At 37.1% G+C, this 144,179-nt stretch overlaps 3 protein-coding genes across 6 annotated transcripts; 1 reads left to right on the forward strand and 2 right to left on the reverse strand.

Moving 5' to 3' along the window:
* Positions 1-26,747: 26,747 nt before the first annotated feature.
* Positions 26,748-54,433, reverse strand: LOC111157890 (pseudouridylate synthase 7 like). 2 transcript variants are annotated; one of them, XM_022519597.1, is made up of 9 exons: positions 54,404-54,433; positions 50,585-51,504; positions 40,956-41,115; positions 40,078-40,270; positions 36,609-36,707; positions 33,767-33,848; positions 32,143-32,420; positions 29,154-29,207; positions 26,748-27,619 (listed from the first exon to the last, which is right to left on the reverse strand). In XM_022519597.1, the coding sequence occupies exons 2-9, from the start codon at positions 51,486-51,488 to the stop codon at positions 27,293-27,295; spliced, it is 2,097 nt and encodes a 698-aa protein (XP_022375305.1). In that variant the 5' UTR covers positions 51,489-51,504; positions 54,404-54,433; the 3' UTR covers positions 26,748-27,292. The 2 variants fall into 2 exon arrangements, with proteins under 2 accessions (XP_022375305.1, XP_022375306.1); XM_022519598.1 differs by lacking the exon at positions 54,404-54,433 and adding an exon at positions 53,157-53,205.
* Positions 54,434-54,657: 224 nt separating this feature from the next.
* Positions 54,658-83,903, forward strand: LOC111157836 (interleukin 1 receptor associated kinase 4). 2 transcript variants are annotated; one of them, XM_022519514.1, is made up of 12 exons: positions 54,658-54,727; positions 63,199-63,368; positions 65,886-66,031; positions 66,866-67,036; positions 67,959-68,119; positions 69,021-69,085; positions 71,993-72,107; positions 72,529-72,638; positions 76,920-77,103; positions 78,800-78,862; positions 82,186-82,344; positions 82,465-83,903. In XM_022519514.1, the coding sequence occupies exons 2-12, from the start codon at positions 63,208-63,210 to the stop codon at positions 82,498-82,500; spliced, it is 1,371 nt and encodes a 456-aa protein (XP_022375222.1). In that variant the 5' UTR covers positions 54,658-54,727; positions 63,199-63,207; the 3' UTR covers positions 82,501-83,903. The 2 variants fall into 2 exon arrangements, with proteins under 2 accessions (XP_022375222.1, XP_022375221.1); XM_022519513.1 differs by having other exon boundaries at positions 66,866-67,048; positions 82,465-83,416.
* Positions 83,904-103,591: 19,688 nt separating this feature from the next.
* On the reverse strand, positions 103,592-116,565 carry LOC111157951 (twinfilin actin binding protein 1). Of its 2 annotated transcripts, XM_022519702.1 has the most exons (10): positions 116,473-116,520; positions 114,583-114,660; positions 112,071-112,249; positions 110,958-111,053; positions 109,664-109,768; positions 108,779-108,799; positions 107,893-108,018; positions 107,491-107,641; positions 107,211-107,332; positions 103,592-105,759 (listed from the first exon to the last, which is right to left on the reverse strand). In XM_022519702.1, the coding sequence occupies exons 1-10, from the start codon at positions 116,495-116,497 to the stop codon at positions 105,589-105,591; spliced, it is 1,074 nt and encodes a 357-aa protein (XP_022375410.1). In that variant the 5' UTR covers positions 116,498-116,520; the 3' UTR covers positions 103,592-105,588. The 2 variants fall into 2 exon arrangements, with proteins under 2 accessions (XP_022375410.1, XP_022375409.1); XM_022519701.1 differs by lacking the exon at positions 108,779-108,799 and having other exon boundaries at positions 116,473-116,565.
* Positions 116,566-144,179: the final 27,614 nt, after the last annotated feature.

Below are 144,179 nucleotides of genomic sequence, written 5' to 3' on the forward strand. Positions count from 1 at the left end.
ACCCAAGATAAATTCTCTGGTCGTTATTCTTCTTTTGAAAATTTTCCTATTTTTGCATGATTTTTTTTTTTTTCCTAAATGCACTTTAAAATCCCTTTTTTATCTTCAAATTCCAAAGCACAATTATCTGAAAGTAAGGCTTAGAATTGTTCTTGACTATAGATGAGTATGGACAGAAATGTCATCCTGAGGGACGCCTGGGTGGCTCAGTTGGTTAAGCAGCTGCCTTCGGCTCAGGTCATGATCCCAGCGTCCTGGGATCGAGTCCCGCATCGGGCTCCTTGCTCGGCAGGGAGCCTGCTTCTCCCTCTGCCTCTGCCTGCCACTCTGTCTGCCTGTGCTTGCTCTCTCTCTCTCTCTCTCTCTCTCTGACAAAAAAAAAAAAAAAATCTTTAAAAAAAAAAAAAAAAAAAAAAAAAGAAATGTCATCCTGATAATACTGAGTCTTCCTATACATGCATATCCTATTTCTTCTTATTTATTTTACCCTTTTATCCTCCCACATAAATATATTTAAGCACAATAGTAGAACTTTGTAATTTTATTCATAGAGGCCTAAAGAGAGAAAATTCTATGTGTGTGTGTGTGCGCGCACATGTATGTTTGTGTGTATACATGTATATATTCACACGTATTCACACAAATACACAAACACAATGAATTTAAAAAATAAATTCTATAGGAAATTCTAAAAACACATATTTCAATAATGGGAATAAACATATCACTTCTAAAAATGACTCCATTAAATGGGGGAAAGATTTACTTAAAATATAATTATGAGTGTATTCAGCTAAAAATTAATCTCAACACTTTATAATTAAACTATGTATACTAATAACCTATCCAGTGTCAAGAAATTGCTTGTTTATGAGCTCATGAGGAGCTTATGAGAAGTTCACAGAAGTTATATGTGGCTTATAGTCATTAGGTTTCAGGGCATTTGGATTTCTACTTGAGATATTTTGTTCATATTGACTAATCAATATGTATAGGGTAAAAAAAATATATGTATAGGGTGAATGTACACCATTTAACATGTTTCTTTACAAGATGAATGTTCTTCACTAATCATTTCCCTTCCAGAAAGAGACCTTCTGATCTCTTGTTAGAAAACGAAAGGGCAGCTTCTAGGTTCTAGCACATGGACCGAAACAAGCTCCATAGAAATAGTCTGAAGCCAGGGCCATACTGGCCCAACTTCTAATCCATAAGCTAGGGCTAATGCTTAGCCCTAGAAAGTCCATGAAGTCAAATTGGGGGATCAGGTGAAGTATGATACAATCAATGGCAAAACCCTAAAAAGTACATCTGAAACAATACTGTGGACCAACTAGAGGCTACAGAAGCTATGGGTCCTTTCATATGGACAGGCCACCTCTGAAACCCCAAAACAGGCCATATCAACATTACATGTCATTTGTTTCACGGTTGTAAAGATATTTTGTACTCTGATTCTTAAAGAAGCAGTCCTCCCATATTAGATAAACCTCAGGCCCCACAAAACCTCAGTCCACTCCTGATCTTCACTCTTCTAAATATACTTTCTATGGCTTTCTTTTGGGGGAAGGGAAGCTATTGTTTCCACTAGACGTAAAGAAAACGCATTCTCCTGGCTTCGTCAGCCCATTACTCTTGGAAATTTGCATCCTGTCATCCTGGTAAGCCGAAGGAAAGATGAAGAAAAGGATGAATAAATTCCAACTCATTTAAACTTCTAATTGAAAAGAGAAAAGAATAGTTTGGGAAGAAGGCTAATTTTATTGCACAGAATGCTAATGACAAATAGATAATACTTGTGCACTACAAACACATGTCGACATTATAAACTCCTGGCTATGGAGGAAGAGACCAAGAAAGCCTCCTTTGTACTAAAACACAGCTGCTTCCAGAAGCAAAGAAAGGAAAGGAGTGGAGTAGATGGCCTCAGACTGTCCCCAATGTTTTATTTTGGTTACATTTCCAAAGCAGGACTGATGAGAAAAATGCTAAGATTGATGAGGAAGCACAACTATTTATTAAATGACATATGCTTGAAATTCACCTTAGAGAATTCAATCTTTTCAAGTATAAAAGCACTAAAAAGGCCTTAAGCATCCATTCATAAAGTATAAACTGAGCAGAGTGTTTCTGGTTAGGGGAAGAGAGCATAGCATATTTCTCATATCTTGCAAATGCAGGTGCAAAAAAGGGGAGAGAACTGTAGGAAACAAGTGATACAAATAATGAAGCGAGAGATCACCAAACTTGAAACATTCTTGAATTGATTCTCTTTAAACTTACATAGAACATAAGTTTCTGAACATTTCTTCTTCATTTTAAATTTATTTATGCACAATGTGCACATATGAAAGAAATCCAATATCTAACACTGTTACATCCAGTAAGTTTGTGAAGATTTATTCTGCCACATGTTTATGCATTTCTATTCTCTTTGTTGCTAGCACAACTAGCCCCAACTATCTGTTATATGATGCTCCTCAGGATTTCTAGTTCATCTAGTTTGTTTCAATCAAGTGTCATGTCCTCTCCTTTATTTTAGCCACACTCAAAGCAATAATGTAAAAGTAGTCAAGTTCCCCTTTACTAAGGATCTTTATTTTAATTTCAGATAATTTTGAGCAATTCATGTTCTTTACCCTTGATGTGGCTTGGTTAATAGACAATTAGAAGTTACTTATACTCTTACTATTTACTTATTGTTTCTTGCCTTATTCCAAGTGTATTTCAATTGTAAAGCTGATGAGATGCATAGTAGGTTATAATATATGAACACATTGTGATTTTTTAAAAAATATTTATTTATTTGACAGAGAGATAGAGAGCATAAGTAGGCAGAGTGGCAGGCAGAGAGAGAGGGAGAAGCAGACCCCCCACCCAGCAGGTAGCCCGATGTGGGACTCGATCCCAGGACCCTGGGATCATGACCTGAGCCAAAGGCTGCCACTTAACTGACTGAGACACCCACGTGCCCCACATTGTGATTTTTATATTAAAAATTTACAATGACTGGTATTCTCCAATGACTAATCAAAGCAATTAAATATTTCAATCTTCATTTTCAGAGCTTCCTTAACCTAAAATTCCTCACTTATGGTGGTAGAGAATCCTTACTGCTCTTCAACAGTTCTCTCCTTCTTTCACAATTAAGGACCTTCTGACATTGTAGTCAGACTCATGGATGTGCAGAAAATGAACTACATTTCCTAGTCTCCCTTGTAGCTTGAAGTGACATATGACTGAATTCTAGCTAATAACATGTAAACAAAACCTTACTTTGGTAGAATTAAGTATTACTGACTAGTCTTGCATCTTCCCAAGGAAAATGCATAATTTTCATTATTATTGGAAACCTGAAATAAGACATTTGGTTTTAAATGTGAAAATATGGAAGCCTGCCCTTTAGACCCTGGGTCTGATAGCCAAATCCCGAGAGGGAAAACCCAAGAGGCTGAGTCACCTTGAATCAAAACAGCCACTGTGGATGCTGCTATGAGAATAGCAATTAGAATACAGAGCTTCCTACATCAACATAGAGAGCAAGAGAAGCACAGGTCTTTTATGGACACCAAAACACACACTGATGCGAAAATCTGTTTATTTATCTTGATACAGGATTATAGTCTACCTGAGTTTTCATAGAAATTTCTATCTCACCCAAATGTTACCTTCTGAAATTCCATAATCTTTAAAACAAAATAGAATCCTAGTTTTTTATTTAGATTGATAAAAAGAGGCAGAGGTAGGGTTGGCTTTCAATCCACATATAGTTAAATAAGTGAACTTTCATTAATGATATATGTGTGATTACCAACAGATAAATTTCAACTTGTTCTGCCATCGTGAGCATGGAAGAATAGTAAAGTTTGAACAAACAATAGATAAAGAGATAATACTATGTGAAAATCAAAGAAACAAGACTTCCAAAAGAAAAAAAGAAAAAGAAATCTAAAGTAAAGGGGTAAAATTACAAATGGGCTTTCAGACAAGCTGTAAGAACTCCAGGCAATGAAGGATGATTGAAGACTTGAATTAAAAACAGATTCAACCAATAAGAAACATATTTTGTAAGGAAGGACAGATGTAATGGCTTGAGGGGAAGAAAGGAAGTAAGCGATGGAGCAGAGAACATGAAAGAGTGACTCAGCTATGCAGTCACAGAAAGGTGATCAAGAGAAGATGAGGTTAGAAAGTACAAAATGAACAGAGACTGACTTCGCAAGTCAAGCAGGAAATTTCAAATTAATTTCAGGGTTCACTTAGACATTGTGAAATGGTAGCTGATCCATAATTAACCCTATCCTTTTCTTAAAATTCTTGAGATGGGAAGAAGGAAAGTTTGCAAGGAAATGAACAGGGAGAAATTCAAAAGAAATTAAGAGCTGTCTACACATAAGAAAGCCCCAGTAGGAAAAGATTTCAAGCAGGAGAGAACTCATCAATCACCCAGCTTAGTACCATCCGTATGCAAAGTACTGCGCTGTGGAAGAATGGCCTTAGCTCCACCTCTTACAACAGCTTCTCATGCAAGCTCTTGGCTACTTTGAGCAAAAGGATTTCTATCTATAAAGTGAAATTAATGACATATATTAAACAGAATATTAGCAGGACTAAATCTAATAAATGGTGGTAAATTGCTATGTTGATGATATTCATCATTATTGAAAAAATAGGAACAGGCATTTATTTTAGAGTGTTTTTAATCAGGAAATGAAGCTACTTAGAGCAGTGGTCTTATGCCCCCAAAGAGAATTGTGAGGGAGCAGGGAGTCACCCAAGGCAATCCAGCTAGGGAGCCCAGGATTCCAAGATACTTGGCTATACTGCCTTAGTCCCTGATTTCAGGGAATTTGCGATCTGGTTTAGGGGACTACATGTGGAATGCTGAATAATAAGGCAACAAAAAGACATTATCATAAAGGAACCCATGACCCCATATTAGATGAGTTTTAGAGACAGGGAGGTTTGTGCTGGAATGTTCTTAGAACACCTCCTAGAAGAGAAAAGACTTGAATAATGCTTATGAGGATTATTTGAATTGGATAATAAGAATGAGGAATAAGAATAGAAGAAAAAAGCAAAATAATGAGGCTTAAAAACTTAAAGCACAAATATCCAGAGTACTGTGCCCATTTATATTAAAGAATTAACTAAAAAATGTAATAGAAATTTTAAATGCTGCTTACATTTCATTGAAATGAAAGAAATTGGCTACGAATGATAATGTAGTTCCAACACAGAGGATATAACTCTGACAACAATTCATTATTTATTATTTGAGGGATGGCTAAAATAAATAACTATGTGATACACTTACCAGAGACCAAAAATCAATGAAAGAAAATAGAAGCCAAAATAAACACAAAGATAATTTTGCTAAAGGAAGTATTTTTTATTTAGACAAAAATAATATATCAGGAAATAACCTAGTTTAAAATTATTACTCCCTGACTTTTATGCTTATTTCATATTTAAGGTTAAAAAAATTATATTGCTTCAAAAATATAATTGTTTTCATTGACCTTGAAAGAAGTTAGGAAAAGAAAAATGTGATCTTAAGAATTTTTAATGCTATTTGAAAAACTGTTAGACCTTATCACAACCTGGTCTTACAAAGTATAAAAATTGCATTGTATCATCTCTACTTATTTTGTGGGAACTTTGAAAACACTGAATTGAAACTCAAAGTAGAAACACAAATATAAATATGCAAGAAAAGAGGAATCTGTGCTTGAATTAAAATTAAGCTGACAAAAGGTGCTTTCAGGGAACACAGATCTAGAACAAATTCTTGCTCTCTTCATCTCTCTGCATTCCTCTTCTTTGGTCTTTTGTCTCCTGCCAGAAGTACCAAATGTGAATGCTAAGTCTGTTGTGCTAGAAGTGTGAGAATATTGTTCAGGTGGTCCTTGGGCAACTTTTGAGTAAGACCCTACCACATTATCACCAAAACATTTCTTCCATTAAAGAATTTCTTATGAAAATGCAAATAGTATCTGGCAGGAATAATGCATTCCACTACTAGAACCATGATTAACATTTCATTATCAGCTTAGCTAACTATTTACCGAGTAGGATTTATCTCACTGGAGGATTTATTTGAGGGAACGGGAAGTTAGGGAAGATTTTGGCATGGCTTGCATATTATTTAGGATTCTTTAGTAATAGAAATAATTCTTTAGCAATAGAAACCAAACCTTGCTGGCATAAGTTAAAAGAAAACAAAAAGACATGAGCAGCTTACATGCCCTAAAGGAGAGCTGAAGAACAAGGTTGGAAAAAGTGGAACCAGACAATCCCAGAAGGTCTTCTGACCCCTTGTGTCCACAACTGCTCAGATATAAACAATAGTCATTACTTCACTCAAGTGTCAATTCCCACAAGAGCAATCGATTTGCCATATTTAAGTAGCTTACCTTACTCTTGACAGCACTGGGGAAGATCAGAGGAAGCATTTGGAGGGAAGAATTTCTTTGGTTTCTGTAGGAGAAAACCAAGCACTTGGATTTCCATCATGTCAGTACTGTACACAACAAAAAAGCTAATTTGAAAAAAACAAATCAGAGCACCATTAGGAAAGGGAATAGAATCTGGGCAGCCAAAAAAAAATCAAACATCAAATGGCTACAATACAGTCTTTATGAACAGTTCCCAAGTGAAGCAGCTGTGGACACCAAAAGGCAGTGTCCCAGAAAGAAATTAGAGTTTTAAATGCACATTGATTCAACACATAAAACATAAGTTATTAAAACAACTCATCAGTTACTGTTTGAGCAATAGCAAAAATGACTGAATAGAGAACATTTTAACCAGACACCAAAACCCAATAAAAATGTTATGTCAAATAAAAATAACAGCATTAACAAGAAATTTAATGGCTAGACTGAAAAATACAGTCGGATAAGAGCACAGGTCCTGGAGTGACCCTGAATAAGCCTCTTAGTCTCAAATGATTCATGTAACTGTGTGTGCCACAAATACTGTTTTCATCCCACCGATAAGCCAAAATTCTTGACAGTGGCAGATGCAACATTTACAAGTTACTGCATAAACTTGAGGTACACATGAGGTCACTCCTCTTTTATTTTTCTAATTAATGGCTTAAATCTCATACTGTCTTTTTAGTATGAAATTCAGGATCTCCCTTTGGGCTCCTCCTTTCTCCTTTCCAAAATCCCTCTCTAACCAGTGGAAAAGAGGTTCATTCTGTCTTCTACATGAAGCAGAGAGAAAACTGGTTCTGCCTTTGCTTCTTTCCTTGACACAGCATTCCTGTTGAAAGCTGGTTCGAGAGAATGTCAGACTGAGCATGTCCACTGGTGACATGCACCCCTGTTCAGGCAGCCTCAGGTCATGAAGAGAGGATGAGCTCACTAATCCAGGGATAAACCCCACAGAGATTGCCCCACACTTGGTTCCCAAGATTACACAGGGTTGTTTTCATTCTTTACCACATTAAAGACTAAAGACCCAGAACTACTCTCCTTTTTTCCTCAGGATCTGGAAGTGTTTTGCTTTTAAATCCTACAAACTCAAGAAAAGTTCAGATCACATCTTTTTCCCCCATACAAGGAGTCTTCTCAAAAACTCTCCTTTAGGAATGAAATCTTCAGTGTCTCCTAGGCATGACCAAACCCCACCCACCCCCATTTTTGGAGGAGTCTACTTTCAGTGTCTCTCCAATATGATTCACTGGGCTATGGGAAATTCCCCAACTAGTTGTTAGATAATCACTTTTGACTTCCCTTTTCTTTGAAATCAAGTTTAAGCACAATTTGCTTTTTCCAACTGTAATGCCAAGGAATCCTCTTCTGGAAGTAGACATGTTAACTCATTTGTGTGAATTCTCTATTTGCTTCTCAATGCATACAGAAGTCAGTCCATGGCCTGTAAGGTCCCTACATGATCCTACATGATCTGGCTCACACTGTTCTGAAGCTTATCTCATACCAGGCAATCCATTGCCCCAGTGACACTAGCCTTCGCTTTCTTCCTTGAATATGCCACACTCATGTCCTGCTCATTGCCTTGGACTTGGCACTCCATTTGAAGGCTTTCCTATGACTCTTCTTTTTTTTTTTTTTTTTGGAAGAGTTTTCAGCCCTGTTTTTTATTTTTTATTTTTAATTAACATATAATGTATTATTTGTTTCAGGAGTACAGGTCTGTGATTCACCAGTCTTACACAATTCACAGTGCTCACCATAGCACATACCCTCTCCATTGTCCATCATCCAGCCACCCCATTCCTCCCATCCCCTCCACTCCAGCAACCCTCAGCAATTGCTCTATTGGGTATTTACACCAAAGACACAAATGTAGTGATCTGAAGGGGCACATGCCTCCCAATGTTTATAGCAGCAATGTCCATAATAGCCAAACTATGGAAAGAGCCTAGATGTCCATCAACAGATGAATGGATAAAGAAGATGTGGTATATATATATATATATATATATATATATATATATATATACACACACACATATATATACAATGGAATATTATGCAGCCATCAAAAAAGAAATCCTGCCATTTGCAATGATGTGGATGGAACTAGAGGTTATTATGCTAAGTGAAATAAGTTAATCAGAGAAAGACAATTATCATATGATCTCACTGATATATGGAATTTAAGAAACAACACAGAGGGTCATGAGGGAAGAGGAAAAAATGAAATGGGATGAAACTAGGGAGGGAGACAAACCATAAAATACTCTTAATCCTGTGACTCTTCAAATGGCTGGTCTAACTTCACTTCTTGGTTTCAGTGTTACCGCCTCAGAGTCCTCCCCTCAATTCCTTTGCTATAGTCTAATTCCATCAGTCAATTTATTTCTTCTGTAATATCTACCACTCTTATGATTTATCTTTTTTATTGTTTATTTTTGCCACCTCCTACTAGAAGTGTCCTTCTTCTTGTTCATTGCTATTTGCAATTCCTAGAAGTTCCTGAAACTATTTCTCAAATAAAATGAACTAATCATACAAAGTATAGCTTTTTTTTTTTAAGATTTTATTATCTACTTGACAGACAGAGATCACAAGTAGGCAGAGAGGCAGGCAGATAGAGGGGGGAAGCAGGCTCCCTGCTGAGGGGACCCCGATGCAGGGCTCGATCCCGGGACCCCTGGGATCATGACCTGAGCTGAAGGCAGAGGCTTTAACCCACTGAGACACCCAGGCACCCCCAAAGTATAGCTTTTTTTAAATATCTGTCTCTTTATCTGTAAAGATGGAGATAACACCTGTGCTGTGAGGACCAAATAAGAAAAGAGCTTATGAAAGCTCTCTGATATAGTACTATTACAAATGTATAATTATAGCTGTACACAATATATTAGAAATAGGGAATTGATAAATCTTTAAGCAGTCACCCGCCAGGCTGTGAGCTCCTCCAAGGCAGGAACTATATCTATTCCTCTTAACACCATGTATTCCATGCTTAGTTCAGTGTTGTCTGCCATGTAAAACAGTATTTTGTTGAATGAATGAATGAAGCAATAAATGAGCACAGCAACTCTTGGCCTCCAGCAAGACTTCCATCTAAAAAGAATAAATTTAGTTGTAGTCCTTAGTAAAGAATTGCATCAATATTATTGTGTTCTAGTCTTCATTTTTTCATTCATAAGAATTACTGAGTGCCTACTATGTGCCAGACATTGTGCCAGATGCTGAGGATACAATGATGAAAACAAGCAAATCAACCAACTAACAAATAATGTCCTTGCCCTCAGGGATCTCAAAATATGATGAGAGAGATACTAGTAAAATAATCAGAGAAATAAATGTATATAGTTCAACTAAGATAAATGCAAGGGAATTCATTTGAATTACTTACAAAATTATTATGCATAACTATTTAAACCGGATGTAATAAAGTTTCTCAGACAGAACATAGACTTTGGTTATTAAGGAAAATAATTTTTGAAGAGAGAGCTGGATCCAGGAATATATTAAATAAATTTATATTTTTGGCTCAGTTTATTAAATTAAATTAACTAAAGAATGATTCACATGTTCAATTATTTGTTTTCAGGAGAAATTTCCTCTAACTCACTTCATCTTTCATGTTTCACCCATTTCTGTTCACCTTACCAACCCTGCCTCTCGCAGCCATCAATCTGTTTTCTGTATCTGTGAGCCTGATTTTTTTTCTTTTTGATTCCACATATAAAAGAGTTCATGTAGTTTGTCTTTCTCATGTCACTTAATTTCACTCAGCATAATGCCCTCAAGGTCCATCTATGTTGTTACAAATGGCAAGATTTCATTATTTTTTTTATTGCTGAATAATATTCCATTGTATGCACATACCACAATGTCTTCATTCATCTATTGGTGGACACTTAGATTATTTCTATTTCTTGGTTATGTAAATAATGTTGCAAAAAACATGAGAACGCATATATCTTTTCAAATTAGTATCTTCATTTTCCTTAGAAAAATACCCAGAAATTGGATTGCATGATCATATGATCATTGGTAGTTCTATTTTTAATTTTTTGAGGAAACTCCATACTGTTTTCCATAGTGGCTGCACAAATGTGTATTCCCAAAAGAGCGCACAAGGGTTCCCTTTTCTCCGTATCTTAGGGAACATTTGTTATTTCTTGTCTTTTTCATCATAACCATTCTAACAGATGAAAAGTGGTATTTCATTGTGGTTTTTATTTGCATTTCCCTGAATAAACGATGCTGAGTATCTTTTCATGTACCTCTTGGCAATCTGTAGGTCTTCTTTAGAAAAAGTGTCTATTCAACCCTTCTGCTCATTTCTAAAGTCAGATTTTTCTTTTTTTGCTATTGAGTTGAGTTCTTTATATATTTTAGGTATTAGCCTCTTGTCAGATACATTGGTTGCAAATATTTACTCCCATTTAGTGGTTGCCTTTTCATTTTGTTGATGGTTTCCATTGCTGTGCAGAAACTTTTGAGTATGATGTAGCTTCACTTATTTATTTTTGCCTTTGTTGTCAGATTGAAAATATCACCACGAAGATCTTTGTCAAGGAGCATACCACCTATGTTTTTTTTTTGTTTGTTTGTTTTATGGTTTCAGGTTTTTAAGCCATTTTGAGTTAACTTTTGTATATAGTACAAGATAGGGATTGAGTTTCATTCTTTTGCATGTGGCACTCACGCATTCCCAACATCATTTATTGAAAAGACTTCCTTTTCCTCATTGTATATTCTTGGATCCTTTGTCATAAATTAATTGACTATGTATGCATGGGTTTATTTCTGGGTTCTCTATTTCTAACAAAAATATCTATTTATTTCTGTTTCACCAATCTTTGTCTGTTTTTATGCCAATACCACACTGTCTTAATTACTATAGCTTTGTAATACACTTTAAAATCAGGGCATATGATGTTTCCAGCTTTGGTCTTTCTCAAGATCACTTAGGCTGTTCAGTTTTTTTATGGTTCCATTCAAATTTTAGGATAATTTGTTCAATTTCTTTGAAAAATGACATTAGAATTTTGATAGTGATTGCATTGGATCTGTAGAGTGCTTTGGATAGTATGGACATAACAGTGTTGATTCTTCCAATCCATGAGCATGATACATCTTTCCATTTATCTGTATCTTCTTCCATTTCTTTCACTAACATTTTGTGGCTTCAATATACAGGACTTTCCTGTCCTTAGTTAAATTTATTTCTAGGTATTTCATTCTTTTTTTTTTTTTTAATTTATTTATTTATTTATTTGAGAGAGAGAGAGAGAGGGAGGGAGAATGGGAAGGGGAGGACCAGAGGGAGAGGTTGAAGCAGACTCCTTGCTGAGCAGGGAGCCAGATTCGGGGCTCAATCTCAGGACTCCTGGGACCATGACCTGAGCCAAAGGCAGATGCCTGACTGAGCCACCAAGGCACCCCCAGTATTTCACTTTTTGATCCAACTATAAATGAGTAGTTCATTTCTCTTTGTGATAGTCTATTAGCATACAGAAACACAACAGGTTTTTGCATATTAATGTATCCTGCAATTTTACGGAATTCACTTGTTATATAGTTTTTTAATGGCATCTTTAGGATTTTCTATGTATAATATTATGTCATCTGCAAATAGTGAAAGTTTTACTTCTTCTTCAACAATTTGGATGGCTTTTATTTCTTTTTGTTGTCTGCTATGGCTAGGACTTCCAGTACTATGTTGAATAAAAGTGATGAAAGTAGACATTCTTGTCTTCTTCCCAATCTTGGAGAAGTTTTCAGCTTTTCACCATTGAGTATGGTTAGCTGTGGGTTTGTAATATATGACCTTTATTATTTTGAGGCACATTACCTCAATACCCTCTTTGTTGAGAATGGTATATGTGTTATATACCATTAATCAATGTGGTGTATCACATTAACTGACTTGCAGATGTTGAACTATCCTCTATATTCAACCATTAAATATATGTGTTTTAGGCGAGCCTGTTGCATCCAGCATAAAGGCACAAATGTGATTTACTTTCTGAAAAAAAAAAAAAAAAACTTCTCTGGAATTATGTCAATATAATTATTATATGACATATATTTAGTCTCATTTCTATCACAGATTTGTTTTTTAACTGACAGCTAGTTTCAAAAGCCAAGATGGAGCTAGACACAGAAGAGATTTACTAAGTGTAATGCCTGGGAAAGAGAAAGGTGAGAGGGAGCAGAAAGAGGTCAGAAAAAAACTTCAGACTGTGAGACAAGTCTGAAACTTAAGAAAGAGGGGAAAGTAAGGACAGTTGGGTAAGAAGAGCCTCAGACTAGAGTGCTACTCTGAAAACACTGTGGCTAGTCCTAAGTGGGAGCTTTAGGCAAAACTGCCCCTTAGGAGAGTAACTCACTGGGCAGAAATGGCCAGGCTCTAATACTCATGCCATGCTAAGTCACTGGCTGGAGTTGCAGAACAGAACATGTCCTTAGTTCCCCTGCTGGAGCACATCTTAAAGGTGTTACAGCTTGAGGCCAAAGGTTAACTGCATACCTCAAGGCAGGTCACTCTTGAGTGAGTAGCTGAGTGAAAGAGCTCCATGGCTGCCACACAGATTCTATAATGTTTTATTGAAGTATAATCTACACACAGTGAAATGTATAGATCTTAAGAATACACAGTCTAACAAGTTTTAACAAATTTACAAATCCATTTACCCCATCCCAAATAAGATACACCTTCACATAGAAAAGTTCCCTCAAGCCCTTGGATCCAACCCCCCTTACTTCTGACCCCTGCTACACACTTCCCCTCAACACACACCAACCAAGGTAAGCACTGTCCTGATGTTTATTACTGTAGTTTATTTTGCTTGCTTTGAACTTCATATAAATGGAATCATAGCACATTCTCTTCTTTTGTTTCTGGCTTCTCTCATGCAATACAATGTTTTTGATATGTACACATGCTGTTGCATGGATCTTAAAATTTTTATTCCATTGTATGAATATACCACCATTTCTTCACCCGGTTTTCCTTTATAGGCATTTGGGTTGTTTCTAATTGTTGGCTATTATAAACGAAGTTACTGTAAATGTTTTTGTATATGATATTTTGTAATTTTTTTGTTGACATAAGTTTTCATTAATCTTTGATATATACTTAGAAGTGGGATTGCTGAGTCCTACAGTAGAGTATGTTTAAATTTATGAGAAACTGCTAGTTTTCCAAAGTATTTGTACAATTTCTCACACAAACAGCTGTCTGTGTTTTGATTGGCATTTAATCTACATACCAACTTAGGGTGAACTTATATCTAAACAATATTGTCTTTCAGGCAATGAAGGTCATGTCTCCCTCCATCTTCTTGGGTTTTATTTTTCTTTCAGAAATGTTTCATTATTAACGGCATAGAAGACATGTAAGTCTTTATTAAATATGTTTGTAAATATTTCATGTTTTTATGCTATTGTAAATAGTATTAAGAATTTTCAATGTTCAATTATTCATTGCTATTGCATAGAAACAAATTTGATTTTTATACATTGACCATGTCGTCTGTGAACTGGATAAAACCTCTTCTAAGTTCTAGCTGTTTGCTTTGGTCTATTGGTAGTTCACTTTGTATTTTCTATGTACACTATCAGACTGTATTCCAAAGGTAAAAAAATATTTTTTCCCTGTCCAAACTTGATGTATTTAATGTCTTTTCTTTGATTTATTCCTGGACCTGGTGAGGACCTCTAGTTCATGAAGGAAATGGTGAGTGCAGATATCATTTCCTTTTTTCTGATTCTAGGAGCAACTGTTTAAGATTTCACCACTTTCTCTTCATTAGGGACCACACTTTCTTGCTTCATTGAATGTCTTACTTTTAAAAATTCCATTCCCAACATTGAGTATAAAGGACCAGTGTTATTTATTTCCCAAACAGTGTAAGTTCTTTCCTTTTTTTGGCTGTTGGGGGGTGGGGAAAGGAGGCTGTTTATTTGGATTCTTCCTAGGTTTTGAATTGATCTGAAGCTGGCCCACAGCCTTAGTTAGGTTGAGTTTAACCACCCTCCAATATGGAAGCTCATATGGCTCTCTGCTTAGCTAGGAAGAACTCATTCATCCTAGTACTCAGTCTGTCAAGCCTTCTAGGCATCCAAGACTCTTTTGTAATTCCTCAGAAAAGTATAATTTTTATTTTGTCTCAGATTTCTTGTTACCACAAATATGAAGATCTTTTGTTATCTTTTTGCATCTTAACCATTAAGATTGTGTTTTATTATTTTCTTTGCATGCAGCCATGTGTGCATGTAGGTGCTTAAATCTTCATATATTTGGAAGAGTTCAATCTTATTCTTCTTATCTTTACTGTCCCTTATTGTATACTGCTCACCATCTTTTTTTTTTTTTTTTTTTAGTGCTTGTTTCAATTTCATCTTCATTTCTCTGATGGTTCTGCTTTTGTCTTCTGCATCTTTCTTGAAATCTGCTAGCTCAGATTTCCCCTCCTCTTTTCGTCTATTATTTACTATGTTTTCTTTCTCCTTCCATTTCTATTTGTAAACTTCCTTTGTAGAAATGATTGCTTTTCCACATCCCTATCAAATTACCATCTATTTCTTTCAAAGAAATGGAACAAATAATCCTAAAATTTATATGGAACCAAAAAAGACCTCGAATAGCCAGAGGAATATTGAAAAAGAAAACCAAAGTTGGTGGCATCACAATTCCAGGTTTGAAGCTCTATTATAAAGCTGTAATTATCAAGACAGTATGGTACTGTCACAAAAACAGACACATAGATCAATGAAACAGAATAGAAAGCCTAGAAATGAACCCTCAACTCTATGGTCAACTAGTCTTCGACAAAGTGGGAAAGAATGTCCAATGGAAATAAGACAGTCTCTTCTACAAACAGTGTTGGGAAAATTGGACAGCCATACACAGAAGAATGAAAGTGGACCATTTCCTTATACCACACACAAAAATAGACTCCAAATGGATCAAAGACCTCAATGTGAGAAGGGAATCCATCAAAATCCTTGAGGAGAACACAGGCAGCAACCTCTTCGACCTTGGCCGCATCAATGTCTTCCTAGGAACATCACCAAAGGCAAGGGAAGCAAGGGCAAAATGAATTATGGAGACTTCATCAAGATCAAAAGCTTTTGCACAGCAAAGGAAACAGTCAACAAAACCAAAAGACAACTGACAGAATGGGAGAAGATATTTGCAAATGACATATCAGATAAAGGGCTAGTATCCAAAATCTATAAAGAACTTGTCAAACTCAACACCCAAAGAACAAATGATCCAATCAAGAAATGGGCAAAGGCCATGAACAGACATTTCTGCAAAGAAGGCATCCAGATGGCCAAAAGACACATGAAAAAGTACTCCATATCTCTCGGCATCAGGAAAATACAAATCAAAACCACAGTGAGATATCACCTCACACCAGTCAGAATGGCTAAAATTAACAAGTCGGGAAATGACAGATATTGGAGAGGATGTGGAGGAAGGGGAACCCTCCTACACAGTTGGTAGGAATGCAAGCTGGTGCAACCACTCTGGAAAACAGTATGGAGGTTCCTCAAAAAGTTGAAAATAGAGCTACCCTGCAACCCTGCAATTGCACTACTGGGTATTTAGTCTAAGGATACAAATGTAGTGATCCAAAGGGGCACATGCACCTGACTGTTTATAGCAGCAATGTCCACAATAGCCAAACTATGGAAAGAACCTAGTTGCCCATCAATAGATGAATGGATAAAGATGTGGTATGTATGTATATATATATATATATATATATATATATATATATATATATATATATATATACACACACACACACACACACACACACACATATATACAATGGAATACTATGCAGCCATCAAAAGAAACAAAATCTTGCCATTTGCAATGATGTGGATGGAACTAGAGCGTATTACACTGAGCAAAATAAGTCAATCAGAGAAAGACAATTACATGATCTCTCTGATATGAGTTATTTGAGAGACAGGGCTGGGGGTTGCAGGGGGTAGGGAAGGGGAAAATGAAACAAGATGGGATTGGGAAGGAGACAAACCCTAAGAAGCTCTTAATCTCACGAAACAAACTGAGGGTTTCTTGGTGGTGGGGGAGTAAGGATAGGGTGGCTGGGTCATGGACATTGGGGAGATTATGTGCTTTGGTGAGTTCTGTGAAATGTGTAAGCCTGATGATTCACAGACCTGTACCCCTGGGCACATAATACATTATATGTTAATTAAGAAAAAAAAAAAAAAAGAAAGAAATGATTGCTTTTCCAAAGAAAACTGTTAATCACATTTTTTTCTTTTTTCCTTTTCTTTTCTTTCTTTTTTAATGTAGACTCCATGCCCAGCTTGGAGCCCAATGCAGGGCTTGAATTCATGACCCTGAGATCAAGAGTTGGACAGTTAAAAAACTGAGCCACCCAGGTGCCCCATAACTTTTATCTTCTTTATGGCCTCCTTTTGGTGATCTGTTGATAAATTTTGCACCTCTCTTCCACACATTTATCTTATAGTATCCTTGTATTGAGGTTGTGCCTAATTTCCTTTATTACTCACTATTGCACGAGTTGAATTTTCTTGGACCAGTTACTTGGTGGAGATGCGAGGTTTGGACAGAGAAACCAAGATATCTTTCATGATTTATAACTTGAAGATTCTCCCTTCTACTTTCTGTAAATACAACACATCATTGTTTGCAATGCTTTGTTTAGCCCCAAACCAGGTTCAGCAGGGTTTTTCCACCACTTTGCTTACTCAATTTCTCAGACCCTTCCAAACAAGAGATATAAACTTTTTCTTCAGGGCAGGCCCTTTATCTTCAGAAAAAGATTTTTTTCTTTAATGTGTGTGCTTTTGAGATTTGCTATTATTGGACCCATTTGCTATTTTTTTTTCCACTTCTTGCCATGCAACTTTTGTCCAGGTATCAGCTGCCCTTGGTAGCTCTTATATGTACTTTGTTTATTATATTGTTTGCAGATTTTTTTTTAAAAAAATGTTAACTTCCCTATTGCTTTTATATTATTTCCAGGACAAGGAGGAAAAAGACCACTTGTACAACCTATTCATATTATAAGTGACCCAAAGGTATTTTGGCAAATACCTAAGTTTAGCTCCTATCTTATAAAGACTTACTGTTTTGTCTACTCTTTTGGATGACATTAAACCCAATTGTAAAAGCAGTAACCAATGACTTAAAATGCTAAGCTCTTTAATTTGTCTAATTAAATACATGTAGAATATTTCCCAATAGCTCCTATAAAGAGAAATCTTATTCAACTGTAATTACTAGAGCAATTCAGCTAATGATAAAAATACTTTGGTTTCTCATCTGGAAAGTGTACTTGATAAAACAAGCATTCTAACACTCCAGAAACAGAGAAAATTGTAGGACAGCCCCTAGCTGTTCTTAGAGCATCAGGACATGAAGAAGAATACCTAGTAGAGTTGGATGACCTGGGAGGGGGTTATAAGTATAAAGATATATTTCACTGTGAAATTAGAGTACACACTGAAGTTGAAGGCTGGCTCCTAGTGAGTTCTCTTTTACAAACACTAGGCAACCATGAGGACAAAGGTCACAGAAGTATTTTATGAAACCAATGACTTATGACTTTTCGTGGCTATGGAACTGATCAAGTCAGTTGTCAAATGCAGAATAAGAGCACAGGGGCATGAACCAGAAGGAGAGAAAAGTAAAGGTAAAGGAAAAGGAAATAAATAAGAGTGTTTGTATTTAAGATATTAATGTTTTTTAATATTTTTTTATTTTTCTAATGCATCCTTAAAACGCAGGATGCATCTTCCCTAACTCCACCTGGCTCTATATAATGTAGTGTTCCCCAAACTTTTCCCCTCATATCTAGGAAATATCTATATCACACTAAAGAGACTGAAGAGAATTTAGGAGTATGAATTACTGAAAAAAAGTTACCTTTCTTTTTACAAATATGATCAGAAAATTAAATTAATACAACCACTAGAGAAAATACTATTAAGTTAATATGAAGTTTCAAAATGAAGTATTTTCAAAATTTTAATGAGAAATTTGAGCTTGTTTCTCTGACCATAGTGTTTCAGTAATGGATTCTGTGTGTGAAATGGCTATACACACTTCCTAGTCAAAATTTATGATTAAAAAAGTAGTGCTTGTGACAGTGTCTAAAAAATAGTAAATTTTGATTTTTTTTTACAATCACTCAAAGTTTACAACACTTGACATTATGTTTGAAGAAGTTAACACCTCTTTTCTTTAAAAAATCAATATTAAATCTTTTTCATGATAATTCTTGTATTTTTGTCAAAATTTTCTTGTCAGGTATATCAAACTAATCATGAAGGTCTAATTTGTAGGACACATACTAGAGCAATCACCCTGCACTTAGTTTGGATGTTACAGCTGTTTTTATTATTTTAGTGACTATTATAGATACTATACCACAAAATTCTAATTTATACAAGACTAAAGTTAATCAATATATTTACCCTTTTTTTTACAGATAACACAACAACCTTATCATTAACTCCTTTTAGTTCCCTCCCAGGATCTGTGTTTTACTATTCTTTTGTAACCCAGAAGGTATTAGAGACATTATCAATTTATAAAGTCAGGATATGTTTATATTTAAACCACATATTCACCACTTTTCTTCATCACTCATTCCTCCATTTTAGGCTTTTGATTTTGGATCCTTTACCCTCTCTCAGAAGTGTTTTTGTTCTTCTTCCCTTTTTTTTTTTTTTTTTTGGTTTGGAATTCCTTCCAACCCACCGAGCCACCCAGGTGCCCCATGGAATTCCTTCTAGTGAGTCAGTACTCAGTTGCAAACTTTCTCAGTTGTTTCAACATATTCCATCATTGCTCTGGAGAGTCAGCTGTCACTCTATTCACTCCTTGAGAATAATCTTTCCCTGGCTGCTTTTAAGAGTTTTCTTTTTATTATTGATGCTCTGCATATTCACTCTGATGTATCTCAATGTGGCTTTCTCTTTACTTATACTGCTTGGGATTCATCGGACTTCTTAAGTCCATATTTTAGTGTCTTACTAGTTTCACAAAATTCTCAGCCATTACCTATTCAAATGTTGCCTCTACCTTATTCTTTCTCCTTTCCTTCAGATGCCAGTGAAATGTATTTTAAAGTTTCTGTCTTCCATATCTCTGTATTTTTTTAAATCTCATTTTTGCTCCATTCTCGGTTTCTTTTGAACTACTTTGGTTCACCAGTTTGCTTTTCAATTTTGTGTAATGTTATTAGACTACAATGGGTTTTAAGTTTTGATTATTAAAATTTTCACTTCTAGAAAGTCTGTTGGTTCTTTTACAAATATGCTTAATTGTTTTAGCTTCTAGTTCCTCACACATTTCCAAGCTCGTCTCTTAACTTATTTAAAAAGAATAAATATCAGTGGGGCGCCTGGGTGGCTCAGTGGGTTAAGCCACTGCCTTCGGCTCAGGTCATGATCTCAGAGTCCTGGGATCGAGCCCCGCATCGGGCTCTCTGCTCTCTAGGGGAGCCTGCTTCCTCCTCTCTCTCTGCCTGCCTCTCTGACTACTTGTAATCTCTATCAAATAAATAAATAAAATCTTTAAAAAAAAAAAAAAAGAATAAATATCAGACCCATGTCTAAAATTCTGAAGTCCTGCATGTCTTTTGTTTCTGTGGGCTCTCATTCATGATGCCTTGCTTTCTTCTGTAATGTGATGATCACTCTTTGAACATTTACTCAAAACCTAGGATAAAGTGACTTCAAAAGTACACTTGTTTTGGCTTCTATGACATGACTGGAGTCACTCATTTTATTTCAAACCAAGTTCATGGCTTAAGGGTTTCTGGATTCTGTAAGAAAAAAGATCTGGTTTCCAGCTCTGGCTCCATGTTTTACCTTTCTCGAGTTTCTTACTCGTACTCAATCTCCATGTCCTCAAAACAAAAATAATAACAATACTTATTCTATAGGTATGTACTAACAAGTTGCAAAATGCTCAGCAAATAGTGCTCAATTATTGACACCTATTATCATTATGTCATTTAAAATGAGTCTTCCCCCAATTTGCCTTACTGTCATAAAGAATTAGAAATGTAGGGGCGCCTATGTGGCTCAGTCATTAAGCGTCTGCCTTCGGCTCAGGTCATGATCCCAATGTCTGGGACTGAGCCCCTCATTGGGCTCCCTGCTCGGCGGGAAACCTGCTTTTCCCTCTCCCACTTCCCCTGCTTATGTTCCCTCTCTTGCTGTGTCTGTCTGTGTCAAATAAATAAATAAAATCTTAAAAAAAAAAAAAAAGAATTAGAAATGTACAGGTCAATTCAGAGATAGGCAGGAATTAAATATCCACTAGTTAAGCAGGTAACTGAGACATTTTACATTAGGAATCAACAGAGCAAAGTAGTTATCATCATGGGCTTTAAAATGAAGGGCTAGGTTAAACTCTCTTTGCAACTTGGAGTTAAGCTACTTAACCTCTTTAAGCCCTAGAAAATTCATTTGTAAAATGAGTATTGTTATACTGCTTGAGAGCTTGTTCTGAGCGATGAAATTCTAAAATGAATTTAGTATTTAAATAAAAAGTAGACATTTTTAGGTAGTAATGACCAAAATGAAACTATTTAAATTATTTTGGCAATTCTGTAAAAGTGGAAAAGCAATCTAATGAAACCCAAGTCTCCTAAACTTTCTGTGAGGGTAAGTAACTAATTTAGAACTTTCCCAAGATTATATATATTATAATACATATACTTAACAAATAAATGCACTAAGATATGTTTGTGGTATTCATTCAGCATTTTTAACCTATTACATGTTACATACCTATGGGTCCCTGAGGTATAAAGATTAATGCTTTGAATAGTTAGTTATAGATGAACCAGATAATTAGTCAAATAAGTATAATGCAATGTGACTAATGGGATAGTACAGACTTAGACAAGTATTATAAGAACACAGATTTCACAGACAAGATATTTAACCTAAGCAGAAAAGACATTCTGTCAACAGGAATGGGAGGTTGAGATGTATAACATAGGAAAACTTCCTGTATTTGGGAAAGAGCAAACAGAGCTAAAACAAAAGGTATGTTTTATGGAGTAAATAGAAGATGACACTTCAAAGATAATCTGAAGTCATACTGTGCAGATATATATCTGCTATGTTTAGGGATATAGACTTATTTTCCATAGATCCTGGGAAGCCACCGAAAGGCTAACTGGCCAAAACACAATGATAGGATCAGATTTCTACTTTTATAAGGTTAAATGACATTAGTACACAGGATGGACTCATTAGAATGAAGAATAGAGGCAGCTGGTTAGAAAATTATGACAATAATCAAAACTAGAGAGAATATGTACATAAAAAAACACCATCATCAAATACTTCACTATGAAATTAAAATTTTCTCTCTCAATGCCTTGGGAGAATGCTCTTTGAATTTGGATTTGGAATAACTGCTTCTCAAATTTTCTAAAATCATTTCTAAATAGGAAAAGTGCTTTGTTATTATTTACATACCATAAAAAATTTATTAGATTTACCTTAAGATTAATTTATTTAAAAAAAAGAACCTAAATTACTTTCCTTTTGAAAATCAGATGCAAAAAAATCTATTGTACTATAACCTAAAACACTTAAAAAGTTTTTTTTTGTGTATGTGTGTGTTTTTTTTAATAGAAATAGTCTTCATCTTCTCTTTTTAGAAAAGAACACTAGTCCTTTATGACTAGGGGTGGGGGTGGAAACAATAGTCAGCTAAGATTAAAACCCTATTGTAGTGAAAAGTTCAGAATCCTGACCTAACTAGTCTAAGAGAATGCCAGTAGGGCTCATCAGGAAAGGGTGACTTGGAATAAAAGCATAAAGAATTGAATCCCTAACCCTCTCCACTCCCCACCCCCATCCTGCTGCTCGAACACCCTCAGTTAAGGAGTGACCAGTTCTTTGATCTCTTCCCTTTAAAAACAGCTAAATAGCTCTTGTTTTGACTCCATAATTAAATTTCTTCCTTGTAACCGGGATTTCATTTCTATATTGGTAACTGAGTTGGGTATTTATTTAAAAAAATTGATAATGAAAGAGACAATTTAATATATCTTATATTTTATAATATTTTCCAAAATACCTCAATTTTAAAAATGTCATGGATGTCCCGGCTTCTTACCAGGAGTACAAGTTCTCTTTAGTAAGACAGGTTCTATGTACACAGGCAGAGTAAATTAGCTCCCGTCTCACAGCAGCTGAGAAAATGAATTGCCTAAGAAGATTAGAGTCATTTTCTTTACTTAAAGATATTCCTGACAACACACACTGAAATTACACAAGATTAACTCCATTAACACCATTTCCCATTCTTTAAAGCAGTAGCTTTCCAGAAAGCAGCATTTAGACTGAATAGTTCAAAGCATATTTTAAGAGCAGATCTCAAAACGCTTAGAAATGCTAATATAAGTATCACTGAAGGTTTCAGGATGAGCTGCTGAGAGGTCACGTAACATATTACTGGTCCTACAGCGAGCCATACGCGAAATGGAAAGAGCTTGCTTGTTCTTCTCCTTGCCATTTAGCCTGCATATCTCTTTCGCAGATAACGAACATTTCGAATCAAATGTTATCTGAAAGAATATAACACGGCTAAAGCCCTCAAAAGCAGAGATATTATTTGATTTATTTTTGTCTTACCCCCTGGTACCTTATAGACTGCCTTTAGTTTAGGGGTACTCAAATATTTGTTGATTATTATGTCAGACATTTGGCATTGCTCGGTGGCCTATCAAAAATAGGTAAAGCATGGGCGCCTGGGTGGCTCAGTGGGTTAAAGCCTCTGCCTTCGGCTCAGGTCATGATTCCAGGGTCCTGGGATCAAGCCCCGCATCGGGCTCTCTGCTCTGTGGGGAGCCTGCTTCCTCCTCTCTCTCTGCCTGCCTCTCTGCCTGCTTGTGATCTCTGTCAAATAAATAAATAAAATCTTTAAAAAAAAAATAGGTAAAGCAGAAGGGCTCATGAAAAACAGACTAAGACAATATCATAAGACCTCAAGTTAACCCTTGAAAGCAAACCTTTTGAAAGCAAAACCCACAGCAAAGGCACTAAAACTTTAAACTATTTGTATTAACTGCCATTAGTGCCATTAAACACATAATACATAAATTTCCTTCTGACAAGATCCATTCTGAAAATAATACCATCCTAATCCACTAATTCCCTTACCTTACCCTCTTTGAGCCTTAAGTATTCTTCAGGGCATTATTATTTTTTTTAATTTTATTTACTTATTCTTCAAGATTTTTATTTATTTATTTAGAGAGAGACAGGGAGAGTAAGAGAGAGCATGAGCTGGGGAGGAAGGGGAGAGGAAGAGGCAGACTCCCCAATGAGCAGGGAGCCCTATGCAGGACTTGATTCCATGACTCTGGGATCATGACCCAAGCCGAAGGCAGACACTTAATCAACTGAGCGACCCCGGAGCCCCTTCTTCAAGGTTTTTAACTGCAAAATTAATACACAAATATATTCTTACTTAAAAATCCAAACACTTCAGAGGTAAATTGAGAAAAAAAATGAGAAGTCCCATTTTCCTCACTTCCATATCTTCCTCCAACCTCTTTTTCTATCCTTACATTAATGCAAGGAAACTTCACTGTTAACCTGGGGCTTCATTTTTTTTTTCGGTCTCCTAAAGGTAGTTCCCAGGTGGAAAATATTGAAAACACTGACCTAGATAGTTCTTAAAGATCTTAATTTGAATGAATTGCTCAATTCCCAGATTTAGAAAGTTATTTCCATTTACAAAAATAAATAAATCTAAAAGTGTGCTGAATTATAATTATGCTAAGACAGAGTCAGATCAGATCTCAAGGGGAAGTCATTAACCATTCCAATGTAAAACTTTCATCATATAGCACAGTAGCTGACATTGAGAATTTAGGTGCTGGACACTATTGTTAGTGTTTTATGAGGTTTTCTAAAAAAGGAGCAACTCTCCCACTGTTCTTTTTCAATATTAATATTGTGCCAGGTACCACCTAAAACAACCTCCTATGACCCGCAATAACTTTGTATATCAATATGATACAAGTCCCAAAGCATTCTGGAAAATATTCCAAATGATCTGGGAATTTCCTGATGGATCTCCTCTACTTTTATTTTGGTCTCAGAATCTCAAATGGAACCTTGTTTCTCTCAAGACATGCTCCAATATGCCTATTAATCAGTGGCAAGTAATACTGAGTCAGTGAAAATGAAAGTCATTAACAAAAACTTGTTTTCAGAAAGCAAATATTAGGTAGATGAAAACAGTACTGATCTACAAAGCATAATCAAGTTTAGCCACATACTATCTTGTTTGACCTTGGATAGGTCAGTAAACCACTCAGATATTTTCCCATCTGCAAAATCAGGGAAAATATTACCTACCTAAAGCTTGGGTACATGGATTAAAATGAGAGAAGTGACAAAGTGCCGGTACCACAAACAATAAATGTTACTCGAATTGAAACTTGCGTATGACTTTCAGTTTTGCCTAAGTCAAAAGCATCAGTGTTTTTAGCTTAATAAAAAGACCTCAATTTGTTTTATCTTAGTAATCCCGAGGCACTAATGCTTAGTTTCAAAAGGAACCTTGAAAATTAAAACTAATCCAAAGATTATCCTTCTGAAGGCCTGAAATGCCCAGGAAAACTGCAAAGAGCTAGGTGACTGGTCATCATATGGTCCAAAGTATATTTAAGGTCTAATGCTGAATAAAAATTAACATGTCAAATATTATAGGCATATAAAATAACTTTCCACATCAACATTTTATACATTTTATGGTGACTTGAAATAAGTTTAGGGAGTCTTTCCTTATGTATGGCCCAGTATTAAATAGATAAGATATCTAAAATTATAGTGCCATCTACAGGCAAAGAAAATAATATCAATGATAGCACATTTTAATGCTTTCATATTTTCTAATTGCTACTCAATATTTAAGAGACATGTAGAATTGAATAATTTACATAATTCACTTTCTGATTACATTTGCAGGATATAATTTCGTATATGAAATGGCACATTTTTTTCTAAATTTTTTTACTATGTAATATAGCATTTTATTTTCAATAAATATTAAGACGATAAAGGTAATTTTAAAATCCAATGGTACTACAAAGTCCAATTTTTGTGTTCTGAGATTTATTTATTATTAAAATATATAATGACAAAAAAGAAACTTATTTTCATGTTTTTTTCTCTTCCTTTCCAAACTTGCATTTGTGGATACTTATTTAACAATAACTAAGTAGCAGGTACTTCTCTAAGCTGCTTTACATCCATGAACTTGGTAAATCCTCCCAATAATCCTATGAGGTAGGTACATTGCCATTCTCATTTCACAGATGTTGAAACCAAAGCACACAAAGCTTAAGTAACTTGTCTCAAGGCCCCATGCCATGTGGCAGAGCCAAGGTTCAAACTTGGGGAGTTTTTCCACAGTAACTATGCTTTTAATCACTATGCCAAAGCGCCTTTCTTTGTAAAAGCTGCGGTCAGTGTGTGTACTGCATTTGTAATATCTATGTTTATTTTTGAGCGGCAACACTTTCTCACATACCTAAACTTTTATCATCGTTTTTAATAAGTACATATTTTGCTATCAAGTCAATACATCTCATTTTACTTACTTTAGTTGTCTAATGCTGGACTTTCAAACTATTTATTATTTCTTTCATTTTATATAAAAATGTTGCAATGAGCAATTTTGCATTGCATAGGACTCTTCCTTCTTTTGAATTTTATTTCCTTATGCTACTATACCCAAAACAGTTTCACTGACTTGAGTATATAAAAGTGCAACATTACTGACACATAATACTCTCTACTGCTTTTTAAATTTCATCATCATGTTATACCACCAGCAATGAAAGAATGATTGGCTCTTCCTGATCAATATACACCATCCCTCCCAAATTTAACTGATATAAAGTGGTTAAGGATGATTTATGATGTGGGACAAATAATTCAGTCTTCAAATGGGCAAAATGTTTTCTCCCTCTAGCAACATATAAGGTGGAGACAATCCTATTACTTGTTGCTTAGGAGGCTGGTGTTATCTTGATTCTTTAAGTAAGTCTCAAAAAGAATCAATAACATACCCAAAGTCACTAGAAAGTGTCAGAGCTGGAGTCTGAGCCCAGGTGTGTCTGACTCTAAAATCTATGTTTTAGGTAATAGGTAAAAATATCACAGAAAGTCAAGAGGGTCAACATACACTGAGATAAAGAAATTGTATGAAAAATTTTATTTCAATCTTCACTGAAGATAAGTTATCTCATAAAGGGGTAAGCTACCCTGGGGTAGCTATCATAAACATAGGGATTATATTTCCCTAATGTGTTATTCTGATCAATAATTTCAAAAACAGAAAAGAATGATGATAATAATTAACAAAATGCTTCATTTCTCTTTCTCTCCAACCATATTACAATCTAGTTTCATCTACATTCTAAGCAAGGAGCTAGGGGATATAAACATTACTTCAAACATGTTTTTTTTCCTCCATGTTATCTTGCCATATTATTTGTTTTGAATAGTCAAGAAAGATTATAAATTTTATAGCACAGAATAAACATCACTGATATATTAGATAATAGAAAGAACATGGGCTTTAGGGTCTTAAATCCAGATCCTGCTGCTTACTAGCTATAAGTCCTCTAGAACATCAGCACCAAACTCCTACTTCCAGCAGGATGTTTTGTAATCACAGGAGATAAAAATTATAAGGCTCCTAGCACATGGAAGGTGCACAGGAAATTTTAGCTTCCTTCCTTTTAAAGAGTGACATATATATGGTTATATCAAGGGTAGTGGTTCTAAAAGTCATGCTTCATTATCTCCCTCAGACAGACTGTTGCATAACATGAAGCGTCAAGATCAAAAGAGATCAAAAGAGATAAACTTGCTTCATCAATGTGAGAACCTTCAGTTTTGACATCAGTATCATGTTCTTCCATTAGTTGGTATGAGACATTATGGGGATGTTTCAGTATCTGTCTATAGCATCCCGGAACATTGAGTTTCAGAGTCGGTACTTTAAACCTACATGTCTGTAGTCCATCTCTGCTAAGTATTTCCTGGTACCACTGCCCAACTTTGTTCTTCGGGTACTGAATATTATATCCAAGCACTGGAAGAACCACCTGTGCAGAAGAAGGACAAAATTACATGAAACAGCCTTCAGAAAAATATATGATCATTGTATCACTAAGATTCGGTATATAAGAAAATCACTGGGGCGCCTGGGTGGCTCAGTTGGTTAAATGTCTGTCTTCGGTGCAGGTCATGATCTCAGGATCCTGGAGTCCCATGTCAGGTTCCCTGCCCAGCAGGGAGCCTGCTTCTCCCTCTCCCTCTGCCACTCCCCCTGCTTGTGCTCCCTCTCTCTCCCTCTCTTTCAAATAAATAAATAAAACCTTAGAAAGAAAGAGAGAAAGAAAGAAAGAAAAGAAGGGGAGGGAGGGAAGGAGGGAAAGAACGAAAGAGAGAGAAAGAAACAGAGAGAAAGGGAGTCAGTCACTGATACATGATCATTATGTCTCAGGATATAAACATTACAATCAGCCTGAAACATGCTATTGAATGCTACACTACTTTGATTATTTTAAACGCTGCCAGGCAAAGAAAAGAGCTAACTAAAATCAAGAAGGACTCACAACAACCAAGGTAACCAGCTCAAGTCAGATATTATTAGACAAACTATTATTAATGTAGAAGAGAGGAAACAAGAGGTTTGGGTACATTTAATTAGCCGACAAAGATTTAATCTCAATGTAGTCATATAATCCTAAAAGCATATTGTTTCTATAACAAATAACCCCTACTGCGCAGTGACATAAATGGTATTTTGGTTGATAACTTTACATTCTTCTTACTTATTTAGAAACATGAGAGTGAACCAGTAGCACCAAATAGTGTTTTGCTCAGGTCCTTATGAAAAGACACTACAGATTATAGGGCTTTCCTCCTTTGCTGATGATTTTAAACAATACCAAAAAGTAGTCAGAAAAGGGAACAAGGTAAAAAATTCAAATACATACAACATGAGTGGATTTCAAACTCATTATGCTAATTGAGAGAAGCCAGACATAAAAGACCACAAACTATATGATTCCATTTATTTGACATTCTTTCAAGGGCAAAATGAACGGGGCAGAAAATGAATGAACCGCTCAGGAGTGGGGGCTGGAGCTGGGGGTGGGGGTTGACTAAAAAGGGGCACAGGGAAATTTTAGGGAGAGATGAAAATGTTATTTATCTCAATTTCTCTGGTAGTCACAAGACTGTATGTTTATCAAAACTCTTAGAACTATAAACTGAGAAGAGTGATTTTTTACTGTATATAAATTCTACCTGAATTATGAAGTAGTTAAAAGAAAAAGGTGGGGGCAGAGAACCGATCAACATTTTGTCTTTTGGATACAGTATCTACATGTAGATCTAAGCGATACCAATTTTTTTTTAAAGATTTTATTTATTTATTTGACAGAGAGAGATCACAAGTAGGCAGAGAGGCAGGCAGAGAGTGAGAGGGAAGCAGGGTCCCTGCTGAGCAGAGAGCCCGATGCGGGGCTCGATCTCAGGACCCTGAGATCATGACCTGAGCCGAAAGCAGAGGCTTTATCCCACTGAGCCACCCAGGCGCCCTAAGCGATACCAATTTTTAAACAAATTTACCTGATGGATTGCATACATGTCAGCTGATTCCTCTTCCTCAGTTACTAGATGAACCTATATTTTAAAAACATGACAAAAATATGGATGATTCATTGCCTCAATTTTCCGTTATGTATAACTATGCTGAATAAACATATACCCAAACAAGATTATTTTCACAATTTGTTTCTAGACTACATAAAAATTAGAATGATACTTGCTGTTTTGACCACTGAGAACTGAAATAGGAGCACAAAGAGAATGGTGGTGGCGTGACACCCCAAGGCGACATTTCCACCTCATCACCAGCAGCCTTTCCTAACTTACAAAGCTGTTGAGCTGAATCAAAAATCTGCCTCTGGGAAACTGCCCCCATCTCTGTCGCCAACAAGTGCCATAATGCTCTCTGAGAAGTGGTGATTCTCAAAATCTGAAAATACTGAAAAACATGGTCAAGTACAGAAGACCATGTTTTGTGGTTAGAGAGTTCCCTCCAGGTTGATATCAACTGGTTTTTTTAATTAGCAAACATGCTTTGGGTATATGGCTATTCTCCAACTAGGAATTCATCTAACTTTTTAATTGTCTGACACATTTCTCTATCTTGTTCACAGAGAAATTAAAAGAAAATCTACCAAGTTACTTGAAGTAAAGGTGTAACTGTTAGTCTAGTAAACCTATCAAGAATCAGATTAGTTTCCTACAATTTTTAACTGTAGATGCACAACATTACATGCCCCATACACCATTTATTAGAAACTGTACTGTCATGTTTTAACATGTTTGGCCTGTTAAGTCCTGCCTTTTCTATTTGCAGTGCTTAATAATAAAGTATAAATGATTGGTCCTAAACTACATAAAGACTTTTTTTTTCTAATAGAAGGAAACTTAGCAAGATATGAAGGAGAAAAAGTTCTCCTTTCTCCTACAGCTCCAAAAGAAAACAGATACAGTTCTGATCACAAAACTGTCCTTGCAAATGTTACTTTGAACAAAGAAGTCTTATAAGACATGTATTTCAGAGCTTATTACCAGGTCTTGTCAGAGACTTCTGAAACTCTGAATTAGGAATGGCTAACTTACTAAATAATGTGTAGCCCAGGTAATATTTAAATGAACATGATTCCTGGAATGTGTGAAAAAAACATGATTTTTCACAATTTATCCAAAGGGAATCACTGACATCTCTTCCATTCACGAGGTAAAATAAGACCTATAATTCTGCTAGATTTCTTTTTATAGTTTCAGATTTTATCTCAGTTAAATGACCATTCTTAGTGATTTATGCTCCCCAAGATCACTTTCTTATCTAAATACTCATAAGCCACCCGCTAAATGAAACAGTGAAGCAAACATCGGTCACTCTGGCTTGCTCAGTCATTACTCTCTTTTCCGATAGGAGCACCCTCATTTTCAGGGAGCTTCCCTCCTGGTTCTCCAACATGATTTGGGTGATATGGCTCCAGGGAGGATCCTTTGGAACACAGGCTTAGCCGATCACATACTCTAGTCCACAGGAAGCGGTCTTTCCTAGCCAGAGAGACTTAATTCCATGGCCTTTATTCCGTTGGGAAGAAAAGTCCTCTTGAATACGAGTTGTAAGAAATAAGCTCAGAGATGCTCATAACCATCTTGTCAGCGAAAGAACAAGCCAGACCAAGAATGGCTCTAACAGAGGAAAACATAGTTGGTAGATGAAGAAAATAGAGACAGATTATTTAGGAGACCGGATATAGCTGTGTCTGAATTAGTCAGAGTCTCCATTTTGAGAGCCAATGAATTCCTGTCCACTTTTCTTTACGTTGGTTGGAGGAAGATCTCCATTACTTAAAACCAAAACAAAAACCAACCAATCAAACAAATAAACAAAAACCTTAATTCATACATCCAGACTTCTACCATTAATTCAGATAAAGCTCCCTTTCCATAAAGTTCAGAGTCTATGTTTCTTCATTTTTGAAAAATTGGGCATGTTCTCTCTCTAGATGCTAACACCTTTTCTGTACTCCATGATTTCTCTGGTAGAGATCAACTCAGGCTAGGTCTTTTAATTCTGTTACCTGTGTCATGTAATCTGGGTCTTGATTTTCATTTCTATAAAACAGGAGTTAAAAAAGAGGGTCTCTAAGATCCTCTTCTCATCTAAAATTCAGTGATGTTATGATGTTACATATGAAAGCACTACTCAAATCCCTCCACGTTTATAACATCTTTGTAAGACTGAGATAATGTTCTTTTTGCATTATATTACAAAATATGCTTCTTTACTTGATTTATGGAATTCAGTTTTATTATTCAAACTGCTTAAACCCACAAAGATAAAAGCACTAGTTGGATAGAGAGGAAAAGAAAGAATCAACTTATGTAATATAAGTTGTTAAGAGGAAAAAAGCAAGCTTTGAAATTGCAATTATATAAAATCACATTTATATAAAAGAAATATACATATTACACACCCCATATACCATTATTATAAAAAATTATATTCTTTTTCGTATTTTAAGTTCTGAGCTTTATCTAAGCCCTCCTTTTCTTTCCTCAGTATTAGCTAATAGAATAAAAATATACTCTCCTATGTATTTATGGGAAAGCATAGAAAAAGGTCTAGAAGGACACATGCCAAAAAACAGAGGTTGATTTCCTGGACACAAGAGAGTGAAAGACAATAAGAGTGGTGAGAAGATGACAGCTTCATATGTAAACTTTTGATTTTTCACTTTTAATGATACTATTTTGTGCATTACTTCTGTAATTCTTTAAAACATATTCTTTAAAGGAAAGTTTACTATCTTTGGACCTTTCACTTAATGCCACTGACTATTTTTATTTTACCATTTACAAACATGTGTTAAGACTTAGCCCTTGGCATAGAAGCAGATGATAAGCAAATACAAATAAAAATATAAAACGTATGCTTAGTTCTAAATTGTTTCTCAAGTCAAGGCTTCTGAAAATTAATGCTCCCAGTGTGGTAACTACTCTTTGGCAACTTCGATGAAATGACACTTACTTTACTATTTGGGAAATGTTCATCAATATCTTCATCCAAACAGACCAAATCACCCTCTACTACTCTTGATCCATAGGTTGCAAGTCTGTAAGATGCTGCCTCATTCCAAATTTTGCTGCTATATGCATGAACGTAGAATATGCGCATTGAGTGGGGAAAAGAAAACCATGCCTGGATACAACCCTCCTCGGTCATGCCAAAGCGATGCAACGACTCCAACAGTGCTCTCTCCCGAAATTTGAATTCAGGCATCAAGGAAAGTGTACCTTTAGCATCCTCTGAAATAAAGAGAAAATCAGTGAGTCAGCCACTTTCTTTTACAGGCCAGTTATAAAGACTTTTATTATACCTGCTAAATGAGAGGCAATGAACTATGCTCTTATAAACTTGAATATGAAGATGACGTTTAGCACCAACTATAAACCTGGCTACACCTGAAGAGTTTGTTTGTCTAATAAAGGTCATTAATCATATGGTCCATTCTCCATTCACTTTCCCTGCTTTAAAAAAAAAATAGCAGAAAGCACATTAGTAATACCTACTTCAAAATGGAGATAAATTAACTTGTAATTATTCGGATTTCTTAAAAAACAAAACAAAACCACTAAATAAACCTCTGAGCCTACATATTTTTAAAGAGCTATTATGAACATTTATACAGAATCTTTTGAGTAAGAAAGGGCTGGATCCATCAAGGATGCTAACAGGCCTTGCTACTGGGATGCTTTTTAAAATTAAATTAACGAACTCTACTGCAAAGATGCTTATTCAGGTAGGAATCCTCATTTTAATAAATGTACCAGGTGTTTCTTATGCTCACTCAAGTTTAGGAATCATTGTCATAAAGAAATTATATTCTCAGAACTCTAAATAGATAGAAACACGTAAGTCATTTTGAGAGTCAAACCCATATGGATTGACTGTAGAACCCAAATTCATAACCATTTTCTTTGGTGCTTCCCAGGAAACATTCTGCATTTAAACCATGATATTGAGCTAAAGTGTCCAAATTGACTGGGCTGAATGGGCAACTAAACCAAAAACAGTGCACAAAGTACTGGATATAACACATAAACTTTTATGTAGTTTGTTTTTAAGTCTCCTCTAGTTGTAGTGTATACTTTCATTGGTACCAGTGTAGAGTTTGAAATTCTTAACTCCTCTGAGGATTTTTTTTTTTAAAGATTTTATTTATTTATTTGACAGACAGAGATCACAAGTAGACAGAGAGACAGTCAGAGAGAGAGGAGGAAGCAGGCTCCCCGCCAAGCAGAGAGCCTGATGCGGGGCTCAATCCCAGGACCCCGGGACCATGACCTGAGCCGAAGGCAGAGGCTTTAACCCACTGAGCCACCCAGGCACTCCTCCTCTGAGGATTAGAAAAACTAAGAAGCTATTTCTCCCCTCACTCCTACCCCCAAGCAAGAGTTAAAACAGACAGAAGTCCTGGATATCTGACCAAAAATGAGTCTTTGACATTTAATAAAATTACTTAATGTATAATATATTACGAGCTATTTCTTATCACATTTATGTAGCAAAGCAATAAATGCCCTCCTGCTGACATAACATTTGTATTATGTATTTGCATGACTATGTATAGGGTAAAGAAATTTTTAAATACCAGTTTGAAGAAAATATTTCTTTGCTCTATTTACAGGATCATCCAGATCTTCTGGTGTAAGAAATAATTTTATAGCCTCCACCTTTAAAAATCAAGCAAGCAAACATATGTTAAACAACAATGACAAATTACTTACTTTTTTAAAAAGATTCAAATTCTCTGATACCATAAAAGAATAGGCACTTAACAAATAGTATTTGAAACTGTAATTTTATCTTCAAGTTTTCAAAAATTAAACAGCACTATATTTGGAAATAGATCTGCATAAAGCAACTTCATACATAGGTTTAAAATATTATGGACTGGAAAAAGTACCCATCATTTCCATAGTTCTACTTCTGTCATTCTTTACCTCTATCATCAAGCTTAGAATGCAAGTATGAAGTAATCATATAAAACTCAGACTTGACCAACATATATAACAAAAATTGGGAAGGAAGAAAGCATAGGGAAATGGTGAACCACTAATTTCATTTCTGTTCTCAAGTCTTGGAATTGTCTGATCTTACAAATAATTGCCAAAATCTTTTTTTTAATTGCCAATTGGGGTGCCTGGGTGGTTCAGTCAGTTAAGCATCTTTCTTTTCTTTTCTTTCTTTTTTCTTTTCTTTCTTTTTTTTCTTTCTTTCTTTTTCTTTCTTTCTTGTCAGAGAAAGCAACCGAGCACAGGCAGACAGAGTGGCAGGCAGAGGCAGGGGAAGAAGCAGGCTCCCTGCCGAGCAAGGAGCCCAATGAAGTCCTCGATCCCAGGACGCTGGGATCATGACCTGAGCCGAAGGCAGCCACTTAACCTACTGAGCTACCCAGGTGTCCCAAGCATCTGTCTTTAGCTCAGGTCATGAACTCAGGGTCCAGGGATCGAGCCCTGCGTCAGACTCTCTGCTCAGCGGGGAGTCTGCTTCTCTCTCTGTGCTCTCCCTCTTTTTTTACCCTCTCTCTCTCAAATAAATAAATAAAATCCTTAAGAAAAGAAAAAGAGGAGCACCTGAGTGGCTCAGTGGGTTAGAGCCTCTGCCTTTGGCTCAGGTCATAATCTTAGGGTCCTTGGATCGAGCCCCACATCTGGCTCTCTGCTCCATGGGGAGCCTGCATCCTCCTCTCTCTCTCTGCCTACTTGTGATCTCTGTCTGTCAAATAAATAAATAAAATAAAAAAAAAATTTGCAAAAGAAAGAAAAAGAGTCATGGTTGTTGAAATTTTTATGGGGCACCTGAGTGGCTCAGTCACTTAAATGTCTGCCTTCGGCTTACATCATGATATTAAGGTCCTGGGATCAAGCCCCACATTGGGTTCTCTGCTCAGCAGGGAGTCTGCTTTTCTCTCTCTCTTTCTGCCCCTCTGCCCTGCTCATGCGCTCTCTCTCTCAAATAAAAAAAAATTTGCCAACTTTAATGTTTTCTTTTAAAAACTAAATAGATAAAAAGATGCTTCTTTTTTTAATGTCTCTATGAGGTCCTGCATCATTATTATTATTATTATAGGTCTCCAGCACTGTGATTTCTAAGTATATGTTTTAGAATAGGAAAGGATCTTAAGACAGATTATGCAACCTAAAATTATACTCAATCTTACAGTATTCATTCATTCATTCAAATATATATTCAGAAGCTAATTCATTCAAATAAATATTACTAAGCATCTGCTATGTGCTAGGCACTGTGCACTGTACTAGGGATAGAGTGTTGAGCAAGAGAGATATGATGTTTGTTTACTGGAAAAGACCAAATAAACAATAACAGTAAAATTTACTAAAACCTAAGATGGGAAGTCCAAGACGCTTTGAGGTCACAAGATAAGAAGAATTCAATTTTTCTTGGGAGTGGGATGAAAATTTAAATTGAGATGCAGAGAATGTACAAGTTGGGGAGGGGATGCTTCAAAGGAAAGAAAATATGGCTTTCTAGCTGTGGGGCCAGCCTCTAAGTTGGCCCCCGATGATCTCCACTGGCTGCTACTCATGCCTACCACAGTCCTCCCCCACTCTTATCAGGGTGGGTCTGTGTGCCCATTACGTGGGATAAAGCAGGAGTAAAGATGTCACTTTCCAGATTACATTATAAAAGACTTGAGATTTATGTTATGGTCTTATGGTCTCTCTCACTCTTCTGTGCTCCTGGACTCCTCTCTCAGGGAAGTCACTCCATGAGTAGCCCTATGGTGAGAAACTAAAGCTTCCTGCCAACAACCATAGGAATGTGCTTGAAAGCAGGTTCTCTATGCCCATTCAAGTCTCCAAAGACTGCAGCCTGGTTGATAGTGTGACTGCACACCATGTGAGACCCTGATGCACCAACACTCAGCGAGGCTGCTCCCAGATGCCTCACCCTCAGGAACACTGAGACAGTAAATGTCTGTCAATGTAGGCCACTCAGTTTTGGAGTAGTGCGTTACACAGCAACAACTGATAATGCTCTAGCAAACTTTACAAAAATGAGAAGCATGGAATATGAAGTTTAAAAGACAGAAGAGCTTTTGTTTAAATGTTATGAGAAACAGGAATTTTATACAATTTGATGTCATATTTTTGGAACTGTAGGGTGTTAAGTTTTCTCTAAATCCTCTATTAAGTTTTTTTTTAAGAATTTGGTGAGTGCTGGCCAATTCTCCGTTAAGTCTCAAACAAGTAATAAATACAGGGACACTGCATACAGTTTGCTTTATTATAACGTGATACTAAAAATATAGTAGCTGCTCAAAAGTGTTCAATAATGTAGTATACGGTATATGTATGTGTGTGTGTGTATATGCATTTATATGGTGGGTTAAGAAAGCAAAGGGCTGGCTTATGTAGTAAGTACAACCGACAAAACAAATCAGATCATAGTTTTATTTAAATCCATACCATTTTACTCTTCAGCAAAGCCAGTCCAATCTGGTCGGTGTGAACTTTCCTTCCCATCCCAAATCTCTGCGGCCCGTAGTAATTTACAAATCCTTTATTCTACAAATACAAGAAAACCAATTAATTAGAAGAATATTGTGGGGCACCTGGGTGACTCAGTCAGTTAAGTGTCTGCCTTTGGCTCAGGTCATGATCCTGGGGCCCTGGGATCAAGTCCCACAGCCTTCTCCCTGCTCAGTGGGGAGTCTGCTTCTCCCTCTCCCCCTACTTGTGCTCTCCCGCATGCTTACTATCTCAAATAAACAAATAAATAAAATCTTAAAAAAAAAAAAAAACTATATTGTTATGGATCACATGCCTGTGTTCCCCCCAAAATTCATATGTTAAAATCTTAACCTCCAATGAGATGATAGTTAGAGGTGAGGACATTGGGACACATGACCTTTTTAATTAGGTCATGAGGATAGAGCTCTCATGAATGGAATTAGTTTCCTTATAAGATAAGAACATGGAGCTAACTCCCTCTCTTTCCACCACGTGAGAATACAACAAGAAGATAAGGCTGGCGCCCTGATCTCAGGCTTCCAGCTTCTAGCACTCTAAGAAATAAATTTCTCGTTATTTAAAAGTCACCAAGTCTATGGTTCTTTGTCATAAACCCAAAGTGACTACAATAAATAAGTATAATTACTGTGTCAGAATATGTAACCAAGTCTTTCTCTTCGTATTTATTTTAATAAAAGAATATTATAATCACCGATACACACATAAGAGCCAAATGGTCTGAGAAATGCTATAAAGTTAAAGAATAGAAAGGAGAAAACCAAACAACTAAAAGATAGAAAATAAGACCAACGAAAAACCTTTAAGAGTATGTCAGCTTTCCATTCACATTACTGAAGGGATTGTGGGATGCAGGTCTTCCAGTGCTAAACCAGCAAAGTTCCAAAACAAACTGTTTACCTAGGACTGGATCTGATTTTTGCCCTGAAGCTCTTTCTGATTTTGAGATGCTTCTGCTGTCTGGTGATGCCGGGAGTAAGAAATAAATTTACTTCAAACCCAGCAAGTCTTGGTTCCTTTATACATAACAATTCATTTTTTAGTTATCTCAGTTTCTGAAGGCCTGGGCCAAGACAATGACATGGCATCACTTCCCCAGGAATAGAAAATTGTAAATTACTCTGCAACCTTAAAGACACTGGTCAGGGGATAAACATGCTCTCACAAAGAAAATGCTGGGTCCAGATGGTTTCTTCAAAGATAAGAATTTTTCATGCTCACTTTATAAGTATTTCTCATAACAATTTTTATTCAAATTTAGAAAAATAGTATCAAATAATACTCTAGAATAACCAAAAGAGCTTTAAGTACCTCTTCAAATTATTTAGGACTGGATATAACAAAAGTTACTAGAAGTCAAAGTTATAACCCTCTAAAACAAAACTTCAAAGACTTCTTATTTTCAGAATTAAAGGAAAGTTGGCTAAAGTTAAAATCATTCTTAATGGAGATTTTATAATAGGCAGTTGTATATTCATTAATTCCAAATGAAAGATAGGCAATAAATGCTATCAGAGTCCAAAGAAACTCTCTCCTTTGTTAAAGGAATATCATTTAACAACAATTTTTTGAGGGAGGAAAAAGTTTAGGTAGGTATAGGAAAAAAGGAAAAAAGCCATCATATACATTTGCGATGACGTGGATGGAACTAGAGGGTATCATGCTTAGCGAAGTAAGTCAATCGGAGAAAGACAACTATCATATGATCGCCCTGATATGAGGAAGTGGAGATGCAACATGGGGTATTAGGGGGGTAGGAGAAGAATAAATGAAACAAGATGGGATTGGGAGGGAAACAAAACCTAAGTGACTCATAATCTCACAAAACAAACTGAGGGTTGATGGGGGGAGGGGGTTGGGGGGGGTTATGGACACTGGGGAGCATATGTCCTAAGGTGAGTGCTGTGAAGTGTGTAAACCTGGCGATTCACAGACCTGTACCCCTGGGGACAAAAATATATTAGATGCTTATAAAAAATAAAAAATATATATATGTTTATAAAAAAATAAAAAAATTTTTTTAAAAATTAAAAAAACTAACCAAAAAAAAAGAATATACAATCACAAATAAATATGAATTTAGAAAATCTTTAGTTTGAAGTCATTTTCCTGACCATAGGCATAATAGTGATTTAAAAACCAGTTTTGCTTATTTGTTTTCCTTTGGAGAGGAATAAAATTGTGTAAAAAGGTCTTTGTGGTCAAGATCTTAGATCAGTGTTTCTCAGTGTTAGCTGTAGAGTAAAATCACCTAGGGAGTTTTTAAAAAATACTAATAACCAAAGCTGCATTCCCAAATGTTCCTATTTAATTGGTTCGGGGGTAGGGACTGACTGCTGAGATTGCCTAGAAGCACTCCAGGTTGAGGATTACTAGTCTAGATCAGGGGTTGTCAGACTACTAACAGCCCACAAGTCAAATGTGGCCAACACTTATTTTTGTAAATAAAGTTTTACTGGGACACAACCATGCTCATTCATTTATGTATCATCTATGGCTGCTTCCACACAAGGGCAGAAGAGTGGTTGCAACAGAGGCCATATGCTTACAAAGCCAAAATTATTTATTATCTGGTTCTTTACAGAGAAAGCTTGCTAACCCATAGTCTAGATGATCAGACTGAAGGCTACGGCATATTGAGATGCCTGGAAAGTGTCACTTATGTATTTTAAATAGTTATTATTGTAAGACATAATAAAATGTGTATGATTTACCATTTGTATGCATTGAAAAAAAATTCACAATTAGATTGAAAAGAAAAAAAAAGATTGTGCATAATTCTGATAAGTAATATAACTATTTACCAAAGAGTTCTGGAAAAAAATCACTGAACAAAATTTCCTCCCAAATTAATCCCTTTGCCTAAAATACTATTCTAGGGGCGCCTGGGTAGCTCAGTGGGTTAAAGCCTCTGCCTTCAACTCAGGTCATGATCCCAGGGTCCTGGGATTGAGCCCCACATCAGGCTCTCTGCTCAGCAGGGAGCCTGCTTCCTCCTCTCTCTCTGCCTGCTTCTCTGCCTACTTGTGATCTCTGTCAAATGAATAAATAAAAAAATCTAAAATAAATAAATAAATAAAATGCAATACTATTCTATATGGCACATGCTAAAAAAACAAACACACAAACAACAACAAAAAACACCTCTCTTCTTATGCAGATAGATTTCCCCTCATAACTCTATTTTTTAAATTACATTAAAGTTTTGTTTTTTAATACAAAAAATGCACCAAGAAGAAAATTAAAAATAAGCCAAAGTGCCCTAATTGTCATTTTTTAAAATAATGACATGCATATAAAAAGAAAAGATACAGAAGAAAAAGAAATTTCCCTTTTTTGCCTCAACGTAAAGAGAAGGCCTACAAAGATTTTCCTGTTACACTATTTTAAAATTGAATTTTCTTACCTTAACATTTTCTATTGCCTCCAAAATTCTTTCTCTCAGGTTTGCAGAGTCATTTATTTGGCTTCTTAAATTTCTGATGATAATATCAAAGTGATTTCCTTTGAGCTGACCGAGTCTAAGGGAATCATCTACAGATCGAATATTAAACACATTCATTCTTTTCTTTTCAATTTCTTTTTCAATATTTTTCAACCTATAAATGATAAATCATATAGACTTGTTAAATATTACACTTAAAAATTAATATAAGGCTTAAATGACAGTTGCCAGACAACCATTTATATCAGAACACTAAAAATTTTTTTGGTATTCAAAAGGTAATGCTATTTCAACAAATGTGCACTAAAAAAAAATTACTCTAGGATTATATTCACAAAGTTATTTTATGAACTGTACAATTCAATCATTTAAAATCTGCCACTTCTCAAAGTTTCTGTCTTAAAACTACCTATATTTTCAGGGGCGCCTGGGTGGCTCAAAGGGTTAAAGCCTCTGCCTTTGACTCAGGTCATGATCCCGGGGTCCTGGGATCAAGCCCCGCATCAGGCTCTCTGCTTGGCGGGGAGCCTGCTTCGCCCCCCCCCTGCCCCCCGCCTCTCTGCCTACTTGTGATATCTGTCAAATAAATAAATAAAATCTTTAAAAAAAAAAAAAACTACCTATATTTTCAGTATAAATTTAAGACGTAACATTATTTAGAAGATAATCATATTAAGGCAGAATGTGCTGCTCAATAAGCCTTTAATCAATTAATTACTATTGATAGGAGGTTAACATGCTCCTAGTTAATATGCTCCTAGTGAGTTTTTAACCTCACATTTATTTATTTGATGCAATAAGAAAGTGAAGTTCTAGCTTATAAAGTAATGTCAGATTACCTTTCTGGAGTCACTTTTCTAACAACCATTGCTTGATAGGTGATGGCTTTCTTGTCTTTTAGGCCTGCATAACTAAAATCTGAAGGAATCACACCAAGTTTGATAGCTAAAAATCCAAGTGCTTCAAACATTTCCAGATTTTCTTTCCGTAGGGTAAAGGCTGAAACAAACAAAAATCCCCGATTACATACACACACACACACACACACACACACACACACACAGAGCTACATCAACTACCTTCTTAGTAGACTAATAGATCTAACAGATTAATATAATGAATCAAATTATTTTTTTTTAAAGATTTTATTTATTTATTTGACAGAGAGAGATCACAAGCAGGCAGAGAGGCAGGTAGAGAGAGAGGAGGAAGCAGGCTCCCTGCTGAGCAGAGAGCCCAATGTGGGGCTCGATCCCAGGACCCTGAGATCATGACCTGAGCTGAAGGCAGCGGCTTAACCCACTGAGCCACCCAGGTGCCCCAATGAATCAAATTATTAATGTAATTATTTTTTAACAAGGTACAAAATCAGTGTCTTAGATTTCAGCAGTCATTTGAAAAATGCTAATTGGCTCAGAAAAGGCTTATAGAAAAACATCTGAATTCCTTAATTGGCATTTATATCTGAACTCAGTCTCCCTTTTCAGTCTCTGCATGTATATCCTGTATGACACAGAGAATGTCTCAAAATATTCCTTCCATTTTACTGGCCATACTTGTGTTTATTCTTCATGATCCAACAGCAGCAGCAGTTCTCCCTTAAGTTCTTCCCAGGTTCCCAAGACTGAATGCTCCTAAAGTAGGGATCATGTTTGTTGCCTCAACTGTTATACCCACAGCCTAATACACAGCAACTACTCAAATAATTGTTGAATGAATAAATAAACTCTACAAGGTTGATTACACAAACTTGCATGTTTCCACAAGTTGTCATTATCAATACCATGACACATGCCACCATGCATTATAATTTCTCTCTTTATGTTTGCCCACCCCATAAACTGGGAGGTTCAGGAGTTTCAGAGATAAAAAACAGCATTTGCTTTGTGGTAGGTGTTTAAAACGGGGTGGGCGTTAGATTGTGAAGGTAGGGAGAAGGAACAAGCCCAGTACCAACTACCGCCAAAGAAATCCCTCAATATGCTGGCCTATACACCTGCCAGCATTGATAGTAACAAAATACCTCAAGTCACCGTTCACCATATTCACTTGTAAGATACATCAAACTACTGCCCTCTTCCCTCAAACCATGAAAACAAATTCAGGTTTTTTTGCATAACTGTCATCAGCAGCTACAAGGGTTTCCCTGAATAGTGAATACTCTATGAAAAATGAACACTAAACATAAATGTGATTCAGGAAGTAGAAGGATGTGAAATGTACGTATATATCTATCCATCCGTCTATGAATATATAAAATAGCTAAACATAATATCACATTTTAGAATATCATAAGTTGCTTAAAAGAATGGGGAAGATCTATATATTTATATCTTCATATGAATAATCTCTAAAAACACAAAAAACAGTAGGTTTAAAAAATATACATAGTGCACATAATTTATAGGAAAAGTTAAAAATCTACAATGCAATGTATATTTTCAATGTTTTAATTTCTACAAGAAAAATATTTTTAACCTAAGTGTTTAAAAATTGTTTAAAGTATAAACAAACAGCTATAACTTCTGAAGAATATTCAAGCACTATCCATTACTTTCTAGATTTATTTTTACCACCAGGGCCACTATTTTTTGTACTTTCATACAGCTCCCCAGGTTTCTCCAAATTTTCTATTACAGCCATGATAAGTTAAATGTACTATGATCTCTGTTATTCTTTTTTTTTTTTTTTTTTAATAAACATATAATGTGTTTTTATCTCCAGCGGTACAGGTCTGTGAATCGCCAGGTTTACACACTTCACAGCACTCACCATAGCACATACCCTCCCCAATGTCCATAACAAACCCCCTCCCCCCAGCAACCCTCAGTTTGTTTTGTGAAATTAAGAGTCACTTATGGTTTGTCTCCCTCCCAATCCCATCTTGTTTCATTTATTCTTCTCCTACCCCCTTAATCTGTTATTCTTAAAGAACTGATAAAAGAGGTACAAGAAAGGAGACAATCATATAAGCTAATTCTGTGTGCAAAATCACAATTTGTTCTTTCCACTTTTAGGGTATCCTAACCAAATAGATTCAAATATAAACATCTGAATCCAGGACAGCTGTTTTTAATGACTTACTTCAAATAAAATGAAAAAAATTGTTATTCATTTGAGAGAGATATAGAGAAAGAGACAGAAAGAGCACAAGCAGGGGGAGAGGCAGAGGGAGAGGGAGAAGCAGACTCCCTGCTGAGCAGAAAACCCAACATGGGGCTCAATCCCAGGACCTGGAGATCATGACCCAAGCCAAAGGCAGATGCTTAACCATCTGAGCCACCCAGGTACCCCAATAAAATGAAATTAAAAGCCCATCCGTAAAATGTAGAGAAATTATAACCTCAAGATATTTCACCTTTTTGTTTTAAGATTTAATTACAAAGTTGAAATAAAATGATTTCAGAAGATATGCTGGCTAAGGATATAATGGTCAATAAAATAAAAATGATCCCTGCCTTGGAAGCATTTAGTCTTAGGAGGCTGAAAACAATTTGAGGAAGTGTTGCTGTTCTAGGGGTTTGAAGAACGAAAAGAAGTATGGCAAACAATCAAAGCATTAAGATCAAAATATCAAATATTTCAGTATTTGTAGGATTTGTGGGACCCTATTATTTTATGGGGCCTATAATGTCCTCCCTTTCCCAAATACATACCTGTGTAAAGGTGAGTTTTATTCTTTTGATTCAATCAAAACAAGAAATTCCAATATACTGAATGCAAGAACAGATATTAGAATTGAGCTTTTATTAAGGCAGATATTAGACAGATTTGCAGCACTGTAAAATAATGCCTCTTGTCACTAATTTTTGAGTTGAAAAATATGGTTATTTTTCATGTTACTAGTAATGGTTTTCTTTAAATTCATTCATTATTTTTAGATTTTCTGGGGTTTTTTAATTGAAGTATAGCTAACACACAATATTACTTTAGTTTCACGTGTACAACATGGCAGTTCAACAATTTTTCTGTTTTAACAGGTTAGAAATCAATAGGTCATAACCACACAAACAAAAGTTGTTTGGGGTATACAATAACTTATAAGAGCTATACTCTTCAGGTGTCCTAGAACCAAATGTTTGAGAGTCAATTAAGAATAATGTGAAAAAATATAGTAGTCCCTCAAATATATCAAATCTGAGGAACAGACAGAAGTCACTAAAATATCTTAAGAGTAAAAGAAATGCAAAATCTGGTGAAGTGTTGCAGCAGGCTGACTAGGTGTTACAAACTTTTCAAAATAGACCAGGAAACTGTTCTACATAGAAGAATGCCAAGAGACCAATCCATAAAAGTTTTAAAGTTTATGTGTTTGGTAAGTGGAATTTGAAACGTCAAATCTGCCCCTGCCAATCTGGGCATGTCACTTACTAGTTGTTAAGCAAGCTCAGCCATGCAGGAAGGAACCTCCAGATTGTCTGAAATTTATAATTTGTTGCTGGTTAGCCTCAGTGCATAAGGATTTTTTAAAATTTGTAATTATTTAGAACTTAGAATATTTAGGAGAATCAAATCCATGATTTTGGTATTTGTCTTAATAAATCTGTGTCTTATATATGTGGAATGTTTAAGAGAATGAGACTTACCTAATTCTAAATGTGTATAAATTTATATAATTATAAATTATAAATGTAAATCAAATTATAAATTGATTTAAATTTGTCTTCTTACGTTGAAATCTCACTAAGTTAGTAAGTAACGTGGGAATACACAGGAAAACTTAAAGGCCACCAAATTTATACTCTCAATTTATAAGATTTATAACATTTCCTGATTACTTGGAAAAAGTGAAGTGCTTAAAAAAAAGAAAATTAACTATGCTAAATTTTTAAATTCAGTTTCCACTTCTAGCCATATTGGAATAATCAGTACGAGATACGACCTCCCATTATAAACAGATAGAAAGCTAGACAAAACATACGGAACACCTGTTTTTAGCCACTGGAGAACAGGCAGCACAGAACTATGATTCAAAAAGAAAAGGAAAACAAAGGAAGTGAGCCTAAAATACTGTGCGTTTTTGTTTGTTTTGCCTAGTTTCTAGACCATAGCACAGGAGGAAGAATCCAGGTAGAACACAGCATTTATGCTGAATTAAAAGGGTTAGAGGTTAGAGCTCAGGAAGGCTGAGTGAGCAGGAATCCACAGGGCAGAGTTCTAGATAAGACGAAGCTCTGTAGGCAGAGTTCCAGAAATCTGCATAGGTGATCCCTTGAGGTATCTGCTTATTAGTGATCTGCACATGCCTAAGATCAACTGCTATATACCATTTATCTAATATTGCATAACAAGTCACCCCAAACCTTAGTGGCTTATCATGTTCACTTATCCCTCATAGTGCCTGTGGGACAGGAATTCAAGAGCACCTTAGTTTGGTGGCTTGAGTTCAGGCTCTCCCACGAAGTTGCAGTCAGATGTTGCTGGGGCTATAGTTATTAAAAAGCCTGACAGGAGCAGTATGATCTATTTCCAAAGGGACTCACTCTCATGGCTGACAAACTGGTGCTGGCTGCTGACCAGAGGCCTCAGTTCTCCAATGGACTGCCTGGATATCCTCACAGTATATTAGCCAGCTTACCCCACAGTGAGCAATCCAAGAAATATAGGCAAAAAGTAGAACGCTTTTTATGATCTAGCCTTATATGTTACACACCATCACTTCCGCCATATTCTACTGGCCACAAAAGGCATTTGTGTGAATACCAGAAGAGCACTGAAAATCTACTTGGGGTTGACAACAATGATCCATCTTCTGGCACTAATACTATTAGTCCCACTATACACACCCCAAATTCAAAATATACTCTCTCTTTCTGTCAAATAAATATACTTAATACCATTAAACTGTACACTTAATAGTGGTTAAAATGGTAAATTCTGTTATGTTTATTTTATAACAATAAAAATAAGTTTTTTTAAGTGTTCTACTTTTTAGATAGGTGTATTTATTAAGAATTTTTTTAAAATGCATTATTTTTGTTCTTACAAAAGGTTGGCCTGTGCAAAATATGGGCTAGGCATACTTTACCTTGGTCTTTTTCTTTGTTCTTAGACTTGTAGATATCCCAATATCTCCATACAATTCTCTGGTGGACCATCAATTCCTCCCCTTAATAAATCCATCCAATTATTCATAGTTTTTATAAAACTAATTTAAACTAATGCATAAAAAGTTTCCACAATTTTTTAGTTCAATAATTCAAATTAATACGGTGAGAATTTCAAGCAGTATAAAATCTATAACTGCTTAAATCCCTTATCAGCAACTCTCCTTTTCACATTGAAAGCTACTTTTGCTTTTCCTTCAAAATAGATTTATCTGTTACCATTTACTGCATGCCTCATGTGTCAAGTGCTGTACTAGCAGCTTTCTCATGAATAAGGCAAATCACACACCAGACAAATTTCCAGGACAGAAGACATCCACATTTGAATAATTATATATATTAAAATTTTTCATTAATTATTTCATTTAATAGTTAGAATATCATTGTGAATTAGGCTTTATCATTACCCCATTTTTAAAGTACAACCAAAAGTTACAAATTATTAAGTACCTTGCCCATGGTATTATTTTTTTCCATTTTTCCATTTGTGGAAATTAGTCTTAAAGAGATTAAAAAGTTCATAGACCTTTTTTATGAACTGAAGTCATAATATAAAATAAAACCCACAGAGATTCAAGGTCCAATCTCTTCATTTATACCAGAGTTCCTACATTATATAATCCTGTTTCTGTGCCTCATATAATCTGTGCGAATTTGTGTTGCTGCTTTTATCTTAAAAGCATTGCTATATAAGGCCAATATTTCTGATGAACACAGATGCAGAGATCCTGAACAATATCCTAGGAAACCAAATCCAAAAAAAATTTGAAAAAAAATCATTCACCAATCAAGTGGGATTTATTCCTGGGTTGCAAGGATGGTTAAAAATTTGCAAACCAATCAATGTCATACATAACATCAATAAGAAAAACCATGTGATCATTTCAATAGACACAGAAAAAGCATTTGACATAGTACAACATCCATTCATGATAAAAACCCTCAAAAAAGTACGTGTAGAGGGAACACACTTCAACACAAAAAAGGCCATATATGAAAAACCCACAGCTAACTTCATTTTTCCCCCATTTTATTTTATTTTATTCCAGTGTTCCAAAATTCATTGTTTATGCACCACACCCAGTGCTCCAGGAAATACGTACCCTCCATAATACCCACCACCAGGCTCACCCACTTTTTATGAGAAAGAACTGAGAGCCTTTCCTCTAAGGTCAGGCATGGGACAAGGATGTCCACTCTCACAACTTTTATTCAACATAGTACTAGAAGTCCTAGCCACAGCAATCAAAGACGGAAAGAAATAAAAGGAATCCAAATTAAGGAAGAAGTAAAACCTTCACTATTTGCAGATGGCATGATACTATACATAGAAAACCTGAAAGACTTTATCAAAAACCTGCTAGAACTCATAAACAGATTCACTAAAGTCACAGGATACAAAATCAATGCACAGAAATCTGTAGCATTCCTACACACCAATAATGAAGCAGTAGAAAGAGAAATTAAGAAAACAATCCCACTGACAATTGAACTAAATAATAAAATCTTTAAAAAAAAGATACCTGTGAATAAACCTAACCGAAGAGGTGAAAGACCTATATTCTGAAAACTATAAAATGCTTTCTTTCTGAAAGAAATTGAAGATGAAACAAAGAGATGGAAAGACATCCTGTGTTCATGGACTATAAGAACAAACTTTGTTAATATGTCTATACTACACAAAGCAATCTGCACATTTAATGGAATCCCTATTAAAATATCAATAGCATTTTTCACAGAACTAATCCTAAAATTTGTATGGAACCACAAATGACCCTGAATAGCCAACGCAATCTTGAAAAACAAAACAAAACAAAACTGGAGGCATCACAATTCCAGACTTCAAGTTATATTACAAAGCTGTAGCAATCAAACCAGTAGGGTACTGACACAAAAACAGACACATAGATCAATGGAATGGAAAAGAAAATCCAGAAATGAACCCACAATTATATGGTCAACTAATCTTCAACAAAGCAGGAAAGCATATCTAATGGGAAAAAGACAATCTCTTCAACAAGTGGTGTTGGGAAAACTGGACAGCTACATGCAAAAGAATGAAACTGGACCACTTTGTTACACCATACACAGAAATAAATTCAAAATAGATGAAAGACCTAAATGTTAGACCTGAAAGCATAAAAATCTAGGAAAGAGCATAGGCAATAATTCTCTGACACCAACTGTAGCAACTTTTTTTGTAGATAGGTCTCCTCAGCTAAGGGAAACAAAAGCAAAAATAAACTACAGGCACTACGCCATAATAAAAAGCTTCTACACAGCAAAGGAAATAATCAATAAAACTAAAAGGTAACCTATAGAATTGGAGCAAATATTTGCAAATGATATATCTGATAAAGGTTTAGTATCCACAATATATAAACTCAACTTCCAGAAAAAGTTGTTGATACAACTCAACATCCAGAAAACAAATAATCCAATTTAACAATGTGCAGAAGACACACACACACATTTCTCCAAAGAAGACAAACAGATGCCTGCCTGGGTTGCTCAGTCTGTTAAGCATCCAACTCTTGATCTCTGCTCAGGTGCTGGTCTCAGGGTCATGAGTTGAAGCCCTGCATTAGGCTCCAGCCTGGGTGTGGAAATTATTAAAAAAAAAAAAAAAATTGGATTATGGACATTGGGGAAGGTATGTGCTATGGTGAGTGCTGTGAAGTGTATAAACATGGCAATTCACAGACCTGGACCCCTAGGGCTAATAACACATTATATGTTAATAAAAAATAAAAAAAGTTTTTTTAAAAAAGGGAAGGAGAAAGAAGAAGAAGACACACAGCTGGCCAACAGACACATGAAAAGATGAAAGATGTTCACCATCACTTATCATCAGGGAAATGCAAATCAAAACTACAATGATATATCACCTCACACCTGTCAGAATAGCTGAAGTCCACAATACAAGAAACAACAGGTGTTGGCAAGCATGTGGAGAAAAAGGAACACTCTTGCACTATTAGAACAGCCACTGTGGAAAACAGTATGGAGTTTCCTCAGAGTTAAGAATAAAACTTCCCTATAATCCAGCAATCTCACTACTGGGTATTTACCCAAAGATTACAAAAATACTAATTCAAAAGGATACATGCACCTCTACATTTATAGCTGCATTATTTACAATAGCCAAGATATGGAAGCAACCCAAGTGTCCACTGATGGATTGATGAATGGATAAACAGGTTGCATATACATAAAATGGAATATTACTCAGCAGTAAAGAAAGAATGAAATCTTGCCATTTGCAATGACATGGATGGTGCTAGAGTAATGCTAAGTGAAATAAGCCAGTCAGAGAAAGACACATACCATATGATTTCATTCATATGTGGAATTTAAGAAACAAATGAGCAAAGGGGGGGGGGTGAAACAGAGAGACAAATGAAGAAACACTCTTAACTATAGAGAACAAACTGCTGGTTACCAGGGGGAAGGTAGGTGAAGGGGACAGGTGAAATACGTGATGGGATTAAGGAGTACACTCATCATGATGAGCATTGGGTGATTAAAATAAAAACTTAAAAAATAAATAAAATAATGTGTTTAACCAGGAAAAAAAATTAAAAAGCTTTGCTCTATCTATAAAACAAGACTATCTGAAACACTTCCTATTCTTCATGTAGGATACAGACCAATTAAACCTGATCAGCCGAACTTGTAGAATAAGATTTCATCAGCTCCTTCCAGGCCTAGGGATTGAATATATCTGCTAAACAGTGATTTTCAAAATGTGGTCCCTGGACTGAGGAGAAAGTATCACCTGGGCATTTCTGAAAGCCTGCCCCAAACCTTGTAAACCAGAAACTCTGAGAATACAGCTTGGAAATCTGTTTAACAAGCCCTTTTCGTGATTTTTAATGCATGTTAAAGCTTGAGAACCTCCTCTCTAAAAGAGTGACAAAGAAGGAGCTCCTTGAAAGGAGGTTCTCTGCCTTGCATGGTGAAGTTCATTTGTTTAGATAACAAGGTGTTCTCTTCACTTTCCCAAGCACAGCAGACATATTCTACTTATCTGAGTATTTAATTTTAATTAAAATAACTTCTAAAATATGAAATCAAGATTTATCTCCAATAAAACTTATTAAACACAAAATAACTCCTTCAACCTTGTACAGTTGTGACTATGTTAATTATAAGCATCTGTGTTAACCATACTTTGATCAATAAGGTTAATTCTTAAAATTAGTGTAATTCAAAAGGCTTTATCTTCCACTAAAAACCACACCCAAATATTTTTTCTGACACTCCTCTGGTTAAGTCTATTTAATTCATTTGAAATTATTAATCTTTCACACAATTTTAACTACTTTATCAAAGAAAATGGTAATGATTTATTACATTACCTGTGTATATAACTTTCTGATCCCGGCATTCAAAAAGAGACCTTTTCCTGTGCTTGTGTGTTTTTTCCCGAAATCTTACTGTAATCACTACATTTGGATTACCGGCATTATAACTAACTTCGGGGAAAGATTTGGTTTCTACAAGGTTTCCAAACTTTTTGTTGACAAAATGATGGACTGCTTTTCTGTGGTCTTTGTTTGTATCAGGTTTAAAGGTAAATTTGGAATTTTCTTTCTTTGCATCCAAATATTTAAAGAAGTCCGATGCTTCTTCTTCAGATACCAAGTGACAGAGTTCCTTAAACTCAAGATTCGGTTTTACAACAATCTCACTGTTTTTACCAACAGTTATTAAAAAGGGGAATTTCTGCCTAATAGCACTATGCAAAATAGCCCTCTGGTTTTTGTCAAGGATTCTGCCCAATGAGAATTCAGGAGATGATCCAATTAGCTCAGTTTTAGAATTCCACTTCTCTTTTATATCGCAGGCAAAGTGATTCAGTAATTCATTAGTTTTTTCATCTAACAAGTTGCCTAAAACGTCAACTTTTCCTTCTTCACTTTTGGAAGTTCCATCACTGATAGTATCTTCCTTTTCTGAAGGAGACTGATCATTGTGGTCATCATCAGAGCACCCAGTGAAAGTACTGACTTCTTGGTTCCTTCCCTCTTTAAAGGATAAATTTTGAAAATCAAGTTTTGTCTTTTTGGCAAAATTATTTGGCTCAGGTTGTACTTTACTAATCAGCTCATTGGTGGCCTTATTAACTAACTGTCCCTGTTCATCAATCTCTATAACAACAAAGTCACTTGGTGAACTTTTTATAGTGCCATGAAATCCAACATGATCAGTAATGAAACGCAAGGAACTAAACCTGATCCTAAAATCTGTATCCTCTTCCATTCTTAAATAACAATGCCTACAAAAGAAACAAAAAGGCAGTCAGTTACCAGAAAGAAAAGTTATGGATAACAATAAAGAAATATACTTGTAGGATTTTTCTTTCTCCCTTTCAATCCTGAGTCCCCTTAAAAGGCATTAGCAATTTATTTCTATATGTCATGTGTATTTTCACTCTTCTATACCAAGATGAATTAACAGGTAATCTTTTCTGTTATAACTGATGATTTGCAACTTCATTCTCCACCCACTCCAAGCTTCCATCTATTATCCGGGATTGAAATGGATCAGTTTCAAGTTTACTTTAAAAATCCTACTTGTAGGCCCACAAAGAGACCAGAACATAGGACTTAAAGTTATTTGTCTAAATCCCATCCCTGAAAATTTCCAGCTAATTCCAGAGAATTTGTGGCTAGATTTTTATATATTAGGGGTTAGAGATGAGAGAAAGGGCTAGAAGACAGGAAGAAATAGTCCAAATTGATAGATAAATGAAGTTCTAAAAACCAGCTTGCAATTTGATTATGCTTCAAAACACACTTAAATTAATCCTGAGCCTTAAACTTTCTTGAAAACCCAGTTCCAGACTTTTACGGATACAAACTTTTGATGTTGACCCACAGGAAAATTCCAACCGTGCTACTGGCATCAGAGAGAAGAACACTTCACAAATCTTAAGCAGTAGGTAAGAGAATAATCCTCTGAAAAAGCCTTTATTCACACTTCACACAGCCCACAGTTACCATACCAGATAGCGCTATATCAAAGATAAAACGCCCAGGGACCACATACTATTTACATACTAACGACCTCTCTAGGTAATTCATCATCTTCTGGACCTTCATCTCATTTCTAAAATGTATTCTACTAATCTGAACCAATTTAGTAAAGTGCCCCATGCATCGTGTCACATGGAAATCACAGCAAAGTCTCTATATCCTAATTTCCTAGACTACGTAAGGATATATTTATTTTCCTCTGTTCCTTAATTTCCTGCACAGCCTCCTCAGTTTCTTGCCGTAACTGAAACCTAGCTATTTCCCCATGCTGCTGCTTCTCTAGTCCTCTCAAGTGAAAGCTATTCTTCCTTTCACACCTACTTAACTCAGGACCTAGAGGAAGTAAATATTTTCTGTTTGCCACTTCTGCAAACCATTTCTCACTCCTCTACCTCCCCCAAATCCCAACGCCTTTGAAGTTCATGCGATCAGGCTTTGCCATCTGCTATCATCTTCTCTTTGGTCCCCAGACGACTCCTCTTCATTCACAGATGATTTTAACAACTCCCTCAATGTCTTCCCATCCAGCATGACTTCCATGTCCATCCATATGCATCATCTGTTTAACACCACAGTCCCTCTGTTCCTTGATCTCCACTTCAAGTCACTTTTACTTTATCTTGGTCATAACCTTGACTTTCTCAACACCAAAAATTACATCAACTTTAAGCGTCTGGCTCTCTGATTACTCTTGCTGTCCTTCCATCATTTAGCACTCCCATCTTAGAAATTCTTACATATTGTGAAGGTCTCGAATCTGCCTCTACTTAACTAGTCCACTATTGTCTATTCTCCACATGGCCAGAACGATAATTTGAAAGGTAAGTTAAATCATATCACAACCCTCTTTAAGACCTCTAATCACATTGATAATGAAATCTAAATTACTTACCCTGGCTTCCAGAGACCGCTAAGATTCTGGACTCTATCTGTTCTCCAAATTTATCTTGTACCCTTTCTCCATTATGCACTATCTCCAACTACAATGGCCTTCTTCAATTCCTTGTGTTAACTGTTCCCGCTGATTAAATTAGTAATTCCTCAGTCACAACTCAGAAAGGTTGTCCCTGACTGATATAAAGGAACCAACAGATCACTTTCACCTATGATAACCAGAGAAAGCATAATACAAGGGACCATTTAAGTCCTCCAAACAATTCAAAACATAGAAATAAGGTAGAGACATATCGTAAGTACATACAAGCCAAATATGCAATGTGTTAGGGAAAACTAAACAGCCCAGATACATGAACAATAGGAGGAAAAGTTTTGTAGTACAGTTCTGGAAAATACAGCTAGGATTAGAACCAAACTGCCAGACAATGAATGCCCAACCAAGAACTTGGAATGCGTCGAGTGGTCAACATATAGCTACTGGAGGTGTTTGAGTAGAAAAACGACACAGTCCAAAAAGACGTTTCAGTAAGATGAATGACGGCACTGAGCAGATCAATGTGATGAAGAAGTCCAAGAGTTGGAAAGCAATGTCATCGAGAGCAGTTTTAGGGCTATCCTAGTAAAGAATAATGACGTACTCTTTCCCCAGTAGAAGGAAGAAGATATAAAGACCTTCTAAGCTACTGGGTTAGCTAGAACACCTTGAGAAGAACGAAATGTTCAGAGAATTACAACTGAGCATCTTAGTGAAAGAGTGGAACTGAGCTGGAGGGAGACTAGAAGCCCACGTCCAGTTTAACACAAATAGGCAGTATTCCTAGACAGCAGACTTCTTGACGAGGGTGCGGGGCGGAGACGAGTGGGTAGTTTGGCTGACCCAAGGTTGGGGATTTGTTGGTTGGGGGCAGATTCTGCGGAGATGTTAGAAAGGCAGCAGGTAGCGCTTTTCCCCTCACGCTCTTCCTTCAAATGCCAACGCTCAACTGCAGTCACGCCTATTTGCTTTCCGCCACCAATTCGCAGAACTAGTCTCTAGCGGGGTTGCCTTCTGGCGCATCAAAAGTACCCCGAGCACAGCCAGTGTCTCCACCTGCTTATCCCTCCACAGCCCCCGCCTGCCCCAACGCTGATACTAGCTCATGTCGCCTCCCTCTTTCGGGCAAAAAGTCGGGGGTCCCAATGCTAATCTCGTCATTGCCCCGCACAAAGCCCCACATCTTGCAAGAAGCTCTATCGGTCTACCTCGCGTCCGAGTTAAGGAATTCCTGGGCACTACGCTGCGCGCATGTCCGGAAGTCTTAAATTACTTGGTCTCCGACAGCGGCGTATTTAAAGGGGCAGGCTCCCACTTAAAGAAGAGCTTTACGCGAGACCTGGCATTTCTCCCCGGGCAGAGCCGCCTGGCGGCGTACAGAGGAGGTACGGGGCGGGGACTGGGGCGGGGACTGGAGCGGGGACTAATATTTTGGGCCCACCCCGTCCCGGTGCTCTTGCTTGCCGGGGTTCTTCCGCAGCCGGCTGAGCGGGGCGGTGCCCCGGCCGCCCTGGCGCCCCGCTACTGGGCAGGTAAGGAATTCCCGCCATGCGTGTCTTCTTCACAGGTCGTCCGCGGTCTGCGCTCCGGTCTCCATCCCTGTGTCCCAGAGTTGTTGAAGGACGGTTTCGGAAGAAAAACCGCCTTCTGTCTTCAAAATGAGAAAAGTTAGAGAGGAAGTAGGGTGTGTGGGCCCAGTTTGCTCCAGGGTGGGTTGGGTGGGTTCCCGAGGATCAGTTCATCCGACCTGAGGAGGAAGCCGGGGCTTGGAGAGGCGGCTCCAAGTCCTTCTGTGGCTCAGCCCCACCTCGCGTCAGGTTTCGCAACTCCGAGGCGGTGTGTTGCGGGAACCGGTTTACGAAATGAATTTCTTTTCCTGAGAACCAGGAAGTAAGGCCAGCTCTGGGCAGAGATGCTCGTCGCGTGGAAGGCGTTCTGGGCCTCCGCAAGATTCCACCTACCTTGTCATTCTGGCTTGCTTCCACGTTCCAAGAAATTAGAAAGTGGAGAGGGGTGTAAGGATCAACAAGTACATTGTTAGATGGGGAAAGTATTACCCGACTGCCTGCAGCAGGAGAGAAAACAGAGGGATAAAAAGAGACCCTGAGAAAGGGAGAGACCATTTGGGAACCAGAGCTCTATTACTGCCCGAAAAACCTGTCTGCCCAAGGAGCCCTAAGAAGAGAGAATATTCAAGTCTGCCTTTTACCTGTCTGGGGGTATTCCTGGAAAGGATCTGTCAGAAAGTTCCTATTTCTTTTATGCTTTCATGCTGAACGTTCATTTGAAGTTTGCTTTCTACCTCTACCTCTCCAGGGCAAGCTCCTGATGTTGCGGGCCAGACCTGCTCCATCCACAGCCTTCTCCATCCAAGTACATGTCGAGAAACGTTCAGGCCAGAAACCTTGGCGCAGCCTCCTCACCCTTCATTTCTGCACGTGGGATTCTATTTGCTCTTCTTGGGAAACTGTCCAGCATCCTGGGACTGTCCCCTTCCCTGCGACCACTCTGGTCCAAGCCGCCAGCGCCTCCCGCCTGGATCGTTGGTGTCCTCTGCTATTGGTCTCTTCCTGTTTCTCTGCTTAGACTAGTATCCTTTACTCCCAGCAGCAGCCCCGGTGTCTTTTTTAGACCTGAGTATAGAGCATCTCTCTCCTATTCTCGAAGCCTCCACCGTCTTCTCACCCAGAGGATACACAAAATCAATACAAAAGCTATAAAGCTTTAGGAGACCTGGTGCCTTACCGGTCTCATCTAATCTGCCACTTTCCTGCTCCTTCCTCCCCAGACTTACTGTCTCCCTGCTGTTCTCAGTGAGCCCACTTAAAGACCTTTATATTTTTAGTATTCCTTTTACCGAAAACTTCTCCCACAGATATCCCAGTGTCTGACTTTCCCAGTTCTTGAGACCCTTAATCACAGGGCACTTTCACACTGAGGCTTTCTCTGACTACCCTGTTTTAGAGTGAAACTCCTCTTGTTTATTTTTGTCCACTCCATTTGGCACCATCTAGCGTAGTATAGAGTTTATTTGCTTATTGCCCATCTTCATCTATTAGAATATAAGTTCCATGAGTTCGGTTATTTTTTCCTTATTTTCCTAATGTTTTGTCTCCAGGAACTTGAATCAATATCCAGCACAAAGTAGACACTCAGTAAATATTTGATTTATTTCAATATTCAATATTTCAGAATATTGAAAAACAATGTTTTTATGTTTTTAATACATCCAAACATTATATCTATTTTTAATATATCCAAAGCAAGGGCACCTGAGTGGCTCAGTCATTAAGCATATGCCTTCTGCTCAGGTCCTGATCCCAGGGTCCCGGGGATCCCAGAACCCCACATTGGGCTCCCTGCTCCACTGGAAGCCTTCTTCTCCCTCTTCCACTCCCTCTGCTTGTGTTCCTTCTCACACTGTGTCTCTCTCTGTCAAATAAATAAAATCTTAAAATACATATATTCCAAAGCATTTCAAATTACTTAGAGTGAATTAAATGCATGCTTGAGAATTATGTATTATTTTTAATATACAGCATACCAACACATATCCTAGTTTGAAAAGGGCAGCCCTATGTAATTTAATAGGTCCAAAAGTGTCACCAGCTTTTGCCCATACTGCTGGTACTGAGTTGTCCAGAAATAAAGACTAATGGTTATCTAGCATATTTCACTTAAGAAAGCATGGGAGTGTGTAGTGTATTTTGGGGAAGAAAGCATGGGAGTGCGTAGTGTATTTTAGGGAGGTTATAAATATATTAAAAATGTTGTGCTTAATAAAATAAGACTGCTGCTACCTGAAAAGCTTAACTATATTCTCAGACCTCTTATTTCTGCTCTGTCAGTAGCCCCTCACCACTATATATCTTCTGAAAACTGAGCTTTCATACAAATCTGCACATTTCTTTAAAAAAAAAGTTATATAAGAATAACTCTGCCATAAAATAATTATTCCAACATTTTTTAAAATCACCTAATAAGTGATAGGCGCTTTGCATTTGTTGGTTTAAAATCTTACAGCAAATCTTAGGTATCATCATCTCTGTTTTACAGATTAAAAAAACAAGATCCAAGGAAATTCAGTTATTAAGTCTGGTCATAATTGGTTTGTGGAAGAGCTTCATTAGAACCCAGGCCCGTGCAACTTCTTCCTCCCCTCTATAGTCTCTTCCTCTGATCAGAGTGCTAATGAATCAGTCTTAAAACTTCATTAATTCATTTGACAAAAATCTTTTATTTCCCATTTGGGGCACAGTACTTTGTCTTTTTGAGAACATCCATATGAGTAAGAAGTATTGATTTCCACAAGGAAACATTTGTTTTAGTATATTTCTCAATTATCATCTTATCTTTGTTCTTGTCTGAGTTGTCTTCTTTGAAAATATGAATGGTCACCATGAGAATTAATGGTGTGAGAAAAGTCATGAAGATATTTATTTATTTATTTGTAAGCAATATATCTTTTTCTCCTTATATTAATCCTAAGCACACTGATTTTTTAAATTTTATTTAATTTTATTTTATTTTCAGTGTCCCGAAGTTCATTGTTTATGCACCACACCCAGTGCTCCATGCAATACGTGCCCTTTATAATACCCACCACCAAGCTCACCCCTCCACTGTCCCCCTCCAAAACCCTCAGTTCGTTTCTCAGAGTCCACAGTCTCTCATGGTTTGTCTCCCCCTCCAATTTCTCCCAACTCACTTCTCTTCTCCATCTCCCAGTGTCTTGAATGCTTTGAAAGAAGTGATACTTTTTCATTTTTTCTCTACAGTAACTTTTTTTTTTTAATTGAAAATGCAGAAATTGGGACGCCTGAGTGGCTCAGTTGGTTAAGCAGCTGCCTTCGGCTCAGGTCATGATCCTAGCATCCTGGGATCAAGTCCAACATCCGGCTCCTTGCTCAGCTGGGAGCCTGCTTCTCCCTCTGCCTCTGCCTGCCATTCTGTCTGCCTGTGCTCGCTCTCTCTCCCTCTCTCTCTGACAAATAAATAAAATCTTTAAAAAAAAAAATGCAGAAAGCAAGTGAAAACAAAACTCTCCTAAAAATCACCATCAAGAGATAATCACAGTTAATGTTTTAGTGCATATTCTTCCAGATGTGTGTGTGGTGATATATGAATGTGTGTTTAAAGTAAAATTTTAAATTCTGAGATTTAGAACTTAAAGACATGTATAGAGAGAGGAGTTGTCAGAAGCTTTCCTTTTTTTTTTTTTTTTTTTTTTGGTAGCCCTATGCCGTCACCTCAGCTAGAAATCTGTGTATAGGAAAAGTACTGAATTTATTCCTGGTTCTAAGACAGACTTTTTATTCTCAGTTTCCTGTAATTTAATTCTAGCCTTTAGGATTACCAAGCAGTCCTCCTTCTACTAGTTTTGTCAATCACATTGTACTTCTTAAAATGGAGAGAAATCTGAGTTAATAAAGAAAAATAATACGAACGGAGCCACTGCAAAGTCTATAGGCAGATATAATTTCTTAATTTAAAAAAAAAAAAAGTCTTTCTCTAACTCAACACAATATTTTAAGTAGTTGCTAAAGCCCAATTTGGTTGGGTCTCTGCTTAGGAGAACACACCATCTAAAAGAGAAGGCAGGGACGCCTGGGTGGCTCAGTGGGTTATGCAGCTCAGGTCATGATCAGGTCATGATCCCAGGGTCCTCGGATCGGATTGAGCCCCGCATCGGGCTCTCTGCTCGGCAGGGAGCCTGCTTCCCCCTCTATCTCTGCCTGCCTCTCTGCCTACTTGTGATCTCTGTCTGTGTCAAATAAATAAATAAAATCTTTTAAAAAAATAAGAGAAGGCAGACACATAAACAATAAAATATGTTAATTGTTATCCTAGAAGAATGACTGGTGACAGTTTGGAGCAAAAGATATGACTCTCAGGGAAAGCCAATAGTACCTTTTGCATTGAGCTTGAAGAAATCATAGGCATTTGCCCAGTGACCCTCAAGGTGATAGGGCAGTTCTTTTACTAGCACTAGGTGACCTCACCTCCTGCTTCACCAAGAAAATAACATTGTGTGGGAGTTCTCCCTCTCCCTTCAAATATGTCTGTATCCAAACCCCTCTTTCTAGATTTGGAAGAAAAATTTTCCTTCAGTTCAAGGCTGACGTCTTGACATATACTCTGTTCACTATCCCTTTTGTATCCTCAACCAAGCTTAACTCTTAAAACAAATCCTAAACCAGGAGTTTTTAGGGCGTGGTTGGGGTCCCCAAGTCACTTTCAAGAGATTCGTAGAGTCAAAATCACTTATGGGTAAAAGATTCATTCAGAGTACAATGGATTTTAATGAAACGAAGTTCATTGATACAGTTTCAGATTTCACATTGCAGCTGTTAGGAAATTCTCTTTTATCAAGTTTCACTATAGTGTCAAAGAGAAGTATCTACTACTTTGTGAAAAGAGTATTAAAATTCCGTTTCCAACTCTATGGATTTTCTTCATATGTGTCAACCAAATCAGTGTAATGCAGCAGAGTAAATGCAAAAACAGATATGAGAATCCAGCTGTCTTCTATTAAGCTGAATATTAAAGAGATTAGCAAAACTATAAAATAATGTCACTCTTCTTTTTATTTTGGAGAATGTAGTTATTTTTATCAAAATATATTATGTATGCTAACATGTAGTATATTCCTTATTTTTTTAAATTTTTTTAAATATTTTATTTATTTATTTGTCAGAGAGAGAGAGTGAGAGGACGAGCACAGGCAGACAGAGTGGCAGGCAGAGGCAGAGGGAGAAGCAGGCTCCCTGCCGAGCAAGGAGCCCGATGTGGGACTCGATCCCAGGCAGCTGGGATCATGACCTGAGCTGAAGGCAGCCACTTAACCAACTGAGCCACCCAGGCGTCCCTATATTCCTTATTTTTAATCAGTTAGTGAATAAGTAATTTTTAAATTTTTCAGTGTCAATTTCTAATAAGGTAATTATTTGTAGATATAACCAACATAAACAAAAGCTCTTTGGATTCTATAGAAATTTTTAATAGTGTAAAGGTTATCGAGACCAAATTTGAGAACTGATGCCTTCCACCTCCTTCCCTTCAAAGCCATATTTCTTAGAAAATGCATTTTTACCATTCACTCACTGAGTCATTAAAACTTTTCTTAAGTCACCCACTTTCCAAATCTAACATACTCATCAGTGTTTATTGGACCTCTCTGGGTCTTGTATACCAACCTATCCCTCTTTCTAGAAATCTCTGATATGCTATTGTCCTAGTTTTCTTCTTACCTCCATGGTTCATCAGTACTTTTTTTCTTTTTTTAAGATTTATTTATTTATTGGGGCACCTGGGTGGCTCAGTGGGTTAAACCTCTGCCTTCAGCTCAGATCATGATCTCAGGGTCCTGGGATCGAGCCCCACATTGGGCTCTCTGCCCAGCATGGAGCCTGCTTCCCCCTCTCTCTGCCTGCCTCTCTGCCTACTTGTGATTTCTCTGTCTCTCTCTGTTAAATAAATAAATAAAATATATTTTTAAAAAGTTTTATGTATTTATTTATTTATTTATTTGACAGACAGAGATCAAACTCCTTGCCTGGGCCTAATCAATGTTCTTGGTGCTATTCCTACTGCCTGGAATTTCCTTTTAGGTTGATCCTCATTCCTTTTCACTCATCCTTCCAATCTCTCTCGCCGCCCAGATCTGTCTTGATATGTTTCCTTCAGACTGCCTTGGCTCCATGCATACTGGGCCTCCACACCCTGCACACACCACTTGGAACATTTATCACTCACTGTAATTATTCATATCCTCTGCTGGACTGAGAAGCTTGAAAATAAAGATTTTTTTCTCCTTTCCATAGCTCCCATCACTTAGTACAGAGCCTGACATACATTGAACATATGAATAAATGAAAGGAAATGTCTTGTTTTTATATAGAAAAGAGAGTGACTTGAACAGTGCATTGAGTTATAAAAGTAGGGACCTATGGAATGAATTTTGGAGTCAGATATGAGTTCAAGTCCAACTCTCATTTACTGTCTTTGTGAAGTAAAGATGTTAAAATTGCCTTCATCAATTTAAGAACTAAGTGAAATATATGAATCACCTAGCATGGTACTCAACAACAAATTCATTCATTCTTGGGATGCCTGGGTGGCTCAGTTGGTTAAGCCGCTGCCTTCAGCTCTGGTCATGATCCCAAGGTCCTGGAATCGAGTCCCGCATCGGGCTCCTCGCTCCGCAGGGAGCCTGCTTCTCTCGCTGCCTCTGCCTGCCTCTCTGTCTGCTTGTGTGTACTCTCTCTCTCTATCTCTGGCAAATAAATAAAATCTTTAAAAAAAAAATTTCATTCATTCTTAACTCTTAGCAATATGTACAAGTCGCTAATCAGTAATTATCTATTAACAAATGAAATGGAGTCATGGAGCTTACAGTCTAAAGGGGGAAGCAGATAATAAACAAGCAAATAAATACATGATTACAATTACATTGTGCAGTGGTGAAAGATAATTGGGTTGAAGGCAGATAGACCTACTTAGATGTGGTGGTCAAAGAAGGCCAAAGAGAAGAGAATACAAATATGGAAGCCCACGATACAGGGTGACATTTTGGTTTTTTATTCTTTTATAGCTTCTGAATTTTGTACCACATAAATATATCCTTTACTCCAAAGATTAATTATGTTACATTTTAAAGATAAAAGTACAGAGGGAATAAGGAGAATAATTGACAGAAGAATATCTGAATCCCTGTCTTGATTAATTAGATGAAAGGTTGCCACTTGCTGAGAATGAGAGGCATGGAGAGAGGTAAAGGCATGAAATAGTCACTAAGGACAATGAACAAAGGCAACAGGATTCACAGCAGTGTTGAAGGCTGCATGGAAAGAGGGTCTCCATAAATTTGTGTTTGTACCGTTCTGCTCAGCTATCTAATTCTCTATACCTATATTCAGCAGTGCCTGTGTACAAGTAGAATTGTGAAATGTATCCCTGGCTGTCACTCTCCAGGGTGGAGTGGCAAAAGAAATAGGGGATTGAGGAAATAAAGGTTTTCTCTAGAGTGTAGTTAAGGTGGTAAACCACAGGGTTTGGCTTAGTAGGGAATTAATTATTATCAGACAGTTTTGTTGAACTCAAAGTGATAGGAAAAGTTAGTTATTTACCATATCTTTTAGTTATTTCATTGTTTTACTTCTACCAAAGAGTGTTGGCAAATGTTTAAATAAATACTGATTGAGAAAAATATTTTTAATTGAAAAATAAATATTTTCTGAATAGAATTGATTCCTGAATATCTTCTGAATTTTCAGGAATTTTCTAAAAAAGTGAATTTTTCACTTCTTTGTGTAAATTGCACTTCAGAAATGTCAGAAAAATAATTCTTCAATTTGTCATGGATAATTATAGGTGGAGAAAAAAAGTAAGACCAGACGACAATTAGACAAATAAACCACAATTATTTTTTAAAGATTTTTTTTTTTATTTATTTATTTGACAGACACAGATCACAGGTAGGCAGAGAGGCAGGCGGAGAGAGAGGAAGGGAAGCAGACTCCCTGCTGAGCAGAGAGCCCAATGTGGGGCTCGATCCCAGAACCCTGGGATCACGACCTGAGCTGAAGGCAGAGGCTTAACCCACTGAGCCACCCAGGTGCCCCAGTATACCACAATTTTAATTTCTTCTTAGAATATCAATTAGTTCGGGTGCCTGGGTGGCTCAGTGGGTTAAAGCCTCTGCCTTCAGCTTGGGTCATGGTCTCAGGGTCCTGGGATCAAGCCCCACGTCGGGCTCCCTGCTCCGCGGGGAGCCTGCTCCCCTGCTCTTCCGCCGCCTGCCTCTCTGCCTACTTGTGATCTCTGTCAAATAAAAAAAAAAAAAAAAAAAAGAATATCAATTAGTTGACTTTGGAGTGTTCCTTTATTATGGTGTAATCAGTTGCCGACATTTCACATATTGTAGCAAAATGTGATTTATAAGCTTACAGATGTCATCCCTAAAACTACCATAAAATTTTAATGAGAATTTTCCGTATTTTAGGAATAGAAGATGAACAAACCCATAACATCTTCAACATATGTGCGCTGCCTCAATCTTGGACTAATTAGGAAGCTGTCAGATTTTATTGATCCTCAAGAAGGATGGAAGAAGTTAGCGGTAGCTATTAAAAAACCATCTGGTGATGATAGATACAATCAGTTTCACATAAGGTAACGTATAAAATTCTCTTCCTTTTTAAATTCTTACATCACAATCTAGAATGATTAATAGATATAAATATCATCTAATGTTGCAATTCAGAAAATAAAACTCTATCAGGGGAAAATAATGCTAATAAGTAACCTCTTTTTTTCCATTTTTGCAATTTTTGGTTCTTTCTCCATTATGTCAGCTAGGCTAGTGCTGTGATCTTGAAAATAAGTTTTTGGGTTAGAATCAAGATTCCCACTTTTACTCTAGTTTTCTATTTAGCAAGCTGAGAAATTTCCCTCAGCCTTACACTTGTCACATCCAGATTGAACATAAGGGTATTATAAGAATCTCTAGTAAAAATCTAAGTGTGTAAATTTCTACTTCCCTTGACAGTGTACTTCAAATTGACATTTTAAAGTTGCTTGTAAATATACACATCTGTGAACGGAAGTCTCAGGTCTTAGTGAGGATTTTACAACACTGTCTTCAGACGATCTCATTCTTCATCTCTGTTTATCTCTGCTTGATTTACTATAAAATGTGTGTACAGATTTTATTTTTGTCAGTGATTTCAACCCAAATTTCAGCCCCAAATCTGTGTTTGGATGTAAGAAGAAAAGACATTAATTTGTGATTTTCAGCATTAACCTGATAAAGATCCCAAAGCCTTAACTCCCATCTTAGTTCTTCCAGGAAACATTTCCTCATATGAAGGATAAACATCTTAAATTACTTGAAAGAAATTAAGGTTTTGGAATGCCTGGGTGGCTCAGTCCATTAAGCATCTGCCTTTGACTCGGGTCACGATCCCAGGGTTCTGGGGTCAAGTCCCATATTCAGCTTCTTGCTCAGCGGGGAGCCTGCTTTTCCCTCAGCCTGCTACTCCCCCTGCTTGTGCTCTCTCCCTCTCTCTGTCTGACAAATAAATAAATAAAATCTTAAAAGAGGCAGATTAGGTTGAAAGCAACTTTCAAAGATAACTTATTGATATTGCTATTAAAAACTTTTGGAGAATAGTTGAGGCAATGGTGGTGAGGAGAAAAAGGTCTTCTTTACAGAATAATGGTGGCAAATAATTATTGAAAGATTTATAAAAAGTTACCAATTTACAATCGCCCATGCAAGACTCATCAGCGTTGCTAATACCACAAGATAAAAAGTTGTTGATAAACAAGATATGCACAGGATTTCGAAGTATTATCCACAGGTTACTTATGAATTATGAAGGGTAAAGGTACTTTTATAAAGAAAAAAATCTGAAGTACACCTCCTTAACCAAGTAATCAAAGTTTGGGTCACTGATAATGGCACAGACTGCATTATGTGGGTCTGGTACTGTACAGTGGGACGAACATGTCACCCTAGGTAGTGTTCTTACCAAACATTTTTTTTTTAAGATTTTTTTATTTATATATTTGACAGAGGAGGGGATCACAAGCAGGCAGAGAGGCAGACAGAGAGAGAGAGGGGGAAGCAGGCTCCCCGCTGAGCTGAGAGACCAATTCGGGGCTCGATCCCAGGATCCTGGGATCATGACCCAAGCCAAAGGCAGAGGCTTAACCCACTGAGCCACCCAGGCGCCCCACTTACCAAACATTTTTAACCTTAATTTAATCATGAGAAAGTAGCCAGACAAGTCTAGACTATGAGACATTCTACAGGGTGTTTAGCTTATACTGTAACATGTATGCATGCACACACACACACATACACACGGGGAGAGGGAGAAGGCAAGAATACAAGCATGGCAAAGTGTTATCCACTGGCCAGTTGGTGTATCTAGGTGAAAGGGAAACAGTTTTTCATGGTATTATTCTTACAACTTTTCTGTAAGTTTGAAATTTTGCAACATAAAAAATTTGGAGGCAAAGCAGAAAAAACTGTTAAGTTTTTAAATGTTACTTTTCAAATGAATTTTTGAAGAAGTAAGAATGGAAAACTAATCTGTTTTTCCTTAATGTAATTGAAATATAGTAAGGATCAAAGGAATAATTCTCCAAGTTTATGCATAGTATTCTGTTTCATTAAGGAGAATAATTTATTAAAAAATCCTATGGCCAGCAGAGTCATAAAACAGGTAGGGGAAGTAATACAGCTCAGTAGGTTGAGAACACACCCTTATGTCAGGTGAGAGAGCTGAATTTGGATCTCAGTTTAAAAACAGCGTTTTGGCTGTATGATTATGGGCTGGTTACTTGACCTCTCCACACCTTCCTTTCTCATTAATTAATGAGTGTTGTATCCATAGTATCTTTGAGAATTAAATGAGTTCATGTGGGTGCATCCTGTGGCCCCTGAGCAGACACTCACTAAGTATTCAATGTATGTTAACTTACAGTATCATCACCTTCAGCATCTTTTTCCCTTCTGACTGTCTTCCGGGTTCTCTGTAATTCTTGCTGGTTTTCATGCTGCCCCTTTCCTTTAATGCTGTAGGAGGTACTGGAGGCGAGGCGGGAACATGGGGGAATAATTCCCATTTTCAGTGAAGTCTATTGCATACTAATTTTGGGTTTTTGTCACTTGCTTTTAAGGAGATTTGAAGCATTACTTCAAACTGGAAAAAGCCCCACTTGTGAATTACTGTTTGACTGGGGCACCACAAATTGCACAGTTGGTGATCTTGTGGATCTTTTGATTCAAAATGAGTTTTTTGCCGCAGCGAGTCTTTTGCTACCAGGTAAACGGAGTGTGAGTAGGGCATCAACAACTAGGGTGGAAAGGCAAGTGGCAGAAATAGAACATGTCTCCTTACTCTTACTTTTTTCTCCTGGTAGATGAGCCTTACATTTGAGACTGCTTTTCATTCTTTCCACGCTCCCTAACTCATACAAGCACCTTAGACATAAGGCACTGCGGACTTGCCACTAAGGAGATAGAGGCTTCATGATCCGGTCTGAGCCCACCATTCAAGTCAGGGAGTTTTGTGCCAGTAGGAAATTTAGAAGGACAGAAATTAGTTTTTTGGGTTTTGTGTTTTTTTTGTATTTTGTGGGGGTGTTTTATTTTGGGGGTTGGGTTTTTTGTTTTTGTTTTTGTTTTTTTTAGCTCTTTCTTTTTTCTACTCAACTTCTACTCCAATGGGATCTGATTTCCCTACATTGTATTCTGTTGGGTCACTGTCTAGATGCCTTCCTCATAACCTTATTTTTTCCCTTTGATGCCATTTACACCAGCAGTTCTCACTATTTTGTGTATAGATTCCTGGCTGTATACCAGACCTATCAGAATTCTTGACTTGGGTTAAGGCCAATGTTTTTAAACAAACACACTTCAGTGCTCCTGATGTAGGTGGCTCGTAGATTTTTTTGAAAACACCACCTTACCCTCTCTACTTGTCTTTATCCAAAACTTACAAATTCTTACTAGGTAGCTTCTTGTGTGTGCTGTGAGAAAAGGAGGTTTAAATCTGTGGAAATGGGAATGACATCAAATGAACTGAGTTCCTAGTTTAACTTTTTCATAAACACTTTTTTTTATGAAAGGACAACTTGTATCTTACTTCATTTGGCAGATGCTGTTCCCAAAACAGTTAATACACTACCTTCTAATGAAGCTGTAACAGTTCAGCAGAAACAGTTGCCTCTCTATGGCAAAGACAGGACATTTGTGTTACCTGTGCAGAATCTTGAACAAAATTCTATGCCACCTGACTCCTCAAGTCCAGAAAATCCAAGTTTAGAAGGTAGTGATACACGTAAGTAACATTTGCAGTGCTTTCTGCTAGTGGGTTTGTCATTAAAACCACTGTTGCTTTGAAATAAATCTCTCCTTTTTTGTGTGCACACTGGCCATAGCTTTTTTTTTTTTAAGATGTTATTTATTTATTTGAGAGAGAGCACACAAGCCATGGGAGGGGCAGAGAGAGAGGAGGAAGCAGGCTCCCTGCTAAGCAAGGAACCGACATGGGGCTTGATCCCAGGACTCTGGGATCATGGTCTGAGCTGAAGGTAGAAACTTAAACGACTGAGCCACCCAGTTACCCTGGCCATAGCTCTTCTGGGAGTTTTCTTTTTTCTCTCCTGACTTACTAAGCACCATCATCATTGTATTAGTCAGTGTGTTATCAGTGAGTACAGGCAATAGGATATACAAACAACCACAGAAGTATGACAAATTGTGTAAATATTTACATAACTTGAAAAGGTCATTTTAGGGGACCTGGATGGCTCAGTTGGTTAAGCGTCTGCCTTTGGCTCAGGTCAAGAGCCCAGAGTCCTGGGATGGAGTCCTGCATCAGGCTCCCTGCTCAGCAGGGAGTCTGCTTCTCTCTCTGCCTGCCACTCCCCTTGCTTGTGCTTTCTCTCTCTCTCTGTCAAATAAATAAATAAAATCTTAAAAAAAAAAAAAAAGAAAGAAAGAAAGGGTCATTTTATAAAGAAAATAAGTGACTAGAGTTTTGGGTGGAGGATCACCAGGCAGAATTTTCAAGATGAAGCTTAAATTTTTATTTTTAAAAGATAGCTGTACTCTCTCCTATCACGCCTAATCCAAAGTTGTAAATATTTGCATATATATAAAATAATCAAGTTGAAAAAATATTAAGGTTATTAAAACCAATATCTTTTTTATCAAAATAGTTTTTCCTTATTTTATTGACATTATAGGTTTTCACAGTTTTTCATTTTATGAATTGAAGAATGTCACAAATAACTTTGATGAGAGACCCATTTCTCTCGGTGGCAACAAGATGGGAGAGGGAGGATTTGGAGTTGTATATAAAGGCTACGTGAACAACAAAACTGTAGCAGTGAAGAAACTTGCAGCGGTAAGTTATATGTTTAGGAGTAAAAAGAATTAAAGGAAAAGTTGCTTCCTGGTGTGCTATATTGTAAGTTTTAAATTAATCTTTGGGAAATATATTATTTCAGTGCATGTTTTCTTTAAACATCATTCTAAGTTGGTAGTTCTTAACATTTAAAAATTTGTTGAAAGCTATGGATCCTGTCCCTACAGAAATGTAGTTATGGTCATACACATATGAGTATACATGTAATTCCAGAAGATTTACAAAATGAAGTTAAGAAGCCCTGATCTACATAGTGCTTCATGCATAATCAAGATGAAAATGGGAAGATACTAAGAAAATTTTGTAAAAACAACTTTCTTATGTTACTTTTCTCATTTAAAAATAAGCTTAAAAAATATAATAAAAAAGATTAAAAAAATTCTTGTCTAAGTCCTTCATTCCCATTCTCCTAGACTGTTCACCGTGTACTTGATTTGTTATATTATAACTCTGTTATTATATTCTAGAAATATCCATATAATATACATTTATATGATGAAAATAGTCACCTGTTGTCATATATGTTACAAATATTTTGTAGATTTTATTTGTCGTTTTCCCTTCAAATTTGCTTATGTTTTCTGTTACAACAAATGTTTTCTTCAGAATGCTTCTCATATTATTTCATTTTGTTTCTATATTAACTCAGTGAGGTTTTTATGGTTATATGGTTTATAAGGTTTTTTTCCTTCCACTAACTAGCCATGGGACTTTGAACAAATCATTCATATTTCTAGTTCTCAGTTATTCTGTAAAATGGGGAGAATAATGCCTTACATTTTAAAGAAAGCAAGATCAGCCAAGCCATCTTTTGCACCTCCTTTTAGCTTTAAGAGCTTTGAGGTTATTGTATTGTATTATATATTCTTTTATTTTTCAGATGGTTGACATTAGTACTGAAGAACTGAGACAGCAGTTTGATCAAGAGATAAAAGTTATGGCAAAGTAAGTTAATTTGACAACGTAGTAGAGTGGAAAAGAGCAGCTCAAGGAGTAGGAGACCTGGTTTCTCACCCAGAGTGTGCCATGAACTAGTGATATTTCCAGATATGTAGAATTAAACTAAAGGGTTTAGATGAGAGGAATTGAAGGAATTTTGATTCTACAAGTCTGTGACTACATATATTCACATGCCTGGAGCTTAAATCGCACTTGTTACTTTACATCAGAGCAAAGTTCCAAAGGATTTCAACTATCTTCCATTATCATCTTTGTGGCTCCCAAGATTCATGAGAAATAAGTTATAGAGGTACAAAAAAAAAAAAATACAGAATTATTGGCCCTTAGATATGTTAACAACCCTAAACCAGGAAAAACTTGTATGCCAGTATCCTTAGAAGACATGGATCCGGTGCACTTGACAGTTATTGGGTGTCATCAGGAAGAGTGAGAGAAACAAATCAGGATTCTATTCTGATAATTGTAGTGCACTGTATTTTATGTGTCTGGTCTCATTTAATTTCATAACAGTTATTATAACCTCCCCTACCTTTTTTTTTTTTTTTTCCATGAGATTTAGATACATTATGTAACTTGCCCAAGGCCACATAGCCAGTAAAAAATCAGTTCTGGTTTCCATATCCAGACCTGTATCCTATCCCTACAGAAATGTAGTTACGGACATACACATATGATGCCAGATCCTGAGCTTTTTTCTTTTTCGTTTTCTTAAATTTATTTTTTTTTAACTCCTGAAACGTAATTGACATACAATGTTAATATTAGTTTCAGGTATAACATGCCAACTCAGCAGTTCTATGCATTACTCAGTGCTCACACAATACGTATAGTCCCCATCTGTCACCTTACAACATTATTGATATGAATCCTGATGAAATTTGCCAGTTTTACACTCAATTACACCCACTGCTATAAATTACGAATTGTGATTGCTTAACCTCAAGACAGAAATAATAGACTGGAATTAATTCAGTCATAGTAAAAATAATGCACACTGATTAAAAAAAAGAAAAGCCTCTTTCTTTGGGGATTTTTTCCCCCGTCACTCTGCAATCCTAAAAGTAATTCGTTCAAAGTAGAGAAATAATAAAAAGCGTCTCTTAAATATATCACTCAGAGTGAGCCATGGCTAATATTTTGAGGTACTTGCTTCATGATGTGTGTGTAGCTTTTTTCCCATGTCATTAAAAATAATTTTAAAACATTTTGTTAGTCTATTAGTTTTAATTTACAGTATTGTATATTAATTATTCAGCATATATGATTATATTTTATTAAACAAGTACCCTCCTAGCTTTGTTTCTAATTTTCAACATTACAAATTAAAGTTCCTTTAAATCTCCTTGTATCTAAATCTTTAAATGCAGCTCTGCTTATTTTATCAGGTAGAATGCTAGCAGAATCACTGGTTCAGAACACATGAACTTCTTAAAAACTTTCCAAGTACATGTCCAAATGGCCTTATAAATAAATTATGGTAATTTACAAGCCTATCAGCAATGTATTACAATTTGAATTTCACTGCTACTTTACCACCATTGAATATTCTTACTGTTTCTTAATAAGTACCAATTTCTGGATCTTACCAGCAGAATGACCCCAGCCAAGTTTCTTAACTATTAGTTTTCTCATCTATAAAATGGGATAATAATAGTGTCTACTTCATTAAGTTATTGTGAGGATTAAATAAAACAGAGCAGGTAAATCACTTACCACAGTGCCTTCTATATAGTACAAACTCAGGAAATGTTACCTATTCGTTTTTAAAATGTGCCATTTAAAAAAAATAATAAAATAAAATGTGCCAGTTTGATGGAAAATAGAGTACTTATTTGTTTTAATTTGTACTTCTTAAAATATTTATGAGGATAGACTGATTTCAAATTAAAGTCTGATTTGAAATCATGAAATCCCAGAATTTTAGATGATTTTATATCAACAAAGTGAGTAAGCACTTGAATGGAATGCATATCATGTTCGAAGTATATTTCTAGGCTCTCATCTATTTGCTCATTCAATTCTCACAGCATCCATGTTACATCGTAGGGGTTATTATCCACATTTGGTGAAGTTGCTGAGGCTCGGCGAGATGTTAACTTGTTAAGTGTTAATTTGGCCTATAAGTCAAATATCTGGGGGGGGTGGCGCGGGGAGCGGCAGAGCTGAACTTTAAACTTAGACTTTGCCCAGTTTTCTTTCTACCCTACCACAGATACCTAAGGTTTTTTTATAGTTCAGCTCTCTTTAGTTTTATTCCTTTCAAGTAGATAAAACTCAAATTAGGTTATAAATAATAAGATATCATTAAAGATCAACTATGTACAAATTAGATGTGGTTAGAGATCAGATGTCTATAAATCAGTGCTTTGGATATGTTAGAAAATTCTTGAAAGGGTTGTCATAGCAGTTTCAACAGACTTCTTGAAATCTTTCCTGTAAAACTATCACTGAAAATTGTACTATACAAAGGTAATTATCAGGCCAGTCCTTAACCAAACTATCACAAGTTTCAAAGCTCTAAATTATTGAGCTTTTACTATAAAATAGAAACAGGAGGTGCCTGGCTGGCTCAGTTGCTCTCAGAAGAGCTTTTGATTCTTGACCTCAGGATTGTGAGTTGAAGCCCCATGCTGGGAGTAGAGATTACTTAAATAAAATAGAAAAAGGATTTTCTTCTAATGTTGATCAGTATTGACAAAGAACTACAGAAAATTGTAAATGGTTACATAAACTAATAAACATGTTACAAACATATGTATCATAATATATATAGCATATCATTATTTTCCTGTGCTTTTTTTCTGTTAAAGCTCTAAATTGAATAACCTCCAACCAACAGCTGAATATATGTATGTGTCATAATAATTTTGAGTGGCAAATTATTTGTCGTAGGTGTCAACATGAGAACTTAGTAGAACTGCTTGGTTTCTCAAATGATGGAGATGACCTCTGCTTAGTCTATGTTTATATGCCCAATGGCTCGTTGCTAGACAGGCTGTCTTGCTTGGTAAGATATTTGTTCATCAGATTGTTTGGCTTTCTGTTTATGTATTGGAATACTAATATTCACCTTGTGACAAGATTATTTAAACCACATTAATCTTAATATTTTTCCTGCTCTTTGAAAATTATGTGGTTGATAGATAAACAACTGGGATTGCTATTCTGTGAGATGATAATCTTAAATACAAAATTACCAGTCAAGACAAATCTTTGGAGGTGCTCCTATATATTTTTATTGTCAAATAAGAAATGCTGACTCTGACTTGATCTTACTTAGAGATTATTTTTGGATAATTTTTAAAAATTACAATCCCAAATTCTTGGTGATATAATATCGTTTTCAGTAGTTGCTTGGAAAAATGTTCTGTTATATATTTTCTATAGATTTTTTATCCTTTTTTTTAATGGGTTGGTTACTTCATAAGGATGATACTCCACCACTCCCTTGGCATATGAGATGCAGGATTGCTCAAGATGCAGCTAATGGCATCAGCTTTTTACACGAAAACCATCATATTCATAGAGACATTAAAAGGTAAATGCTACTCTAAAAAATGTTTTTGGAAAACCATCTTCGTAGAATAACTTGCTCTCACTCTTCCTATTCAAATTTCATATGCATGTCTTAACTTACAGTACTCCTTGAAAGCTCTTCTCATTAAAACATCTATAATCTCCTTTATTCGAAACCCACGTAGCTATTTTTAGTACTCATCCTACATGATCTTTTTTTGAATAGCATGACATTTTGTTTCTCTTGACTACTTTTGCCTTGTCAAAATTATTTTCTGGATCACCACTGTTTTCTGAATCACTGTCATCCTTCATGGGTGCATTTCAATTTTCTTTCTTCTTGCATAAATAGCCAATATTAATTAAGCACCTACTATGTGCTAGGCACTGTAGATATTATAGTTAGCAAAAGTGGCACTTGTAGTGTTTGACATCAATCAAATGATCACTAATAATAGAAAATTAATAAAGAGTATATAGTGTTTAATGTACAGTATTAGTATAAACAAGAGTTCTCTGAGGAAGTGATATTTTAGCAGAGATCCAAAGAATGAGTAGGAAATAAGTGGGCACAATTTGAGGGTAACTACAGAAGGTAGGGAGAAAGCATTCTAGACAGAAGGGACTGCATTTTTAAGACCAGTATTGAGAGGGAACATGAAAGCATAGATAAATTTTTGGAAGTGAAATGAATACAGTATAACTGAAATTAAAGGAATGATTGATATAAAATAAAATTATAGAAGTCAGCCTGGAGCTAAACCTGTAGGATTTAATAGACTAATGTAAGGACTTTAGTTTTATTATAAATGTAATAATCAGATGTCACTGAAAAATTACAAGTAGAGATGTGGCATCGTGTTTAAGTTTGGAGAAGATCCCTTTGACTTGAGTGTAGAGAACAGTTTGTAGGAAGGGCTAGTTAGGAGGCTATTACAGAAGTTGTGGTGGTAGTAGTTCATTATCAAAAGAAGTGAACAGATTTGAGAGATTAAGATGGCAGGACTGGGTGCTGGGTGTCTCAGTCGGTTAAGCATCTACCTTCGGCTCAAGTCATGATCCCTGGATCCTGGGATAAAGCCCCAAGCAGGGAGCCTGCTTCTTCCTCTCCTTCTGCCCCTCCCCCCACTCATGTCCTCTCTCACTTGCTCAGCTCACTGTCTTTTGCTCTCACTCTCTCTCAAATAAATTTTTTAAAATCTTGAAAAAAAAAATAAGATGGGAGGATGTGCTGATATCTCGGCTGCAGAAGGATCAGAAAGAGGGACATGTCAGGAATGACTCCTGGATTTCTAGCTTCCTGAATTGCATTCTGGGATGATTGTGGCATGATTCACTTACATAGAAAGCACTGGAAGAGGACTAGGTTGACAGTTGAGAATGTGAAATCTCTTTTGTACATGTTGTGCTTAAGATTCTTTTAAGATATGGAAGTGGAGGGGCGCCTGGGTGGCTCAGTGGGTTAGGCCTCTGCCTTCAGCTTGAGTCATGATCTCAGAGTCCTGGGATCAAGCCCCACATCAGGCTCTCTGCTCAATGGGGGGCCTGCTTTCCCCTCTCTCTGCCTGCCTCCCTGCCTACTTGTGATCTCTCTCTCTGTCAAATAAATAAATAAAATTTATAGAAGTAGAAATGTTAGTGTCATATACAGATACGGAGCTGAAAAAGTCTGAGCTGAAGATATAAATTTGTGAATTACATATAGTTGATAACTGAAGACCTATTATATGATTGTAGTCTCTTAAGGAGAGATAGAGATTAGGAAAAGTCCCAAGATTTAGTTCTAAGGAAATTTCAGACTTAATGGCCAAGTAGAAGAGAATGATTTCAAAAAGGAATCTAAGAAAGTAGGCACAGAAAGGTCAGATGAGAACCTGGAGAGTGTGGTATCTGTGAAAATGAGGAAAGAGAGTATTTCCCAAAACAGACTAGTCAAAAAAATGTCAGTTGCTTTTTAGAGGTCAGGGTGAAGACTGAAAAATCACCATTTGGTTAGTGCTCTGAAGATTCGTATCTTTACAGAGCCCTACTTCCGCACAGAAACTGGTCAGAATTCAGGATGTATTTGAGGAGAGAGTGGGAGCTAGAGCACCGAAATGTGAGTGTAGACAAGTCTTTTATGATATTTAGATAGTGAAGGGTGATTGCTGGAAATAATGTGTCATTCAGGAAACTTTTTTTAAGATGGCAGAGACTAAAGCATGTTTTTATGCCTATGGGAAAAGGGAGATGATAAAATAGAAGAGAGAAGTAAAATAATTTATGGAGTGAGGTTCTTGAGAACATAGGAAGGAATCCAAGTAAAGGGATCAGCCATAGATGAGAGGACAGCACAGTCTCTCATCCCTTACATATTGGCGTATTTCCTCCTGTTCTCACCTCCTGTCTCTTCTGTCCCACAAAGTGTTCTTGCTGACATTATACTGACTTCACCTGCTATCTATGTGTGGGTGACATCAAATCTGTATCATCAGCCTCCGATCCTATATTTTAAGTATCTCCAGACCAAAAACACCTTGCCTCTGTGTCCCACAGAAGCCTCTAAGTTAACATATCAGAAATAAAATTCATTTTCTCTTCCAAACCAAAGTCTTCTTCCCATATTCCCTTCCTGGTCAAATGAAGTCACTATTCCTCCTGTCTCCCAAGCTAAGGACTTTCTCATTCCCTGCATCATACTCATTACAAAGTTCATTGAATGTCAGTTCCTTTTATTCTTCCACTGTTCTTTCTTTATCCAGACTCTCACTATCTCTCATTTGCTTTAAGACAAGCTTTCCTGGTCAGTCTTTACCTAGTCTGTTCCACTTCTCAACTATTCACTACTATACCACCAGATTATGTTTTTGAAAAATCAAGTCTAGGGGCACCTGGGTGCTCAGTGGGTTAAGCGTCTGCCTTCAGCTCAGGCCATGATCCCAGGGTTGTAGGATTGACCTCCAAGTCTCACTCAGTGGGCAGTCTTCCTTCTCTCTCTTCCTCTGCCCCTCCCCTGCTGGTGCGTGCTCTCTCTCTCACACTCTCTCAAATAAATAAATAAAAATCTTCAAAAAAAAAAATCAAGTCGAATAGCACCAATTCCTTACTATGAAAACTTCTGCTGGCATCCTGCTCTCACAGGATCAAGTTCATATTCTCTCCATGTTTCGTTGGCACCGGTTTCCTTCTTTCTTTCTTTTTTAAGGTTTTATTTCTTTATTTGACACAGAGAGAGTTCACAAGTAGTCAGAGAGGGAGGCAGAGAGAGAGGGGGAAGCAGGTTCTCTGCTGAGCGGAGAGCCCGATGCGGGACTCAATCCCAGGACCCTGAGATCATGACCTGAGCCAAAGGTAGAGGCTTAACCCACTGAGCCACCCAGGCACCCCTCATTGGCACCAGTTTCTTGAAATTGATCATATGTTTTTATGTTTTCATCACTCTGCACATGTTGCTTTATTTGCCTGAAATGGCTTTTTTCTCCTCATTTAACCCTCACCTTCTAACAATTCTTCAAGACTAAGCACACTGTTCACCCTCTCCTTAGAATTTTCTCCAGTTCTTACAGGCATGTGGTTGTTCCCTCAGCATTTTGTACCTAATATCACCATTATGGAGTACTTATTGGATTTTAAAAAATTACTTATGTACCTTTTTCATAGACAAGATTTGAAAATCCCTCCTCCATGCAAGACTGAGCTTAAATACTATTATACATAGTGATTCCTTGATAAAAATTTTATTAAATGCAACTATGCATGTATGAGCAAATGCTTGTAATGAATAAATGAAGACCTTTTAACCATGTTCTTTCCTCTTTGAAAGATTTCAGATAGTACCAAAATAAATAAATAAATAAATAAATAACACCTGAAACTAATATAACTGCGTGTTAGCTGTACTGGAATTAAAATTAAAAACTTAAAAAGAAGAATAAAGAAATGAATAATTGAGACACTTTGGTTGGAAAAATTTTTTTAAGTGAGTTGAGAAATATTGGGAAAGGAATAAGAATGGTGCTTTAGGAGACCAAGGGAAATTTTCCCTGTGATAAATTACTTTGAAATAATGAAAATATCTCCCACTGATGTGGACAGTTTTATTTCATTTTTATTCTCCTAAAATTTTTCCTCAAGAAACAAAAAGGGAAAGAAAAAGATCTTTTCTTTCTTTAATCTGAAACCTAGATTTATTTATATGAATTTCAGGTTTTTATGATATGTATTATAAAATGGTATAGTCTGTAACTATGTACATATGTTCTGTATGTATATAAATATGAACTGTTCGACTTGCTTGAAAAGAAAAATATTTTTTTCTTTTCAGTGCAAATATCTTACTAGATAAAGACTTCACAGCCAAAATATCTGACTTTGGGCTTGCACGGGCTTCTGAGAAGTTTTCCCAGACAGTCATGACTAGCAGAATTGTGGGAACAACAGCTTATATGGCACCTGAGGCTCTACGAGGAGAAATAACACCCAAATCTGACATCTATAGCTTTGGTGTGGTGAGTTTCACATATGTATTTAGTAAAAATAATCATTTTGGCTATAACTGTGAAATTGAAATAGAATATTTTGGAATACCTGTCTTGCTTAGCTTTCTTATATAAATGTGCATGTTGTTTATTTTAACCCTTAGTTAAATGATAAAGTTATAAAAGCTTTCCAAATCTGTGGAACTTTTTAAAATGGATTTCTGAAGTAACTACAAGAAATGACTTTTTTAGTACACTATCCTCATGAATTAGTATGAAGCTTACATAAAATTAGTGCATAAAACAGAGATGCCTGGGTGGCTCAGTTGCTTAAGCATCTGCCTTTGGCTCAGGTCATAATACGAGGGTCTCAGGATCGAGTCCCGCATCAGGCTCCCTGCTCACTGGGGAGCCTGTTTCTCTGTCTGCCATTCCCCCTGCTTGTGCACATGCTCTCTCTCTCTCTGACAAATAAATAAAAATCTTTAAAAAAAATTAGTGCAGGGGCGCCTCGGTGGCTCAGTGGGTTAAGCCGCTGCCTTCGGCTCAGGTCATGATCTCAGGGTCCTGGGATCGAGCCCCGCATCGGGCTCTCTGCTCAGCGGGGAGCCTGCTTCCCCCTCTCTCTCTGCTTCCCCCTCTCTCTCTGCCTGCCCCTCTGCCTACTTGTGATCTCTCTCTGTCAAATAAGTAAATAAAATCTTTAAAAAAAAAAAATTAGTGCATAAAACAAACCATGTCATACAGCATAACTTTTAATGTCATATTTTTTAAATGAAATATTTTTTAAAAGATTTATTTATTTATTTGACAGACAGAGATCACAAGTAGGCAGAGCGGCAGGCAGAGAGAGAGAGGAGGATGCAGGCTCTCCACTGAGCAGAGGGCCTGATGCGGGGCTCGATCCCAGGACCCTGGAATCATGACCCAAGCCGAAGGCAGAGGCTTTAACCCACTGAGCATCCAGGCATCCCTAAATGAAATATTTTTTAAAAGACATTCACTTTGACATTTTCTGATATACTGGTCTGTTCCGAATAACTTTTAAGATGGAGTGAGTGGGAGTGGTTGGAGAAATCAAGTTCTACTTCATCTTATTTTTGCGTATATGTTTCCTATATGGAAATTTAACTTCACAGCACTGTGAAGGTAAGGCACAGAATTGTAGGATATGCCTAAAATTTAGAAAATAATATATTCTAAAACCCAGAGAAAATTATTTTTGTGAAGAGTCCCCTATAAGACAGGAGAAAGAATGTCCAGAACACATATTGAATGGAGCTGATTATTTAATAAGTTGCTAATAGAAAAGTAATATATTTCATTTACTTTATATTTTATATAAATTATTTTATATTTTATTTATTTGAGAGAGAGAGAGAATGAATGGAAGGAAAGGGCAAAGGGAGAGAGAGAGGCTCTCAAGCAGACTCCCCACTGAGGAAGGAGCCCAGTGCGGGGCTCCATCCCAGGACACCGAGGTCATGATCAGAACTGAAACCAAGAGTTGAACACTTAATGGACTGAGCTACCCAGGTGTCCAGTCCTTCCTGCTTTAATGCCTAAAAGGCATAATGCAATGTATGGAAATGATTAATCAGATTTCATAATAAAGATCCATTTTCTTCAATTTATGTTAATTTAAAACAGAAACCAAAAAAAGATCCATGTTCTTTTCAAATGTTGTCTTGAGTGTTACAGTAATGGACTTTTTTTGTCTTCATAGGTTTTATTAGAAATAATAACTGGACTTCCAGCTGTAGATGAACACCGTGAACCTCAGTTATTGGTAACTAAAAGATTTATTATTTTTTCCAGCCCTTTTCTCTTTGCATTTATAATCTAATTTATATGGGTAAATTTGGCATCTAGCAATGTCTTTTTCTATTGGCAATCTTTTCATTGACAATTATAAAGTGGCATATGGAAAGAGCATCACATATTTCTAATCTCAGCTCTGCCACGAAGTATTTGTGAAGCTTGGAAAAGTCACATATATTCTATGTTCTGGGTAAAACCAGAATAGAACTATATGACTTTTTTAGGTCTTCTACAGTATATTTTTATTTTGTTTACTTTCAGGGTGATTACTAACAGCTTTTTCAGCTCAGAGAGGAAAAACAAAATGGCTTCCATTCAGATTTGTACCAGAATGGAATTGCTAGTAAAATTTTCTACCCATTTCCCTAATGGGATTTTATTTATAAAGTTATGATAGAAAAAATTTCCTGTGTATTTTATTAGGCACTCATTGGCAATGATATAAATAGACTAACTGAATGCTAAAACTATAAGAAAATTATGCCTTACTTTTTTTTTTCCTATATAGTAAATTTTAAGAACCTGGAGGGTCTTTTTATAAAAATAAAAAACTACAGAAATCTTTTATAATGTAAAGATTTCAGAAATATTTACTATCATGAATAAGTTTTTCTTAAAACTAGTATAATAACTATGCTGACTATATTCTAATTTATGTATTCTGATGAGGCAAACCAGTGAGACAAATTCAGATAATATATGTATAATAGATTATTCCCCTAGAATGGAGATTAGAAAGTCAAAGGGTGTGGTATTTTTGCTCAAGGGATTGGTGCCATTTTTCACTTTAAGAAAAGCAATAAGTATGATATCTATATATTATAATATTGTTACTGGTGTCCCTTTCTAAAAAATACATTATAAAACCTTCCATTGGGGCGCCTGGGTGGCTTAGTCAGTTAAGTATCTGCCTTTGGCTCAGGTCATGATTGCAGGTTTCTGGGATTGAGCCACACATTGGGCTCCCTTCTCAGAGGGGATCCTGCTTCTCCCACTCTCTCTGCCTACTGCTCCCCCTGCTCATGCTCTTTCTGTCTCACTCTCTGAAAGAAGGAAATAAATAATCTTAAAACAAAACAAAACAAAAAACATTCCATGGTTCCCTGGATATGCATTAATGCAATATTACTTGTTATATAACATTCCACATTGAAGTATATTTATAGAACATAATATTATTGTGAAAGTTATTATTTGCATAATATCTGGATTTTTTTATAGTAGTACATAGTGGTACTTTGTCCTCATCAAGAAATAAAATTATCTGTCCTACGCCTGGGTGGCTCAGTTGGTTAAGCGGCTGCCTTCGGCTCGGGTCATGATCCCAGTGTCCTGGGATCAAGTCCTGCATTGGGCTCCTTGCTCTGCAGGGAGTCTGCTTCTCCCTCTGCCACTCTGTCTGCCTATGCTCACTCTCTCTCTCTGACAAATAAATAAATAAAATCTTTAAAAAAAAATAAAATTATCTGTTCCATTGGGTGTTGGGCATCAAGACAGAAGCCTGGGCTGCAGATAGAGTTTTGGAGCCATTAGTGTCAAGCATAGATAAAGCTTTGGATGTAGATTGGATTATACAGAGAAAGTGTGTGCATTAAAAATACAGGAGGACAGAGGGAAAGAAAAAGAACTCTGTTTTTTCCTACCTTGTAATTTTTTATATTTTTAAGCAAATCCACCTGTCTAAAGGTCTAAATCCTTTTTCCTGAGACTTGTTCCACTTTTAAAATGTTATAAAAGCTTCAAACCTGTGGTTTGAGTAAGTATGAAATCCAGAAAAACACAGAATCCATCTCAGTCATAAGTTTTACACATGACCACATAATAGTGAAAAATCATAAAACCTCAGGCGTGACTATACTCTTTCACTTGTTCTTAACGTGTGAAAGCAGTATGACTATAAACTAAGAAGATGTTATCACAAGTATAACCAAAAGGGAGTGATCCTTCAAAGAAGCTTTGTATCACTAGATTCTGCCATCACTCAAATGTTTTCAAAATACATTTGGAAGAGTTTCTGGAGTTTATAATTGACCTCATATCAATAGTCTTTTTCATGATATTAGTTTCCAAGGGTTGCTGTAAAAAAAAATTAACACAAACTGGGACTTAAAGGGACTGACATGTATTCTTTCATAGTTCTGGAAGTAAGAAGTCTGAAATCAAGGTGTTGTCAAGGTCCATCCATATTCCCTCTAGAGGGTCTGGGGGAGACTCTTGCCTCTTCCGGCCTCTAGTGGCTGCTGGATTCCTTGACTTGAGGCCACTTCACTCCAATTTCTGCCTCTCTGGTCACATTATCTTTCCTGTGTCTGTTTTCTTCTCATTCTGTCTCTTAGATGCTAGTCATTGAATTTAGGGCCCATGTGGGTAATTTCAGATGACTTTATCTCAAAATGCTTAACTTAATTATATCTGCAATGATCTTTTCTCCAAGTAAAGTCATATTCATAGATTTTGGGGATTAGGACTTGGACATATTGATTTCGGGGCCACTGCTCAACCAACTACATCATCCTTATCCTCATCTTCATCCCACCACATAGTCCTTGCCTCTCTCCCTATATATTACTTTTTTTATCATGGCCCTGTCCCCTTTTTCCTTCTGTCTTTTTCACTTCGATTCAATAATTTGAGTACCTATAGAGAAGTTTGCCTATGCAGGGAGGAGGAGTCTGGGTCCAGAAATTGGAATTGCTTTATCAGGAGCACATCAGGAAGCAAATCACCCTAAAAACAAAAAATAAAAAATTTTAAAAGGGGAGCAAATCACCCTGAGCCCCTAGTAAATGTTGCTATTGGGAATATGAGAGCCCTTAGCTCAGCAACATAAATACAAAAATTAGAAGGCAGATGGCTGATAGTATCTAAAAGGTGTGTGTGTATGTATCTATGTATGAATATATGTATAAATAAACAAGTAAATAGGGTTTCTCCTGTATGTCTTTAACTCTTAGTAAGTTTATAAAAATAGGTAGTAAAATGAGTACATGTTATTGGGAAGTAGATTAAATAATTCCATTTACATTCTGATTTCTTTGACTTTTATTTGAAACTCCTGATGAAGTTTTATCATTTGTTTTGGGATGCCTGGGTGGCTCAGTTGGTTAAGTCAGGTCAGGTCTTGATCCCGGGGTCCTGGAATCGAGTCCTGTGTCAGGCTCCTCACTCAGCGGGGAGCCTGCTTCTCCCTCTGCCTCGGCCTGCTGTTCCCTCTGCTTGTTCTCTGTCTCTCTCTCTCTCTTTCTGAAAAATAAATAAAATAAAATCTTTTTAAAAAATTGTGTTTTAAAGCTAGATATTAAAGAAGAAATTGAAGATGAAGAAAAGACAATTGAAGACTATGTTGATACAAAGATGAATGACACTGATCCCGCTTCCATTGAAGCTATGTACTATGTTGCTAGTCAATGCTTGCATGAAAAGAAAAACAAGAGACCAGACATTAAGAAGGTACTATTTTATATTTATTTAAAAAGTGAAGGAGGTAGGGTTCATCTTTTTTTTCTAAGTTTCCATTGCAAACCAATTATTTAATACAGTTTTTTTTTTTTCTGTCTTTCTTTTTGAAAGGTTCAACAGCTGCTGCAAGACATGACAGCTTCTTAAAATTTTACTGGAATAGACTCTTGGGTTTTGGGGGGGCTTTTTGTCTACACTTGTCTAAACCATTTTTTAAACTAAAATTTTGTTTTTGTAAACATTCTTTTTTACCTTTAACCAGGCAACATGGAGCAGTTTAGTGGCTATTAAAGCTTGTATAGGACCCCCAACAAATATACAAGCAAAAGTAGAGCCACGATATCAACCCTAAGCTGACACTTTTTAGTGTCACCCTCAGTTCTTGAGTAATCCCCCAGACCTCTCCTTGGAACCTCACCAAACATGGTTTGAAAAATACAGAATTAGCAACAAGGAGGACTGGACCATAGCGTGAAAAGACCCTAGGCCAAAGCCCAGGTCTGCTGCTAATTTGCTGGAGTGCTTTGGGCAATCCCTTCATAGCTTTGAGCCTTGGTTTTTTTTTTTCTCACTGGTATCATTAGGCTAATATCTATTGTGCTTCCCTGACAGGTAGTCATGAAAATCAAATGAGGCAGCATATGTGCATGCACTTTGTAACATGTAAAATGATATAAAATTTAAGGTTTATATACAATCCAATTATAGTCATTTGTTTATAAGATCATGTTCGGAGTGCGCTATTTTAAGTAATCATTCACCACTAACCAAACATGCCCTGATGTTACTTCCATGACGATATGGTCAACATTAGATTATGTTACCTGGCAAAAATGAAGGAATTTTGCAGATGTTGTTAAGGTACCTAATCTACTGACTGAGTATCAACATAGAGACTCTGCTGGGTGGGGCTGATCTAATAAGGTGAGTTCTTATAAGAAGCCTGAGAGATTATCCTATGGGCCTTGAAGAAGTAAGCTACCATTTGTAAGAAGGCCATACTTGCTAAGACCTCAGGATGGCCTTCTAGGCTAAGAGCTACCTTCCAGCTGTTAGCCAGCAATAAAAAAACTAAGACTTGGGTTGTATAACCACAAGAAACTGAATTCTTCTAGAAAAAAATAACTGTTTTTCTTCCCATATTTCTGACCCACTGGCTTGCTTGCTAGCCAACTAAAAATTTTAAATTTTTCTCAATATGTTCTATAAGAATCTATGAGAAGCAGGTAAAAGGAACAATTAAGTGTTTTGCCTTACTTTTCTGATATATAATTAAGAGAAATATAAGACACATTCTAAAGTATTATTACCATATCCACTTTCTGGCCCTGTAACTGTATAAAATGGCCATACATCTCAGGGATCTGTAGTCCTTTTTATTCACTTTTAAAACACAGCATACCTCAGAGATAATAGACAGTTCAATTCCAGACCACCACAATAAAATGAGTATCACAATGAAGTGAGCCACATAAATTTTTTGGTTTGTCAATGCATATAAAACTTATGTTTGGGGCGCCTGGGTGGCTCAGTGGGTTAAGCCACTGTCTTCGGCTCAGGTCATGATCTCAGAGTCCTGGGATCGAGCCCCGCATCGGGCTTTCTGCTCGGCAGGGAGCCTGCTTCCTCCTCTCTCTCTGCCTGCCTCTCTCCCTACTTGTGATCTCTCTGTCAAATAAATAAATAAAATCTTTAAAAAAAAAAAAAAAAAAAAAACTTATGTTTACCCTACACTGTAGTCTATTAATTATGCCATAGCATATGTTTAAAAAAGTAATGTACATACCTTAATTTAAAAATACTTTGCTACTAGAAAATGCTATCATCTGAGCTCACAGGGAGCTTTTTGCTGGTGAAGGGTCTTGCCTCCACATTGATGGCTGCTGACTGATCAGGGCAGTGGTTGCTGAAGACTTGGGTGGCTGTGGCAACTTCTTAAATGAAGTTTGTCCCATCAAGTGACTCTTTCTTTCATAATTTCCATGTAGCATGCAATGCTGCTTGATAGCATTTTAGCTACAGTAGAACTTTTTTCAAAATTTGAGTCAATCTTCTCATACCCTGCCACTCCTTTATCAACTAAGTTGATGCAATATTCTAAATGTTATGATATCATTTCAACAATCTTCATAGCATCTTCACCAAGAGTAGATTCCTTCTCAAGAAACTACTTTCTCTGCTCATCCCTATGAAGCAACTCCTCGTTCGTTAAAGTTTTATCATGAGATTGCAGAAATTTAGTCACGACTTAAGACTCTACTTCTAATTTTAGTTTTCTTGCTCTTTTCCACCACATCTGTAGTTACTTCCTCCACTGAAGTTTTAAAACCCCCAAAATCATCTATGAGTGTTGGAATCAACTTTCTTCATATCAGCAATAAGACTGTTTCCCTTTCTTATCATTCATGTGTTCACTATAGTAGAACTTTAAATTTCCTTCAAAAAATTATTCTTGGGGTGCCTGAGTGGCTCAGTGGGTTAAACCTCTACCTTTGTCTCACGTCATGATCTCAGGGTCCTGGGATTGAGCCCCACATTGGGCTCTCTGCTCAGGGGGAGCCTGCTTCCCCCTCTCTCTCTACCTGCCTCTTTGCCTACTTGTGATCTCTCTCTCTGTCAAATAAATATATAAAATATTTTTAAAAAATTATTCTTTGCATTCACAACTTAGCTAACTGTTTGGTGCAAGAGTCCTAGTTTTTGGTCTATATCAGCTTTTGACATGTCTTCCTCACTATACTTAATCATTTCTGTCCTTTGATTTAAAGTGAAAGATGTGACACTTCCTTTCACCTGAACACTTAGAGGCCATTGTAGGGTTATTAATTTGTCTAATTTCAGTATCGTTGTGTCTCAGGGATTAGGGAGGCCCAAGGAGAAGGAGAGCGATAGGGGAACAGTAGGTCAGTAGAACAGTGAGAGCATACACAACATTTACCAATAAGTTCACCATCTTATATGGGCACTGTACTTGGTGCCCCAAAACAATAACAATTGTAACAGCAAAGGTCACTGACCACAGATCACCATAACAAATATACTAATAACAGTTTGAAATATTGTAAGAATTACCAAAATGTGGCACAGGGACACAAAGTGAAGAAATTATTTTGGAAAAATGGTGCTGATAGACTTGCTTAACCCAGGGTTACCATAATAAATCTTCAGTTTATAAAAGCTGCAGGATCTGCAAAGTGAAGTAAAATGATTTATGCCTATAAGTATGTATTTTATTTTTTTCCACTTTACTGTGGTATAATTGACAAAATTATATATAATTCAGGCGTTCAATGTGATGTTTTGATATATATGTATATATACATTGTGAAATGATTGCCACAAGCTAATTAACACTGTCATCACTTCATGTAGTTACCTTTTTTGACTTTTTTGGTGTGGTGAGCACATTTAAGATCTACTTTCTTAACAAATTTCAGTATACAATATAGTATTATTAACTATAGTCATCAACATACACATGAGATCCCCAGAAGTTATCATTTCATAACTAAAAGTTTTTATTTTTGACCAACCTCTGCCCCTACTTCTTTAAAGTCTGTACTATGCCACTTGTAAGAATGGACACAGATAGAAATGGCTTTTTAATCATTCAAATTCTAATGTCTAGAAATGATCGATATGGAGACAATAACAATGAATCTCCAAAATTAATGCTAAGATTTCATTCCTTTAATGAAATTAGGAAAAAATTATCTCATGAAATACTCTGAACTAAAACAATAATTAACAAATAAAATTTAAAAAACAAAATTAATTCAACAAATATTCATTGATTGTTTTCAATTGTCCAGATACTTATAAAAGCAATGAACATATAATAATGAATAATACAAAGTCCTTGTTTTTTAGGAGTTTGTTCTCAGGAGAAAGTCTCTGTTAGATGGAGATGAGACACTGAGATGATAATTTACAAGTAAATAAAACAAGATCAGGTAGTGAGAAGTATAAAGGAAACATTAAAACTATGTATTATAATAGATTTCCTTGGCTAAAAAGCTTTAACAACATCCAAGCTCAAACAAACAAAACCTACCAGTGTATAGTCTCAGAAATGATAAGCCTGTATTGTAACTCAGAAAAGAGAAAATAAAAAATCTAAACTGAATCAAGTGTTGTATGTTTGTGTTATCAGAGGCCCTTAGGTTAGCAATGATCCAAGAATAAGACTTTGTCACAAAATCTCTACTACTATCCTAGGGCAAGGAGTATTGTCTTTCAGATTATGTCAGGTATTTTCCTCTACTAGGCTGTTTATGCATCAGGGTAATTTGTTGAAGATAGTTATTGAGGTTATCTAACTATATGTCTGCTTGCATTAACTCCATACTTACCTAGCAGCCTTTCCTTTTAATTTTGATTTCTTGCCTGGATTTGCCTTTTGGAAGATAATGCACAATGACAAAGACTATTACAATCCACATACAGTTTCTGTTGCAGAATGTGTTTTATGATTAGTAAAATCACATTCTAGTTTATACCTAAGTCTTTTGAAAGTTTAGGTAGCGTGAATTAAATCATTATTGATCATCTCAGGCTGACCTGCAATTCTAAAATTTAAACCTAAGACTTTGAGTGATCCTTTCTCCTACTATAGCCATTCTAATAAGCAGATAGTGTCTAAACCTCCTTTTAGAATTATAAAGTAGCAACAATCCAGCAATTACACTACTAGGTACCCAAAGAGTACAAAAATACTAATTCAAAGGAATACATGCTCCCCAATGTTTATAGCAGCATCACCTATAATAGACAAATTATGGCAACAGCCCAAATGTCCATCAACTGATGAACGGATAAAGAAGAGGTGATATATATACAATGGAATATTACTCAGCCATCATAAAGAATGAAATCTTGCCATTTACAACAATGTGGATAGAACCAGAGTATATTCACTAAGCAAAATAAGTCAGAAAAACAAATACCATATGGATTTCACTCATATGTGGAATTTAAGAAACAAACATAGGAAAAAAAGAGAAAGAAGCAAACTAAGAAACAGACTCTTAAATGTAGAGTCTGTTAGGAAAGTGGATGGGGGGATGGCTTAAATAGGTGGTGGGGATTAAGGAGTGTACTTGTTTTCTTGAGAACCAAGTGTTATATAAGTATGTTATTTAAGTGATGAATCATGCTTGTACACCCAAAACTAATATTACACTATGCTAACTAACTGGAATTTAATTTAAAAATTTTTTTTAAATGTAACTAACATTATGGTAGTAATTATTTTGCAATATACAAGTATATTAAATCACTACATTGTACACCTTAAAATTATACAATATTAAATGCCAATTATTTCTCAATAAAGCTGGAAAGGAAAGAATTTAAAAGTTAAGCAAAGACTGGATATGTAGTTCCTCCTTCCCTTTGTAAAATGTCTAAATAATGACAGAACTTTTGTTATAAAGTGAGGTATATCCCCATCAGATATTTTAGAAGAAAATTAACACTCTTCTTTATAGTGACAACACAGTTTGACTATTACTAGTGAGTGGCCTTAAAAATATGTTGAAATGGGGCACCCGGGTGGCTCAGTGGGTTAAAGCCTCTGCCTTTGGCTCAGGTCACGATCCCAGGGTCCTGGGATCGAGCCCCGCATCGGGCTCTCTGTTCAGCAGGGCGCCTGCTTCCTCCTATGTCTGCCTGCCTCTCTGCCAACTTGTGATCTCTGTCTGTCAAATAAATAAAATCTTTTTTAAAAAATTATTTTAAAAATATGTTGAAAAAAAATATGTTGAAATGTTGACCAATACCTTAAAAAAAAAGTTAATATCATTTCCATTAATGCCATTCTTTAGTCAAATACTTTTAAATGAATTCATAAGTTAGTAGAGGAAACATGAAATAGCTTATTCTGTTAACCATACTAGGAAAACCTGCCATACCAAGATTTTATTTATTTATTTATTTATTTATTTATTTATTGCCAGTAAAGGTAAATGATAACATCTGCTGTTAAACATTCAGGGCTAGAAAATGACAAATGAGCTCCAAAAATGTGCCTCCCCATAAAAACAGTGAAAAAGATGGCAAAAATTGTCACAATTGACTTTTTTTCAGAACTAGGAAACAGCAACCCAAGGAGAATTTACTCAAAAGAAAGGGCTGAATCTCAGTAGGAATGACAAGTTTTGTGGCATTTTAACTTGTCCTATTATAATCCCTTATGTCCCAGCCCAGTGGCAGCCTTGAAAAAAAAGCAGCCCCGCTTTCTGGTACCAGAGGAAGCAGAACAGAGCTGGAGCTCTTTCAAAGCCTCATTCTGAAAGAATTGTAATTGTTTGACCTCTCTTGTGGTTTCTCGGTTAGATGACATCCTAAGTCTTATCTTTATTTCACCTGACTAAAGCTCACCTAGTGCTAAAGGATTCTCTGTGGAATCGTTTGTCAAAAATGTTTACTGGCAAATGTTTTAATGACAGCTGCCTGAGCTGATGAATAACAGGATGTTTCAGTAGGCTAACTAAAAAGCTTAAAAGGAAAAGCTGATGAATAAGATGTTCGTTATGGCTTTAAAAATCGCTAATATATTCCTGGGAACCTAGAAAACCATGCGCATGTGCAAGGTCACGCCCGTGCTGAAAACAAAAAGACCTGAGAAATCCCTAAGCTCTCACGTCTGGCTGACCTTGTGGCTTTGTGCAAGCAAGAAGAGAGGATTAAAACAGGGTCTAAACTGCCTGTTTTAGTGTGGAAGGTGCATCTTCACATGGATTCAGAGCCCTGGCCAATACTCTTCTACTGAGAGATTTATTGACTCCAGATGTTTAGGGAAATCTCTGTCTATTAAGTAGTGATGACTAAACTGAGGAGAGACTTCAGTGACCACACATCCAAAGAATAGAGACTTTACAGAATTCATTTATTAAAGTCATTAATCAATAAAAACAATTAGCAACAATAAGTCTTGGGGAGGGGACAGAGTGATTTCCAGAGTTGCAACATTATATTATTTAAAATGAATGGTTTTCAACAAAAACATACCAGACATGCAGAGAAAAAGCAAATTTTGGCCTATACCCAGGAGAAAAAAAGTAGAAACTACCTGAGGAAGCCCAGATGTTGGAAGTACTAGAGAAAGATTTTTATCAGCTATTTTAAATATGTTCAAAGAACTAAAGGAAATCATGTCTAAAGAATTAAAGAAAAGTATAAGAATGTCTTACCAAGTAGAGAATATCAATAAAAAATTTAAAGTGTAAGAAGGGACCAAATAAAAATCCCAATGTTGAAAAGTACAATAACTGAAATGAAAATTCACTAGAAGGACTTACCAGCATACTTGAGCAGCACCCCCTCCCCCAAAAATAAATAAACATGAAGATAAATCAATTAAGGGACAGAAAGAAAAGAGAATGAAGAGACATGAGCAGATCTTTAGAGACCTATGGGACATTGTTAAGTTTACCAAGATACATGTAATGGGAGTCCTAAAAGGAGAGGTGAGAAAATGCTAGAAAGAATATTGGAAGAAAAAATGGAAAAAAATTTTCCAAATTTGATGAAAAATATTAATCCAGACATCCAAGAAATTAACAACTACAAGTAGGATAAACTCAAAGAGATTCACACCTTGACACATCATAATCAAGAGCAGGGAATCTTAAAAGCATATTAAAAAAAAAAAGAAGTGACTCAGCAGGCATAAAGGATCCTCAATAACATTACTAGATACATATTTACTATGGGTTAGGAAACCAGCTAATAAAACTTGTTAGAAAGGAATATAAAATAAAATTAAGGACTTTTTGTGCATGGATTTGATGTTAACAGTTTTGGTTACTTGGGTTTTTAAAAAATTTTTATTGTTTTTAATTTTATTTTTTCTTTTACCTGTGGATCCTCTTTACCCATTTTTTCCACCACCTGTCCCATTTCTGGAAACCATTTTCTGTTCTCTGTATCTCTGAACTTGCTGAGATATTTTTGTTTATTTTTTTAGAATCCCACATGAACGATTATATAGTATTTTACTTACTTTCTTTTTTTTTTTCAAGATTTTATTTATTTATTTGATCCAGAGAAACAGAGTGAGATTATAAGCAGGGGGAGCAGTAGGGGGAGGGAGAAGCAGACTTTCCACTGATCAAGGAGTCCAATTCAGAACTCTATCCCAGGACCCTGAGGTCATGACCTGAGCCAAAGGCAATGGCTTAACTGACTGAGCCACCCAGGCACCTGTATTTGACTTTCTTTATCCGACTTATTTCACTTAGCATAATGGCCTCAAGTTCCACCTATGTTGTTGCAAATAGCAGGATTTCATTATTTTTTATGGCTGAATAATATTCCACTGTCTATACATGTCACAACTTATTTATCTATTCATCCCTTGATGATCACTTAAGTTGTTTCCATATTTTGACTATTATAAATAATGCCACAGTGATCATGGAGATGCGTTTTTGGTTTTTTGTTGTTGTTCTTTTTTTTTTTAAGTTGGTATTTTTGTTTTCTTCAGATAAATACCCAGAAATGGAATTGCTGGATTATATTGTAGTTCTATTTTTAATTTTTTGAGGTATCTCCATGCTGTTTTCCCTAGTTCCACCAATTTACTTTGTCACCAACAGTGCATGAGGGTTCCTTTTTCTCCACCAACACTTATTCTATCTTGTTTTTTTGATTCTTGCCATTCTTACTAGTTGAGGTGACATTTCATTGTGGTTTTCATTTGCATTTCTCTGATGATTAATGATGCTCAGCATTTTTCATGTACCTGTTGGCCATCTGTATGTCCTTTGGCCAGATTTTTATTCGTATCTTCTACCCATTTTTAAAAATTTTAGTTCCAGTGTAGTGAATATGCAGTGTTAGATTTCTCATGTGTACAATATAGTGGTCCAAAACTTCCATATATGACTCAGTGCTCAACAAGATAAACGTCCTCTTGGGAGCCTGGGTGGCTCAGTTGTTTAAGCAACTGCCTTCGGCTTATCATCATGATCCTGGAGTCCAGGGATGAAGTCCCTCATCAGGCTCCCTTGGTAGGGAGTCTGCTTGGTAGGGAGTCTGCTTCTCCCTCTGACCCTCCCCCATCTTGTGCTCTCTCTCTTTCTCTCTCTCTCTTATTCTCTCTCTAATAAATAATTAAAATCCTTAAAAAAAAAAGATAAGTGCCCTCTTAATCCCTTTCACCTTGTGCATTCACCCCTTCCACCCCTCTGGTAACCATATGTTTGTTCTCTTTAGTTAAGAATCTATTTTTTGGTTTGTCTCTTTTTTCCCCTTTGTTCACTGTTTTGTTTTTTAAATTTCACATATGAATGAAATCATATAGTATTTGTTTTTCTCTAACTGGTTTATTTGGCTTAGCATTCTACTTTCTAGATCCATGTTGTAGGTGACAAGATTTCATTTTTTATGGCTGAATAATATTCCAGGGTGTGTGTGTGCATGTGCCTGTGTCTATGTGAAATTATCTTTATCCACTCATGTCTATTCATATCTTCTGAACATTTTTAAATTGTTTTTGTTGTTGTTTTTTTGTTTTTTGTTTTTGTTATTGATTTGTATGAGTTCTTTATACATTTTGGATATTAACCCCCTATCAGAAATGATTTTCAACTACTTTCTCCCAGTTAATAGGTTCCTTTTTCATTTTGTTGATGATTTCCTTTGCTGTACAAAAGCTTTTTCATATGATGTAGTTCTAATAGTTTGGTTTTGCTTTTGTTGCCTTTTTTTTTTAATGTCAGATTCAAAATATCATCACCAATACCTATGTCAATGAACTTAATACCTATGTTTTCTTCTAGGAATTCTATAGTTTAAGGTCTTAATTTCAGGTCTTTGTTTTGAGTTAATTTTTGTATGTGGTGTAAAGTAGTTGAGTTCAGTTTTATTCTTTTGCATGTGACTGTCCAGTTTCCTCAACATCACTTACTGAAGAGACTTTCTTTTTCCCATTGTACATTCTGCTCTTATGTCATAAATTAATTGACCATATGTACATGGGTTTATTTCTGAGCATCTATTCTGTTCTAGTGATCTGTATGTCTGCTTTTGTGCCAATATCATACTATTTTGATTACTGTAACTTTGTAAAGTAGTTTGAAATCTGGGAGCATGATTCCTCCAGCTTTGTTCTATACTCAAGATTGCTTTGGCAATGTGGGTTTTTGTCTTTCCATACAAGTTTTAAGATTATTTGTTCTATTTCCTTCAAAAAATGTCATCATTATTTTGGGGCACCCAGGAGGCTCAGTGGGTTAAAGCCTCTGCCTTCGGCTCAGTTCATGATCTCAGGATCCTGGGATTGAGCCCCGCATTGGACTCTCTGCTCAGCAGGGAGCCTCCTTCCTCCCTCCCTCTCTACCTGCCTCTCTGCCTACTTGTGATCTCTCTCTCTGTCAAATAAATAAATAAAATTTTTAAATTTTTTAAAAATGTCATTATTTTAATAGCAATTTCATTAAATCTGTAGATTGCTTTGGACAGTTTGATTATTATAACAATATTGATTCTTCCAGTCCGTGAGCATGATATATCTTTCCATTTTTGTGTCTTCAATTTCTTTCACTATCATCTTGTCGTTTTCAATATATAGGTTTTCCCATCCTTCGTTAAATTTATTTCTGGGTATTTTATTCTTTTTGATACAGTTGTAAATGGTATTGTTTTCTTTACTCTCTTTCTGAGAGTTCATATCAATGTATAGAAATACAAGAGATTTTTGTGTATTGATTTTGTATTTTCCTGCAACTTACTTATTTCACTTATTGGTTCTCAGTTTTTTGGCTGGAGTTTTTAGGGTTTTAGGTTTATGTAATAGGTCGTCTGCGAATAGTGACAGTTTTACTTCTTTATTTCCAATTTGGATGACTTTTATTTCTTTTTCCTATCTAATTGCTCTAGCTAGGACTTCCAATATTGTGTTGAATAGAAGTGGTGAGAGTGGCCATCTTTCTCATTTCCCTGATCTTAGAAGAAAGGCTTTCAACTTTTCACCGTGGAGTTGATGCTAGCTGTGGGTCTTTATACCCATTTGTTGAGAGTTTTTATATGTTGGGAGTTTCCATCATTAACAGATGTTGAACTTTGTCAAATGCTTTTTTCTGCATCTGTCAAGATGACCATATGATTTTTATTCTTACTTTTGTTAATGTAGTGTATCACATTCTCTGATTTGCAGATGTTGAACCATCTCTGCATGCCTGGAATAAATCCTACTTGATCAGTGTATGATCATTTTGATGCATTATTGAATTCAGTTTGTTAGTATTTGTTGATGATTTTTATATCTTGTTCATCAGGGTTATTGACCTGAAATGTACTTTTTCTGTGGCATCCTTGTCTGGTTTTGGTATCAGGGTAATGCTAACATGAGTTTGGAAGAGTTCCCTCCTATTTTTAGGAAGAGTATGAGAGGGATTGGTATTAATTCTTTTTTCAATATATGGTAGAATTCATTAGTGAAACCATCTAGTCCTGGAGTTTTGTTTTATAGAAGGTTTTTGATTACTGATTCAATCTCCTTGCTAATAACTTACCTCTTCAAATTTTTTATTTCATCGTGATTGGTCTTGGTAGGTTATATGTTTCCAGAAATGTATCCATTTCTTCTAAATTGTCCAATTTGTATGTGTATATTGTTCATAGTAGTCTCATGATTCTCTGTATTTCTGTGGAATCAGTTGTAACTTCTCCTCTCTTATCTCTGATATTATTTATTTGATAATATCAAATATCAATATCTCTCCTTTTTCTCCTCATGTGTCTGGCTAAAGTGTTGCCAATTTTATTTATCTTTTGAGAGAACAAGCTTTGAGTTTCATTGGTCTTCTTTTAATCTTTATTTCATTTATTTCTGCTCTTATCTTTGTTATTTCCTTTCTTCTACTAACTTTGAGTGTCCATGGTTCTTCTCTTTCTAGTTCCTTAAGGTGTAAAGTTCAGTTGTTTATTTGAGACTTTACTTATTTCTTGAGATAGACATTTATACTATGAACTTCTCTCTTAGAACTGTTTTTGCTGCATCTCACAAATTTTTGTGTTATATTTCCATTTTCTTTTGTGTCAAGATATTTTTTTATCTTTTTATTTCTTCTTTGACCCATTCATTTTTTCAGTGGCATATTGCTTAATTTCTACATATTTGTGAATTTTTCAGTTTTCTTCATGTCATTAATTTCTAGTTTCATACTGTTGTGGTTGGAAAAGATTACTTTATATGATTTCAGTCCTCTTAAATTTATGAAGACTTATTTTATGGCCTAACATATAATCTATCTTAGAAAAGTTCTACATGCACTTGAGAAGAATGTGTACTATGATGCTTTTGGATAGAATGTTTTATATATATACATATATATAATCTGTTAATTAATCTGGCATAATGTGTTATGTAAGGCTGATGTTTTCTTACTGATCTTCTGTCTGGATGGTCTATCCATTGATGTAAATGGGGTATTAAAATTCCTTACTATTTTTGTGTTGCTTTCTATTTCTCCCTTTAGGTCTTTAGGTGCTTCTATGTTGGATGCATAAATATTTGCAAATGTTATATCCTCCTATTGGATTGTTGCTGTTATCATTAGATAACATCCATCTTTATCTCTTATTACAGTCTTTGTTTTAAAGTGTATTTTCTCTGATATAAGTAGATCTACCCCAGCTTTCTTTTGGCTTCCATTGACGTGCAGTAAGTTTTTCCATCCCTTCACTTTCACTTTGTATACATCCTTAGTCTAAAGTGATTTCTTGTAGGCAGTATATAGATGGGTCTTGTTTTTTTGTTTTTGTTCTGTTTTTATCCACTCAGCCACTCTGTGTCTTATGATTAGAGAATTTAGTTCATTTACACTTAAATTAATTACTGATAAGTGTGTACTTATTGACACTTTGCTAATTGCTTATTGTCTTCTTTTGTAGTTCCTCTCTGTTCCTTTCTTCTTCCTTTACTCTCTTGTTTTTCTTTTGTGGTTTGATGACTTTCTTTAGTGGTATACTCTACTTGTGTAGAAGCCAAACTTTGTCATTCAACCCTGACCCAACTCTTTGTCATCTCTCAAAACTTTGTGCTAATTCAATCAGCCTATTATATTTTTAAAAGCTCCTAGTAATTGACGATGTGCCAGCACTTGTCAGTTTCCCTAAGAGGAACATCTCAGCATGTAGATTCAGGCTATTTGGAGGCCAGACCCTCAGGCTGCAGCTTTTAAAAGTATGCAAATATATCTTGTGTTGTGGGACTATAGGTGTAAATCCACTGCTTAGGCAATCCGGTAGTAATCCTGGGCAGCAGTCACAAATACTGGGGCTCCAGATGAGGGAATAAGTTCTTTTCTGGGAGATACTAGTGAGCTGGAGCAAGACAATAGGAAAGCACCAAGATTGTGTTCACAGCCAATGTTCATTGAGAGCAGCTTTGTAGTTCACTATGTGTGTGATAAACCTGACTCCTGACCCTTAGATTAAAGTTCCGGATAAACAGAAAGTTCCGGAGTTCCGGATAAACAGTCTTTCTTTCACAGAAAGACTGGGGAGTGAGCCTTAGTCTGCTTTCTGTGCAAATGTCCTGCGAATAGCAACCTGCTAAGAACTATCTATCCAGTTGTCACAGTACCTCGGGACCCAGGACACAAGACTCAATGCCCAGTCAGAGCTGGGCAATTAAGAGGCATCCCCTGGGTGCCAACTACAAAAACGAGGGTGCCAAACATGAAAACCAGATTTAAGATGGCAGCATAGGACCCTCCCACAGACACACTGAATCTGTAGCTAAATATGGAACAATTTCCTCTTTAAAAAACCTAAAGGCTGTCTGAATGATGACTGCACAACAGGCAAATATGAAGAAAGCCACGTCAAAACAGGTGGGAGTGGTGGGGACACATCTCACCAAACACCCAACCCCAGCACAGAGATCCACAACCAGGAGAAAGCTCAAAACCCAGAGTTTCTCCACAAAGAGCAAAGGGTTTGAATCCCCATCACATACCTAACCTTTTAGGGCTTGCATCTTAGAGATGAGCCCCCAAAACATCTAGCTTTGGAAAAAAAAGTCTTATCTCTAGACTTAAAAAAGTCTTATCCCCAGACTCATAGATTGTAGCAAATAGCAAGATAGCTTTTATAGTCCTGTGCATCTGGACTCACCTAACCCAGAACTCAGCTCAAATGCAGCCAGTTTTACCCACCCAGACTTAAAGTGAAGACGGCTCACCTGCTTATAATAAAGCTCTGGCCTGAGGGGCAAGTATCTAATTTAATACAACTTGGAGCCAGCTGGAATATTCTTCAGGGACAGAAACTGGTGGGCACCATCTTTATGCTCTCCCTTTTCTGTGCTTCAGAGCACCAGTATCCCCAGAAGGGGGCTTTAACATGTGGGTGGTGCCCTGATCTTTGTGGCTGCTGCCCAGGATATACCTGTGGATTTCCTGGCTCTGGAGGCAGGGGAGCTTGTATTCCTGGTCCCATGGTATTGTAATAATTGGTGTTATCCAGAAAAGAGCTCAAATCCTGTCTGGTACCCTAATCTTTGTGGCTGTTACCAGGGGACACTTAAAGGGTAACTCAAAGCCATAGAAAGAAATACAAAATTTCCAGTAAAGGCAATTACATAGGTAAATATAAAAGACATTATAAATGTATATTTTGTTTGTGACTCTTTTTCTCCTCTCTTATTTAAAAGATAAGTACAGGGGTGCCTTGGTGGCTCAGTGGGTTAAGCCTCTGCCTTTGCCATAATCTCAGCGTCCTGGGAGAGAGCTCCGCTTTGGGCTCTCTGCTCAGTGGGGAGTCTGCTTCCCCCTCTCTCTCTCTGTCTGCCTCTCTGCCTACTTGTGATCTCTGTCTGTCAAATAAATAAATAAAATCTTTAAAAAAATAAGTACATAAATCAATAATTATAAATCTGTGTTGATGGTATCCCGTGTGTTAAGATGTAATTTGTATGACAATAATGGCACAAAGAAGGGGGCAGGGTACAGACCTATACAGAAACTATTGAAATTAAGTTGATATTACTTAAACTAGATTTTTATGTTAATTGTAATTCCCAGAGTACCAGTAAGAAAATAACTAAAAATATGGAAAAGATATGATAAGGAGATTAAAATAGTACATGAAAATATATCTATTGGCAGTAATAGGGGAAATGATTATCAAAAATAAGATGACTTGTAGAGAAATAAATAACAAAATAACAGATGTAATTCCTACCTTCTTAGTAATTACATTAAATGTAAATGGATTAAACATTCCAACTAAATGGAAGCATTGGAAAATGGATGAAAATACATGATCCAACTGTATTCTGTCTAAAAAAGACTCACTTTATATGTAAAGATGTGAATAGGTTGAAAGTAAATGGACTTAAAAGATGTACCATGAAAACAGTAACGAGAAAAGCATTGGAGTTACTCTACTAATACCAGACAATATAGATTTTGAGGCTAAAGTTTTTACTGTAGACAAAGAACCTCTTTTTGTAATGCTAAAAGAGTCAACCTACCAAGAAAATATAACAATTATAAACAGATATGCACCTAACAACAGAATCTTAAAATACATGGAGCAAAACAGACACAATTGAGAAAGAAAATAAATAATTCAACAGTAATTGTTGGAGACTTTAATGCCAAACTTAATGGATAGAACAACTAGGTGAAAGATGACAAGGAAATAGAATACTTGAATAGCACTATAAATCAAATAGACCTCACAGGATCTATAGAACACTCACCCAACAAGAGCAAGATATGCATTCTTCTAAGCTGCACATGAATAATTCTCTAGGATAAACCATATGTTAGTCCATAAAAGAAGGGTATTAGTTTCCTGTGGCTGGTGTAACAAAGTACACAATCTTGAAGACTTAAAACAATAGAAATTAATTCCCTCAAAATTTTAGTGGTTAGAAGTCCAAAATCAGTACTGCTGAGCAAAATCAAGATGTGGAGATGGCTGCAACCCCTACAAAATTCCTAGAGGAAAATCCATTTCTTTCTCCAGCATTGACGGGTTGCCAACATTTTTAGCTGGTGGCCATATCACTTCAGTCTCTGCCTCCATCTTAACATTAGCTTCTGTTCTTTATTTTGTAGTCAAATTTTTTCTGCCTCTCCTTATAAGGATACATGTTATTGTATTTAGGGCCCACATAGATAATCCAGGATAATTTTCTGATCTCAAAATCCCTAGTTTAGTCACATTTGCAAAGACCCACTTACCAAATAAAATAACATTTACCAGTTCCAGTAAATAGGACAAGTCTCAATAAATTTCAAGGGACTGAAATTATACAAAGCTTATAATCCAGCCACAGAAGAATTAAATTAGAAATTAATAACAAGGAAATTTGGGAAATTCACAAATATGTATAAATTAAACAACACATTCCTAAATATATGATAAGTCAAGAAGAAATCACAAGGCAGATTATAAAATATTTTGAGATGAATGAAAATCACACAACAGGGGCATCTGGCTGGCTTAGTTGGTTGGGCATCTAACTCTTGATTTCAGCTTAGATCATGATATCAGGGTTGTGAGATCAAGCTCTGTGCTGGGCTCCACACTGGGCATGGAACCTACTTTAGGATTCTCTCTCTCCCTTTATCTCTGCCCACCCCCCACAGCGCACTTTCTCTCTGTGTGTGTCTAAAAACACACACAAAATAAAACTTATGGGATGCAGCAAAAGCAGTGCCATGCATAAGTACAAATATCCATATAAAAAGCATTACATACCAAGACCAAGTAGAATTTATCCTGGGAAGGCAAGGTTGGTTCAACATATAAAAATCAGTAACTACTACACCATTTAAATAGAATAAGACAAAAACCACATGATTGATCTTATGAATAGATGCAGAAAAAGCATTTCACAACATTCAGTATTCTTTGATGATAAATTCACTCACAAATAAAGAATAGATGGCAACATCCTCAATCTGATAAAGCACATCTATTAAAAAAAATAGAAACAGAACATCATATTTAATGGTGAAAAACTGGAAGATTTTCCTCTAAGATCAGGAACACAACAAGGATGTCCACACTTGCCCTTTCTGTTCAGTGTGGTACTGGAGGTTTTAGCTGGACTATCACATAAAACAAAAGAAGAAGTGGGGGAAGGGAGTGGAGGAGAGTTGAAGGGGAAGAGAGAAGAAAGGAGGGAGTGAAAAGAGGGGAAAGAAGGGAAAGGAAGAGAAGGAAAGAAAGGAATCCAGGCTGAAAAGAAAGTAAAACTACCTATTTGCTGATGACATGTCTCATTGATGGAAAACTCTAAGGAATCTACATGTGCAGAGGAGAAAAAAAACAAAAACAAAAACAAAAAAACCCCTACTAGAGCTAATAAACAAATTTAGCACAGTTGCAGTATACAAGATCAACACATGAAGATGAGTTGTATTTCTATATATTAGCAATGAGCAATCTGAAAAGGAAACTAAGACAATTTCACTTATGATAGCATAAAAAATAAAATAGGAATAAATTAATCAAAGAAGTATAAGACTGTACACTAAACTCTACAAATCATTGTTGAAGGAAATTAAAGACAAATGGAAAGACTATGTTTATGGATTGTAAGCATTAATGTTAAGATTGCGATATTTTCTAAATGATTTACAGATTCAGTAAAATCCTTAGCAAGATCTCAGCTGTTTCTTTGCAGCAATGGACAAGTTGATCCTAAAATTCACTTGGAAATGTAAAGGAAAGAGAAAGCCAAAATAATCTTTAAAAAAGAAGATCAAAAAAGATTAAAAAAGAGGACTGACACTTCCTGAATTCAAAACTTACTATAAAACTACAGTAATCAAGACATTTAGCCAGTAACCAAGACAATGTGTTACTGGCATACAGACAAATAATTGAGAAATTAACTCTTACATATATGGTCAATTGATTTGCAAAGACCATTCAAAGGGAGAAAAAACAGTCATTTTAACAGATGGTGCTGGGACACCTGAACACCTACAAGCAAAAGAGTGAAGCTGGACCCCTACCTCACATCATATACTAAAATTAACTCAAAAATGGATGGAATAGGGGCACCTGGGTGGCTCAGTGGATTAAAGCCTCTGCCTTCATCTTGGGTCGTGATCCCAGGGTCCTGGGATGGAGCCCTGCATCAGGCTCTCTGCTCAGCGGGGAGCCTGCTTCCCTCTCTCTCTGCCTGCCTCTCTGCCTACTTGTGATCTCTGTCAAATAAATAAATAAAATCTTTAAAAAAAAATGGATGGAATACCTAAAGGTAAGAGCGAAATTACAGAACTCTTAGAAGAAAACACCAGTTTTCTTCTTGAATAAGGCAACACTTTCTTAGATGTGACACCCAAAGCACAAGCAGCCAAAAAAAAAAAAAAAAAGATAAATTAGACTTAATGAAAATTAAAAACTTTTATATCTCTACATTTAAAGGAAGTGAAAAGACAGTCCATAGAATGGTGTATTTGGGGGGAAAAAAAAGAATGATCTATTTGAAAGTTATGTATGTAATAAGAATCTCTTTACCCAGAACATAGAAAGCACTCCTACAGCTCAATTAAAAAAAAAGTAACTCAATTGAAAAATGAGTAAATGTTCTGCATAGAAGTTTCTTCAATATGTACAAATGGTCAATAAGCACACAAAAAGATGTTCACTACATGTACAGGCCTATTTAATAGCTCCTTCCAGAAATGGCAACTACCCCCAGAGAAATAGCAGCCTCCAGATGCTGGGTACATCTTTTTGGATTTCTATCTTTCCTAGATCTAGGTCTATATCTCTTGCCTACTTTGTGAGTACTCCGACGCCTTCAAGCCAAATTTTTCCCCTAGTTTAAAGGATAATTCAGATCAAATCTCCTCCTGAGGAAAACTAGGGGAAAAATTCTGCTTGAAGGCATCAGAGTATTCACAAGGTAGTCAAAAAATTATTTATTATCTTTTTATTGAGGAAATTGATGCTCTCAAATGTTAAGTAACATCTTCCTAATGTTCGTTGTATTAAATTGCAATTGTCCACTCTTCCTTACATACATGCCCTTTGCAATTTGGCTTTGCAATTTTTCTCATCAGGAGATAGTTTATTTCCCAAGCTCTTAGATCTAGGATGGACTTGTAACTTGCTTTACTCAGGAGAATACACCAAAAGTGATGTTTGTAGCTCCTAGCCTGGGCCTTGAGAGTCCTTGGTACTACCCTCTCTCACAACACTGCCACTGCCATGACCCCAGATATATGAGAACGTGAGAGGTCAACCAACTGTAGACTTGTGGAAAATGATTGCTGTTGTTTTAAACCACTGAATATTGGGGGTAGTTTATAGTATGGCAGAATACATAACCATTCAGTCATTTAGCCAATAAGCGGCATCACACACACATGCACGCAAAGATATGACCCATGTTGTTTAATCCATACAGCTTGGTATTGGAAACTAAGAAATAATTTAACCTGCATTCATAGCTTGCCTCTTCCCATTAAGCATCCAGAAACCACAGCCTGGCTGAATCCTAGCAAATGCTGATGGTGGTAGAGCAGCACAGGCAGTTGAAGAGAGGCTGGTCTTGGCCTTTCCAGAGCAGTCTGCTGAATAAAGACCCCCACTGGGGTGGGGGCAAGTTTCTTACTTGCTGCTCTGGAATGAGTTGCTATTAGTCTCTTGTGGCAGAAACCAGGGTACAGAGGACAAGAGGATCTCTTAGCGTCGGTGATGCCTTGCTTTGGCCAGGATGCAGTGCTGAAAAAGCCAGAGCCTCTGAGCTACCCCTACCACTGCTGGGATGCGCTCCTTTCCCCACTGTCCCAGGAAAGGTAGAATCTCTCTTTCTTTTATTCATTCCACAAATAAAGTATCCACTGTCTTAGACACTGTTCTCAGCTATGTATGCTGAGGGCGCTACAGTGAATAAAACCAAGTCCCTTCCCCCTTTGAGCTTGTATTTTAGTGGAGGAGACAAACAATATGCATGGATCAGGAACTCCTGAGCGCTTTGAGGAAAAGTAAGACAGGATTAAGGTGAGGACAGGGCGTACAATCTGATTTGGATGGCAGGGAAGACTTCTCTAAGGAGATGACACTTGAGTAGAGACCTGAATGAAGTAGGAACCACATGCAGATCCCAGATTAGTGATCCAGTAAGGGGACAGTACATTCAGTGCACCTGAGGCTGCAGCGTTCCCGGCCTGTCAGAGGTACAGCAGACAGCTGATGAACTGGAGCCGGCTGACCGAGGTGGAGAGCAGTGAACCACGTCATGCAGAATGGGCAACGAACAGTGAAGAACTAGATTTTATTCTGCATGAGATGTTACATCTATTGATTACTGTATAGCAGCACATGGTACTAAAGAAGTTTGTTGACTGAATGGGGAAAAATAAAATTGATATCATAAGGCAAGCTGTACCCAGTCATGGCAACACATGACTCATTTATGAAATAAATGATATAATAGGGTCCACCTATTTTATCAAAATCTCTGTATATAAAGCCCCAGAGCCTGTACTTTTTATTAAAAAAACCTCAGGGCGCCTGGGTGGCTCAGTGGGTAAAGCCTCTGCCTTTGCCTTAGGTCATGATCTCAGGGTCCTGGAATCAAGCCCTGCATCCGGCTCTGCTCAGTGGGGAGCCTACTTCCCACCCCCTCTCTCTGCCTGCCTCTCTGCCTACTTGTGATCTCTGTGTCAAATAAATAAAATCTTTTAAAAAAATTAAAAAAAATTAAAAAGAAACTCTCATCCTTATAATGTATGGCTGTGTATGCAAAGGATATATACCAAACTACAATATGTGTCTCAGGCACATTATAGTTCTGAGTGGAAGTAACTTAAAGAACTTTTAACTCTAGTTAAGTTTCTAAAATAAGCCCTTTCAAGGACTACTCCCCATCTTTTGTAATTTAGGCTTAGCAAAAGATCAGTCTGGTAGTGAATCCTACACGAGAATGCATTCAATATCTGTTGGATGAGTGGCAAGTATCTGAAGAGTACAGCCTCAAGTATGTTGGTCATCCTATTGTACAGGGGGGCTTTTATCGCAGTAGGAACGGTAGAACTCATGGCATTTTCATTATTGCTGCAGCAGTAGGGAAGTTCTAATCTAAATGAAGCACAACTTGCCTAGGTTGCAAAATATTTAAAATCCTTGATTTAGATAGGTGAATTAGCTAATGCATACATCAATGAGATTTCTAGCCTATTACCAGATATTGCATTATGCAGAATTATCCAAACATTCAAAAAACCTTATGCTAGAAAACAAAACACAATTTAAAGAGAAAAAAATTTATTGCAATATAAAATGCACTTATAAAATGTCCACAGAAGGCATGTAATTCTTCACTGCTATATAAATTTACCTGGAATACTTTGATCACCTTCTATTGTTATGATGATGTCACCTAAAACATATTGTAAACAATGAGTTATACTCTATAACAAATGCATCACTGATTTTCAGCAATCTTGGTTTAATAATAATTAGTTTTAAGACTAGTTAATCACATCTATATTCTGGAATGTCCATTTACTTTCATGTAGTGTAGCAGAATTTAGACTATAATTGCACATGAATGGTACAGAAAAACATTCGCCACCAAATTATTTTATACCTTCATGACAGGTTTTACATTCTTTCAGATTGAAAATACAGGCTTCAGCTATCGTCTGCAACACAGCTGGGATTCTCACTGCAGTAATTTGTGTGTATGTGTGTCTATGTGGGCACCCGTGGAACGGCTTAAAGTGTAGCTTTAGTAAACAAGTGCAACATCACTGCCAATTACTTTGCTTGTTTAAATATTATAGTCTGACTATTTGTAAACAAACAAAACCCCACACAAATACTCTTAACTCTAGAAAAAAAAATCCTGTCAACCCATTATTCTAATATGCTTTACTTGAACACACATTGGATTTTTGAAAGGTGCATATAGTACCTTAGATAATAAGGTATAAAAATGTGTTTCATATTTTATACTATGAAATGTGCATTTCTAATGTTTTATGCAGCATAAAGTTTTTAGATCAAAAAATTCTAAATCCTGGATCCCCACAGTTCATTTAGAAAACTCTCAAAGTTATGGCTCTTGCAGCAGGTTTATCAGATTTAACATGAAAAAGTGTTCTATCTCCTTCCCTATTTCAAGTATCCAAAAAAAAAAGGCTCACAATTTATGTAGGTCGTAACTGAAAATGCACAGCTTTAAACAGTTAAATGTGTTTTGAAATAAGATATAAATTGAAAAAGTTTCTTAAGTATTTAATTTATATTAGGCTGATAACTATTAGGACTTTCAGACAATTTTATTAAATCTGAGTATTTCCTCAAAAATAATAAAGAACACAATTTGCCTATTAATATACAGTTCTGGGATTCTGGAGAAAAATCAATCTTGATGTTTAAGGCTTTTCAACATTGTTGACCTTAGTTTTGTTTTCTTTTTAATGATGTTCATTTAATATTCAATCTGAACATAAGTATTTAGCCTCAAACTACTTATAATGAAATGACTTACTTCTGAAAAGAAAACTTTAAAGCACTAGAAAGAGAATTTACTAAAGCTGCTTAAATGTCTCTCAGTGTCATCAGAAATCCTGCAGTATAGGAAGTATCTGGTACCTTTAAGGATTCAGAATGAACTGATCTTCTGAGATTCTAATGCCAGTTAAAAAAACCAAAAAGGTCAAATAGAAAAGACTGCTGCAATAAAGCACTGATTCTAAAAGTTGCAGACATGATCCCATCACCTGAGAGCTAAGCACTTCTTCTCAGAGTCAGCAACTTCTCATCTTTACCTAGGCACATTAAGTTCTCAGCTGAGAAAATAATCTAACCTGGTCCTTAACATATTCATTAAGTAGTATGAATATTTTAAGGTCTTTCTCCCTTCAAGAAAAAAACTTGATGTCTCACTAAATAGTGGGAAGGAGTGTATCTTACTTTGAGACGTTAGACTTTCTGGAATTGGCCCAACTGTATAAAATTTTAAGAAGTGTGTAAAGTATGGAATCATTATTACTCTGTGAAAAAAAGTGTGACAAAATTAAACATCACTGTCGAACCCTTTTCTAGCATTAACTCAAAAATAGAAATCATGAGTCTTCTATAACCTTAATTTTAAAAACACACAGAAGTGAAAAGTGCTATTTTTCAAAAAAGTACAATTTTTTCCCTACTATGTATCAACATGGAATGATTTCAGTTCTCCCGTACTAAAAGCTGGACTTTTAAAAAACTAGTGTTGCAATGCTTAATATAATGATTTTAATCAGCAGTGGCTTCACTTTCAGCGGGACCCCTAATAAGTCTTCGAATTCCTCTTTTTCCTGCAGGACCTTTCGGTTTAGCAAAACTCTGCTTATGTGCATGCTGCTTTGGGTGCACTTCTTCATAAAGGAAGTCTGCTGTCAACTCATCCCCATTGTCTATTTCGATCTGTAAGAGATGGAATCAGTCAGGTGTGATCCTACATAAAAAAGACAACATTCAAAACTGAATACAAGCAAGGAGCCAGTTTTCAGGTGTGAAAGCTCACAAATAAATACATAATACCCATTCTAGCAAGAGAGGAGAGTATCAAGGACCATATGTAAATAGTTTCACTTTCACCTTTGGGGGTGTGCACTGCATGAATACATAATCAGCAATAATAATTTGCTAATTGGTTCCCTCTTTCTTCTCCAATTTAACTAATGTATAAGAAGCTACCACTATATTCTCAGGTTGTTCTGCTTTGGTACAGTATACATATTCAAGAAACATTACTCATCGGCCCCTTTGTTACTTGGGTCACTTGAAATCACTCTAAACAGGGCCAAATTTGGCCTGAATTTAGAGTGTGTTTTACATTTTTAAAGGGTTATAAATATAAAATAATAAAATAAACAGGAATACATAACAAAGACCATATGTGGCCTGGTGAAGCCTAGAATAATTTCTATCAGGTCTTCTAGTAGAAAAAGTCAGCCAGTCCTTGCTAACCTTAAAAAGCTTGAAGGGTTCAGTACCTAATATACTGGTAGTTTTAGGGACCTGTGTTTTAATGAGCTGAAGGCTCAAGAATAAACCATATCTTTCCCCATGCCTCATTTGCATTTAAGAAAATAAATTTAAGGGCGCCTGGGTGGCTCAGTGGGTTAAGCCGCTGCCTTCAGCTCAGGTCATGATCTCAGGGTCCTGGGATCGAGTCCCACATCAGGCTCTCTGCTCAGCAGGGAGCCTGCTTCCCTCTCTCTCTCTCTCTCTCTCTCTCTCTCTCTGCCTGCCTCTCTGTCTACTTGTGATCTCTCTCTGTCAAATAAATAAATCTTTAAAAAAATAAAAAAATAAATTTAATAAAATCGGTAGCATAGCTCCCCAAATTCAAATGTTTATGCCCATTCCCTCCTTTCTCAACAACTAGATTCTCAACCATCCATGATTCAGTTATAAACGGAGACTGCAGTTCCTTATTCATAGCAACTGTTGAGACGATCACAAGTATGTAGCTCTAGCAGCACTGTCCAACGGAACTTGCTGCAATATGGAAATGTTCTCTAAATTCTGCACTGTCCGATACAGACAGTAGCCACTAGCCACAAGTAGCTAATGAACACCTGAAATGTGGCTACTGTGATTAAGAAACTGAATTTTAAATTTTACTTAATTTTAATTTAAATTTAAGTAGCCATAGTTGCTTATGGCTACACATTAGAGAGTACAGACCTATAAGGACACTGGAGAAATAACAGACCACCCTCAAGCACTTAGAGAAGACCCTAACGATTCATGATGAGAACAAGAAAAAAATACATTCATTAATAAATCATAATACATCACAAACTACATGGAAAAGACAATAAAGATCTAAGAAAACCTGAAATTTAAAAATAGATAGGTAATTTTACCTTTCTAATGACATCCATTTGTAGTTGTCTTTCTACAATTTCTAGCAGCGGGCTCTTGCAGCTAGAATACAGCATCCGTTCTCTTATACTGCATGTGTATCCAGGCATTGAATAAATAAAAACTGTAAGTTAAAATAGTAAATACAATTAGCAATACATCAATTAAAGCAAATACTAAGCCTCACAGAACTGTAAGTCCTCTGAGCAAGAAGTGATAATACAGAGCTAAAAAATCAGTAAGCCAACTGAAAATAACATGATAAGACAATATATTATATACCTATGGACTCCAAGTAGTCACCTTCATGGGAATGTTTATACAGGAAGAAATGGTAACGTGCTGAATCCTTGGGAATCCTCTTTGGCAAATCTTTTAGTTCTGTATTTGTTGTGTTGGCCAAAATTATAATCTCATTTTTTATATCTATTTCCTGTCAATAAGAAATACATTCATTAAAACAGATACACAGCAATTTCAAATTTATAATAAAAAAAACTAGGAGACAAAGGGAAACTTATACAGGATTGATTTTTCATAATGAACACATATTGTCTCATAGTTTTAAGAAAATTAATTAAAAAATCAGGACACAATTTTAAATCCATTAAAAATAAACCTTGTATAAGCCATGAGCCACCAGCCACAGCAGCCATTTCATAATAATCACCATGTATCTCTTACCAATTGCACATAGTTGAGCTGTCTGTTACTTAATTGTTCCAAAGCCTGAAAAGCTTCTCGAGAAATAGGAAATGCGACTCCTTGTAGTGTCTGATGCTTAGTGTCCACACCCACGTCAGTCTGTACCTAAGTATGACAGATTTAATTTAATGAAGTTTTAGCATTTAGCAGTGTCATACAGCAAAGATAAGAAAACCCAGTCTCTATCAAGTGCCATTCCACCCTATCCATTTTAATGTAAGTAAAATTAACACTTAAAATACTATGAACTTAAAAAGCCAAGTAATTCTTTGTTTGTTCGTATCTGCTAGCATTCTGTCAACATGCAGAGTGCATGACACATCTTTATGAAATGTTGGGAGTGAACACTTGAGTGAGTATGCAGTGTTAGTGGGGCTTTGAGGGGAGGTTGTTTCTATGTTTGGTTTGGCACATTTGCAATGAACTATGTAAGTTCCTGCAAGTGTCCTCAGATTACACCTTTAATTACAAAATTTTACTTGATAAAATTTATGAACAATGTGGTATCTATACAATATGTACCAAACTTCTCTTTGTTCTGTTAGACAAAATGCAACACAAACACCATGCACTGAATTGAAAGGAGTGCGAACAGTACACAGAGACACAACACAGCTCAACAAGTTACACTACTGCAGAAGTTCCAGACTTTGAGCTTTCATTACTAGAAGAGAACTTCAAGAAAGCTTTCAATGCACATGTTTTAAGACTTGTATACTCAAATGATAGCTAGTATAGGGTCTCATTTGCAGTGTTGCAACAGAAAGTCAAATAGAAATTTTACTTTAAAAAAAATGAATGGAGATTCTACAGCATAAATGATACTGGATAATGAAAACATCATAGAACATATGCAAATGCATACCCCAATACGATCCTCTGGGTTCTGATTGCAAGGAATAAAACAAACTATCAAACTTAAAAAAAAAAATCACATAAAAATCTTTACTCAAATAACTTGAGTTAAAATAATATAAAGATAGATCCTTGCTATCAGGTTAATATTAAATAATATTCAATCACTTTCCAGACTGATTCCTACTAGTTGGTTACTCACACTAGGGAACAGTGGTTTCTGCTACTTGTTCTTTCCTATAAAATCTCAGTAAAAATATAGTAGTTATTCTAACTTGTAACTAGAAGAGCTGCAGTAAACACATAAGAAATATGATAAACTATAATATGGATGAAATTTATTGACTCTAATGTAACTGAGCTAAACAAGTACTCAAAAAACCATCTCCCATATATGCATATGTATCCAAGCAGTGTCCATTGAAGTTAATTTATAGAGCTTCTGGAAATACTAAATATCTCATAGCATTTACATTTTACTCTCTTTAGTCACCAAACAAAATAAGATGATAAAACAATAGAATATAACAAAACAAACCTGCTTCAGCAACTTCATTAGATAGAATTCTTTGCCCTAAATGGGTAACACACATTTTCCCCATTTATTTAGCATTTGAAGTACAAAGTTAAAAAAAGTTGTACTTCCAACACGAAGATTAACTATTCTGATAACACACAAATATAGGAGAAAGCTACTTACAAAATTCATACAAATTTTAATATTTACTTTTAACTTTTTTCCTGAAAATACACTGAGCACATAGTCTTGTCTCTAAACTATACAGAATAAGTGCAAGCTACCAGACTTACTTCTCTAGTTACCTCTACATCTATTAATTAAAAATATCTTTTCAAACACTTAAAATCTTGCAAGAATATAAAAACTGTAATTTACCTCATTAATTTTAATCTGCCGTAATTCTTCCTCAGCTGCAGTCAAGGGGGCAGGAGAAGACTGTGACACCAAGTATTTTTTATAACCATTTAATGATACATCTTCCTGTAAACACAGAAATGGATTGTTACTAGTTATTCCCTAGAAAATCTCCATGAAGTCACTCTAGGAAAAACAAAATTATTAATTTAACAGAAAAAAAATTTTCTTAAGATCTTATTTATTTATTTGACAGAGAGAGAGACAGTGAGAGAGGGAACACAAGCAGGGAGAATGGGAGAGGAAGAAGCAGGCTTCCCACCTGAGCAGGGAGCCAGATGTGGGGCTCGATCCCAATAACCAGGGATCATGACCCCAGCTGAAGGCAGATGCTTAATGACTGAGCCACCCGGGCACCCCAGAAAATACTTTGATTAAAAAATAGTATCAAGAATTTTACTATTTCTTATTTTTCAAAAATCCTCTATTGTATAGGCTTCAAAAAATCTTAAGGGGGAGTATTTATTCATTTCCTAAAGTTTTCTAATTATTAAATGGGTATGAGTGTGTTGGTGATGATGCCAGTCACATGATGAACTTGGTCATGTTCAAGTCTAGAGGACAATTATAATTAACATTCTGGGGAAATCTGCCTCATAACTATTCAATAATCAACACATTCAGATTCTGAATTCTTTATTATAATAATTTATATAATTTCTCTATAATTATTCATAGAAAATGATTATAGCTCTTATTTAAAAGAATAAAATATTCTAAAAAAGTCTACTTTTTCATTGAAATTTTGTGATTTGAAAGCAGCAGAGGGAGAGGGAGAAGCAGAGTCCACACTGAGCAGGGAGCTGAGGTGGGGCTTGATCCCAGGACCCTGGGATCATGACCTGAGCCACCCAGATACCCCACCATATAAATTTGCAACAAATTCTTAATCATAATTTAACTAATAATGTCAAAAATATCTAAAAATTACCATCTCTTTCAAGGAGTCTTTGTTCTGAGCCTGTTTCCCTAGCCTTAAAATGAAAAGGTTGGACTAAATGGTTAAACTAGATGATCTCTAAGGTATAGTGTAGTTCCTAAAGACTAACAAAGGATAGTCCAACCTATTTTAAAAGGATTAGTACATGTTTTAGTCAACTTGCTTATCATATGAAATACAGTAATATTTTCTCTTCTTTTTATGTTCAAAGATTCATTAGTCTGATTTCATATCAATTACCCATTCCTAGGAGTTCTTATATTGGTTTAATTGCAACATGTAGAATCCACATATATAAAAATATAAGTTTTGTACCTTTACTGTTCCAAATACTTCATCTTTAATGTGGCCACCTCCAAACTCCTTTTTCAGAGTTGCTCTTGTTGCTGCATACAACATTTTCTGACGAACCTAGTAAGTTGTGAAAGTTTACTTAGCAGTTTATAGATGAAAACTATCACTACAAGAGAAAGTACTTTCTGAAGGTATTAAAATCTTCAAGCACAATAAACATAAACTGTGATAAAGCTGAGGCCCATGGGCTATAATACGCTGAAGTATATGTGTATAAATAGCCATCATAAAACTTCATCTATTAAGGTAGATTTCAATTTATAATAGGTTGTATTTTACAAAAAGTGGGAAAATAATTTTTTTAAAATTACTCACTTCTCAAAGTATACAATGAGTTCAAGAATTTAAAAAAAAAAACCTACTTAAAATACTACTGTATAAGATGAGGAAGAAAACATCACTTAAGTCACCTGGATACTGACACTTTACATTCTTAAACAGCTTAATTAGTAACATCTGATCTTGCAAATCTAGATCAGATGTTACTAATTAAGCTGTTTAAGAATCAAATGTTCATGGCACATGTATGGCATATACCATTCTATGAGGAATACAAAGATGAAAACAACTACATATAAACTATTATTAAAGACTCTAATAGCAACTGTTGTAAACTATTAAAGGTAACTAACTGCCAACCAACAGAAAGTTTTATAATACTGAATCGTCAAATCCAGTAGTCTGAATCAGTCTGCTAACTTTTTTAAAAGAAATATTTGCGTGTATGCCTATCATTTGAATGGTAGCTATTAAGAATATTTATTATAATATTCAATTAGGTCTCAGAAGTATTAAAAGTATTATTGTCAGAGCACAGTCATTTATATATAATTGCCAAAGATATTTAAATTTAAAATCAGTAATAATTCTATTCATTTGAAGGGCAAGACTTCTGAATCTAAGTACATTACTCCCGATTCCACATTACCAATAGAAGGATTTTCTTCATGATCATTACCTTCTATGGGAAATAACTATTGCTCCTTAACTTTCTCTTGGCCTAGGAATATTTCAGGAAAAAAAAAAAAAATTCTAGCATTTAATGTTAAACAAGTTACAAAAAAAATTACTTACATGAGAATGATCTGGAGACCAGGCAATGAATATCCATTCATATCCCTGGGCATTCTGAGAATCTAACCTGAATAATATATAGCACGGCTGTTTGTCCTCCAGTAGGGGTAAAACAAAGGAATCATAATCCTTATCCCAGGAATCTGAGGGCTGACTACATGATCCAATCACAAGTTTCTCTACGAAGAACAATTTTTAAAAGATACATGAAATGTTTTAAATGCCAAATGGTAATGAAGAAAAGAATAAACTAATAATACAGTTATCTCCTATTACTATTATTCACATCAAGGAGTTAAAGTAGGGGGCACCTGGATGGCTCAGACAGTTAAGCGGCTGCCTTGAGTGTGACAAGGGCTGCCAGGTTGTGATCCCAGGTTCCTGGGCACTGCACCAGCCTCCCTGCTCAGCGAGAAGTCAGCTTCTCCTTCTGCCCCTCTCCCCACCCCCACCGCCCCGACTTGTGATCTCTTGCTCTTTCAAATAAATAAATAAAATCTTAAAGAAAAAAAACAGGAAAATTTTATAACTAGCATGGTTAAAATGTTAAAAAACACAAGAAACAAATGATAAAATTTTATTCATATTTAAAAATAGTTGAGGGGCGCCTGGGTGGCTCAGTGGGTTAAGCCTCTGCCTTCAGCTCAGGTCATGATCCCGGGGTCCTAGGATGGAGCCCCACATCTGGCTCTCTGCTCAGCGGGGAGCCTGCTTCCTTCTCTCTCTCTACCTGCCTCTCTGCCTGCTTGTGATCTCTCTCTGTCAACTAAATAAATAAAATCTTAAAAAAAAAAATAGTTGAGTTGGACAGTTGAAGAATAGGTGATTATAGTCTATCTTGCAAAATGTTTATGCTGTAAGTTATCAACAAAATATGTATTATGTGTTATTGTTAAAAGGCAGAATTCCTGAAACAATGAACTGTGCAATAAGAAATATTAAAACCATGTTTAGTGTTTACTTGGCCATGAAGCTACAAATAAAACATTTTGTCCAGAAGCATAAATTGGTGCAGCCATCTGACAGAATCAAATAAAACTGTGAATGTTCTCTGCATAGAAAATCTTTTGCACGTAAGTTCACTGCATTATATGAGAACAGTAGAAACTGCAAGTAGCCAAAGTGTTCATCACTAAGAGAATGATGACAGAATATGTGATGAATTATATCTTATTATATTATATATTATGAATTCAAACTTAAAAATAGTGAACTGTCAAAACTAATTACAAAAATAATGTTTACAGAAAAAAAGACACAGAGTAAGACATCAGTTTACATGAACTTAAAAACTCAAAACAGCACTATCTAGGGATACATATAAGAACTGCAGAAATATGAAAATTCCTAATATAGTTGCCTCAGGAAGAGGAGGTCAGGAAGTGAAACGGTTTAAATGGGACGCCCTTATATCACAAAAATATTAAGTCTTAAAAAAGCTGAAGCAAATATGCTAAAACATTAGCAGTTATTAAGAGATGGAAGTATTTGTTGTTTTATTTATTATTTATAATTTCCTTATTTAAAAATTTTCCTCAAAACAAAAAGTAAGACCAGAAAATGATTTAGGAAAGAATATGATTTTCCTTCTGTAGTGATCCTAGTTAGACAAACTTTTTCATTTAAATCACTTACCTAGTCAGTTAGGAAGTGATGGCTTTTAAAATTTAGTTCAGTATTCCTAAAATAAGCTGCTTTACAGTATATGTTTATTCCTATTAAGTGTGGTAATATGTATTTACAACAACTGCATATTTTTCAAGCTACTCTGGTATTTTTAATATATAAGTAGAAAATGAAAAGCAAATTAAGTTTACTTCCAGTTTGTAAAAGAACAAGTTATTCTTCCAAAGCAAAATTATCTCCAGGTAGTTAAGAAATTAGACCAGTGGAATATTTTAAGATACTCGTTTGTGAGAATATTAATTGTCCAAATTCAAATATAGCCAAATTAAAAGATTCTCCCACCCAATTTCCCTGGTACCGAATGATTTTGAAAGGATCAATTTATGGTTTGTTACATTCCTAGAACTTTGTCCCAAAAACAAGAAAGGGGGAATCATTTCTTCACCACAAACTGCAATCAAGTGGAAAAGACCGAAGCTTGAAATCCTTTGCTTCTACTTCAAAACTAACTTTACTGAGTAACAATTCTCAAATAATGTTTTTGGGCAGATGGGGAGAGAATCACCTGTTTACTGATTTCCATTCCAGAGACGGAAGCATTAACATTAGAAATGGATTGTGGTACAGAAACTGAGACAAAAAGTAAAAGAGGAAGATGTCACACCAAAAAAGCATCTTTCTGTTTCCCAGTCAAGTACAGAATTCAGAGGGTAGGCAGCGGCCGATGGGACATGACCAAATGTACAGGATCCACCTTATCTAAAGGCAAACTCTGAACTTGCTTCACATTACTTAATAGTTCCAATCACTGACAATGTCTTAGACATTTAAAAATATAACATTCAATAATCTAAGGACAAACAGTATTTAAAAATGTGTAACTAACCATTTTCAATAGATATTTTTAGAAGCCTGTATTTTCCATTTCTTGCTCTGGCAAAGATATCTTTAACATCTTCACTTGCTGTGGAAAAAGATAAAGACAAGTAAACCCATGTTTTATACTTATGGATTAATACTTTACAATGCTACTTAAATAAGGAGAAATGAATTGTAATACAAAAAAAATCTTGAGGGCGTAGCATCCCCTTACTATCAGTAATTTAAACTGTAAAACTTGAAGATGTTAACAGTGGACACTGTACACAGCTAAGAAACAAATTAATATAGCTTAAAAGTATATTAATACATTAATTCTGTTTTAGCTAGATAATTCCAAAGCAGAAATAACACTGGGAATGAAAGTATTAAAATTAGGGGTGCCTGGGTGGCTCAGTGGGTTAAATAAAGCCTCTGCCTTCAGCTCAGGGTCCTGGGATGGAGCCCTGCATCTGGCTCTCTGCTCGGCAGGGAGCCTGCTTCCCCCTCCCTCTCTGCCTGCCTCTCTGTCTACTTGTGATCTCTGTCTGTCAAATATATAAATAAAATCTTAAAAAAAAAAAAAAAGAAAATATTAAAGTTCTTCAAATCCAATAATGAACAAAATACAATTTTAAAAAACACCACTATTGCTTGGTTGAAAATTGTTGAAAACCTTCCATTCTCTTCTAGTCCAATTTCAAAATTATAATAAAGAAATTCATTTTTATATTTTCACATTAAAAACAACAGTATCAGATATCTTATCCCGATTAAACAAAAAGTCAATAAAATACATTCAAGCTTATACTTCTGGTAATACTTTTCTAACTCGTATTTCTCAAAAAGCTACAGTTCACTAAGCAAATACATATTTAATAACCCTCCTGTTCCTATAAAAGCTTCAATTTCATTATGATTTCCCTCTTGGGTTGTACACTGAGAGCAAGAACCACTATTTAAGTAGTGATCGTTGTAAGACTCAAACATGAAAATCAGTAACAACATATTTAAATGACAAACTAACTCGGACAAACAAAACAGGTTTGAGAGTAGTTTGCTTGTGTTTGTGTGTGCAGGGAGAGCGGTGGGGTGGTCAAAGACTCATAGGAACATGAGTAAATGTTCTTCTGAGGAAAAGATTCGTTGTCTATTTACAGGATGAGCGTGGGCTTATATTGGCACTCGTTAAGTAATCGCGAGTAACCCCGGGATATATTATTTGATTCTGATGAGGTGAGCGCTTCCAGACTGCCCATTTTCAAACCTAATGGAGGTCAGATATAACTGCACATTGCACTGCCTTCACGGGATGATTGAGAAGAGCCAGAAAGACCAGACTTTTCAGTTCCCTGGGGAAGTACCTAAGAGAAAGATCAAAACACCCCCTACTCAGGATTTCTCAGAACATAAATTCCAGTTTCCACTTTGGAAGAAAGTGCGGAAGAGTCTGGGAAGCACCTTCATTGGAAATGAAAAAGATTCCAAGATCTTCGCTTTTTAATCAAAATCTATAACAACCTCCTTCACAGAGTGAAAGGCAAATTCGCCCGTCTCTCTGCAGCAAGAGGAGCCCAGCCGGCTCCACGGTTCCAGGTCTCCCCTGCCGGATAAAAAGGGGGAAAGTTGGGCTACCATCAGGGGCGGTGGAAGGCACGCCCCCTTCACCCAGGCCTCCTCGGAAACCAATTTCCTTCGCTCCTGCGAAATTTCGGGTCAGTCTGTAACGTGGCGGCGGCCGGTCTGGGAGGGACGCAGGCCGGGAGCGCCCGGGACCAGAAAGCTCGGAGAGGCGCAGAGGCCCGGCGCACGCGAGATCGGCTCCCTTCCGCCGGGCCCGACTCCAGCCCTGGTAGTCCCGCAGCTCGCCCGGCTCACCGGGAGCCCCTTCCCCGCGCGCCGCTCCGGGGGCCGTTACCTTGAATGCCGGTCTGATGGGACATGGCGGCGGCCGCGGGCTCCCGGCTCCGGCGCTAAATACTGAGAGCGGCCCCGGCCGGCGCCTCCAGGAAGTGGCAGCTCCTCCGCCGGCCGCGGCGCGTCATCCGTCTGCGACCCGCGGCCGCCCCGCCCAATTAGGTCGACCGCGTCCTCGCGCGGCCCGGCCTCCCCCGCTTCCCCCTTCCCCGCGCGCTCTTCGGAGGGTTGCGAATGCATCCCACCCGCGCTCTCCTCCAGCTGTCTCAGGGGGTCCCTGCCCTGGCACTTGCCGCCGCTTCTCCGGTCCCCACCACCGTGAGACCCCGCAGATCCCGCAGGATGGCCCTGCTCTTTGGTGCCTGGCCCCCCAGCGGCCCTGCCGACATCGCCGTTCGCTGGTTCAGCGAAAAGATGCTCAAAAATGTAAATGACCATTTTACTGAACATGTATTTTCAATTTTAAAAAAGATGTGCACAGTATCTTTCTTGGTTCGCTCTTCCGGTAATCTATACAATATAAAGGGGTCACTCCTTTCCCCGGTTTTTTAAAATGAGGATTAATGTATAGGTGGTCGCCCATCAAAATATCCCACACTTTTAAATTAATCTCAGACTATTAACTTTTCTTTTTTCAGTTGGGTCCATTAAGACACCAAGTTTTCCTTTCTCTTCATTCCAAAAAGAGACAGACCTTAAAAGTGAGAAGGTTAGCTGATTTGAATACTCCTTTGGGGTCAATTTTATCCCTGCAAACTGTGTTTGCAGCTGTGCTTTAGAGTGGCCGTTTATTCTTGAATTAAGTATTTATTCAGGATTCATTGGGATAAATTTGTAAGATAACAGCAGATATTATTAAAAATTCTTCCCCATTTCTGCTCTTAAGAACATGTATTTTCCTCCTCAAAGGTAATTTTAATACTTTTGTACTACTTTTCTACCACCCCTAGATTATAGTTCCCTAGGTAGAAAACTGGGTCTTTTGTTTTCAGGGACTTGAGCTCACGAATATACAAAATTACAATCTGTTTATCAACAAATACTTTCTTCAACCAATAATAGAAATGCAAGTTAACAAAATCACTCTTCAAATACAATGTATTTTTTGCTAGCCATTAACTATCAGGCTTGCAATTGTTTTTCTCTGCCAGGATCACAGAAAAGAAGATTGCTATGTTCTGTTCCTTGTTATCTAAACTTTGTTTCTCAAACAGATCTTCATATTATGGAACAAGTAAAATTTAGTCTGAGTTTTGTAACTTATTTGGATTTAAGAAATCTAGATAGAGTTTCATTTTAACCAAATTCTTACTGACACAACAGTTCTTTCTGATTTTCCAGTTTTGATTGCTTTGTTGAGCAGAGAGAAAATTGCAGAGTTCATCTTCAATTTTTTGACTGATTCACATCTTGGTGACTGGGGAAAATTGCCTAAGAAGTTGGCATTGCTCAAAAGTACTGATAAGAAAAAAATAATGGTCCCATGTGTATGCTTAGAAAAGACCGTGTTATGACTAGCGCTAAAGAATAGGAAAGTACAGTTAAGTTGGATAGGACCACCCTGGAATGCACCAGAAAGTGCTTATTTTTTGGCAGTACAGTAGTTTGACTACTGCAAGGGCCTTGGTGCATTGTTTTCAAAACAGCAGAGTTCCTCTGTACAAAACAGGGAATCTGAGAAGGGAAAATATTTGCTAAGCTATAAAAAGCATAGCCAAAATGATAATTTTTCCTGCTCATCAGTGCTTCTACATATATTTAAATAATTTCCTCTATTTAACTATTTCTATGTATATGCAAAGAAAATGGATTTTTAATGCTTTCATAGGATGTTTTATGAAAATATTTCTTGCCCATATTGACTATACACTTAGATTTCACTAATTTATTATGTATGATGTTTATTTCAGATTGGGTTAAAGTTTGGCATTGTACTAACTTCGGAGAAATAATATATTGAATCTATACAGTGCTAGTGCTGCATATATTTCACCTACGTAGGCAAACAGATTGTGGTAGAAATCCTGTTCCTTTGGTTAATCTCTCTTGCTTACATCTTTAATTTGATTGCAGTCATGACTTCTTGCCTTAACTTTTTTAAAAATTGTAATCAAATATATATAACAAAACTTATCATCTTAACTATTTTTTAAGTGTGCTGTTCAGTAGTGTTCAATACATTCACCTTGTGCAACCAGTCTCTAGAACTCTTTTCATTTTACAGAATTGAACCTCTGTGTGCATTAAACAACTCCCTCTTTCAATACAGCCCCCAGGTCCTGGCAAGCACCATTCCACTTTCTGTCTTTATGATTTTGACTACTCTTAGTACCACATGTAAATAGAATCATACAGCATTTTTGTGTGTGTGTGACTGGCTTATTTCACTTAGCATAATGTCCTCAAGATCTATCCATGTTGTAGCATGTACAATTTCCTTCCTTTTTAAGTTTGGATAATATTTCATTGTATGTATATACATACCATATTTTGTTTATCCATTCATCTGTCAGTGGGCATCTGCGTTGCTTCTACTTTTTGGCTATAATAAATAATACTGCCATGAACATGGGTGTGCAAACATGTATTTGAGTCCCTGCTTTCACTTCTTTGTGACATATACCAGAAGTGGAATTGCTAGATTATATGGTAATTCTATTTTAGGATTTTTGAGGAAACTCCATATTATTTTCCCTAAGAGTTACACCACTTTATATTCCCACCAATAGTGTGCAAGGGTTCCAGTTTCTCTACATCCTTGCCAACAATTGTCATTTTCTGTTTTCACTTGTTTTCATTTCATTTTCATTTATTTCATTTATTTTCATTTTCATTTATTTGTTGGGTATTTGTATATCTTTTTGGAGAAATGTCTAGTCAAGTTCTTTGTCCATTTTAAAATTAGGCTGTCTGTTGTTGAGTTGTAGGAGTACTTTATATATTCTAGATACTAACCCCTTATTAGATATATGATCTGCAAACATTTTTTCCCATTTTGTAGGTTTCTTTCTTTTTTTTTTTTTTTTTTGTAAGATTTTATTTATTTATTCATGAGAGACAGGGTGGGGGCAGAGGGAGAAGCAGGCTTCGTGTGGAACAGGGAGCCCAATGATGTGGGACTTGATCCCAGGACCCTGGGATCATGACCTGAACAGAAAGTAGATGCTTAATGGACTGAGCCACCCCAGGTACCCCCCATTCTGTAGGTTTCTTTTTCATTTTGTTGATTGTGTCCTTTGATGCACAGAAGTTTTAAATTTTGATGTAGTCCAATACATCTTTTTAAAAATTTTTGTTGCTTCGGGGCGCCTGGGTGGCTCAATGGGTTAAGCCTCTGCCTTCGGCTCAGGTCATGGTCTCAGGGTCCTGGGATCGAGCCCCACGTCTGGGGCTCTCTGCTCAGTGGGGAGCCTGCTTCCCCCCCCCCCCCGCCTGCCTCTCTGCCTACTTGTGATCTCTCTCTGTCAAATAAATAAATAAAATCCTTTAAAAAAATAAATAAAAATAAAAAAATTAAAATTTTTGTTGCTTTGTTCTCCCTTTAACTTTGGAATATCTTTGCTAATCTTCTGAATATCTTCTAACTTTTCTTCCCTAAGCTTTTACTGCTTTATAAATGTCATCTATACTTTCTATTTATACTTTCTCACCTCTCACTCCTTAAATCCATGGTTTCCAAAGTGTGCTGAGGTGCCCCAGCCACAGTGATAATGCCTGGGAGATACTGTAAATTTTTTTAGGGAAACACGATACTGCTTGTCATCTTTCTGACAACACAAAATATGAGCGTGAGATAGTTCAGTTTTAACGTTAGATAGCTCTACATTCTTTACATAGTGTCATATCTTTGAAAAGCTGGATTTTCAGTAGTTGCTGTGATAAAAGTCAACTAGGGGTTGAAAATCAATGAGGAACAGGAAATGACAGCAGCTGGTGTCAATCTAATTCCAAACTTTAGGAAGTTGTGTAATGTGTATTAGATACATGCATCCCATTAGCTATTGTGATTATTTAAAACTAAAATCAGGGATGCCCGGGTGGCTCAGTTAGTTCAGTGTCTGCCTTTGGCTCAGGTGATGATCCTGAGGTCCTGGGATGGAGCCCACTGTTAGGTTCTCTGCTCAGTGGGGAGCCTGCTCCTCTCTCTCCCTCTGCACTTACCCCTCACTCTCTCTTCCTCAAATAAATAAATAAAATCTTTAAGAAAAAAAGACTAAAATCAAATATTTTTTCTTTTAATTTTTATGTATTACTTTTTCAAATAGCTACTAAGTTGCTAGTATGTAAATACTGAATAAGTTTTTTGGAATTAACTAGTTAATAAACTGTTCAGTATTTCTTTTGACCTAGGAACACTAGAAAAAAAAATTAGTGAGATACAAAAGGCCCCATAAACTAGGAAAGTTTGGGACCTTCTGCCTTACCACCTTTGCATGTGGCTTTACTCATATCACTATTGAAACTATTTTCCTTAAGTTTTTTATTTATTTATTTGACAGACAGAGATCACAAGTAGGCAGAGAGGCGGGCAGAGAGAGAGGAGGAAGCAGGCTCCCCACTGAGCAGAGAGCCAGATGAGGGACTAGATCCCAGGACTTTGGGATCATGACCTGAGCCGAAGGCAGAGGCTTTAACCCACTGAGCCACCCAGGCGCCCCGAAACTATTTTCTTGAATGTGACCAGTGTCATCCTTCTTAATAGCAAAATCAATTACATTTATTCTCAGATGTTTTATTAGCTTCCTGTGGTTGCTGTAACAAATTAGCACAAATTGGGTAGCTTCAAGTAACAGAAATTTATTCCTTCACCGATCTGGAACCCAGAATCCAAAACCAGGTATCTGCATAGCTGCCAATCATTCAAAGGCTTTAGAGAAGTCTTCCTCATGTCTTCCAGCTTCTGGTAGCTGTTGGAACTCCTTGACTTGTGACTGTATTGTTCCAATCTCTGCCTCTTATGCATTCACCAAATCTCAATTATTGCCCAAGCTGATTCCTTAAAATCAGTCTCTCTCTCTCTCTCTCTCTCTCTGTCTCTCTGTCTCTCTCTCTCTCCACACATACTTCCCATTGGCTCTATGTCTCTGGAGAATCCTGACTAACGCCCTTTAACTCTGTCCTATCTTCTTCACTTCACTTTGTTAATGTATGTAAAAAATGAAGTCCTCACATCTTTAGCAAACTAGCCCTCCTCTAGACGTCAGTATCTCTCTTATATGATATCACCACTTAAAAGCAGGCCCTTCTAATCTGTCGCAAAACTGCCTCCAGACCTGGGAGGACTTGCTTATATTAACCACATTTCTGGTGTCAGATGTAAAAGCAACATGGATGATGATTAAAATCCTTGATTTTAGAACCATGAGGCTCAACTCCTGTACATTCAATCTATACTCAGTAAATCATTCTTCTCAATTACTTAACAGAATTCAATGAAGTATTAAATCGAGTAGGCAACTAATGTTCCTTAAAATAAATTATTTCATGTACCCAGTTCCCTCACTTTTGCCTATTTCAAATCTTCCTATTCAGTTCTCTTTTCTTTCTCTCTTTCTTCCTTCTTTCCTTCCTTCCTTCTTTGCTCTCTCTCTCACTCTTTCTTTCCTAAATCTTACAGATTCAACTGGTTTTGCTTCTGAAAGCAAAACCCTCCTTTAGGTTTCCTTCTTTGGTCTTGTTGCTCTACTCTTCTTACCTTACCCTGTATTATTTTCTCTTTTGGCCCTACATTGACAAATCCATACTCAATTGTCAAGTTCATTTCTTTTTTTTTTTTTTTAAAGATTTTATTTATTCGACAGAGAGAGAGAGAGAGATCACAAGTAGGCAGAGAGGCAGGCAGAGAGAAAGAGAGAGGGAAGCAGGCTCCCCGCTGAGCAGAGAGCCCGATGTGGGGCTCCATCCCAGGACCCTGAGATCATGACCCGAGCTGAAGGCAGAGGCTTTAACCCACTGAGCCACCCAGGTACCCCTCAAGTTCATTTCTTGAAATCCTTTTCTCACTGGCAAGTCCCCTGCATGCTGACTCTCAAAGCCTCCCCCCTGCCTACAGAAATTTGGTCCAAGTGATGTGGAGAACAAAGGCAAAAGAAAAAGAAAATGAGGGGAGCCTAGGTGGCTCAGCGGGTTAAAGCCTCTGCCTTCAGCTCAGGTCATGATCCCAGTGTCCTGGGATCGAGCCCCGCACGGGGCTCTCTGCTCAGCGGGAAGCCTGCTTCCCCCCTCTCTCTGCCTGTCTCTCTGTCTACTTGTGATCTCTGTCAAATAAATAAATAAATAAAATCTTTTAAAAAAAAATGAAACTTCCTTAAAATTAACAGCCCATTGACAAGTACTTGAGCCAAGCAGAGTGACCTTCCTCAAGGAGCCTTAGCTACCTCTATGTTAATACTTTGCTAGAGGCAAAAGGCAACCTTAGCTTGACATTAGCCCGAGCTCCATGATCCTGTAAAAAATCCCTTTGGAAACTTCCTGTATCTCCATCACTCCAAAATATAAGTTAGCTATTATATTGCAAGCAAATGGCCCATCGATATACATCTGAAGGGTCTCATGACTAAGGTTTGTTTTTTTGTTTTTGGCAGAGAGAGAGAGAGAGAGAGATCACAACAAGTAAGCAGAGCAACAGGCAGAGAGAGAGGGAAGCAGGCTCCCTGCTAAGCAGAGAGCCCAATGGTGGGGCTTAATCCCAGGACCCTGAGATCATGACCTGAGCTGAAGGCAGAGACTTAACCAACTGAGCCACCCAGGTGCCTGCTCATGACTGAGCCACCTAGGTGCCCCCTCATGACTGAGGTTTTGCTAGAGAGTAGTAAATGACCTTTTCCTAACAACAGCTAGCTACTCAAGGTCCTGGAAACCTTAGAGACTTACTACCTCCCAACTTGAAAGTATATACTATTATACCCCAGTGCACCTCTTTCTGCCTACAGGTCTTATCCCCGTGCTTTAATAAAAACCACCCCTTTTGTACTGGAGATGTCTTAAGAGTTCTTCCTTGACTATGTTTGTTCCTAAACCCCAACGTTTCACATCATAAACTCCTCAGCTTGGCACCCAAGACTCTGTAATGTCTTTCCCAATTGTGCCCAGTGCTTCAATTGAACTTACGCAATCACTCCTAAAAATGACACTAATACTGTCTTTATCATACCGTTTTCCTAATTTGGAAGACAAATCTCATTCTCCTAGCTATATCTCCAGGTCTTTTTCCGCAGTCTCTGCTTTTTAGTCTTGAAGCCATCCTTTGGAACCACACTAACTTCCACGAAGACTTTCCTCAACCTCAATTACATATGAAATCTTGTTTCTTCAAATGCCATTAGTATTTTGTGTGTCTATTTTAGCACCCCCTTACTCTTTCTTGTGGTCACAGATGTACATAAACTTACCCCAGTCTTCATATCAGACTGTGTAGTCCTTGATATCAGGGACTTTTTCTTTCTTCTTTTTGCATCTCATATGCATGTAGTACTCCTTCATTCATTTGTTCATTCATTCAAAACTTTAAGTGTTCTGGAATTGGGGGTATAATCATGATCATAGTGCTCTGAAAACATTTCTGGAATTTAAAAAGTCTTGATGATTTTGTTTTTCACGTGGGAATTGATGTTGTGAAGTCGCTCATCCTCTGTGAAGCTGGGAAATGAGAGTACTGAATGGTTTTCCAAGAGTGTTTTTTTAAGTTACCAAATTGTATGATTCCTTGGTTATTAAAATGATGATATATTCACTCAGTAAAGCTACTGTTTGGGAATGCTTCTGATTTGTTTATGCAATTAAACTGAATTTCCTTTGAAGAATCTTCTTTAAAAAACTTTATTTTTATGGTAATTATGTTCTTAGAAGTGACTGCTCAAACAGTTATTAAAATTGCATCCTCTAACCCTTGCCTCTTTCCTTAAAAATTAACTGATTTAACAGTGACACCTTACTTTTGGCCTTACCAACTGAAGTATTTTTATTTCCTATTATTTATATGTGGGAGTCCTTTGCTCCAGCCACAAATATTTGCCCACTTTTCCTCATCTGTTATGTCTCTGGTCAAAATTAAACATTTGTCAGAGCTGTCATAATAATATAACTTGTATGATGGTTTATAGTTTTCAGTGAATATATGTAGATTTATTTGAGCACCAACACAATCTCATCTAAAAGGCTGAATGAAATATTAATCAGGTTTTATTTTTTAATTCTCAGAGATTTGGAAATTGAGGCATAGAAGAGGGGAAGTCAACAAGTTTCAGGGCTATCACAAGCGTTTGTAAGAGACAGAAACCATTTTAAGACAATGTATGCACATAACAGGATTTATTATAAGGGTGCAGAAAAACTCGGGTGCCTGGGTGGCTCAGTTGGTTAAGCAACTTCCTTCAGCTCAGGTCATGATCCTAGAGTCCTGGGATCGAGTCCCACGTCAGGCTCCCAGCTCCATGGGGAGTCTGTTTCTCCCTCTGACCTTCTCCCCTCTCATGCTATCTCTCGCACTCTCAAATAAATAAAGAAAATCATTAAAAAAAAAAAAGAAATTAAAAAAAAAAGAAAAGAAAAAGAAACTCACAGATCCCAGGGGCCTGAGTTCATTTTTGCTTCCCTCTTTCTCTCTCCCTTTCCAAATGGGATCTTTCTACCTGTACAGTCAAATGGCAGAATGCGGCCACCATACACTTCCCAAATTGACAGTCACAGTTGTAGCCATGTGTGGAGATTCAGTAATTGTTTATAAGTCTGAGTTCCAAATTCCTAGGAGAGCATGTGATTTACCCCGCTGGCTCACATGTCAAATCATCTTTGATGGAAATGGCTGGTTCACCCAATATACACATTGCCCCATCAATGAAAGACAATAGCCACTGGAGGGAGATGGATCTTGGGTTTGGGAAACAGGCTTAGATTTCCTACTTTTTACAATTTGGTGGAACTGGTTCTTAGAACCTAAGTTGTAAGTCACTAACTCTAACATACAGAGAGGGCAGTTAAATAACATAAATGAACAAAGCTGACAGGTGGGGATGGTGTCATCCAGAAGGAGCATAGGCTCTGTCTAAAGAGAGCTGCTACTACTCAACTCTAGCTTACAGATGCTCCTTGGGAATTTGGGCTCAGGATAAACCTTCCGATTTTCAGATAAACTCAGAATTGGGATTTTATGAAAATCTCTATATAAATTGATGAAAGTGAACCATTTCATTATACTTTGTGAGATAATTGTATAATAAAGAGCTATATTATTTGCTTTAGGCTTTCCTACAGAAGAAACCCTATTATAGGAGAAAAAGCTGCATAGAAGCTATATGACCATGAACTAAACTTTTTAACCTTTCTGGGCCTTAATTTTGTCTAATGCCAATACCAATGTCTCACGGTTATCATGGAAATCAAGTGAGATATGATTTTTTAAAATCTTTTTAACATGTGTTAGGTGCTCAATATATGTTAGGCTTCAAATCTGCTAGTTAGAATTAAGTCCAAAATAATACAGTGTGTTCAAAATTATATGTCATTAAAAACAGAGCAAATAGTTAGACTGAATTTCCAAATATCAATAGCAACGATCTAAGGTTGGTTTCTTATATAGGTTCATAAAATCACAATGTCACTGTTAATGGCTATGTCTTATTTAACATATTCTTAGAGTTATAAAGCATCAAATAAGAATAATAATTCTTGGTCATTAAAAAATAAATATCAAACATTAAGCCATTTTTCTATGAATGTAATTATAATCTCCAACAATCTGTAATAAACACTTGGGAAGATGGCTAAAATCTTTAACACAATAGGCTGTATCACAGAAGATTCTTTCATTCCATTCAGGCTCTGTAGCGTTCGAATGAGTCACTGAAGAAAGAGAACCAAGAGTTTGGGTTAAAGATCAGTTCAGGCAAATGATATCTCTTTATTACTCTCTCCTGAGTGAAATCTGGGCTGAAGTCATCTTAATAAGTGATGTGCATTTTCTAATGAAGGATACAGGGAACACTGGGTTCAAAAGAGTTGTTGGTAATGATAAAGATGCATATTGGAATAGAAGTGCAGGAAGGCACAAAGCAATCAGCTTTTTTTTTTTTTTTTTTTTTTTTTTTTAGCAATCAGCTTTTTAATGTACTATATATAACAGGATTTTCACCCTGATTTGAAGAAGTGCCTTAGCAACAGAATCTTGAACCTCATTGTCATGATCTCTAAGGTCTTCGTGTGGGTAGGATGGTTTAAATGGCTACTGGGGATATTTGCAAACACTTTGAAAATAGACTATTCTCTCTCTTTCCTTGTTTCTCTGTCTTTCCTAGTGATGTTAATTAACACCTAAAAATCTCCTCTAACATTTAAATAGCATGTACAGAACAGCCTCCCTAGCACTGAGTCTATGATGGGGGGCAAATTCCTATGTCTTTTAAGTATTTTTATAGTCACAGCAGAGACACTCTAGCATTTCTACATTATGGGAATTTAGGACTAGAATCTGCAATCTGATTGGAAAGCAGTGTGAAAGGGACTATGAAGCTAAGCTTACAGTGCAGGGGGTTTTGTGCTTGTGTGTGTGTGAAATAAATCTGAGAAAATCATTCACATCAAATAATTTGGAGAGCGGTGTAGCTGGAGCTAAACAAGTTTATGGAAGACTTAAAATCCCTTCATCCTCATCCTAAACTACCCTTTGGAGATGGCTGGAAACTGTAGTCATAGGGTTGAAATAAAAAATAGATTAATGGGATGCCTGGGTGGCTCAGTTGGTTAAGCAGCTGCTTTTGGCTCAGGTCATGATCCCAGCATCCTGGGATCGAGTCCCACATCGGGCTCCTTGCTCGTCAGGGAGCCTGCTTCTCCCTCTGCCTCTGCCTGCCATTCTTTCTGCCTGTGCTCGCTCGCTCTCTCTGACAAATAAATAAATAAAATCTTAAAAAAAAAATAGATTAACCTTTTACTAAGTACTAACAAAGTCATAACAAAGGCTTTAGATTACAGCCTCAACGTATGTGTTCTATTTTTTTAGGGGTAGGCTAGATTAGTGTGGTGACCTTTATTTAGGGACTTGCCAATAAAGGAGTTCACTCTTAGATTTTAGATGTCAATGATGGGAACAGTAGTACAATGAATCCCAGAAAAGGGATTGTTCAAAAGCCATTGAAATAATCATATTGGATCATATATATTTATAATGCTTTAGTAAAGCTTTTGGTGAGATGGACAGGCACCACACAATGTTCTTATTTCTTAACAAGAAAACAGATTTTATTTGCTGTGACAAAGTGCCCGGATAAAAATGGATAAAAATTTGCATTTCTACCTCCCTTTCATCCAGATGTGGCCATGTGATTAAGTTCTAGCCAATGAGATGGAAAAGCTGTTGAGTAAGTCTTCTGAAAGGTTTCTAAAAGCAAGCTAGAAAGCAGCTGAGGACCCTCCTGTTTCCTGTTAGAATGAAGATCAGATGGCTGGAGTTCCAGCTGCTGTCTTGGACCTCACAGAGCCTTGATGGTAAAAGCCACAGGATAGTAGAAAAGAGAGATGAAAGGAATGTTGGTCCCCATTCACTGTGTCTCTCTTCTACATGGCTCTCTTCTACCATGTCTGGTAGAAGAAAAATAACTTCCATCCTATTTAAGCTACTATTATTTCTAGTGTCTGCTACTAACAGCCAAATTTATTTCATAAGAGAGACATTTCACTCGCCAAAACTGTTATGTATAAATACATCTTATTACACAGCTCTTTAGTTCATAGAGAGAGCTTGGATAGCAGGTTTGTAAAATGAGAGATGTTGCGTTCTTCAGATTGATTTGGTTCTTGAATTTTGGATAGTAAGATACAGAGAATTTGGACGCAGGTTTAAAGGTGAAATGCAGTTGGTTGATATTGTACGTTCCCTGTGTGTAACAAGATAGATAGTGGCAAAGACACATTTTAATACCAGTAATGTGCACCCTGGATTTATTACAGTAAGTAGAAAGTGAAAATATACCAATGAGAGAAATGGCAAATTCTTACTTTTGTGCTACTCAATTGTTAGGTTGGCAAAGGTGTCACGAGTTACTCAAATCCTTCCATGTACTTTTCATTTCTACCTCCCAGTCTGTCACTCACCCTTGCACTTGGCACTTCTGATGAACCTTAGTAAACCATTTGACTTTGATCCTATGACTACACTGGGGTCTCTCATTAAGAAAAAATTGAGTCTGTCACTGTGGATCCCAGATTCAATTCCATTTGGCTTCACAATAGAATTCCTGTGTTTAGAGTCCCAACTCACAGACTCAGGTGGTCCATCCCAGTTGACCTCATAGTAGTACCCTTATCAGCCTTCCAATGATGGTGGGGTTGTGTCATTCAGGTTTTCTGACCTGGTTTTCCGACCTGGTTTTCCTCTTTTACATTCACATCCTGATCCCTCTCTCTCTTTTTTTCCCTTTTCTCTGGAATAACATCACAGCTTATGTCTTCCCACTCTGGTGTGTGTTGTGACCAGCCCACGTGGGTCTCATCATCCCATTTCCCATGTCAGGGTTCATTTCCCTTCTGATCAAAGAAGCTCATTCCAAGGCTTCTTACTTGTTGGCTATTGTTTCTTCCTGAACCACTCTTTCACAGGAAGATAGCACAGACCCAGTTAAATCACAGCTCACTTTCTCTGGCTATAGACTTGGTAAACTCCCATCCACCTTAACTTTGACACTGTTTGTTAAAGTTTGTTTTTCCTCCCTCCCTCTTTTTCTTCCTAACTTCCTTCCTTCCTTCCCTTCCTTCCTCCCACCATCATGGTCAGTGCCCTGATATTTTCCTTCTAACTATGGCTCATTAACAGTAAGATGAAGCAGAGGGGAGAGATCCCCAGGGGTTCTCTGGTCTATTCTTTCTATTGCAGCACATCTCAGATGTTTATCATGGAGCTGGAGTATATGTTGGAAAGGATACAGATCTTTCTGCTCTACAGCTCAAGTCTAGAGTCAAAATACATTTGAAGTAATGGGTGATGTTAATGAGAAAAATAACAGCTCAAAGTGAGGCAAATTACCCTTTTAAGAATTTAAAGTCTGCGTGCGTATGTGTATGGGAGGCTGTATTTCCCAAAGGGAAAAGCTCCAGGTTTTACTCTCCCTCTCTGGACTGCCTCCCTGTATGATGCTTAGTGTAAGATGGTAAAAGGGGAAAGAAAAGATAGTAGCTGTGGGGTCATCTTGGAGCAGCCCCATTAGCCCAGAACTGTTGTCGGTACTTCCTTATATCCACTGGGTTGTCTCTTTCTGTTCTCCTCAGTGCCATCCTTCTAACATTAGAGTCATTCTGTGATTTTTCTCTGGCGTCTCCAGACGGTGTCTCGCTCCATCCTGCTGGTGCTGGGCCCACCGCTCTGGGGAGCACCTTTCTGCCTCCTCCCGCAGCTCATTTGTCCAGGCTCTCACTCCTTCAGATCACTTGCCAGGTGACTGGAAGCCAATCTGGTAAACTAATTCACAGCAAGGTGTTCATTCATGGACTCGTCAAATATTTATCAAGTCCCTCAGCTCCTGGGCTTGGTGTGGATGATGGACCAAGGCCTCTGGGCTGCATTATCACCTTGGGCTTTGGGGACAAAACAGTTCTGGGTTTGAAGTTTGCCCTGTCACTTGCTGAATATCATCCTGGACACATTTATTTCACCCTTTTGGAAATCTCAGCTTCCTCATCTGTGAAATGGGGACAATAATAATGCAGGAGTTTGGGGGTTTTAACGATAATTATCTACAGTGGCTAGCTCCTAGAAGGTGTTAAATTAATAGTGACTATTATATTGTTGGTCACCCTTCCCATAGATCATTTATGGTGACTTTTAATGCCTCAACTTTGTAAATTGCCACACCTTAACAGTGAATCATTTTAAGTCTTATGACTGAGGCTGTGAGACGTTTGGGGGAGTCAGGGAAGTCCTTGTCGTTTCAGATGCTAGAATACACATATGGGCTGCCTGAGGAAGCGAAGCAGAGTGAATTGCTGAAGACTTGGGAGAGGTGTTCTGAGGATATGCAGAGGTACGTTTTCAAATCAGGCAGTCTGGTTATAAAATACCAGGAAACAGCACTGGCAGATCATGAAGTGAAAAGTAGGTCACTTGTTTGGAGTCAAGGTGTCAGGTAACATACAAGGTGAAGAGCCCTGAGCCATAAACAGTAACAGGCTGTGAAAACTGCCGCAGGAACCATAAGGCAAAGGGCTGCCCCCCGCCCCCGCACATGCTGGCGGTTAGTGCTGCTGGCCAGACAGCTGTCTGTCTGCCCTGCCCTTGCACACAGGCAGAACCACACCGTCAGCCTTCTGCATCTTGAACATAGAGGACAATGATAAATCAAGAGATATGTAACCGGTTATGTCCAAGGGCAGGAGGGCCCCGCGAGAGAAAGTGGGAGTACAGCTGTCCGTGGATTTTGAACATGTGCTGTGCTTTTCAAATGTTTACGGCTTCAGATTTTAATGTGTCAAATTTCAGCAGGCCAACAAGAAACATCTGCTTGTTTGCAGAGCCTTTTGCATGGAAGAGACATTCCACTATTATAGGATGTTTGGGTATCATAAGAATTTTTTTTTTAAAGATTTTATTTATTTATTTGACAGATCACAAGTAGGCAGAGAGGCAGGCAGAGAGAGAGAGAAGGAAGCAGGCTCCCCGCTGAGCAGAGAGCCCGACGCGGGGCTCGATCCCAGGACCCTGGAATCACGACCTGAGCTGAAGGCAGAGGCTTTAACCCACTGCGCCACCCAGGCGCCCCAAGAATTTTTTTAAATACTGATTTTGTATGCAAGTCATAAAAGTCGTGAGCACAAAGGCTGGGCTCCCACTTCATATGCATTTGAGCAGATACCTGGGCTGGTCAGCTTGTGGGGAAGGGAGAGGTAGAGAGACACTGTTGGCTTGGGAGGGACAGTGGCCAGTGTTGTTGGCTCTGCTCCATCACCCTCCATGTCACCCCCTCCTCTCCGCTTCCTTCCCCTTTATTAATACTCGCCTTCTGCCCACTACCCTTACAGCCCCAAACTCTGGAGAGATGGTTGAGATAAAAGAGCAGCTGAGCGAGCAGGGATTTTGGTAAACCTGGAAACAAGGTGCAAAGAAAGAAAAATAGCCAGCCATCAGATGCCAGTGGTTCCCTTCAGTTATCTGATAGAAGAATCCGCCAGGTTTCTTAGGCCTCTGAAATTAACTGCACCATGATTATCACCTTTAAAAAAAAAAAATGACTTCCCCATCATGGACTAAATATTCCTTAAAGTGCTACGTTAATATTGCCAAGGTTACTGAAAATAAACTACCTGAGCCCCAAACTATGATGTGATGCTAGCATTATTTCCTCTGATATCTGATATAGATTAGTTTTATGCAAAATGGTATAATTAAAATTTCACATGACCTAAAGTCCATGACAAGTTTAGACTAAATTGAAGTTATTTGGAAAGCAGCAGCTATGAAAGAACACAGAAATATCCTAGCTGCCCTCACTCTTTCAACCGAGCATACTGGATTTGCAGCCTTTGAGCAGATAAAGGGCTTTTCAAAAGTCCACATTTAAATGAATATAAATACTGGTTCTAATGTGCTCCTACTTAATAAGAATAAATGATGGGTTTGAAGAAAAATCCTTATGGTTTTCAACTGTAAGAAAAAACAATTTGGGCAGAAAATGTGCCTTTTCATCTACTCTTAGAAAAGTAATCTTCCTGTATCTCCATCAAAGGCATTGACCTCATCTGAAAAGATAACAAGCTGGTTAGGGAATATATTCCTGTTAATAAGTCTTAAGTTTATAAGACATAATGACTGAATACAAAAATTCCCCTTGGGAATAGAATGAGGATGTTAGGAGATACTCCCCTTGTATGATTGCCAATAATGTGTACATTAATTTATTTCCATTTGGTGTCTTGACTTGACAAAAGAAAGATTTGAATTTATGGCTTTAATGACTGGAATACTGGAAAGATTTTTATAAATTAAGATTTTTATGAATTTAAAGAGCAAATAAGAAACACTTCTACTACTTCTGAAAGCAGTGGAAACTAAATATTTTGGGTCAACTGACAATGAACTACATCATTCTTTTGACCTTTTTTTTTTAAAGCACCTTTATTTTTCAGACTATAAATTATGTTAACATGTGAGCACAATTGCCATAGAGTATTTCCAAAGGGCCAGTCTTCTTTGAAGGGACACAATTGTTCACGTTCCATCAGCAGCAATGCAGAATAAATAAAAATATACTTTTTTCCCTAAGCTCAGGCTCAGACTGTGAATTACTTTTTTATTCTCCACTAGCATAACATTTATTTATATCAGCTATATTAATGCAAGCATAAGAACTTTATTCTTTGGAGAGCTTAATTTCATGAACTAAATTTAGAGCCACTTAGTTTATCTCATGAGTGATGGTGCTATTTTGAAAAATAGGGATGTAAGGAGACTTGATGTCCACTTTTGGCTTATGTTACTTGAAAATGTGTACTTAGTGATAAGAACAGGTGGATGCTTGCTCTTGCTTAGTAGCCTGAAAATATAAGGACAAAGGGTTCTCTTTTCAGGGATGCCTCTCTGATGAGTGTGTAGGATCTTAAGTGTACCTTCATAGTGTTACTGGGGGAAAAAAAAGGACATGGTGATTTTTTCCCTACAAACACTCTAAAACTTGAAGATAAAGCTCTATAAATAGATTCTCATGCCTATCCATGTATGTATGATTGGTTCTAAGTGTTTGAGTGAATTAAATATCCTGTGGGGGATAGAAAGTACATAAAAGTAAGTGCTGACATATTTTTCATTTTGTTAACTGGAAAATAAAATGAACTTTTTTATATAAATTTTTTAAAGATTTTATTTATTTATGTGACACAGAGAGAGAGAGCACAAGCAGAGGGAGAGGGAGAGGGAGAAGCAGGCTTCCTGCTGAGCAGGGAGCCCCATGTGGGTTTGATTCCAGGACCCTGGGGTCACCACCTGAGCCAAAGGCAGATGCTTAACCGACTGAGCCACCTAGGCGCCCCTAAAATGAACTTTTAAAAAAAGATTTAATTCATTTATTTGAGAGCGAGTGAGAGTTCACAAATAGGGTGAAAGCAGAGGGAAAAGCAGGCTCCCTGATGAGTCCCAATGTGGGGCTCGGTGTGGGGCTCTGGGATCTCCACCTGAGCAGAAGGCAGATACTTAACCAACTGAGCCATCTAGGTGTCCAATAAAAAGAGCTTTTAAACGAATGTTTGTTTTCTTAATTTATACAAGTGATCTGTACTTCTACCCTTTCACCCACCTGCTGTGGCCTTCTCTTACTTTTTAATTTTTAGCTGGTTACCTAAATCTTAACATTTTAATATCACTCTTACAGTCTCAGTTCAGATTTTAACATCTTTTTTAATGGAGTGAGAACTAGAGAATAGAAAAGGCTTGTATGTGTATAATATTTTACAGGAGCTGCATACCTTCATAACCTCTCTCCACCTATTACTTATTTCCATCACTTTCTTTTTCCTTCCTTGTCATTTGTGCTCTCAACTGGAAATAGCTCTTAGCATCACATCATTCTAGCAAAGCTGACAGGGTTTCCATAATTCTCTGTGATGTGCTGCATAAATTAAGAACATAGGGTTAACATGAACCTGAAGACCTGGAATTGTAAGGAGATAAACAACATGAGGTCACAGTGTACTGATTAAGTCACTAACTACATGGGGGGAGAAGGGGTTATAGAACCTTCGCTTGATTTTTCACCTAATAATTCACTTTCTGTGGAATAGTGTAGACACACTCTGTGCCAAGCTTTTACTTGCTTTCTTGTTCCTTAGTCTTGCTAAAGGAAAAAAATTAATGTAGGGGACCTCTGCCTGTCTCTGAGTCTATGTATTGCAGGTTTTTCTGATTTTCAATTCTAAAGGTTGATTGCTGGTAGGCTCCACCGTAAGATGAACTTCCCTATCTTGTTTCTCAGAATAGTATTGCATTTCCCCTTATGATATTTCAGAAGGCGTGTCTGACCCAACGGCATTGATTTTCTCAATTATCATAGTCATGACTGGCTGGTTAAATTGAAATATGCATCATTACAGCGCATATACATCATTATAGCACTTAACTCTGTAGGCTGATGCTGAATTCTGGAAAGAGTTGTAAAGCCATCCTCATCATTTTGCGGTCCTTTTCTCTATGGAAAAGATCTAAGCTTAGATTTCCCAGATAAAGACAGTTGAATAAATACGGTAAAATAAAATTAGAAGAAGAAGGAAAAAAGAAAAAAAAGAAAAAGAAAACCTATGATTATCCACTGTGTAATTTTCAGATGTTCTAGCTCTGTAGTTCTCACCAGCATGTAATTAAAGGTGTATTTTCCAAATGGAATCAAGGCAGTGCTGTAGAAAAATATGAAGCAAACCTTCTTTATTCCGCAGACATGCGATTTCATACATCTCGCCCACTGTATTGTCCTCATCATCATAAGGGAGCAGGAGGAAGAGCCCTGCTCACTCCAAAATATAAGACAATTTTGTCTGGAACACAGAGAGAAATAAATGAGTTAAATCTTCACCAAACTTGTCTCTCTATAAAAAGTACAAAGACATAAAATGAATAAAATTTGCATTCATTACCACTTGATATAAATTATTTAGAGCCATAAAATTTTAGAGATTAAATTGACTTATTTTTGTGTGTGTCCAATACTGTTATTTTTCACATGAAGAAATTTTGTGCCTTAGTAAAATGACACAGAGGTTCAGGCAGTGAAACTTAGGTGCCCAAAGAGAAGTCACAGAATCTTGAATATCAGTTTTATACCCACAGATGTCTGGAGCTCCTAAAGTTTACACAAATGCATTGGGACCCTGAAGGTTTAGAGATTAGTGAACTCATCAAAGATGATACAGATGGGCAGTAGCAGAGCTGATTAAAACCCATCTTTCCTGATTCCCATTTTCATTCTTTTTTTAATACTTCAAATGAGATTATTTTCAAGGCTCCTGAATTATTAAATCATTGTATCTCTTTAGGGAAGTGGAGGGATTTGGACCCCTTCTAGAAAGATATATTTTTATGGTATTTTATTGTATTCTGCATTTTTCTAGAGTGTCTGCCATGAGGGCATAGAACACCCCATTGGGTGAGCTAGCTGTGGGTGTGGCCATTTGGATGTGGGCCTATGACCTTGATTATCTTTTCTCATAGGAACAACTATAAAGAAGTCAAAGATGATGGACCTCAATACATTTTTATAAACTTCAGGAGATCTAGCCACTTCTGAGTATGAAACTGATATTCAAGATTTCAGACTTCTCTGTCAGCACCCAACATTCAGTCCTTGTGCTTACGTGTATTTACTAAGGCATAAATGTGAATTGGCTTCTATGAAATACCAGTTTCAGGAAAATACTTAGCTCTTGTGTGAGCCCAGATAACCACCCAACACCTGTACCAAAATAAGATTTTTCCTTCCTTCCTTCCTTCCTTCCTTCCTTCCTTCCTTCCTTCCTCCCTCCCTTCCTCCCTCCCTCCCTTCCTTCCTTCCTTCCTTCCAATTTTACTATTAAGTAATCTCTGTACCCAATGTGGGGCTCAAACTCACAACCCTGAGATCAAGAGTCACCTGGTCTACTGACTGAGCCAGCCAAGTGCCTCAAGATTTTTCTTTTCTTACTGTTAAATCTTGCCAAATAATGCTCAGGAAATAATAAAACCTTCTGTTTTGCAGATTCAAATAAATTCATGATTAGTGCTTTTTTGGTAATGATGTGCTGTAACATGGGTCAGTTATGTGACAAAATTAATGTTAATAATTTTATAAGTGGCTATAGCTTAGTATTTATGACATTCTTTTTCTTAATTTAAAAAAATTTTTTTTAAAGATTTTATTTATTTTATTTGACAGATAGAGATCACAAGTAGGCAGAGAGGCAGACAGAGAGAGAGAGAGAGAGAGAGAGAGGACGAAGTAGGCTCCCTGCCGAGCAGAGAGCCTGATGCAGGGCTCCATCCCAGAATCCTGGGATCATGACCTGAGCCGAAGGCAGAGGCTTTAACCCACTGAGCCACCCAGGCGCCCCTATTTATGACATTCTTATTGGTCCAAGAAGCACTTTATCTTTTTCCATTATGTTTCACAAATATTTTAGGAAAAACATATTTGCTATCATTATAGTTTGGAATTAAAGAAATCTTTTTTTAAAAGATTTTATTTATTTATTTGACACACAGAGAGAGAAAGAGTGCACTGATGCAAGCAGGGAGAGCAGCAGAGGAAGAGGGAGAAGCAGATTCCCCTCTGAGCAAGGAGCCTGACAAGGGGATCAATCCCAGGACCCTGGGGTCACTGACCTGAGCTGAAGGCAGACGTTTGACTGACTGAGCCACCCAGGTGCCCCTAAGGAAATCTTTTTTAAATTCTCTGGATGTAGCTCACTTAAAGGTAGTATACCTATTTTGGAGCAAGGCATTTATACACAAAGAAACCTATAGGTTCACAGAGCAGAACACAAGTTAATAAAAAGTAAATCACAAGGGAAATGCCATTAAAACAAGCACTATTTGTGATGGTAGAGTTATTTTCATAGTGATCGTGTTATATCACGTGTTACTCTTGTAAGTCTGTCTGTATCTCTAGGCAAAACTAGTGGTTCCATGCTCTTGTCTTCTCATAGGGGACTTATTTGTTAGTGTCTATACTGTAGTATAACGACAGTATGTTTTTATCTGTCTTGTCTTTTTCTCTACAGGATGAGCAGGGATGATATTCTCCTAGCTGTTCCCATGGTGGACGGCAAATGATTGTTGAAAGGATGAATTAAATATTGCTTGGAGTAAGTGCCAATTCATTGAAATTTGAAAATATATTTTTTTCTCTATAGAGAATTCTGCTTAATAGCAGCAATTCTAACAATATCAGACCTATCGTATAAACTGAATCCACATAATATGTTTATAAGATCCTGAGTAAAAGTTATGGACCCAGATAGTATGATGATATTTTTCTATTAAAATTGTGGTGAAGTGTAGGAATTTTATTGTAAAAATGTGAGGTCTTGGAGTGCCTGATGGCTTAGTCAGTTAAGTGTCTGCCTTTGGCTCAGACTCTGATCTCAGAGTCCTGGGATCCAGCCCCACATCCTGCTTCTTGCTCAGCAGGGAGCCTGCTTCTCCCTCTCCCTCTGCCTGCTGCTCTCCCTGCTTGTGTTCTCTCTCTCTCTGTCAAATAAATAAATAAAATATATTTTTAAAAATGTGAGGCCTGGGGTGCCTGGGTGGTTCTGTGGGTTAAAGCCTCTGCCTTCAGCTCAGGTCATGATCCCAGCGCCCTGGGATCCAGCCCCGCACCAGGCTTCCCTTCCTCTCTCTCTGCCTGCCTCTCTGCCTACTTGTGATCTCTATCTGTCAAATAAATAAAATCTTAAAAAAAAAAAAAGTGAGGCCTTTCACTAGACCTCTACTTTCACTAGAATGAAACTTAAATTTCTATTTAGAAGGAAACAGATGTGCCTGGATATATCAGGTGTGATATTTCTACTATTTCATTTAAGCTTCACTGTGGCCCAGAAGCTATGTATCATCAGCCAAACATTTCAGACAAGGTTATCTGCCTTGGAGCTCATAGCAAGGCAGGATTCGTACCCAGGCATGTCTAACTCCAAAATGTCTACCTTCTTTCCAGGATACTACACATCTACTCAAGGTGAAAGAGAAGATGATCATGAAAAGGATAACCACATTCTTTTGGGTAAGACTGAAGACCATATAGCACAAAATTATGTGGGTTAAAAAATTTTTTTTTGCATGCTGATAGTGAATTAATTGGAGTACCTTCCAAATCAGTGCTAGTTTCAGTTGTTTTCCAATTACTGCAGATAAGAAACATTTTGCACCAGCTTTGCAATTTTAAGTGACAAATTACTTACTTTCCAATATACATTCTCAGAGCACTAAAACACTAATAAATAGATGTGAATGTCTAACATTGATTTTTCAAAAATAGTGATCAATCCATTAGCTAAGGTTTGCGGATTTAAGGGAAACCGAAGCAGTATGAGGAAGTTCGTTATTACAGGGAGGGACGCGCTGCTCAAATTCCTCTCCTCAGGTAAGCCCATGGAATTCACATTTAGAATCCTGCCCTCCACAGACCTAGGGAAGCATTCTGGTCAAACAAGCCTGTGCGGCTCCCTCCCAAAAAAGGGTGATTTCACTGAGGTGAGGAGCTTGCTGGAGCTCGTTCTGGGGATCCTGGTGTCCAGTGGAGATGTGGTTGGGGAAGAAACTAGCCCTGTAGAGAGAACGCAACAGGATGGGGGTCTGTGCCTGAGAGGCACCTTGGCAGGGGCGAGTGCTGCTCCAGGCTGCACCCGTTCTCTGCATGTGCCCTGAGACATGGGCAACCCTGTCTCCAAGAAATGGGCTCTGGAACCGCAGGATAAATCCAGCCAACAAAGTGGGGCCTGTCTCACACAGTTTCCCCAAACTGTGTGCCATGCTGAGGAGGACTTTGGGATTAATAAGAAAACCACAGTCCCACGATAGAGTCACTTATGCCAGGCTGAGCTACTGCACTGGGTCTTAATATTAACCCAATTGCAGTTTTCAACCTCCTTCAGAAATGTGGTCTTGGGTGGTCAGTCAGGAATTTTCTGGTCAGCACCAATGGGGTAATCTGTCACATGCTCCCTCTCAATACCCCTCCCCCAAAGGAAGAGGAAGTTATCCACCAAGGAAGAGCTCCCTGTCCTGCCCACTAAGAAAAGATGACTATGCCTGGAACTATCCTTTTCTTTTGTTAAGAATTTCCTTGCTAAAAAAAAAAGAGAGAGAGAGAATTTCCTTGCTTCACCCTTCTTCCTGTAAAAACCTTCCATTTTGTGTAACTCCTCAGAACTCCCTTCCACTTGCTAGATGGGGTGCTACCTAATTCATGAATGGCTTAATAAAGCCAATTGGATCTTCAGATTTACTCAGCCAGATTTTTGTTCTTCAACAGGATCTGTGACAAGAGAGGCTGGTGTGGAGACTGGGATGCAGGGAGGACATGAGGGAAGCTGAGACGATGAAGCCCCCTGGTAGTGTGCGTCGCTCAAATGCTTTCAGAGGCCATGGCCCAGTGGATAACCTAGAGATCTGCAAAGGGTCTAGTTGGAGCAGCCATTTTGCCATTCAAGAATGTAGGCCCAGCAAGGCCAGTTCTTCAAATTTTTATGAGAAGTTACACATTAAAATTGTTTTAAATGTGAAATGTACTGGTTTTAAAATATTTACAACTAAATTAAAATTTTTCAGTCTTGAGAGAGTCAAAGAAAGTAATCCACAGGCCAAACTGCCCCCATCCTTCCTCCTCCCATTTGCAGGCTTTGGTGTAGGACAGCTATTTGGGACTCTGGAGGGAAAGGGCTACCTCATTCCCTCTCAGAGATACCAATTTCATTGGCCTGGGATGGGCCCCAAGCATTAGATTACCTTCCTGTGAAGTCTAGCTTGAACCCTACTGGGTGAGTGAGATGAAGTGATTAGATACGAGGTACCACTGGTTTCCCTGGCTGCCTCTTCTCCTACATTCTCCTTACATAAGGTTATCTGTAGAGTCATAACAGCAAAAATTCCCTCTACCTGCATTTCTCCAACTTAAATGTGTGTAAGAGTCACTCAGGAGCTTATTAATAACCTGGAGGTTACTAAACCCCACTGAGGGAGATTCTGATTCAGTAAATGGATTCTGAGATTTGCTCTTAACACCCACCTTAGTTTACTGTAACACAGATGGTCTGGAGACCACACTTTGGAAACACTGACTCATCATGGATGCTGTGACTGGCACATCTGTTATTTCAGCTCTAGCTTCTTGCCTAAATTCTAGATCTGTGGTTATAACTACCTACTGTAGGGAAAGCTCTACCATCTTTACCTGGATATCCCAAACTTATCATTGTCTGAATCCAAAGTGTTGTTGTCCTTCAAAGCTTGCACACAGACTTCTATTTTTTTATTTCACTGGAACACATCATCATCCATTTAATTGCCCAAGTCAGAAATCTGTGTTTGCACCTATGGTGGGTGGGGACTAGCTTGGAGAATGTAGCACGTACCAGCATGCCTTACCAAGTGGCTGCCTTTCTAGCAAGTCTTCTCAGGTCTGTCTAGTTATTTTACCTTAGCTTTCTAAGTGGAATCCGGTTCTTCTGGGACAAACCAGTAATAACAGCAGCCTTATTTACTGAGGTTGACTGTATGCCAGCCACTCTTCTAAGCATTTCACATGCTTTAATTCTATTTTTCGTGCCGCCCTTGAACTCCCTGTTGTGTTTTGGCAGGTCAATAGCCCCTAAAGCTAGATCTCTCCCCTGTATTTCCATTTGCCACTGGGGTCTCTCCTTCAGAATCGATAATGCCATCTTCCAGCAACGAAACCACCCATCCCATTGCAGACCCCAGGGTCCAAGACCCCTGCTATTGTTTTCTGCTCATGATTCCAGGGATATTGATGGTTGCCAGATTTGTTTACCATCTGTATACTCACTAGAATGATCTATGTGGGAGCAGGGGCTTTGTGTCTTTCATCACAATAAAGCCGGTACTTGGAAGTGTCTGACCCAGAAGAGCTTCCTGAAAATGATGGTTTTGCCTTTTGGAATGGGAGCTTAGCTGTGGTAGATAAGATTGCTGCCTACCCTCAAACAATAGGGTGCTTCTGTCAGAAGGGCATTTGGCGATTGTCTAGTCCAATTTCCTTGCTTTATAGACTTGGAAACTGAGGCCTAGAACCATGAAGTCATTGGTTAAAGGTAAGGGAAGACTGAGAGTTAGAACTGGGGATCAAATCTGAGTGTTTTGTCTTCAAGTCTAAAGCTGGAATGCAAGCCCCATACTAGTGGAGTGACATGATCCTGGCATTTTGGTCCGTGTATTTCCTGTATGTGCCCGCACCTACTAATAGTGCTGAGGACGCAGTAACTATGAATGTCTACACACAGATGCATCAGTCTGGGGCTGGTTGGCAATGCAATGACCAGAATAACCTTTGACATAAAGAACTGTGGTCATATTATAGGACGATAATGTTGAATGCAATACGTATACTATTTAGAACCTCTACCAGAAATACAGTGGAGGCAATAGATGAAAGGTTGTGACAGCGAGACCTAACTTCATTATTCTGCCCAAACGTACCATGAAAGAAGCTCACCTTGGCCACTCCTTCTAAAAATTTGACCCATTTTTTTTTTAAATATTTTATTTATTTATTTGACAGACAGAGATCACAAGTAGGCAGAGAGAGAGGAAGGGAAGCAGGCTCTCCGATGAGCAGAGAACCCGATGCGGGGCTCGATCCCAGGACCCTGGGATCATGACCTGAGCCGAAGGCAGAGGCTTTAACCCACTGAGCCACCCAGGCGCCCCAATCATTTTTTTTTTTTTTTGATGCAGTAATTCTACTTACTTTTCTTAAACCTCTCACCATCTCAAATTCTATCATTATGCATTTTGTGTTTACCATCTGTATACTCACTAGAATGATCTATGTGGGAGCAGGGGCTTTGTGTCTTTCATCACAATAAAGCCAGTACTTGGAAGTGTCTGACCCAGAAGAGCTTCCTGAAAATGATGGTTTTGCCTTTTGGAATGGAAGCTTTAATAACAGGCAACACCCTGGGATTCAGAGCCCTGATGAACCCTCACAAAGGAAAACAAGATAAGCACCCAGGGCAAGGCTGGAGTCTGGATGTGAGAGGTTTGGATAATACTATTTGAAGGGATATTTTCCAAAAGTATTCTTTATCATTAAGTAAATGACTTCTCCACTGTATTTTGACCCCATATCGAAGGAATAACCCACTACCGTAAGTAAAATTATAACATTTAGACAGGGGATACTTTCTTACTTATGAATATAAATGGGGTAGATTGAACTGTATCCCCCCAAAAATTCATGTCCACCCAGAATTTCAGAATTTGATTTCATCTGGAAATACGGTCTTTGTAGATATAACTAGGTAAGGATCTTGGGATGAAATCATCCTGGATATGGGGTGCATCCTAACTCCGATGACTGGTGTCTTTGTAAGAGAAGGGAGATGGAAGTTTGGGCACATAGAGACATGGAAGAGAAGATGATGTGAAGGTGGAGGAAGAGATTGGAGTGAGGCATCTTTTTTTTTTTTAATATTTTATTTATTTATTTGACAGACAGAGATCACAAGTAAGCAGAGAGGCAGGCAGAGAGAGAAGAGGAAGCAGGCTCCCCGCTGAGCAGAGAGCCCAACTCGGGGCTCCATCCCAGGACCCTGGGATCATGACCTGAGCCGAAGGCAGAAGCTTTAACCCACTGAGCCACCCAGACGCCCCGGAGTGAGGCATCCTTAAGCTGAGAACACCAGAAGCACCAGAAGCTGGAAGAGGTAAGGAAGTCTTCTCTCCCAGAGCCCTTGGAGCATAGCCTTGCTGGCCCAGGGATTTCACACTTCTGACCCCCCAGAACTGTGAGAAAATACATTTCTGTTGTTGTAAGCTACTGTTTGTGGCAATTTGTTATGGTAGCCTAAGAAACGAATACAGGGAGTATAGGAGATATTTGCTTCCTTGTGGATAAGAGGATGGTGCATTAGTCCCCAATATAAATAAGTTAAGGATTATAACCCCTAACACCTATGAGTGCTAACCTGGAGCACATGATGCTGTCCGTGAAACTCTGTTTTCTGAATGACATTCTAAAACTCAGAGGAGTGGGCCAGGCAGGCCTCCAAGCTGAGCAGCTACAGTGGAGGAGGGGACCCAGGCACTGAAAGAAAGCATTCCAAGCCCCCCTATTTCTTCCTAAGAACCAGGGAAGTGGAAGGTGGGAGGACTTGCTCCTTCTAACCCATGAGGGAGGCCGGGGAACAGTCCTTCCAGTCTGTGGATGGGGGGTGACTGTTTCTCATTTCATGGCTACATGAAAATATGACTGTTCTCTTCAAATACAACAGGAAATCATTTTTATTTCTTATAATTTAAAATTCCTAGTGCCAAGTATTTCTCTGACCTTTCCTTTCCTTCTGCTTTAACCTGTCACTACCTCTCCCCACCCCCACCCCCCACCCTTTACTGCTAAAAAGGCTGGAATTGAGAAGTCCCTTCTCAACAACTTGACTTTCCCTACTTCCCCCAAATGACATATTTGACTGTCCCCTACCACACGCCCTACCACCCTAGCTTTTCTGCCCTTCCCCACCTCAGCCTCTTCTCTTCAGCCCTTCTCCCTGCTTTCTCTGCTACCCTCTTCCCTGTCTTTTTCTCCTGCTTCAGCATTTCGTTGTTGCAAACCTTCCAGGTAAGGAGCACTGTTCTGGGCTGTCACATTGGCCTGGAATTTCTCCTTTCTCCGTTTGCTGCTTGTCTAAATTCTCCTTACCCTTCAGTGTTTGCCTCAAGCTTCTTCTTCCAACGGGTCTTCTCCAGTGACTCCTGAGGACAGTTTTATTTCTCCTTTACACATTTCTGTAGCTCTTATGGTCAGTAAAATGCATTTGGCCCCAATCATATGTCCCTTATATTACTATTTATGGTGATTAGAAGCCCTTTCTTGTCTGCTCATTTAGATCATGAGTTTCCTGAGGAAGCAGACACAATGTATTTGTCTTTGAAACCTCAGCACCTTGCAGTGCTTTGATGGTCTGGTTACTTTGGATATGTTTATTGATTGGGCAGCGTATCTGGTACTTTTAAATGAAATCAGGAGCTCCGGGAAGCCA

Source organism: Enhydra lutris, unplaced genomic scaffold (assembly GCF_002288905.1).
Source record: "Enhydra lutris kenyoni isolate GAN:26980312 unplaced genomic scaffold, ASM228890v2 scaffoldscaffold56, whole genome shotgun sequence".
NCBI lineage: Eukaryota > Metazoa > Chordata > Mammalia > Carnivora > Mustelidae > Enhydra > Enhydra lutris.

Bases quoted from the DNA above. Each gene is read 5' to 3' on its own strand.
- LOC111157890 (XM_022519597.1), bottom strand. From the start codon at position 51,488: ATGGAAGAGGATACAGATTTTAGGATCAGGTTTAGTTCCTTGCGTTTC. The intron at 36,708-40,077 runs GTAAGAAAATTC...TTGTATTTGTAG, and splicing joins AGGCAATAGAAAATGTTAAG to AATAAAGGATTTGTAAATTA. The intron at 32,421-33,766 runs GTATTTAAAAAT...TCTTTATTTCAG, and splicing joins GAAATATTTTCTTCAAACTG to AGGATGCTAAAGGTACACTT.
- LOC111157836 (XM_022519513.1), top strand. From the start codon at position 63,208: ATGAACAAACCCATAACATCTTCAACATATGTGCGCTGCCTCAATCTT. The intron at 69,086-71,992 runs GTAAGTTAATTT...TATTTGTCGTAG, and splicing joins GAGATAAAAGTTATGGCAAA to GTGTCAACATGAGAACTTAG. The intron at 77,104-78,799 runs GTGAGTTTCACA...TTGTCTTCATAG, and splicing joins ACATCTATAGCTTTGGTGTG to GTTTTATTAGAAATAATAAC.
- LOC111157951 (XM_022519702.1), bottom strand. From the start codon at position 116,497: ATGTCCCATCAGACCGGCATTCAAG. The intron at 111,054-112,070 runs GTAAGTAATTTT...ACAACTTACTAG, and splicing joins GGTCTCCAGATCATTCTCAT to GTTCGTCAGAAAATGTTGTA. The intron at 107,333-107,490 runs GTATATAATATA...TTTAACTTACAG, and splicing joins TGACTACTTGGAGTCCATAG to TTTTTATTTATTCAATGCCT.